The sequence below is a fragment of the Coregonus clupeaformis genome, chromosome 30 (genome assembly GCF_020615455.1).
Source record: "Coregonus clupeaformis isolate EN_2021a chromosome 30, ASM2061545v1, whole genome shotgun sequence".
In the NCBI taxonomy this organism is placed as follows: domain Eukaryota; kingdom Metazoa; phylum Chordata; class Actinopteri; order Salmoniformes; family Salmonidae; genus Coregonus; species Coregonus clupeaformis.
Window position 1 is genome coordinate 12,423,393 of NC_059221.1, and position 130,572 is coordinate 12,553,964.

Here is a 130,572-nt window from a genome sequence, read left to right on the forward strand (position 1 = left end):
GTTCACCAAGCTAGACCTACGCAATGCGTATCACCTGGTCCGGATCAGAGAGGGGGACGAGTGGTTGACGGGTTTCAATACACCGATGGGTCACTTCGAGTATCAGGTGATGCCGTTTGGACTGACCAATGCTCCAGCAGTGTTCCAGAGTATGGTGAATGACGTCCTGAGAGATATGATCGGTCTCTTTGTGTTTGTTTACCTGGATGACATTCTTATCTTCTCGAAGGAACCTTCCAGCCACGTCCAGCATGTCAGGCAGGTTCTGCAGCGATTGTTGGAGAATCGCCTGTTCGTGAAGGCCGAGAAGTGCGAATTTCACTCCCACACTACATCCTTCCTCGGGTACATCATCTCCAGGGGAGAGATCAGGATGGACCAGGAGAAGGTTAGGGCGGTTCTGGAATGGGCCCAGCCCGGTACGAGATTGCAGCTCCAGAGGTTTCTGGGGTTTGCGAATTTCTATCGCAGATTCATCCGGGATTACAGCCGTGTGGCCGCTCCTTTAACTGCCCTGACTTCCAGTACCAGGACCTTCAGTTGGAACCCTGAGGCGGACCGAGCGTTCCTGGATTTGAAGAGGCGATTCACCAACGCACCGATTCTCTCTCAACCTGACACGGCCCGTCAGTTCGTCGTGGAAGTGGATGCGTCTGATGTGGGGGTTGGCGCCATCCTGTCCCAGCGATGCTCCACTGACGGGAAACTCCATCCCTGCGCCTACTACTCTCGTCGTCTTTCATCTGCGGAGAGGAACTACGATGTGGGTAACCGGGAGCTTCTCGTGGTGAAGCTTGCCTTGGAGGAGTGGTGCCACTGGTTGGAGGGGGCGGAGCAACCGTTTATTGTCTGGACCGACCACAAGAATCTTGCTTACGTGCAATCGGCTAGACATCTCAACTCCCGTCAGGCCAGGTGGGCTTTGTTTTTCGGACGCTTTAATTTTTCCCTGATGTTCCGACCTGGGTCTAAGAACGGCAAGGTGGACGCCTTGTCCCGGATGTTCTCCAAGACGGAGGAGAGTGGGGCCAAGACCGAGACGATTCTTCCCCGGAACTGTGTCGTGGGAGCAGTTATGTGGAGGATTGAGGAGGAGGTTATGGCGGCCCTTCGGACGCAGCCCGGTCCCGGTAACGGTCCACCCGGTCGTTTGTTTGTGCCTGAGTCGGTTCGTTCTGCTGTCCTCCAATGGTCCCACACCAGCAAGATGGCTTGTCACCCTGGCGTGGCCCGGACGATGGCGTTACTTCGCAGACGATTTTGGTGGCTGGCCATGGGAGAAGATACTCGGAGGTTTGTTGCTGCCTGTCCAGTGTGTGCGCAGAATAAGAGTGCCAACCGGCCCAGCTCTGGACTACTTCACCCCCTCCCTTTTCCCCGGCGACCATGGTCGCATCTGGCCCTGGACTTTGTCACTGGGTTGCCCTCTTCTGAGGGGAACACGGTCATTCTGACTATCGTGGACAGATTCAGCAAGTTCGCCCACTTTGTGCCCATTTCCAAGCTTCCCTCGGCCTCTGAGACGTCCGAGATCCTGGTTAGGGAGGTTTTCAGGGTCCACGGGTTGCCCAGTGACATAGTTTCCGACCGTGGCCCTCAGTTTACCTCTGCTGTCTGGAAGTCTTTCTGTTTGGCCATTGGAGCTACAGTCAGTCTCACATCTGGTTTTCACCCCCAATCTAATGGTCAGGCGGAGAGAGCCAACCAGAAGATGGAATCCACGCTACGCTGCCTTGTCTCCTCCAACCCCACCTCCTGTGTCTCTCAGTTGCCTTGGGTTGAGTATGCCCACAATACTCTCCCTACATCTGCCACTGGGATGTCTCCCTTCCAGTGCCTGTATGGCTACCAACCTCCCTTGTTTCCTTCTCAGGAGAAGGATCTCTCTTGCCCTCTGTTCAGGCCCACATTCGTCGTTGCCACCGGACCTGGCATCGGGCCAGAAAGGCCCTCCTTAGAGTTTCTGACCGGTATCAGCTCCAGGCGAATCGTCGCCGGATTCCCGCCCCCACATATACCATCGGAGATAGGGTCTGGTTGGCCACACGGGATCTTCCTCTGCGGACTGAGTCTAAGAAACTGTCACCGAAGTTCATTGGTCCGTTTGTGGTGGAGAAGGTGATCAATCCTGTGGCGGTTCGACTCAAGTTACCTAGAACGCTCAGAGTCCATCCCACCTTTCATGTCTCCTGCCTCAAGCCTGTTCTCCTCAGTCCTCTGTTACCCCCTCCGCCTCCTCCTCCTCCCCCTCGGATGATCGGAGGTGGTCCTGCCTACATGGTGCGCCGCATTATGGATTCCAGACGGCGGGGCCGGGGTTTCCAGTATCTCGTGGACTGGGAGGGGTATGGTCCTGAAGAGAGGAGTTGGATTCCTCGGCGCCAGATCCTGGATGCTGACCTCCTTCGTGACTTCTACCGCCTCCATCCTGGCGCTCCGGGTAGTCCGCCCGGTGGCGTTCGTCGGAGGGGGGTACTGTCATGAACCCTGCATCCTGAGTCGGTTCCTGCCTGTGTTGCCATTTTTCTGCTCGGAATCTCCAGTTTCCTGAGGGTTCGTGAACGCTCCCCGGCCTCGTTGCCGGGCGACGTTGCTAGGCGGGAGATCTCCGATTAACCGCACCTGCATCTCATCAGCGGTCTGCACACCTGGTCCTGATCATCACCCTTCTTAAGCCCTGACCTGACATCCATTCCCTGCCGGATCGTTAGCCATGAACAGTATGTTTGTCAGTGTATCAGCCTTGGAGTTTCTAGCGTTAGTTTTGTTGTTTTGCACCTTGTTGGCTTGCCGTGTACTTACCTCCGTTTTGTTTCTATCTGCAGTCAATCTCCCGGAACCTTCACCCAACCCCTGCCTGGTTGTCGGCGGCTGCCGAGCCATTCTTGGATCTACCACTGCACCTCCACCAACTCATTTCCGCCGTCCGCTCTGTCCCCTGGATTATTCTACATCGTTTTTTGAATCTGTTAAATAAATACTCACCTTCGTTTCAACTCACCTTGTCCTGGTCTGCTTCTGGGTTCTGGCTTAGTAAACCGTGACATACTCATTCAAGGGTTTTTCTTTATTTTTTACTATTTTCTACATTGTAGAATAATAGTGAAGACATCAAAACTATGAAATAACACATATGGAATTATGTAGTAACCAAAAAAGTGTTAAACAAATCAAAATATATGTTATATTTGAGATTCTTCAAATAGCCACCCCTTGCCTTGATGACATCTTTGCACACGCTTGGCATTCTCTCAACCAGCTTCATGAGGTAGTCACCTGGAATGCATTTCAATTAACAGGTGTGCCTTCTTAAAAGTTAATTTGTTGAATTTCTTTCCTTGTTAATGCGTTTGAGCCAATCAGTTGTGTTGTGATAAGGTAGGGGGTGTATACAGAAGATAGCCCTATTTGGTAAAAGACCTCATCCCATCTACAGTTTGATGACAACAACTAAGAAGGTAACTATCTCCCCTCATCGATAAATTTTCTCCCAGAATAACAGACAATGCGTTAGAGGACATCCTTCGTAGGGGGAAATTAGTCTACATCGGTTCAAATTGCTCTATTCTTGTATATTGATGATTGAATCATGATCAATGCTATTGTACAAAGCCTGATCTGATGCACAGTTACATTACTTTTATGTCAATAAATAATGTAAGAAGTGCACTTTTCACATCGTCCCTAAGGATTCAATGGGGATGGATTCGGTCTCTTTTCATGAATGGGGTTCAATTCCATCTATAGGTGATATAGGGATTCTCTACAAATAGCCCACGTCTACGTTCACATCAGTAGGATACAATGCTGTCACGTGAACGCCAGGCAGGACGCAAGAGCATTTAAATAGAGTATATGTTATTATGTGTGAATGTGATTTCTTCTTCTGAGGTGGTGACTGATGTTCACCAAGGGAACTCCACCCCTGTCAGCGAGGGTATATTCTGGCGTGCGCAACTCATTTCAAGCCGAATGAATGACAGTTGCACATCATCATAGGCTACGGGTGCAACAGGGGCAGCGTATGTGCGATAACTGACAGTAGCCAATTACCTACAATATCACAAGTTACTGGTATATGTCCTGTTAGCTGTAGATACACCAAATAACAGGATAAGCAGACATTTCTCACCCTAGATATTTGATCAAAAGTCACTTACTATAGGATATGAATCATAGCTTAGGCTAGGTCTACTGTATAATAGTAAAACAATTCTCAAATTTCAATTGTCAAAATTGTATTTCATTAATATTGGTGTAAGTATACCCTACAGCAGCATTTGCAGCATTGTGTGCTGATTAATTTCACTCATTCATCTCATAATGTAATCATAAGGATTAGACTGTAACAAAACATAATGTATTATCATCACATAACTTTAACAGCTATGGCTTGTTTCCTTTGATTTGCCTATGTTGTGGTCTCAATTATTGAAGATTTGCTAACTAAGCAAATTTATATAAGCAGGATTCTTCTGCTGATATAATTAGGCTATACATGAATTGCACCTTTTAATCACAGAGCTATGAGATTGCAAAGGGGACATTTTCTAGTGAAATAGGCCTTACAGTTGCTTACAAATATAGATTTTAACTATAACTGAACATTATGTCGGAGACAAAATACTCTGCACATGCATCCACACATCAGTTTCCCATCTGTTGTCTTGAAAGCAAAGAGAAAAGAGTATGAATATGCAAATTGCACAAGCTGTTGTGTATAAATAACTCCTACATTGAAGAACCTATAGGATCTTACTGTTTCAAACAGAACCCAAACATCTCTGAACCACCTGCCGGTTGTCTACTTATTATTATAATTTTGTATTTCTACACAGATGGACATGGCTTGAATAGAAAGATTGCTGATGTATTATATTGATGTATTCTCAGTTTGCAAGGAGGGAGAGAACAGTGTGTAACAGTGTCTTCTGACCAAAGTTAATGGGGGAGGAGGAGGGGGATGCGATACAGGTCGCCTCAGTTTTCACTGATCTAGCACTTTGTAGGAATCCTGCTACGCTGTCCATTTTCACACTTGTATCGACCCATAAAGGCAGGTAATGTCTAACAGACAAGAACAAGGACGTTTGTCTCTCTCTCTCTCTCTCTCTCTCTCTCTCTCTCTCTCTCTCTCTCTCTCTCTCTCTCTCTCTCTCTCTCTCTCTCTCTCTCTCTCTCTCTCTCTCTCGACATGTCCACATTCAATCTATATACTCTCGGATGTGCCAAGACTTCTGGCTAGAAAATAGATCATATGGGTGGGTTTTTCTTTGCATGTGAGCAATGTCTGACAAAGGCGCCCTCTGTTGGACTTTATGACTTACAACATGCAAAGAACCACCGCTCTGCTCAGTTGGTGGAACAGAGTGAATCTCAAAAGTCCCTCCATTCCTTGCATGCGCTCTCCTTGCCTACTCCTCAAAACATCAGAAAGAAGTGAACATAGCATTTGAGAAGATCCGATCTGTGGAGGAGAGAAAGGAGATAAGAGGATGCCAATTTAAACTATTGATTTACTCTGTGAGGAGCATTAGTTCATCATCAATGTTTTTTCAAGTCCCTTCCATGTGTATTTCAGTTCTTCTAATTATCTCTGTTAATAAAGATCTTCTAAAACCCTTTATTCAAAATCGTTTATAAAAGAGTTTAATTAGAAATGCTGTTAATTTTGGATGTATAGTTTATTACAGATGAATTAACTGTTACACATTGGTTGAGCCAATGACAAGCACAGCCGAGCTCGTAACTGCCACTTGCTGACTGTGAATATGCCTTGAAGCTATAGACCTATAAGTTCTGACTATAATATAAGGTAGGGTAGGCCCATAATATATTAAGGACAATGACTGAGTCTTTTTCAGTGTATCAGTGGCGGCAGGTAGCTTAGTGGTTAAAAGCGTTGTGCCAGTAACCGAAAGGTCGCTGGTTCTAATCCCAGAGCCAACTAGGTGAAACATCTGTTGATGTGCCCTTGAGCAAGGCACTTAATCCTAATTGCTCCTGTAAGTCGCTCTGGATAAGAGCGTCTGCTAAATGAAAAAAATAATAATCATTGTACTCCTCCTCCCTGTATGTACGCCAAACCATAACATAAGACACACTAGATGGTGCTGCAAGATCTCTTTAATTGATCTGTAGGGCTACCACAAATTCCTTTATAGAAACTCCCTATAGTGGAGTTTAACATAACTTTTCAATATATTTCAATAGAACTTTGCAAAAGAAAAAGTACAAGGTTTTGAACTAAAACAGGTAGAATGACATGTCAATTAAATGCAATTTAACTTGGATATATGTATGTGTGTGTGTGTGCATTGTTACAAATTGTTACAGTTTTCAATTATCCAACATCACCACTATAAAATAGCGGACCCAGAGTAGCCAATGGAGATGTAGGATGGCAGGCTTGCAACAAGGTCTTCAAGTGCATGGTTGATTAAAGGGATATTGCGAGATTTCAGGATTTTTCTTCTAGATGAACATTTGTATGTCTCTGCAAGGAGTTTGAAGATAATTGAAGTTAGCTTATCAGTAGCTTATTGCAATTGCTGGAAGTCTCCAGGTACAGTAGCCAGCTCCTCTCAAAAGCAGGGAAATAGACCTAACTACTCCAAAGCTGGGTGGTTGGTCATTTATGGTCTTACAAAGCTATACATTTGAATCAATATTTTACGAATTCGGTAATTTCTGATAATGATCAGAAAAGTCATAAGAAAAATGCAGAACATCTTCTTCGGTGGGGTTTTAGGGCGACTATATCCCGAAAAGGTGTATTGCCGCTGACTAGTGGATGCGGGGTAAAAAAAAGGGGAGAAATCCAAAATGGAAAAATAAAAAAGAAACTAAAACTTTGAATCCTCTCAAACGCCCCCCAAAAAAAATAAAAAAGAACCCTCAGTCATTCAAAATACACTCAGAGTCTCCACCATTGACTCCACCATTGCAACCGACCCACTAGCACTTTCTTTCACTCTTTTTGCCACCTCAGCATAAGACACATGCTGGTCAGCTCTTATCCTGGCAATCTCTGCCTCCTTCACCCTTACATGGCATTCTGGGGACTCATGTGCATGCTTCCCACCACAATTGCAACATTCGACGTCGTCATCTTAAAAAATATCACTCATATCCAAACATTTGACACATTTGCAGTTGGTAAATTGTAATACCCTGGGAACAAATGCTCTCATAGGATAATTCACATAGCCCATCTTGTAACACAGACACTCTCCTCCCTCTTTCCATGGACCATACGAGCCAATCGTCGAACCCCAGCTATTTCAGAACATTTCTGCTTCATCTTCTCAACCTCAACTTCCAAAGTAACCTCATAAATAATGTGTGCTCCTTTTGCTCTGCAGACACAAAGAAAATTTGGGCGGCAGGTAGCTTAGTGGGTAAGAGCGTTGTGCCAGTAACCGAAAGGTCGCTGGTTCTAATCCCCGAGCCGATTAGGTGAAAAATCTGTCGATGTGCCCTTAAGCAAGGCACTTAACCCTAATTGCTCATGTAAGTCGCTCTGGATAAGAGCGTCTGCTAAATGACGTAAAATTAAAACATTCAATTTCTGGTCACCCTTACGTACTCCACAGTACCCAACGCTTTCTTCTTGGAAACATCAAACGGATCTCTTAATATGTTACATTTAAATGTTTTACATTTTAGTCATTTAGCAGACGCTCTTATCCAGAGCGACTTACAGTTAGTGCATTCATCTTAAGATAGCTAGGTGGGACAACCACAGGCATAGAAAGTACATTATTCCTCAATAATGTAGCTATCAGTAGAGTCAGAGTTAGAAGGGGGGGTGCAAGAGCTGGTTAAGTTTTATTATTTATTATTTAACTTTTTTGGGAGGGGGTGGAGGATGATTTAAGATACTGTTTGAAGAGGTAGGGTTTCAGATGTTTACGGAAGATGGGCAGGGACTCTGCTGTCCTAGCTTCAGGGGTAAGCTGATTCCACCATTGGGGTGCCAGGACAGAGAAGAGCTTGGACTGGACTGCGCGGGAACTGTCCTCCCGTAGGGGTGGGAGGGCCAAGAGACCTGAGGTGGCAGAACGGAGTGTGCGTGTTGGGGTGTAGGGTTTGAGCATAGCCTGAAGGTAGGGAGGGGCAGTTCCTCTTGCTGTTCCGTAGGTAAGCACCATGGTCTTGTAGTGGATGCAAGCTTCGACTGGAAGCCAGTGGAGTGTGCGGAGGAGCGGGGTGAAATGAGAGAACTTGGGAAGGTTGAAAACCAGGCGTGTTGCTGCGTTCTGGATAAATTGCAAGGGGTTGAGGGCACAAGTGAGGAGCCCAGCCAACAGCAAGTTGCAGTAGTCCAGACGGGGGAGGACAAGTGCCTGGATTAGGACTTGCGCCGCTTCCTGTGTGAGGTAGGGTCGTACTCTACGGATGTGGTAGAGCATGAACCTGCAGGAGCAGGTCACTGCTTTGATGTTTGCGGAGAACGACAGGGTGTTGTCCAGGATCACAAAAAGGTTATTTGCACTCTGGGAGGGTGACACTGTGTTGTCAACCGTGATGAAGAGGTCTTTGAGCAGGCAGGCCTTCCCTGGGAGGAAGAGCAGTTCCGTCTTGTCGAGGTTGAGCTTGAGGTGGTGGGCCGACATCCAAGTTGAGATATCTGGTGTCAGAAGGGGGGAAGGAGAAAAGTAGTTGAGTGTCATCCGCATAGCAATGATAGGAGAGACCATGGGAGGATATGATGGAGCCGAGTGACTTGGTGTATAGAGAGAAGAGGCTTAGAACAGAGCCCTGGGGGACACCAGTAGTGAGAGTATGTGGTGCAAACACAGATCCTCTCCACGTCACCTAGTAGGAGTGGCCTGCCAGGCAGGATGCAATCCAAGAGTGTGCATAGCCTGAGACGCCCAGCCCTGAGAGGGTGGAGAGGAGGATCTGATGGTTCATGGTGTCGAAGGCAGCGGATAGATCTAGGAGGATGAGAACAGAAGAGAGAGAGACAGTTTTGGCAGTGCGGAGAGCCTCCGTGACACAGAGAAGAGCAGTCTCGGTTGAGTGACCCATCCTGAAACCTGACTGGTGAGGGTCAAGAAGATCGTTCTGAGAGAGATAACAAGAAAGTTGATCAGATACAGCATGCTCAAGTGTTTTGGAAAGAAAAGAAAGAAGGGCTACAGGTCTATAGTTTTTGACATCAGATGAGTCGAGTGTTGGTTTCTTGAGGAGGGAAGCAACTTGGGCCATTTTGAAGTCAGAGGGGACACAGCCAGTGGTCAGGGATGAGTTGATGAGGGAAGTGAGGAATGGGAGAAGGTCTCCAGAGATGGTCTGGAGAAGGCAGGAGGGAATGGTGTCAAGCAGGCAGGTTGTCGGGCAGCCAGACCTCACTAGTCGCAGGATGTCATCTGGAGAGAGAGGGGAGAAAGAGGTCAAGGCGTAGGGTAGTTTTGTGTGAGTGAGACCAGTGGACTCAATAGGCTGAGTGAATGAGTAGCGGATGTCGTCAACCTTTTTTTGAAAGTGATTAAGGAGGGAGGAGAAGGTGTGAAATAGTTTCCTAGGGTTAGAGGCAGAAGCTTGAAACTTAGAGTGGTAGAAAGTGGCTTTAGCAGTGGATACAGAGGAACAGAAGGTAGAGAGGAGGGAGTGAAAGGATGATAGGTCCTCCGGAAGTTTTGTTTTCCTCCATTTTCACTCAGCTGCCCACAGCGCTGTTCTGTAAGCTCGCAATGAGTCACTCAGCCACAGAGCAGGAGGGGAGGGCCGAGCCGGCCGGGAGGAAAGGGGACAGTCCGAGTCATAGGATGCGGAAAGGGAGGAGAGTAGAGTCGAAGAGGCAGAATCAGAAGACAGGAGGGAGAAGGATTTAGCAGAAGGGAGAGATGATAGGATAGAAGAGGAGAGAGTAGTGGGAGAGAGAGCCAAGATTGCAAAGGCGCATGACCATCTGGGTAGGGGCTGAGTGGCTAGGGTTGGAGGAAAGTTAGACAGAAAAGGAAACAAAGTAGTGATCAGAGACCTGGAGGGGGGTTGCAGTGAGAATAGTAGGCGAACACCCTCTAGTAAATATGAGGTCAAGAGTATTGCCTGCCTTGTGAGTTGGAGGGGATTGGGAAAGTGTGAGTTCAAAAGAGGCAAGGAGGGGAAAGAGAGAGTTGGAAAGAAATGAAACAAGAACCCGATGGTCACTCTGACAGAGCTCCAGAGTTCCTCTGTGGAGATGGGAGAACCTTCCAGAAGGACAACCATCTCTGCAGCACTCCACCAATCAGGCCTTTATGGTAGAGTGGCCAGACGGAAGCCACTCCTCAGTAAAAGGCACATGACAGCCCACTTGGCACCTAAAGCACTCACAAACCATGAGAAAGAATATTCTCTGGTCTGATGAAACGAAGATTGCCTGAATGCCAAGCGTCACGTCTGGAGAAAACCTGGCACCATCCCTACGGTGATGGCAGCAACATGCTGTGGAGATGTTTTTCAGCGGCAGGGACTGGGAGACTAGTCAGGATCGAGGGAAAGATAAACAGAGAAAAGTACAGAGAGATCTTGCTCCAGAGCGCTCAAGACCTCAGACTGGAGCGAATGTTCACCTTCCAACAGGACAACTACCCTAAGCACACAGCCAAGACAACGCAGGAGTGTCTTCGGGACAAGTCTCTGAATGTCCTTGAGTGGTCCAGCCAGAGCCCGGACTTGAATCCAATCGAACATCTCTGGAGAGACCTGAAAACAGCTGTGCAGCGACGCTCCCCATCCAACCTGACAGAGCTTGAGAGGATCTGCAGAGAACAATGGGAGAAACTCCCCAAATACAGATGTGCCAAGCTTGTAGCGTCATACCCAAGAAGATTCAAGGCTGTAATCACTGCCAAAAGTGCTTAGTAAAGGGTCTGAATACTTATGTAAATGTGATGTTTCAGTTTTTAATTTTTTTATTTTGTATAAATTTGCTAACATTTCTAAAAACCTGTTTTTGCTTTGTCATTATGGAGTATTGTGTGTAGACTGATGAGGGGGGGGGACTATTTAATCCATTTTAGAATAAGGATGTAATGTAACAAAATGTGGAAAAAGTGAATGGGTCTGAATACTTTCCGAATGCACTGTATTTATTAGTCTGGTACCGGGTTACCTTCAGAGCAGTCTTGTGAAGCTTGTGGGCATCATAGTGCAAAACAACCAACATGTACAGTACCAGTCAAAAGTTTGGACACACCTACTCATTCAGGGGTTTTAGAATAATAGAAAAGACATCAAACTATGAAATAACACATATGGAATCATGTAGTAACCAAAATGGTTAAACAAATCAAAATATATTTTATATTTTAGATTCTTCCAAGTAGCCACCCTTTGCCTTGATGACGGCTTTGCAAACTATTCACAAGTTTCTAGCTTAAAGGGGGGCTGAACTTCCTGATTTAGCGTCAGTTTCAATACTCCTCATTAGGAAATGCAACTGAGAATTAGATTTGGGTCTTAGAGGTGTGCATCTCTTGTGTGTGTGTTCGAAAGTGGGAAGCGTTTGTACTTTCACTCTGCTAAGACAGTACACAGTTACAGCCACACACATTTCTAGATACCTTGAAACAGTCTAACCAGGTTTTGTGTCTGGAAGTAGCCTGGACTAGCTAGAGAGCTAGCCAACTTCTTTCGCCAATTAACATCAGCCGCCCCGTGGCGAAGTTGGTTTGACTTTGGATAGCCTATCTTGGGGCTAGTTAGGGATGTCATTAAATTACACAATGGAAATGTGACAATAGTTTCATGTTGCACACCTTTTAGTTGTCTCATTAAATGTTTTCAATATTTGTATATCTGAATTTCTTCCATTTATAGTTGGTTTGAGGTTTTTAAGTCATTGACATTTGGATCTATTGGCATTTAAAAAATATTGTCCCATGTACATTGTGTAATTTACTGATGGTCCCTAACTAGCCCCATAGGGTTATCAAAACGGTGACTGAGTTTATCATGAAGTGTATAGGAGATGTTATGCCCACTCTGACTATTAAAACCTACCCTAACCAGAAACCGTGGATAGACGGCAGCATTCGCGCAAAACTGAAAACGTGAACCACCGCATTTAACCATGGCAAGGTGACTGGGAATATGGCAGAATACAAACAGTGTAGCTATTCACTCCACAAGGCAATCAAACAGGCAAACCGTCAGTATAGAGAAAAAGTGGAGTCGCAATTCAACGGCTCAGACACGAGACGTATGTGGCAGGGTCTACAGACAATCACGGACTACAAAAGGAAAACCAGCCACGTTGCCAACACCGGCATCTTGCTTCCGGACAAGCTAAACACCTTCTTCGCCCACCCACTTTGAGGATTACACAGTGCCACCGACGCATCCCACTACCAAGGACTGTGGGCTCTCCTTCTCCTTGGCCGACGAGAGTAAGACATTTAAGCGTGTTAACCCTCGCAAAGCTGCCGGCCCAGATGGCATCCCTAGCCGCGTCCTCAGAGCATGTGCAGATCAGCTGGCTGGTGTGTTTAAGGACATATTCAATCTCTCCCTATCCCAGTCTGCTCTCCTCACATGCTTCAAGATGGCCACCATTGTTCCTGTACCCAGGAAAGCAAAGGTAACTGAACTAAATGACTATCGCCCCGTAGCACTCACTTCTGTCATCATGAAGTGCTTTGAGAGACTAGTCAAGGATCATATCACCTCTACCTTACCTGTCACTCTAGACCCACTTCAATTTGCTTACCGCCCCAATAGATCCACAGACGATGCAATTGCCATCACACTGCACACTGCTCTATCCCGTCTGGACAAGAGGAATACCTATGTAAGAATGCTGTTCATTGACTATAGCTCAGCATTCAACACCATAGTACCCTCCAAGCTCATCATTAAGCTCGAGGCCCTGGGTCTGAACCCCGCCCTGTGCAACTGGGTCCTGGACTTCCTGACGGGCTGCCCCCAGGTGGTGAAGGTAGGAAACAACACTTAGCTGATCGTCAACACTGGGACCCCACAAGGGTGCGTGCTTAGCCCACTCCTATACTCCCTGTTCACCCATGACTGCGTGGCCAAGCACGCCTCCAACAGTAGTAGGCTTGATTACCAACAATGATGAGACAGCCTACAGGGAGGAGGTGGTGCCAGGAAAATAACCTCTCACTCAATGTAAAAAAAACTAAGGAGATGATCGTGGACTTCAGGAAACAGCAGAGGATGCACCCCCCTATCCACATCGACGGGACCGCAGTGGAGAAGGTGGAAAGCTTCAAGTTGGCGTACATATCACTGACAAACTGAAATGGTCCACCCACACAGACAGTGTGGTGAAGAAGGCGGAACAGAGCCTCTTTAACCTCAGGAGGCTGAAGAAATGTGTCTTGACACCTAAAACCCATTTACAGATGCTGAATTGAGAGCATCCTGTCGGGCTGTATCACCGCCTGGTAAGGCAACCAACGCATTACCGGGGGCAAACTACCCGCCCTCCAGGACACCTACAGCACCCGATGTCACAGGAAGGCAAAAAAGATCATCAAGGACATCAACCACCCGAGCCACTGCCTGTTCACCCCGCTATCATCCAGAAGGTGAGGTCAGTACAGGTGCATAAAGATGGGACCGAGAGACTGAAAAACAGCTTCTATCTCAAGGCCATCAGACTGTTAAATAGCCATCACTAGCACATTGGAGGCTGCTGCCTATAGACATAGACTAGAAATCATTGGCCACTTTAAGAATGGAACACTAGTCACTTTAATAATGTTTACATATCTTGCATTACTCATCTCATATGTATATACTGTATTCTATAATTATCTACTCTATCTTAGTCCATGCCGCTCTGTCATTGCTCGTCCATATATGTATATATTCTTGATTCCATTCCTTACTTAGATTGTGTGTATTGGGTATATGTTGTGAAATTGTTAGATATTACTTGTTAGATATTACTGCACTGTCGGAGCTAGAAGCACAAGCATTTAGCCCGCAATAACATCTGCTAAACACGTATGTGACAAATAACATTTGATTTGATTTGATGTCAAACCAAATTGACCATGGGCATTATGATCAGTTCCCATGCAGCTGCGCTCCAAATTGTTGATTACTTGGGTGCTGCCAGCTGTGGGCATGTGGGCAGGATTGAAATAAACCCAACCCAAGGAAAACTGTTATGGTACCCTTCATTCCCTGACATACCATTTTTTCGTAATTATCTTGCAAATCTCAGTTTTGAATGACACTGACTTTCTAACCCAAACTATCCTATTTACACTTTGTAGTCAATTTTGACACTCAAATAAATGTTTCTATCTCATATCGATGCCACGGGGGCGCGGCCTTCGACTCTTGGGGTTCATAAGTCACCATTTCAGTTGTCTTACTTGGAACTGGAAAAAATGTGTCTACAGCCCTGCCACTTATGTAATGTATCTGTGCATTACAAAAAAATAACAAATACGTTGTATTTAGTGTTTTTTTACATTGGACTTTTTGTCCATATCGCCCAGCTATACAACACGGGTCATATTCAGGCACAAATGTTTTTGTCCATGAGTGGGAGAATTAGCGCGTTTAGAAACTTGGTGCCATCTAGTTCTCGTATGTTCTCAGTTGAAGCGCTGACGACAGCACAGTCAATGTGTACAACAGTCCCGATGCTCTGTCTACCCGTTAATAATCCTTGCTTGCGATACTGTTTTGGAAAACTTTGGAACATATTACTTTCATATCATAGAGAAAAAATTATCTAAATACAGTGGCTTGCGAAAGTATTCACCCGCCTTGGCATTTTACCTATTTTTTTGCATTACATCCTGGAATTAAAATTGATTTTTTGGGGGTTTGTATCATTTGATTTACACAACATGCCTACCACCTTGAAGACACAACATTTTCTTTAGCAGTATGCTTAGGGTCATTGTCCTGCTGGAAGGTGAACCTCCGTCCCAGTCTCAAATCTCTGGAAGACTGAAACAGGTTTCCCTCAAGAATTTCCCTGTATTTAGTGCCATCCATCATTCCTTAAATTCTGACCAGTTTCCCAGTCCCTGCCGATGAAAAACATCCCCACAGCATGATGCTGCCACCACCATGCTTCACTGTGGGGATGGTGTTCTCGGGGTGATGAGAGGTGTTGGGTTTGCACCAGACATAGCGTTTTCCTTGATGGCCAAAAAGCTCAATTTTAGTCTCATCTGACCAGAGTACCTTCTTCCATATGTTTGGGGAGTCTCCCACATGGCTTTTGGCGAACACCAAACGTGTTTGCTTATTTTTTTCTTTAAGCAATGGCTTTTTTCTGGCCACTCTTCTGTAAAGCCCAGCTCTGTGGAGTGTACGGCTTAAAGTGGTCCTATGGAAAGATACTCCAATCTCCGCTGTGGAGCTTTGCAGCTCCTTCAGGGTTATCTTTGGTCTCTTTGTTGCCTCTCTGATTAATACCTTCCTTTTCTGGTCCGCGAGTTTTGGTGGGCGGCCCTCTCTTGGCAGGTTTGTTGTGGTGCCATCTTCTTTCCATTTGTTAATAATGGATTTAATGGTGCTCCGTGGGATGTTCAAAGTTTCAGATATTTTTTTATAACCCAACCCTGATCTGTACTTCTCCACAACTTTGTCCCTGACCTGTTTGGAGAGCTCCTTGGTCTTCATGGTGCCGCTTGCTCTGTGGTGCCCCTTGCTTAGTGGTGTTGCAGACTCTTGGGCCTTTCAGAACAGGTGTATATATACTGAGATCATGTGACACTTAGATTGCACACAGGTGGACTTTATTTAACTAATATGTGACTTCTGAAGGTAATTGGTTGCACCAGATCTTATTTAGGGGCTTCAAAGGGGGTGAATACATATGCTCGCACCACTTTTCCGTTATTTATATTTTATACTTTTTTGAAACAAGGAATTTTTTTCATTTCACTTCACCAATTTGGACTATTTTGTGTATGTCCATTACATGAAATCCCCAAAAAAATCCATTTAAATTACTGGTTGTAATACAACAAAATAGGAAAAATGCCAAGGGGGATGAATACTTTTGCAAGGCGCTGTACAAAACGTAAAACTACTACACACCTTTTTAACATGATTCCCACAAGGCCATGTTTCCAGCGACCACGTCTAATTAGCTATCAAGCGTCTCAAAACACCTGTGCTTTGGGAACGCCCCTCGTTCTGTGGTGATTGTCTTGTGTTTTGCTGTCAAAAGGAGGTCGAACCGACAAGCTCAAACAGATTCTCTGGGAGAATTGCAACCAATGACCTTCAACACACTCCCGACATTGCCCCGACATGCTCCAAATTTTAATTCACATATAAGCGATGGTACTTAACGCTACTTAGCTCTTCCGAGTCAGCCAGTAGTAAATTGACCTTATTTTCATCCACCATCTGTCATGTTTCTGGACGACGTGATGACATCGTTGCTGATTGCGCAGGGCTCCAGTGCGCACTGAGTACTAGTGTGCAGCCATTATGGGCTCTCTAAAACCGGATCTAGAAAGATGCCAACAACCACAAAACGGCGTATGCGAATGTGAGTAGATTATGTTGAAAACAACGGTCATCCAGCTTGGACACTGTTTCCAGTTCATTTATAAGCTCAGTGATCGATTCACGTTTGATTGAGTATTTAGCTGTTTTGGCTGCCAGAGCCAGGTTACCCCCTGATATATAACATAATAACATGTACAGATAACTGCCAAAATAAAGGAAACACCAACATAAAGTGTCTTAATAGGGAGTTGGGCCACCACAAGCCAGAACAGCTTCAATGAGTCTTGGCATAGATTCTACAAGTGTCTGGAACTCTATTGGAGGGATGCGACACCATTCTTCTACGAGAAATTCCATAATTTTGTGTTTTGTTGATGGTGGTGGAAAACACTATCTCAGGCGACACTCCAGAATCTCCTATAAGTGTTCAATTGGGTTGAGATCTGGTGACTGAGACACACACACACACACACACACACACAGACACACACACACACACACACTAGTGATGCACGGGTTGACTAAAACCCGGGGTGGGCGGGTTTAGGGTCATGTAATATTGTGTGGATGAAGGGGGGTGGGCAGCAGGCGGGTTGAATAGAAATGAAACAATGCATTAAAAATCCATAAATGTATCATTCTTGTGCAATCCATATCTATATGCTACATTGAGGTTTTTCTTTCATTATGTTTATCTGCCATAAGTGCATAAGCCTAAGCTTTAGGACCTAACTGTACACGTGCCAAATACACGCCAATCGCCAAATGCTTTTGGGAAATCGGGCTGAAAAAGTTCATGTCGATCCACTGAGGCAAAAAGGGCAATGTTGGAGTTTAATTCAATAAGAGAAAAGCTGTGAAATGGAGAGTTGAAAATAAAGCGAAGGGAGGTCCAGAACAGTAATGTTGGGGAAAGATTTTGTGAAGTGGTAAAAGAGGATACCACTGGGCAAAAACTGGTTGAATCAACGTTATTACCACGTCATTTAAATTTTACTTGACAGAGTCATAACTTGTTATGACACGGTCATAACCATTTTATAATATGTCATAACAGCTGACATGACTTGTCATCACCTGTCATAATATGGTCATAACACTTTCATGACCCATATATTGACACCTGTTGTGACATGTATTGCATTATTTTATGGCTGGTTATGACACCTGCATAAGAGAGTCAAAACCCACATTTATTCAAATGTGTTTTTCCCTGCCAAGAAGTTTCCTTTAGTTTGAAAGTTTGTTTCTTAAGTCCTTTGTTGTTGCTGTAATTAATTATTTAGTCATGTGTTTTTCCATCATATTTTAAATAACTTGCAGAAACTATGACACTGTCAACAAGCATTATGACCCTCCTGTGTCACTTTACTTGGACTTAGAAAATACACTTTATGACACTGTCAAGAATCATTTTGACCATCCTGTGTCACTTTCCTTGGACTAAGAAAATAAAACTTTATGACACTGTCAACAAGCATTATGACCCTCCTGTGTCACTTTACTTGGACTAAGAAAATAAAACTTTATGACACTGTCAAGAAGCATTATGACCATCATAATCATATAAGCCAGATAGGCCTATCACGTACATGCCCTTATGTCAGTCATCCGTCAAAAAGAGGGTGTCTTGTCCTGCTCCTGAAATCTGCTCCTGCATTCATCCCAGTCATCAGCAACAGAGCATTGGGGTAGGTGCATGTCTGACATCAATTTGTGACTGATTACAATTATAATTTAATATGGTCAATTTCAGAAAATTGTATATAACATAAACGTACTGTTGACAAGAGGGCTATGGTGTAATGGAATGTTTTGCTTTGTGTGGGAGGTTTTGTGGGTTTTGACACTCTTATGCAGGAGTCATAACCAGCCATAAAATAATGCAATATATGTCACAGCAGGTCTACATACATACATTGTTAAGACCATATTATGACAAGTTATGTCAAGTGTTATGACATATTATGACATGGTTATGACCATGTCATAACGTGTTATGACGCTGGGTGTCAAGTAAAGTGTTACCGAAAACTGATTGGATTTGCAAAAAGTAATCAACGTAAGGTCATTTTGTCTTTTTTTTACCCAACTTTTAACCTAAATCCAATGACATGGTGAATTTTCTTGTTGAATTGACGACAAATGTAAATAAAAACTAGATGTTGAACTGACGTCTGTACCCTATGTTATGTGTGAGGTGCTAAACAAATTCGAGAGTAACAAGATGGGGACATCAAATATGGCATGTCAAGGGAACTGTACTGTACCCTACTGTTCAGATGGGTTAATAAATGGAAAAGTAGCCTAACTGAAATCTGGACACTGACTGTAGGTCTATAACCTCTCACATAGCCTAATATAATATTAACTCCTGCCGAATGAAGCATTTATTGCTGTAAAATGTTATACCAAATGTACATTTTGACTCAGGAACAGGTGTGGATAAATATTATTTATTTCTTTCAGCATCTTGAGAGAATGAATGTGTGGTTAGGGACCTGTAAAGGTGCTATCTTTATCATCATCATAAAAGCTGATAGTATTTCAAGCCGAACTGAAATCTTATCAGAAACCCAGTATGCAAAAAATTTCCTCATGCTTGCTATATTCCACTTTCCGTACACCCAAGGCTATAATTTCCTGGCAGGAGAGTGAAGTTTACCATTCAAGATGTGATTTGCATCTCTGGAGTTTAGCCTCCACTCAGAGGACAGCTATACAAGCCATCTAGTCATGAGTTAATTTGAAAGACAATAGCAAGGAATTTCTCTCATCTCAAATTCGACCTGTCACCTTCCTGCTAACCACAGCCAGCCAGAGGCTGCAAGCTGTTTTTGTTGTTTCTAAATAGTTTACATTTGTTGTGATTTTAATTTGATTTGATTTATTTGCCAATTTAAAAACACAATACAACCACACAAGTGGACATAATGAATTTACAATCATTGAGGATGACACAAAAAAGTTCTACACCTAATAATTTACAGTTTAGGTAAATTAATAGTATATTGATTATGCCCCAAAATAGCCTAAATTCTTGCCATTGTTATTATTGAGGCAATACAAACGGTTCCTTTCGAGCAATAAATGCCACTCCCTAAACCGCCTCACCCACTTGAAGCAAAAGTGTTGATCACTACTTACAGTAGGTGGCGGCACCTCTTAAACCCCACAGAAGAAGCCGAAAAGCCTTCAACAGGAAGTTATCTTTGTTACCATCCTCTCCATTGAGTTTTCAAACCTGTCTTTGATACTTGATAGTAGCCAGTAGCTTTTGGCAATGAAAATTCCACAGGCTTTTGGAACTAAAGAACAGTTTAATTGTTTCCATTTATCACCACCGAACATTTTGAAATACCGATCAATAATACACTAGCGGCAGCCATTCATTCGATATAGATAGATGGAGCACCAACAGTGGTGTACCTCAGTTTCATAGCTAATCTCATGCTATTCTACACATTTTGTGCCATGAGGCTGAGAGAAAATGTTTCTGTTTTAAAGCTAATTTCCTGCAATTATACACATATTGCCATGGGGCAGAGAGAAAAATATACTGTTTTATAGCTAAACTCATGCTATTCTACACATTTTGCAATGAGGCTGAGAGAATTTTGCATTTTTAAAGATAATTTCCTGCTATTCTACACATTTAGCAATTTGTTATTTTTTTGGGGGTGTGGGCCTATGCTCAGTTTGGCCGGGCGGCCAGCTCTAGGAAGAGTCTTGGTGGTTCCAAACTTCTTCCATTTAAGAATGATGGAGGCCACTGTGTTCTTGGGGACCTTCAATGCTGCAGACATTTTTTGGTACCCTTCCCCAGATCTGTGCCTCAACACAATCCTGTCTCGGCACTCTACGGACAATTCCTTCGACCTCATGGCTTGGTTTTTGCTCTGACATGCACTGCCAACTGTGGGACCTTATATGTCCAATCAATTTAATTTACCACAGGTGGACTCCAATTATTTTGTTGAAACATCTCAAGGATGATCAATGGAAACAGGATGCACCTGAGCTCAATTTCGAGTCTCATAGCAAAGGGTCTGAATACTTACGTAAATAAGGTATTTCAGTTTTTTTTATTTGTAATACAATTTCTAAAAACCTGTTTTCACTTTGTCATTATGGGGTATTGTGTGCAGATTGATGAGTGACATTTTTTATTTAATCAGTTTTAGAATAAGGCTGTAACGTAACAAAATGTGGAAAAAGTCAAGGGGTCTGAATACTTTCCGAAGGCACTGTAACTGTTAACAACTTAAATGTAAATACTTATTGGAAATATCTTTACAGACGGTCACAATAAATGTATATAAAATATAGGGGGTGGGGGAGGGTAATATATTAACATAGTGTGTCATTTATAATACTTCTCTTGCATTTTGTAGCTTAGGTTTCTGGCTGTAATGGGTCCTCAGTACCTGAAGTCGACAGTGTGGCAGATGCTCCCTAGCATTCTGTCAAACCGTCTTGCCATCGCCACAACTTGGATTGGGGCAGGGGATAAGGCCTGTTTCAAGGACTTATTTCTGAAGGTCATTCTTCACAGTAAGTTTTGATATTATTAAATATGTTACACTTGTTTTCTGTACTTTTAAGTAAATTCTTAAACTCATGTGTAAGACCATGAGCGATTCAAATGTAACTCAATGTTCTTTGTTTGTGTATAGGAGCCATTCGAAAGAACCCTGCATCCCAGGATGCCACTGATGAAGGGCTCCAGATTCAGGTCACCCTGAAAGGGGCCTCCAGTTGTGAAGGCGGGAGGCTGCGACGCACATGGGAGAGGGATCCGCTGCAGTGAGGGTCAACATCAGGTCTCCCTCCACCTATCTCAAAGCCAGCCTCCCAAGCCACAATGATCCAACAGCTGAACCCTGGGCTGATTACTGCACCCTACCACACACCTACCATTTATTCATATTCTGTACACACTGAAATCACTTTTGTCTACCGGACCAATGCAATTTTCCTGCACAGCAGGAAATGAAAACTTGTAGTATATTTCTGTTTTAAAAAAGGCTTCTAAAGTTTGTCATTTCCACTTTTAAATGTCAGACTTGATTTGCCCTAACTAAACATATACCAACCCCTACAACAATGTCCATTCATTATAATCCACATAATAATTCACATTTCCTGTTGCTGCAGGATTATTTTCCTGCTGTAGCAAACTTGTTCAAATTAAGATCCTACATCTGTAGGCTACTTTTCTAAAATCGTATTTTCATTTATAGCTTATTTTCTTCTATCCGCATGCCTCTTGTACTTGATTTAGTTTATTTAGTATTTTTATTAAAATGTTATATATTTACAATGTCACTTATTTGATTACTTTCCTATGTTACTTTTGTCGCCATTGCACTGTGTGAGAAGCCTGCAAGTACATGACAATAACATTTGATTTGACTGGAGTTGATTTGTTGTCACCAGTGGATCCAGGTGACCAGGACTGGCCCTTGATATCTGATAAATTTTGCACACACATAATAATTTACAGTACTTTTCCAAACCTTTTTAAAAGGTGCCCGAACACTCTGGAGGGACAGCCACATCCCGAGTGCGCATTGCTAACTGGGAACATGTTGGGTCGTTTTCACTGATTTTAATTTCCTTAAACCGGTCCAACTGATGTCATTTGGAAATGCTGCTCTGAAAATCTTTCAGTTTTATTAATTTTTATAGCATTTTCTCCCCGGTCCCTAAACATCTGCTGCGTGAGAGAAGCGCCGATGAAAGAGAGAACTTTACTGATGCCAACTAGATTGAAGCATTCATTGATTTATGACATTATTCTGGTGAGCAAGGGTTCATTTAGTCTTCTAGGGCAGTAATGACAGAAGATAAGCTGCATGTATCTAATTATAGACAAGTTGACTAACATTTACCTACCAACATGTAGGAAATTATAATGCATAAATATATCTAAATTAGACTTAAAAAAAGAAATCCCGCAACCTCTGTACAAAAATTGTTCCGCCATCTCTGACAGTACAGCACATTTTCTATCGGCCTATTTGCAGGTTAGGGTCGGGTGCAGGCCTCAGATTTTCACTTTATCACATATAGTGGGCAGTTGAGGATGGGTTATTACCAATTGCGGGCTGGTGCGGGTGAACAAACAGCTGACCCGCGCATCACTAACACACACATACCCTTTAAACCCCCTATGCTCCTTTGAGATCCTCTTGGTAGCCAAAATAATGGGCAACTGGGCATTTTTATTCAAGACCCTAAGCATGATGGGATGTTAATTACTTAATTAACTCAAGAACCACACCTGTGTGAAAGCACCTGCTTTCAATATCTACTGAACAAAAATATAAAGCAACATGCAACAATTTCAACGATTTTACTGAGTTACAGTTCATATAAGGAAATCAGTCAATTGAAATAAATAAATTAGGCCCTAATCTATGGATTTCACATGACTGGGCAGGGGCGCAGCCATGGGTGGGCCTGGGAGGGCATAGGCCCACCCACTTGGGAGCCAGGCCCAGCCAATCAGATTTTTTTCACACAAAAGGGTTTTATTGCAGGCAGAAATACTCCTCAGTTCCATCAGCTGTCCGGGTGGCTAGTCTCAGATGATCCCGCAGGTGAAGAAGCCGGATGTGGAGGTCCTGGGCTGTTGTGGTTGCACGTGGTCTGCGGTTGTGAGGCCGGTTGGACATACTGCCAAATTCTCTAAAACTACGTTGGAGGCGGCGATTGGTAGATATATTAACATTGAATTCTCTGGCAACAGCTCCAGTGGACATTCCTGCAGTCAGCATGCCAATTGCACGCTCCCTCAAAACTTGAGACATCTGTGGCATTATGTTGTGTCACAAAACTGTACATTTTAGAGTGGCCTTTTATTGTCCCCAACACAAGGTGGACCTGTGTAATGACCATGCTGTTTAATCAGCTTCTTAATATGCCAGGTGGATGGATTATCTTGGCAAAGGAGAAATGCTCACTAACAGGAATGTAAACAAATTTGTGCACAAAACTGGAGAGAAATACGTTTTTTGTGCGTAGGGAAAATGTCTGGGGTCTTTTATTTCAGCTCATGAAACATGGGAACAACACTTTACATGTTGCATTTATATTTGTGTTCAGTATACTTTGTATCCCTCATTTACTTAAGTGTTTCCTTTATTTTGGCAGTTAACTGTAGGTTATAGGCCTAAGGTCCTAGGACATTAAAGTAGTAGGCTAGCCTGCACTCCTTAACAGCACATCTTGGCTAGCTGCAGTCCACATCGTCACTCTCTTGAGCCCCCTTTGTCCTGATCTTGTCCACATTCTACATTGTGGCCACATTTTTTAATAGGCGTGTAGAGATGATTCAAAGACACATTTTGATCTGATTGTGAGTAGATCTTCCTGACCATTTCTGGAGGTAGTCAGGCGTGCATTGTGTCTGGATATCAATCAAGTGTAAACAGATCTGGATGGTCAAATCATAATTATACTGGCCTCTAAAATCATTGACAGGTAGTACCATTGGCATCAAATTGTCTTAACATAAATAAATAAATATTATTTTGAAAGAATATCTGTCAAATAATTTACATACAGGGAGGCCCCATCTAATCTGGTCACAATGCGGACACAGTGAACGGATAAGAGACACATTTTAATACAATGTGCAGACACAACAAACCTTGATCAGTTAGTGATTGGATCATATTGATCAGATCATTAAAAAACATGTTAGCGCAAAGTATAAACAAGGCTTTGTAGGCCTAACTAACTTTTACTGACCTTTTTAGTAGTTTAGTAGTTCAATCTCCATCACATGCTTCATTGCTTGTCCCACTCAAAATAGCACTCATATTTGTGCAGTGGTGTAAAGTTCTTAAGTAAAAATACTTGAAAGTACTACTTAAGTAGTTTTTTGGGGTATCTGTACATTACTTTACTATTTATATTTTTGAAAACATGTACTTTTTACTTCAAACATTTTCCCTGACACCCAAAAGTACTCGTTACATTTTGAATGCTTAGCAGGACAGGAAAATGGTCTAATTCACACACTTATCAAGAGAACATCCCTGGTCATCCCTACTGCCTCTGATCTGGTGGACTCACTAAACACATGCTTTGTTTGTAAATGATGTCTGAGTGTTTTTTTTCTTTTTTCTCACCTTTATTTAACCAGGTAAGCCAGTTGAGAACAAGTTCTCATTTACAACTGCGACCTGGCCAAGATAAAGCAAAGCAGTGCGATAAAAACAACAACACAGAGTTACATATGGGGTAAACAAAACATAAAGTCAAAAATACAACAGAAAATATACACTGCTCTAAAAAAATTAAGGGAACACTTAAACAACACAATGTAACTCCAAGTCAATCACACTTCTGTGAAATCATACTGTCCACTTAGGAAGCAACACTGATTGACAATAAATGTCACATGCTGTTGTGCAAATGGAATAGACAACAGGTGGAAATTATAGGCAATTAGCAAGACACCCCCAATAAAGAAGTGGTTCTGCAGGTGGTGACCACAGACCACTTCTCAGTTCCTATGCTTCCTGGCTGATGTTTTGGTCACTTTTGAATGCTGGCGGTGCTTTCACTCTAGTGGTAGCATGAGACGGAGTCTACAACCCACACAAGTGGCTCAGGTAGTGCAGCTCATCCAGGATGGCACATCAATGCGAGCTGTGGCAAGAAGGTTTGCTGTGTCTGTCAGCGTAGTGTCCAGAGCATGGAGGCGCTACCAGGAGACAGGCCAGTACATCAGGAGACGTGGAGGAGGCCGTAGGAGGGCAACAACCCAGCAGCAGGACCGCTACCTCAGCCTTTGTGCAAGGAGGAGCAGGAGGAGCACTGCCAGAGCCCTGCAAAATGACCTCCAGCAGGCCACAAATGTGCATGTGTCTGCTCAAACGGTCAGAAACAGACTCCATGAGGGTGGTATGAGGGCCCGACGTCCACAGGTGGGGGTTGTGCTTACAGCCCAACACCGTGCAGGACGTTTGGCATTTGCCAGAGAACACCAAGATTGGCAAATTCGCCACTGGCGCCCTGTGCTCTTCACAGATGAAAGCAGGTTCACACTGAGCACATGTGACAGACGTGACAGAGTCTGGAGACTCCATGGAGAATGTTCTGCTGCCTGCAACATCCTCCAGCATGACCGGTTTGGCGGTGGGTCAGTCATGGTGTGGGGTGGCATTTCTTTGGGGGGGCCGCACAGCCCTCCATGTGCTCGCCAGAGGTAGCCTGACTGCCATTAGGTACCGAGATGAGATCCTCAGACCCCTTGTGAGACCATATGCTGGTGCGGTTGGCCCTGGGTTCCTCCTAATGACCTCATGTGGCTGGAGTGTGTCAGCAGTTCCTGCAAGAGGAAGGCATTGATGCTATGGACTGGCCCGCCCGTTCCCCAGACCTGAATCCAATTGAGCACATCTGGGACATCATGTCTCGCTCCATCCACCAACGCCACGTTGCACCACAGACTGTCCAGGAGTTGGCGGATGCTTTAGTCCAGGTCTGGGAGGAGATCCCTCAGGAGACCATCCGCCACCTCATCAGGAGCATGCCCAGGCGTTGTAGGGAGGTCATACAGGCAGGTGGAGGCCACACACACTACTGAGCCTAATTTTGACTTGTTTTAAGGACATTACATCAAAGTTGGATCAGCCTGTAGTGTGGTTTTCCACTTTAATTTTGAGTGTGACTCCAAATCCAGACCTCCATGGGTTGATACATTTGATTTCCATTGATAATTTGTGTGTGATTTTGTTGTCAGCACATTCAGCTATGTAAAGAAAAACGTATTTAATAAGATTATTTCATTCATTCAGATCTAGGATGTGTTGTTTAAGTGTTCCCTTAATTTTTTGAGCAGTGTATATACAGTGTGTGCGAATGTAGTAAGTTATGGAGGTAAGGCAATAAATAGGCCATAGTGTAAAATAGTTACAATTTCGTATAATACTGGAATGATAGATGTGCAAAAGATGATGTGCAAATAGAGATACTGGGGTGCAAATTAGCAAAATAAATAACAATATGGGGATGAGGTAGTTGGGTGGGCTAATTTCAGAAAGGCTGTGTACAGGTGCAGTGATCGGTAAGCTGCTCTGACAACTTGTTGGAGCATGCCCCTGGCTATCTGTAAAAAATAAAATAATAATAATAAAATAAACTATGCTTGGTTTGCTTTATATATGGTATTTGAAATGATTTATACTTTTGATAGGCCTACTTAAGTATATTTTAGCAATTACTAGTACTTTTGATACTTAAGTATATTTAAGTAGTATTATACTGGGTGAATTTCATTTTTACTTGAGTCATTTTCTATTAAGGTATATTAACTTTTACTCAAGTATGAAAATTGGGTACTTTTTCCACCACTGTATTTGTGTTGCCATTTATTGGCCTATTATTAGTTCATGAGAAGTATTCCCTACACACACACACACACACACACACTGGAGCTACCTCTAGGGGGCTTACTGAGTTCATGCGAATGTATGAGAGAGAGAGAGAGAGAGAGAGAGAGAGACAGAGACAGAGAGAGAGAGCAAAGCGCGAACGAGAGATTTGTACATTTGTAGCCTACAGACGTCGATTGATAAACGTTTTCATCTGAAACAAGAAGACAGCAAAGTAGGTCTACCAACACAGAGGGAGAAAAGTAGTCTACATTGCGCGCTGTTCATACAAAGGTTTCAGTCAATGTGGTAAGTACAAGCCCTCCCGCTGTCCTAGGCTTCTGGCCAACTGTTTTGTAGGCAACAACAACGCTACAATAGTAGCAAGTCGACTATTATCAGTGTAGTTATAGAACACAGTAGTGCTACAACATGTCAACAGAACACCAGAGGTTACAATGTTGAGAGCCTCTAAGGCAAAGTGTTGCCGTAGCCTAGTCTCAAGGTGACATGTAATGTTATGCAGGTATTTGCACTGTTTTACTTGGCGCTATCGACCATGTAGCTAGTAAGCTAGTAACAAGCCTATAGGCTATGTGTAAGCTTCATACATTTGTTGAGGCCTTTACTAAATAAGGAGACATTCTAGGTGCATGTAGGCTATTGCATTTACAAGAAGGGACTTACCAAGAAGAACCCGGTTTAGGACATGTATCATGTTCTATCACCATAAAAAGATGCTTGAAGGTGCATCACCGTATCATGACTTTGCCAGTACTGTAGGCCAGGGATCATTAACTAGATTTTCTTGAGTGGATGGTCGGAACATAATTAAAAATAATTTGTAAACTGCAAGTTCACCTCAAGAAGCACAAACATATAATATTTGACTAAAACATAATCATTTCAAACCTTGCTTAGGTTTGTATACGATCACGTGTCTCTCTATAATGCATGAGAATACTTGGGAACAGATTTCCAAAATTAAAATGACTTGGAGCTGATTTGCTGGTGTTTTTAAAGTATTATGTACAACAATTAAACTTATATAAAACGTAAAAAATAAAAATGTTGTTATTTTGCTCAGGCAGCCAGTTGGGGAACCCTGCTATACTATTTGTCTAGGGTTTCTCTGAGAAGTTGGTAGAGAGATTTTAAATTATTACTTAAGACTGTAGGGTCTTAAATAGATAACAAATGTGTCAGTGCAAGGAAACATAGACACCCCGTTATATAGGCCTAAGCAATGTGTGAGAAGGAGAGGATACTTGCCGTAACTGCAACGAAATGTCAGCAGTCTGGCAGGGTAAAGGCTGGTTAACATAGGCTACACACACAGACCGTGCGTCCTATGTAATCAGTGTGTTCCGCTGGCCTTGCAACCAAATAGGCTATATGCAGATAGTTGATTGCATATCACATATCATAGAGGCCTATTTATCGCAAACATCCTGACAATTATATGGTCTTTAGACCTGCATATAGATAATATACATTCAAACTCAATATATAGCCTATATATATTAATTTACAACGTTGACAACTGTTTTCCCGGTTTATCCCGAGTCAGTAGGAATAGAAAGAGGATTATTTTTTAAATGATATCTCGAGCGAATGCTGCTGTAAATGCATGCATGCGCTGTTCTGTTTGTGTTACATAACCGCTGCATGCTGCTGTGTGCTCGTGCTGTGAGTGTCTGACCGGCCATGCATGCACCAGAGGTGAATGCATGCTTTATTACCAGTCTGACCGAGAGGAGCATTGAATAATCTATTAGTGCATAGATCTGATGCTTTTATCTGCCAAACAAGACCTATGTATGTAATTTGCATATCCTGCTATTTGCGGTTTTCATATTTTTTATTTAAAATAGAATATCCGACGTTCCAATCATCAACTCAATGTTAATATTTGTCCTTAAACCTGCATTGACATTAATGGAGAGATATTGTGGTATGGTTATAGGGGGAGAGAAAAAGAGAAACCACTTATAGGTGGAATTTTAGTCATGATAAAATAAGTAAAGGTAGGGTACATATTCTGTTTAGGAAATTACCTTATTAAAGAATACACTGAATACAACATAGTCTTCTGTCTGACATACAGTAGCCTATGTTGTGTATTGGCAGAATGGCAGTACAGAGTTTAACTAACTGTATTTGAAATAACAAACTACAGAACAGGATTCTCTGTTTGCCAGCCCCTCAGTTAGTTCCAAAGGTTTATTTTATGAAGCAACTTCTATCAGTAGCTACTGCTCTTGATTAGAAACACAGGCATGCCAGACATGTACTGTAGAATTGAATTGAATAGATTAAAATACAATATAAGAGATTCTTTGTCTATTTTGTGATAAATGTACATTTGTCTTCTGCCTCAACAATGCATCATAGTATTTTGAAAGTTACACATCTTGAAAACTTGATGCATTGTGGAAAAGTGTGCATTAGGCTTGGGCGGTATACCGTATATACCGTATACCGGGGTATTTGGAAATAGCCACGGGATGGTTTTTCAAAACCGTTTTCAATAGATTTTAATAATTATTTTACATTATGGTGCTTACCGTAGTTTCCCAGAACAGTTGAGCCGGCCATGTGTTTGTTTGTAAATAGCACAATGGGAGAAAGCGAGAGCAGGTGAGTCCAGCTGTGTATTGACAGGGGTCGCGTTTTTATATTGAAAGTCGTGTTTTTTTGCTTCAATAGAGCGATCAGGGAAGTGCAACTATAGTTTTCCTTCACAGAAAATACAATAGTGCAACACTATTTGGCTGGTAGCCACACAAGTAACTAAGCTTACAATGAAAGAGCAAGGTATTTTTTGCAAAAAACGATGCATGGCCATCATATTTCTAATGTTTATCATAGAAATATTGTAACCAGCTACATTTCCTAATGTTTTGCTTAAGTTAATCTTGCATTTTAACAGAGAAAAGTAGGCTGGCTGCACCGAGAAAAGTACCAGAGAAAAGTAGCTAGACATCAGTCAGAGAGCAGTCTTTTGATAGAATGCCTGTTCATGAATTCTCATCCGAGTGGAGAAGTGCAACTGAAGCACAAAATTAGTTTGATGCAGAAGCATTTTAGATCTGTTTTTACAAAACGCAGCAAGACATTTCTTATGCGTTTTATCTACTTTTTTTTTCCTGTGTGAAAAATTAAGAATTCTGCGTTAGGGTGAACCCTAAGTTGAACTTGTTAGTTTTCTGAGTAAGTGGCTGAATGAATAAGGTCATGGGGCATCATAATGTAGAGAAGAAGTCAAATCCCTTCGGATGAGTTATCTGTACAGCTGCCATCGCATTTCCTTGCCTTTTTTCTCCTCTCTGTACTGGGCTATGATTTCCCATTGTAGCCAATTCAATTGCAGAAATTCCTTTACCATTTTTTTTTTCTTCCAGAAATTCTGTTACCGATTTAGTAACAGAATTTTGAGTTTTAATCACGTAATAATTCATAAACAAAATGTATATCAGTAAAAACACAAATTAATGGATAGGTCTACCTTTACTTGTTACTTCTGTGAAATGTCATTATCCTCCCTCCTCATGAGGGAGAGAAATTAGAAAATATCTTAAAAGATATGTGGGGTTTTTGGTAACGGAATTTCAAGGCACAAGGCAATGTTTCTTAAACTTAGAGAGGGCAGAAAAAATTATCCTAAACTAAATATAAGTGTTGATATTAGTTGGCAGGGGTCTTTCAACATTATTGTGTTTTGATGTATTTCTAATAACTTGTAAAACTTTTTCTGGTAGATGTTTTCTAAGACTCATTTTCCATCTGTTTGACAAGAAATCAAAGCCTTTGCTTATTTCACATTTCTTGGGATGGAAAATTATAGAAAAATGTATATGCCTTAATTTCTCAAAAAGATATACTCTTACAGTAGCTTTCATTTCACACCCAATGGACATGCTCCTATGAACTTAGGGTCATTTCCATGTAAAAGGACCCATCTAGTTAGTCTGTCATTATTTTATGTGCTAAGCCTACCTGATGTGATGTCTCTCTCTCTCTCCGCTCTGGCCCACTTGCACTGGCACACATCCAGCTGATGTGCAGACCATTACTTTTACAGAATTTTCATGACTGTACGAAGCTTGTTTAATTTGCTGACCAAAAATGTGCTGAAACTGTGCAAATAACTCACTTATTAACAAGGAATATCAACAAATGTGCACACGCGGATCTGCTCTTTGATCTCAATAGGCATCTCGCAACCGGGGAGGATTGAAAGACCACTCTGCCTGTCAATGAAATACAATCCTACTCCGATGCAGAAATTGGGAAAACAGCAATAAATTGCATCTAGAGCACACTCTGGTCCATTTGGACAACTCAAATGTACACTACATGACCAAAAGTATGTGGACACCTGCTCGTCGAACATCTAATTCCAAAATCATGGGCATTAATATGGAGTTGGTCCCCCCTTTGCTGCTATAACAGCCTCCACTCTTCTGGGAAGGCTTTCCACTAGATGTTGGAACACTGCTGCGGGGACTTGCTTCCATTCAGCCACAGGATCAGTAGTGAGGTCGGGCACTGATGTTGGGCGATTAGGCCTGGCTCGCAGTCGGCGTTCCAATTCATCCCAAACATGTTCGATGGGGTGGAGGTCAGGGCTATGTGCAGGCCAGTCAAGTTCTTCCACACCGATCTCGACAAACCATTTATGTATGGACCTCGCTTTGTGCATGGGGGCCATTGTCATGCTGAAACAGGAAAGGGCCTTCCCCAAACTGTTGCCACAAAGTTGGAAGCACAGAATCGTCTAGAATGTCATTGTATGCTGTAGCATTAATATTGCCCTACACTGGAACTAAGGGGCCTAGCCCAAACCATGGAAAACAGCCCCAGACCATTATTCCTCCTCCACTAAACTTTACAGTTGGCACTGCATTCGGGCAGGTAGCGATCTCCTGGCATCCACCAAACCCAGATTTGTCCGTTGGACATCCAGATGGTGAAGCGTGATTCCTCACTCCAGAGAATGCGTTTCCACTGCTCCAGAGTCCAATGTGTGCCAGCTTTACACTACTTGCCAACTGATGCTTGGCATTGCGCATGGTGATCTCGGCCATGGAAACCCATTTCATGAAGATCCCGACGAACAGTTCTTGTGCTGACGTTGCTTTCAGAGGTTGTTTTGAACTCGGTTGTGAGTTTTGCAACTGAGGACAGACAATTTTTACGAGCTACACTTCAGCACTTGGCAGTCCCGTTCTGTGAGCTTGTGTGGCCTACCACTTTGTGGCTGAGCCGTTGTTGCTCCTAGACGTTTCAAATTCACAATAACAGCACTTACAGTTGACCGAGGCAGCTCTAGCAGTGCAGAAATGTGACGAACTGACTTGTTAGAAAGGTGGCATCCTATGACGGTGCCACGTTGAAAGTCACTGAGCTCTTCAGTAAGGCCAGGACTGCCAAAGTTTGTCTATGGAGATTGCATGGCTGTGTGCTCGATTTTATACACCTGTCAGCAACGGGTGTGGCTGAAATAGCCAAATCCACTAATTTGAAGGGGTGTCCACATACTTTTGTATGTGTAGTGTGTATTATTTTTGTCCGACAATTTTGTTGTTGTTGTCCTGGACAAGTGTTAATGTCGAGGCACACACACGCAGAAACACTGCATCTCTGTATTATTTTTCCTCCATGTTGTTGTTGTTCTACAGATTTTCCCTGACTGAGAGATTTAGTCTTTATTAAATTTAGAGGTTATATACCTATGTCCTTGACGTGTGCTGAATGCAGCCGGAAGCCAGCCTGGGCCCTTGTCAAAAGTAGCGCACTCTATAGGGAATAGGGTGCCATTTGGGACACAAGCAGTGAGTCATCAGGGCTAATGGGGGAGAGGAAACATGCACAATTTAATCTGGAGTGGAGGGCTCTTCATCTCTGTGTGTGTGTGTGTGTGTGTGTGTCTGTGTGTGTGTGTGTTTAATCTGTGATGGCTGCTGACTGCTAACTGCCCACTCATAGGAGCTTTGTTGTCTAATAGGGCAAACTCAACCCTGCCCTGTTGTTATGGGGAGATTGATCTAATGTAACTAGCTAGCTAACTTCTCTCTCTCTGTCTCTCTGTCTCTCTGTCTCTCTGTCTCTCTGTCTCTCTGTCTCTCTGTCTCTCTGTCTCTCTCTCTCTCTCTCTCTCTCTCTCTCTCTCTCTCTCTCTCTCTCTCTCTCTCTCTCTCTCTCTCTCTCTCTCTCTCTGTAAATCTATGGAACTAGTGGAGTTGGAGGAGAATGGTTTATTTACAGTTAATTGGAGGCATTATACCAATAGCAGCTGGTGAGAGTTGAATTACATGATACACATTTACAATTGTCTGGGTTATCCAGTTGTTGTTATCTACCTAAGCAAGGCATGATATGAATGTTCACGGAATACATACAGCAGTATAACTGTATAGGCCAAGTGTATTGGGAATGGAAGGAACCATATTGAAATCCAGAAATGTACATCTGTATAGGGTGTCCAATCAAAATGCATCTTTTGACCAATGGGAAAATAATATGTTAATTGTGTAGATAATCCTCTATGAAAACCAATGACCTCATGTCTCTATCATAATACATTCAAAGTTATTGGAGTTTTTTACCCTTGTAGGATGGCCAGAATTTGGGTGACTAAATCAATGGATGCCAGAGAGAAAAAAGTGGTAATAAATTAGGAAAATCGCGTCAGCTAGGCTGGATTTTGTGAAGAATTAAGGCTATTGGCTACCTAACAGGCTCACTTTCCCATTGAACTCGTCATCTTTCTTCTCGAATCCGCAGGACGTAAAACAATATAAAGGTAAGATGGATATCGACTTTGAGACATGACATGTAGTATTTTTAAATTTTAGTATACGTTTTTCATATTAATTCAAAATTCCTGTTATTTTTCAATGATTTCTCACTAAAACAAGCCTCTGTGAAATGTCAATGGAGCACTGAGCGTATACCAAGCTTTTTATTACAAATCAAATCAACGTTTATTGGTCACGTACACAGATTTGCAGATGTTCTTACAGGTGCAGCGAAATGCTTGTGTTTTTAGCTCCAACAGTGCAGTAATACCTAGCAATGCAATACAAAACAATACACACAAAATCCAAAAAGAAAGAAATTTAAGAAATGTCTGAACGAATCCAATTAAAAAAGGAACCATTTCAGGTCATCAGTGATGTGCACGCTAAGGAACTTCAAGTTTTTGACCCTATCCACTCCGGCCCCGTCGATGTGGATGGGGGTGTGCTCTCTCTACTGTCTCCTGTAGTCCACGTTGAGGGAGAGGCTATTTTCCTGGCACCACTCCGCCAAGGCACTCACCTCCTCTCTGTAGGCTGTCTCATCATTGTTGGTAATCAGGCCTACCCCTGTTGTGTCATCAGCAACTTGATGATTGAGTTGGAGACGTGCCTGGCCACGCAGTCATGGGTGAACAGGGAGTATAAGAGGGGGCTGAGCACGCACCCCTGTGCGGCCCCAGTGTTGAGGACCAGCGTGGCGGAGGTGTTGTTGCCTACCTTCACCACTTGGGGTTGGCCCGTCAGGATGTCAAGGACCCAGTTGCACAGAGAGGGGTTCAGACCCAGGGCTCTGAGCTTAGTGATGAGCTTGGAGGGCACCATGGTGTTGAAGGCTGAGCTGTAGTCGATGAACAGCATTCTCACATAGCTATTCCTGTTGTTCAGGTAGGATCGGGCAGTGCGATGGCGATTGCGTCGTCCGTGGATCTGTTGGGGCGGTATGCAAACTGTAATGGGTCTAGGGTGTCAGGTAAGATGGAGGTGATATGGTCCTTAGCTAGCCTCTCAAAGCACTTCATGATTACAGAAGTGAGTGCTATAGGGCGATAGTCATTTAGTTCAGTTACCTTTGCTTTCTTGGGTACAGGAACGATGGTGGACATCTTGAAGCAAGTGGGGACAACAGATTGGGATAGTGAGAGATTGAATATGTCCGTAAACACTCTGCGCTCTGAGGATGCGGCTTGGGATGCCGTCTGGCCCGGCAGCCTTGGGAGGGTTAACACGCTTAAATGTCTTACTCAAGTCGGCCTTTTACATTTAATTAAGCTTGTCATGCTTTAGCTTTTTGCGACCCGCGGATACAACTTTGAAGACGACGACCACAAAATGTAAAATCCTCAGAAGTTATTCCAAGAAACCTGCACAGCTATGTCAACAGAGCTCGGTGCTTTTTATCGGATGTATTAGGTTACAAAATCTGACTTTTGGGATATAATGTTAATTATGTGTTAGAGAAAGACCCACTGAATGATTCAGAACATGGATAATCACGTTTGTCTTGGTAAAATGTATTTTATAACATAAGGAAGTGAAATGTCATCACCAAAGCGCGTTTTCACCCACTCTGGGCAGAGTGGGTGGACACCCTAATTTGTATACAAAATTGTGCACTGAAAAGTGTATACCGTCGATGATAGGGCAGTCACACTTGAGTATTTGTAAAGAAAACATAAGGACATTTGCATTTGAAGGCTCTCTCTCTGGGTGAAACTGCCAAAGCGTTGGGGATTGGGGGAGGAATAGAGAAGAGTGGTGGTGACAAAGAAGAGAAGAGAATGCAGGACTAGACATTTACTCTGACTATTTAGCTAATCTGTTATTGATTAGAACAAACACACTGCCACATTTTGAGTTAGGGTTTTGTATTGGCAGGCTGCACACACTATCCTCACATTTAGGCTACAGTCAACAACTGAACAACATACAACTGAAAACCCTTTTGTAATAAGTAGCTCATATACCTGTGTTGTAAATACACTAATAACAACATGGATTACCATGTTACATTGTACTTTAGTAAATGCATTTTAATTGCATAGTAATGGAGGATGTGTTTCTGGAAATCATGTTAGACACTGTGATTGGTCGTTTGACAGAGGTGGGCGGCTCCAAGGCAGACATACGCACCTCCTGAATCCTATGTTTCCCTGGCCAGTCTGCCTCTGAGCCCGCTGTGTTGTGATTGGACCTGTGACCAGTGTGATAAATGAGTGGTGTTTGACTCTGTGATTCTTTGACAGTAGTGGGCCACTCCAAGGCAGACACACTCCTCCTATGTGTCCTTGTCCAGTCCTTGTGTGATCTGATCTGGGACCAGTGGGATAAATGAGTGGCCTGGCTGAGGAGCGCAGCGTTGGGACACCCCACAAAGCACACACAGGTGAGGGGACCGGACTCTCAGACCTCGCATGAACCTTTTTACTTTGTAAGAAGCATAGGATGACTTATGCTCTTTTACGAAGTCAAGTAAATCAAGTGATTTTTACAGAAGCTGTACTATGTGTATGAAGATGCTAAGAATGAACTGAATGATCAACAGTTGAGCCCTGTGTTTGTTCTACTTTATAATTTGATCCATTGTCAACCATATCGAAACCATGATCAGAAATCAGTGTTCTTTCATGTCCGTCCCTAACTGTGTGTTATTGTAGTCCTGCTAGCCCCCGTCCGTCCCTAACTGTGTGTTATTGTAGTCCTGCTAACCCCCGTCTGTCCCTAACTGTGTGTTATTGTAGTCCTGCTAACCCCCGTCTGTCCCTAACTGTGTGTTATTGTAGTCCTGTTAACCCCCGTCCGTCCCTAACTGTGTGTTATTGTAGTCCTGCTAACCCCCGTCTGTCCCTAACTGTGTGTTATTGTAGTCCTGTTAACCCCCGTCCGTCCCTAACTGTGTGTTATTGTAGTCCTGCTAACCCCCGTCTGTCTCGGACTGTGTGTTATTGTAGTCCTGCTAACCCCCGTCTGTCTCGGACTGTGTACTGAGGTCCCTTCGTCTAATCCCTGTCTCTGTCCCTGCTATCTCCCCCAGTAGGATGTCGTGGGTCCGAGGCTTCTTCGTAGCCAAAGTGGACGAACGAAAGACCGCGTGGGGGGAGCGCAATGGCAGCAAGTCCAACAAGCGGAAGAACGGTCGCTCAGGGTCGTCTCTCTGCAAGCCCCGCTGCATGAGCTGCCTGCGGGACGCTGAGGACCTGGATCCCACCCCTCCCACCCCCCAGCACTACCACCGTGGAGGAGGGGAGTCCGGCCTCAGCGGAGGGGGTAACTTTGGGATGCGCTGTGGCTGGCAGGAGGACCACTATGGGAAACGGACCGGGGTCGCGGGAGACCTGGGGTTGAAGGCTGTGGATCTGGGGTTCGATGACGGAGACCTGACAGGGAGGAAAGGTCCAGGGGAGGAGGATTTGGGGGAAAGAATGGGGGAGGACGGAGGAACATGCAAAGCCTTCACAGCCGCCGAGTGCTGGATGCGTGTTGTACGAGTGTTCCAGTCGAAAAAGTTCACGTCGGCGAAACTGGAATGTCTGTACCAGCGCTACTTCTTTAGGCTCAACCAGAGCTCTCTGACTATGCTGATGGGTGTCCTTGTCATAGTATGCGGCGTCATGCTAGCCTTCCACTGTGTCCACGCTCCACCCGACGTAGCCTACGCCTCGGTGCTCTCCGTGGCCATGGCCCTCTTCCTGTCCATGATGGTGGTGTGCAACAGGAACGGCTTCCACCAGGACTACATGTGGATCGTCAGCTACCTGGTGATCGGGGTGCTACTGGTGGTCCAGGTGTTCGGGGTGTTGATGGTTGCCCCCCGGAGCGCCTCTGAGGGGATCTGGTGGTCCGTGTTCTTTATATACATAATCTATACGCTGTTGCCGGTGAGGATGAGAGCTGCAGTGCTGAGTGGAGGGGTACTGTCTACCATACACCTCATCACCGCATGGCAACTCAACCAGGACGATGTTTTCCTATGGAAACAGGTAGGGCTCTACAGTCAACATGATATGATACCATACAACTTTATTGGAAACAGGTAGGATTAAACAATCAACTTTTTTGAATACAATGCAATTCATATTCAGCTGGTGGCCGTTTTGATACACAGTCCAACTTTATTACCCCTCATGGGGAAATCACACTTGCTGTAAAGTGTTGACGTAACATGGCTTTACACTCTATTCAGCAAGTTTTGTTGATCAGTATCTGTATGATTTTGATGACAATAATCATCTTTGTCTGTGCATTGGTTGGAAATCAGCTTTATTGAGAATAGCTTCTTGAATCCAGAGGGGTATACTACGAGATCTACTCAGGGTTTTCTAGAGCTATCCAGCTTCACATTCCTGCTCAGACGTCATCTGTACTATGACGGTGGATATTGCTCGTCCGCCTGCTGCTAACTCTAGCAGGCTTGTAACTGCGCGTGCATGTCGCACATGGCTAGTCGAATGGCCGAACTCTTTATTGAGAGTCAGTGCCACATATTCATTTGTGCCGTAATCAAAATGAAAGAAAAGTTATCTTGCAAATCCAGCAGGCTATGGTGTGAAATAGGCCATCTTTATTTTACTACTTATCGTTAATGCCGTCTTTGGTGTGGTTAGCAATGCACAAGCACATTTTTTCCCACTTCTATCACTAGAATAATTGTATTAAGTCATATAAAAGTTTTACTGTGCATGAAGTTTTAATTGCGTTCTGTCATTACTGAATGTGCAATGTGCTAGAAAATAGTAATGTTATTAAAATACCTAACACACATTTTTTATTTTTTTATTTAATAAAATATTTAGGCAGTCGTCTTCCTTAAATGAAGGGGATGATGACACAATCTTTGCGAGAGGGAGGGAATCTGATTTCATTGGTCCTCAACTCATGGCTCAGACACTTCATTCAGGATAAATGGAGTTAGCCTGCCTGGAGCAGGTTACTTCTGAAGGATCCATTGCCATAGAAATGTACCTGGCTAAATGGTGAGACATTTTCGTGGTACCAGTTATCCCGAGTTAAACTCAGTTGACTAAAATTACCTTGCTAACTCCTCTAACCAGGTACGTAGGATAGGGCTCGGCTCATGTATCTGACACTGTAGTAACTATATGGAAAAATTTATACTTTTAACTTAAAAAACAATGCTCATTTGTTATTGAGCATGAGCATGCATGGAGTCTTGCTCAATCCAAATTCTTGCTAAATAGAGTGTAGCTAACCTTCAATGAACGTTTCAGGGAACACACAATTGGCATGAGAAGAAAGCAACAAAATCACTCCACCTCTTCCTTCTCAGCCAGGGACCCTATTATCCTTTTACAATCAGGCCAAACTACCCACAACTATGACCTGAAACAACCTACTTTTTCTTCCCTCAGCATTAATATAATATAGGACAAACTATGTACAGACTCCTCCATCATTCACACATACACACACGCACACTCCTTTCACCGTTTTCCCATGGTGTGGTGTCAAAGGTGCCTTACTAAAAGTAGATGGGATCGTGTTGGCCACCTTAAAATTGTATTTTTAATGAGGCTGTGTGCATGCTTGTGTGTTTTCAGCTTCAGGGTGACGATCAGAAGCTCCTTTGGGGTTTGTAGAAGGTCATTTGGGTTGAATGAGCCTGTTTATCTGTATTATGCAGGAATATCATGATAATATAATACAGTATCATTCATATTCAAGCCTCAATTCACTGAGACAAGGATGCCATTGTGGTTTTGTGTAAGGGGTGGGGGAATATTTTGGGGATGGGGGTGTTGGGGGGGATTCTGGTAGTCCAATGGACTTGACAAAGGAACAGAACTGAATATCCAAAAGTTGAAAATAGAGGAAGAGATAGAAAAGGAAAAGTTTGGGTCATACTAAATGTATGCATTACTTTGTCATGATGAATGATTGTTGCATATAAACTAGCTATAAACATTATTACATAGTTTGTTAAACTTTCCTTACCAATGTTGATAAATACATGAACAAGTCATGTAAAATTGTTGACATTACTTTATAAATAGTCCATAAGCAGACCCTTCAGATAAAGTGTTACTGACAAAGTGTGGGCCTCTGTAGCTCAGCTGGTAGAGCACGGCGCTTGTAACGCTAAGGTAGTGGGTTCGATCCCCGGGACCACCCGTACACAAAAATGTATGCACGCATAACTGTATGTCGCTTTGGATAAAAGTGTCTGCTAAATGGCATATTATTATTAAATAGCCAGTAGCTATATGTCAAAACATATCGATTATAGTTATGATACTATTTGTTATGACAAGTTATTGACATGTCAATTAGATCAATACCATTTAAAATCAGCTGTAGTCTGTGTCCCAAATGGTACCCTATTCAGTGCACAATTGCATTAAATAGGGAATAGGATGCCATTTGGGATGCAGTGTAGTCTGATACAGATGTAGGATCTTAATTTGAACCATCTTTTGTTGGTGAGTATTTTCCTGGAAAGCAGGAAATGCATACTTGTAGTGTATTTGAGTCTTAAAAAGGCTTCTGAAGTTAGTCATTTCCTCTTTGAAATGTCAGACTTGATTTGCCCTAATAAAAAATGTATTAACCCCTACAAAAATGTACATTTACTGATAATCAACAAAATAATTCACATTTCCTGTTGCTGCAGGATTATTTTCCTGCTGTAGCAAACTGGCTCAAATTAAGATCCTACATACAACCACTCTGAATGGGACCGTAATGACATGATACAGTTTACTACTGGTTCAGTGGTCTGGTGCTTTGCTTGTCCACTCCCCACTCCCTCCATAGACAGACGCTGAATCCCAAATCGACCCTTTAGCATTCAACTCAATTATTTATATCTACACTAGTTGACCGATAGGGGGCGCTGTGTTGAAGCCGCCGTGCCTCCATCTTGGCTCTCCCCCACCATTTGTAAAAAATATATTTAGGAAGCTATAGAGATTTATTAATGTTTACATTCTTTTTTGTGACGTTTATTCTATTACAAACACTTTAATGCATACTTTTAAATTATATTATGTGAGATAAACATTAACATTCAAAAACATTTTCCTTAAAGTATAATGTTTTTGATGACAAATGTTACTGTCCCCACTACAACAAAAAAATACATGTAATTTTGTCCTTGAAGCACTGTAGAATTCCATTAATTCCTATGAAGGACTGTTCTTACTGGGGAGTGCCAATATGTCCGACCGGTGGCTTCAAAGCCTCTCAATGGCCAATACATAGCATCAGCAATCCAGCGTTTATATACAGTGCCTTCAGAAAGTATTCATACCTCTTGACTTATTCCACATTTTGTTGTTACATCCTGAATTCAACATTTATTAAATATTACACTGCTCAAAAAAATAAAGGGAACACTTAAACAACACAATGTAACTCCAAGTCAATCACACTTCTGTGAAATCAAACTGTCCACTTAGGAAGCAACACTGATTGACAATAAATTTCACATGCTGTTGTGCAAATGGAATAGACAACAGGTGGAAATGATAGGCAATTAGCAAGACACCCCCAATAAAGAAGTGGTTCTGCAGGTGGTGACCACAGACCACTTCTCAGTTCCTATGCCTCCTGGCTGATGTTTTGGTCACTTTTGAATGCTGGCGGTGCTTTCACTCTAGTGGTAGCATGAGACGGAGTCTACAACCCACACAAGTGGCTCAGGTAGTGCAGCTCATCCAGGATGGCACATCAATGCGAGCTGTGGCAAGAAGGTTTGCTGTGTCTGTCAGCGTAGTGTCCAGAGCATGGAGGCGCTACCAGGAGACAGGCCAGTACACCAGGAGACGTGGAGGAGGCCGTAGGAGGGCAACAACCCAGCAGCAGGACCGCTACCTCTGCCTTTGTGCAAGGAGGAGCAGGAGGAGCACTGCCAGAGCCCTGCAAAATAACATCCAGCAGGGCACAAATGTGCATGTGTCTGCTCAAACGGTCAGAAACAGACTCCATGAGGGTGGTATGAGGGCCCGATGTCCACAGGTGGGGGTTGTGCTTACAGCCCAACACCGTGCAGGACGTTTGGCATTTGCCAGAGAACACCAAGATTGGCAAATTCGCCACTGGCACCCTGTGCTCTTCACAGATGAAAGCAGGTTCACACTGAGCACATGTGACAGACGTGACAGAGTCTGGAGACGCCGTGGAGAACGTTCTGCTGCCTGCAACATCCTCCAGCATGACCGGTTTGGCGGTGGGTCAGTCATGGTGTGGGGTGGCATTTCTGGCGAGCACAGCCCTCCATGTGCTCGCCAGAGGTAGCCTGACTGCCATTAGGTACCGAGATGAGATCCTCAGACCCCTTGTGAGACCATATGCTGGTGCGGTTGGCCCTGGGTTCCTCCTAATGCAAGACAATGCTAGACCTCATGTGGCTGGAGTGTGTCAGCAGTTCCTGCAAGAGGAAGGCATTGATGCTTTGGACTGGCCCGCCTGTTCCCCAGACCTGAATCCAATTGAGCACATCTGGGACATCATGTCTCACTCCATCCACCAACGCCACGTTGCACCACAGACTGTCCAGGAGTTGGCGGATGCTTTAGTCCAGGTCTGGGAGGAGATCCCTCAGGAGACCATCCGCCACCTCATCAGGAGCATGCCCAGGCGTTGTAGGGAGGTCATACTGGCACGTGGAGGCCACACACACTACTGAGCCTCATTTTGACTTGTTTTAAGGACATTACATCAAAGTTGGATCAGCCTGTAGTGTGGTTTTCCACTTTAATTTTGAGTGTGACTCCAAATCCAGACCTCCATGGGTTGATACATTTGATTTCCATTGATAATTTTGTGTGATTTTGTTGTCAGCACATTCAAATATGTAAAGAAAAAAGTATTTAATAAGATTATTTCATTCATTCAGATCTAGGATGTGTTATTTTAGTGTTCCCTTTATTTTTTTGAGCAGTGTATTTTATTCACCAATCCACACACAAATACCCCATATTGACGGAGTGAAAACATGTTTTTAGAAAAAAAATAACACTCCAAATTGAGCTCAGGTACATCCAATTTCATTTGAGCATCCCTGAGATGTCACTACAACTTGATTGGAGTCCACCTGTGGTAAATTAAATTGTCTGGACATGATTTAGAAAGATACACACCTGTCTATATAAGGTCCCACAGTTGACCGTGCATGTCAGAGCAGAAACTATACCATTAAGTTCAAGTAACTGTCCGTAGATCTCCAAGATTGTGATGAGGCATATATCTGGGGAAGGGTATACAACACTTTATAGTGTGTTGAACGTTTCCAAGAGCACAGTGGTCTCCATCACTGGAGAAAAATATGGAACTACCCAGACTCTGCCTAGAGCTGGCTGTCCGACCAAACTGAGAAACCATGCAAGAAGGACCTTGGTCAGGGAGGTGACTAAGAACCCAATGATCACTCTGACAGAACTACATAGTTCCTTGGCTGAGATGGGAGAACCTGCCAGAAGGATAACAGTCTCTACAGCATTTCACCAATTTGGGCTTTATGGGAGAGTGGCCAGACGGAAGCCCCTGCTGTGAAAAAGGCGCACGCCTGGAGTTTGCAAAAAGGCATAAAGTAAAATATTCTGTGGTCTGGAGAGACAAAAATGTAACTCTTTGGCCTGAATGCAAAGCACTATGTCTGGAGAACCAGGCACAGCTCATCACCCGTCTAACACCATCCCTACCGTGAAGCATGGTGGTGGCAGCATCATGCTATGGGGATGCTTTTCAGCAGCAGGGACTGGGAGACTGGTAAGGATAGATGGAACTTTGAATGGAGCCAAATACAGGCAAATCCTTGTTGAGAACCTGCTTCAGAGCGCAAACAACCGTAGACGTTCCAACAGGACAATGACCCCAAGTATACAGCCAAAGTCCTTGAGTGGCCCAGCCAAAGCCCAGACTTTAATCCCATTGAAAATATGTGGAAAGACTTGAAGATTGCTGTTCACCGCCGCTCCCCATCTAACTTAACAAAGCTTGAGAAAATCTGCAAGGAAGAATGGGAGAAAATCCCCAAATCCAGATGTGCAAAGCTGATACAGACGTACCCAAGACGACTCAAAGCTGCAATCACCGCCAAAGGTGCTTCTATGAAGTATTGACTCAGAAGTGTGAATACCTATGTAAATGAGGTATTTCATTTTCAATAAATGTCAATAAAGTTTAAAAACATGTTTTGACTTTGTCATTAAGGGGTATTGTGTGTAGATGGGTAAGAAAAAAAAAGTAATTAATTTTGAATTCAGGCTGTAACAAAACAAAATGTGGAATAAGTCAAGGGGTATGAATACTTTCTGAAGGCACTGTACATCATTGATCCAACCCCTAGCCCCTAACCCTTAAGCACTTGTGGAGATCTGGGAGAATTGGATAGATGTAGTACTGTATCCCGGAAATATAAAGCTTCATGTTACCTTCTGATTGCTGCCATATTGCAGACACCTATCCAATCCTGTCAGCTCTCCACAAGTGCCTATGGGGGTAGGGGCTGGGGGTCGATTTGGGATCCAGGGAGTGTGTGTCTGTGGGCTCAGTGGTCGGCTGTGTGAGGCTCGCTGCCTGGTTGGTGTTGGCAGAGAAGGGTCAGGCAGGTCTGGTGATCATGGCCTCCTGATAGACTGTGAACTGGCCTGGGGGCTGTAGGGACTAGACTGGCCATGCATGGGTGTTAACAGGCCTGGGGGAATGTACTGGCAGGGACATGGTGCCTGTGTCCCTATATAGGGTGCCATTTGGTACGCAGGGACAGGGTTTCTCTCCCTTTCTCCATCCCATCCATGGGAATAAGTTCCAGTCCCATGAGCAATAATTGACAGGACATGAGCTCTAGTGGAGGGAGGGAGGACACTGCTCAATCAGTCTGTAGCGCTCCTTCCTCTAGTTCTCTGACACTCTTGAGTTACATGAAACCTTTTAGATGTTATTTACTTTATGTGACTTTATTACAATTGAAAAAGGAGCGTGATGATGATAGTACTTACTCCCTTTGATTCAGTGGTGAATGATTATAGTGTGCACAATTGTTCACCCTCTCTGCCAGTCAGTCTCTGTCTGTATGGGCCACCAGTGATTTTGTGAATGTACAGTAGAGCCCCATTCAGTTTAGTCAGCCCAGACGGAGGGAGGCTGGGAGGCCCCTGGCGTCACATGGCCAGACATCCCTAATCTGGGAAACTCTTCTGGGACCCCTCTCTCTCCACAAACACACAAACCTCTCTCCCCCCTTCTATGTTTTCCGCTTTTCCCCTTAATTGTATTTTCCCTCTGGAGATGGACATGAAGTATCAGGAACAGAGAGAGACTGTTGATAGGAGAGGGTGGTGACGGAGATGGAGAGTGTGTGAAATAGCACCGGGCTGACTCATCCATCTGAAAAACAACAGCACGTATCTCTTTTCATTCTTTGTCTGTCTCTCTCTTTCTGCATGTGTTACGATTATATTCTCCACAAAGACTGCCTTACATAGAGTTGCCTTTTATTTCTTGCTCGGCTGAGAATGAGATTGAGCTCACGGAACTAGTGATGATTATTTCCAATAGATCTGTGTCCCATTCTCTGTTCTGGGCTTGCCTCGCTCGGTCTGGGCTACATCTTCATTCACCCTGGCTGAGCCCTGGCCTGGCTGGCACTCTGATGAAAGCAGACATTTTACATTTTCATTTGAGTCATTTAGCAGACGCTCTTATCCAGAGCGACTTACAGTTAGTGAGTGCATACATTAATTTTTTATTACTGGCCCCCCGTGGGAATCAAATCCACAACCCTGGCGTTGCAAACTGAGCTACATCCCTGCCGGCCAATCCCTCCCCTATTGTTTAAAGTGTGAAACTTGAATGGATATTTAGGCGTATCTGCTTAGCTACTATGTCTGTGCATTCCTCACCAAATGATATTGACCTGACCAGTGACGACGCATGGAGGGAGAAAGAAGCTGAATGTGAGGCATGTGACAGTGGAAAAGCCTTTGATTACACATATCCTTCCTCATACATAGGCCTACATCTGATGTAATCTCCTTTCATCTGATCTAAGCCCTACATGCATGTCAGTATTAAAGATAGCACATGACGTCATGGATATTTATTTTATCATTGTATTAGGTCACCTGCACCTGTCATGTGTCCCAGAACCATAGGATGTGTCCCAAATGACAGCCCTATGGACTGTAGTCAAAACAAGTGCACTAAATAGTGGGGCTGGGAATTTCCAGGGACCTCACGATACAATATTATCACCATACTTAGGTGCCGATACGATATGTATTGCGATTCTCACGATTCTATATGTATTGCGATTCGATATTGCGATTTTGATGTTCCAAACATATTGCTCACTATATGTCTGCTGCAGAGACACAATAGAGCATGAGAAGTGTTTTGATCAGTCAGGGAAATAAAATCGATGAAAACATGTTTTCTCACTATTTAAAAAGAAGATGGAGAACAAGCTATGGAACGAAAAATACTGGAGTTTTGGCACAGGTACTGCCGAATAGCGCTAGCTAACGCTACCTACAGTAGCCACATACATATATATGTATATATATATATATATATATATATATATATTACAGTTGAAGTCAGAAGTTTACATACACCTTAGCCAAATATGGTCCTCCTTATGTCCACCTGTAGCTCCTCCTTGGTCCACCTTAGCCAAATGTGGTCCTCTGTAGCTCAGCTGGTAGAGCACGGCGCTTGTAATGCCAAGGTAGTGGGTTCGATCCCCGGGACCACCCAAACACAAAAATGTATGCACGCATGACTGTAAGTCGCTTTGGATAAAAGCGTCTGCTAAATGGCATATTATAATATTATTATTAAATACATCTAAACATTTTTCACAATTCCTGACATTTAATCCTAGTAAAAATGATGTGTCTTAGGTCAGTTAGGATCACCACTTTATTTTAAGAATGTGAAATGTCAGAATAATAGTGGAGAGAATGATTTATTTAAGCTTTTATTTCTTTCATCACATTCCCAGTGGGTCAGAAGTTTACATACACTCAATTAGTATTTGGTAGCATTGCCTTTAAATTGTTTAACTTGGGTCAAACGTTTCGGGTAGCCTTCCACAAGCTTCCCACAATAAGTTGGGTGAATTTTGGCCCATTCCTCCTGACAGAGCTGGTGTAACCGAGTCAGGTTTGTAGGCCTCCTTGCTCGCACACGCTTTTTCAGTTCTACCCACACATTTTCTATAGGATTGAGGTCAGGGCTTTGTGACGGCCACTCCAATACCTTGACTTTGTTGTCCTTAAGCCATTTTGCCACAAGTTTGGAAGTATGCTTGGGGTCATTGTCCATTTGGAAGACCCATTTGCGACCAAGCTTTAACTTCCTGACTGATGTCTTGAGATGTTGCTTAAATATATCCACATACTTTTGCTTCCTCATGATGCCATCTATTTTGTGAAGTGCACCAGTCCCTCCTGCAGCAAAGCACCCTCACAGCATGATGCTGTTCTTCTGCTTACAAGCCCCCCCCCTTTTTCCTCCAAACATAACGATGGTCATTATGGCCAAACTGTTCTATTTTTGTTTCATCAGACCAGAGGACATTTCTCCAAAAAGTACGATCTTTGTCCCCATGTGCAGTTGCAAACCGTAGTCTGGCTTTTTTATGGCGGATTTGGAGCAGTGGCTTCTTCCTTGCTGAGCGGCCTTTCAGGTTATGTCGATATAGGACTCGTTTTACTGTGGATATAGATACTTTTGTACCTGTTTCCTCCAGCATCTTCACAAGGTCCTTTGCTGTTGTTCTGGGATTGATTTGCACTTTTCGCACCAAAGTACGTTCATCTCTAGGAGACAGAACGCGTCTCCTTCCTGAGCGGTATGACGGCTGCGTGGTCCCATGGTGTTTATACTTGCGTACTATTGTTTGTACAGATGAATGTGGTACCTTCAGGCGTTTGGAAATTGCTCCAAAGGATGAACCAGACTTGTGGAGGTCTACAATGTTTTTTCTGAGGTCTTGGCTGATTTCATTTGATTTTCCCATGATGTCAAGCAAAGAGGCACTGAGTTTGAAGGTAGGCCTAGAAATAAATCCACAGGTACACCTCCAATTGAGTCAATTAGCCTATCAGAAGCTTCTAAAGCCATGACATCATTTTCTGGAATTTTCCAAGCTGTTTAAAGGCACAATCAACTTAGTGTATGTACATTTCTGACCCACTGGAATTGTGATACAGTGAATTATAAGTGAAATAATCTGGCTGTTAACAATTGTTGGAAAAATTACTTGTGTCATGCACAAAGTAGATGTCCTAACCGACATGCCAAAACTATAGTTTGTTAACAAGAAATGTGTGGAGTGGTTGAAGAACAAGTTTTAATGACTCCAACCTAAGTGTATGTAAACTTCTGACTTCAACTGTGTATGTGTATATATATATATATATATATGTATGTACCAGTCAAAGGTTTGGACACACCTACTCATTCAAGGGTTTTGGGACGAGTTGGACATCAGAGTGAAGGAAAAGCAGCCAACAATTGCTCAGCATATGTGGGAACTCCTTCACGACTGTTGGAAAAGCATTCCAGGTGACGCTGGTTGAGAGAATGCCAAGAGTGTGCAAAGCTGTCATCAAGGCAAAGGGTGGCTACTTTGAAGAATCTTAAATATAAAATATATTTTGATTTGTTTAACACTTTTTTTGGTTACTACATGATTCCATGTGTTATTTCATAGTTTTGATGTCTTCACTATTATTCTACAATGTAGAAAATAGTACAAATAAAGAAAAACCCTGGAATGAGTAGGTGTGTCCAAACTTTTGACTTTGTACTGTATGTGTGTGTGTGTGTGTGTTATGTATGTGTGTGTGTGTGGAATTATTCAATTTTTTTTTGTTACAGCCTGAATTCAAAATTGATTAAAAAAAATTTTTTTCTCACCCATCTACACACAATACCCCATAACGACAGTGAAAACATGTTTTTAGAAATTGTAGCAAATATATAGAACATGAAATGCAGATATCTCATTTACATAAGTATTCACACCCCTTTGCTTCTACACTACACATTGAGCTCAGGTGCATCCAATTTCCTTTGATCATCCCTGAGATCTCACTACAACTTGATTGGAGTCCACCTGTGGCCAATTCAGTTGTTTGGACATGATTTCCGAGATTAGAATTGTGATGAGGCATGTATCTGAGGAAACAATTTCTAGAGTGTTGAACATTTGCAAGAGCAGAGTGGGCTCCATCATTGGGAAATATGGAACTACCCAGACTGCCTAGAGCTGGCCGTCTGACCAAACCGAGTAACCGGGCAAGAAGGATCTTGGTCAGGGAGGTGACCAAGAACCCAATGACCACTCTGACAGAACTACAGAGTTCCTTGGCTGAGATGGGAGAACCTGCCAGAAGTCGTAGTGGGAGGACCACACCATATCATCGCCCTACTTCAAGTTTACTTCGATATGATGGTTATTATATTAATATTTGCACATAAAGGTGTTTCCACCGCCATTTCTCGCATAATACATTTTACCGACACAAAAAGATCCCAACATGTCAAATGAACAAATGATCTGTCGGCATTTATAAAATGTTACCAAAACACGCCTTTCAAAGAGTGTTGCATTATGGAGAAAAAAATAGTAAGTCGACTGCATGAACTTTACAAAAATCATGTGATTAAAGGTAATTTCTGCAGTTGATCTTCACCAACTTCATCAGGCAGCCGTCGCCTGCATTATGGGAGGCTCTATTGTCAACCAATCTTTAGGGTATTTTTGTTTGACCCATGCGAAGGTGACCAAAGACATTACATTTACATTTTAGTCATTTAGCAGACGCTCTTATCCAGAGCGACTTACATGAGCAATTAGGGTTAAGTGCCTTGCTTAAGGGCACATCGACAGATTTTTCACCTAGTTGGCTCGGGGATTAGAACCAGCGACCTTTCGGTTACTGGCACAACGCTCTTACCCACTAAGCTACCTGCCGCCCTGACATGACTGAAACAGTAACCAACTTTGCCCTATTTCCCTCACAGCTGTTGTGATTTGTTTTTATACGGTATGACTTTACTTGCATAAAAACTGTGGATGGAAATGTGGTTATAGGAAGATATATATGGCTCTGATGTGTCCTGGTCATTGTAAGTGTATGTGGGGATTTCTGAGTATCGACTGCTGTGGCCTTGCCTGGCCTGGTGGCTAGCGCCGTGTGCTCAGACAGTGGCTGGGACAGACAGGCGCACGAACACACACACTCCTCGCTCAGCCAGACAGACAGACACCACAGAGACTAGCTCTGAGGGAATAGCTCATGAAGTGGACCACCTGTCCCCTTGGCCCTTTGTTGTGTCATTGTCCCCAGTGACTGTGGTAAGACAAGACACATCCAAACCACAGGGAATCAGGGGTACAGTACATATGGCCAACTTTTATCAAGTTAGAAAGTGGACCGATCCTTTTTGTTTTGATTCCTGAAGCAAAGTCCTAACAGTTGGACACACCGTTTATATTGACTATAGTGTCTTATATTGAGATTATATGGATATTTTTTCACCTTTATTTAACCAGGTAAGCCAGTTGAGAACAAGTTCTCATTTACAACTGCATCAGTTATTGCTTAGCTGTAGCTATTCTCCATGTTACTGTGGTGACAGTTTACTACATTAGTAAAACATGAACTTAACCCCTTAGAGTCGATGTCCGTGCCCCCGTGGAAATCTAATTAGCATAAGACAAAATCCCCCAGTTTAAGCTAGAGATATCATTGTTTTGTATGGGCTGCGTCTGAATCCACTGCATCCGCCGATGTCACACTTCCGCATCTGCGGTGAAAGGTGGCAGAGCTAGAGTGGTGTTTGTCAGACCATGAGACATCCCGAAAATCGGTCTTCTCACAAAACCGTATGTAGCATCCAAACAGTTTAGGCTACACAGTAATATGACCCCTCTGTGGAAAGGTGAGACTCTCACGAACACGTAGATGTCTGTTGCTCTAGGACGCCCACAGGCCTCACAAGACTCGTCTGTTAATGGAAGTATATATGGCGACTGTTTAGTGCCAAAAATAAAGGGTTAAATACATGTAAAAATAAAAAATGTTTCCTGATCTTATATCTCTCAGATATATAGGACAGACACTTCAGAATAAACTTCCTTTAGATATCTTTTTGGGGACAATCTGTTGTTCCATGTAGTGAATCTGTTATTCAATGCGTTTGTATGGGCTAATAGCAGTAAGGCTATTTTTTTTAAAATAACCCCCCCCAGGGCTTAGTCTGTAGAGGGTTTTAAGCACTATTATAGAATATATATTTAGATATAAATATATTAATCTCAACCCTCATTCTGTACTGACCTTTCCTTCAACTCACTTACTCATACCTGTTGCACCAGCAGGCGCATATGGTAGCAAAAGTTGGTACACACTACTTGAGAACTTAGGAACAGTAAGAGGAACTACTGAATTCACATTTCCATGGTAGTCTGTGGTAGTACTAGAGTACAGACAGTCAAATATATTGGCACCCTTGCCCTTTTTTAATGGAGTGCAATGGAGCAGAATGTTTTGTTCTGGTTGAATTGCTATTTTTGCCCTGTATGCACCTAAACATTTCCACATGTGAGATAAATTACACAGTAAACAAGATAACTTGTGTCACACACTGACTCATGGGACTCTTGTATGTTGAGTCAGGGTGTGGATATTCTATGTTGTATTTTCTATGTTGGCATTCTATGTTGTGTGTTTCTATGTTTGGCCGGGTGTGATTCCCAATCAGAGGCAGCTGTCGCTCGTTGTCTCTGATTGGGGATCATACTTAGGCAGCCTATTGGCACTAGTTGTGGGATCTTGTTCTGGTTAGAGGCTTGTGTTGTGTTTAGCCTTAGGATGTCACGTCAGTTTGTTGTTTTGTTAGTGTGTTTATTCGGTGTAATAAATATGTACGCATTTCACGCTGCGCCTTGGTCTGACCCGTCCTTAAACGAACGTGACAACTTGCCTCTAGACAAATTAATAAAAAATTTGAGTTCAGGCCATTTTTGACTTTGAAGTGAAATATCTCAATTTCAGTGTAGTTTTTTTTTTTTTTTTGTGGTCCTGTGTAATTGTAAATCAAACAAATACACGTGTGAACACCATTGTTTATTTATTTATTTTTAAAAACTACTTATTTTAGAAGTGAATTCTGCAAGGGTGCCAATATATTTGACTGCACATATCGACTATGGTTTGTGTCTGCAGTTTGTTTAGACCTGATGCTGCTACTAGTGGAAAAACCTGTTTCTGTGGAATGAGTTTGTTGTGTAGTCACTCAACTCGCTGTCTGCAGGTCAACCCAGTGGAAAGATAACATACTGATCCTCCTGGTGCACATTAGCACACCTGGATTCAGATACTGTTCAAAACATGTCAAATACTTTAGCTGTGCTCTATTGAGCGTGCCTGTTGAAATGGAACCATTAGAAAAGTCCCAGAAGTTCAAACTCTGCCCACCTGGTATTCCAGGCAGGCTAAAGCAAATGCTTAACAGATTCGAAAGATTTCGAATAGTATGTACACCCAGTTCTGCACACCAGTGGTGAACAAGATACCAATCAATGAGTTGTCACAGTCTGAGAGGTGTACATAATGCATTTAGGGCAGAACTCTTTCCTTACGCAAGAAAACGGCCTGACAACCAACCACCACCCATCACCACACAATCTACCTTAACCTTAGACTGATTATCCACGCTTTCTGCTCGGAAACTACAACGTCACTTCTGCATGTATTACTCGCACTGTGAGGTAAAAGTGTTAGCTAGACCATAGAATTAGTAGAACGGGGACACAAGTAAATAATGCCGTAGTGGGTGGACAGGTACTTCTACTCATTCTAATTGTATGAGGGAGTCCGATCTGTGACGCGTGGCCCGCTGACATTTACCCCAGTCAGAAGGAATGAGGGCAGCCTCACAGAGTTAGCAGTTAACATGCACAGGAGAGCTTAACTGCCATTAAATGCAGATCAATATTGTTTTGCTCACTCCTCTGGTCTTCAGGATCCTACTGAGCCCTTTGTGCTATGGGATCATTGATCAACCCAGTAAACTAGTACCCTTTTTACACTATCGTACTGAACCAGAACGAACTGTGTTGGCTTGGATATTGTATTTTCCAACAACTGGTGGATGCGTAACCAGACCAGCTTAGTACAGCTTGGTTCGGCTCAGTAAAGTGAAAAGTGGAGTGTGTGATCTGTCTGTCTCTAACACAGTATAGCAGACTTGGCTAATGGCGGATGGTGAGAATTCTTCGTCAGATTTCACGGGCGCCAAACGAGTCCATAGGGAAAGACAAACCCTGGAGGCCTACAATACACTGGCTCAGATTATGGAAACGCAGGAGCCCAGCGGAGAAGGAGATAGAGAGGGAGGGAGAGAGAGCGAGGTAGTGAGACATACACAGAGAGATAGAGAGGGAGAAGAGAGATAGAGACCGAGAGATACACAGTGTAAGAGAGAGCGAGCGAGACACACACACACACACACACACACACACACACACACACACACACACGTGTGTGACTCATCCCGTCATTGTGTTACAGCCTGGAGAGGTGATACTACAGTGATACAATCCTGGATAACTCTACAGTAAACCATACTAGTGGGTGGGAGGAGTTCCAACCCTATTCCCTATTTACGGCTCTTGTCAAAAGTAGTGCACCATATAGGGAATCTGGTCAAAAGTAGTGCACTAAATGGGGAATAGGGTGTCACTTGGGACGCACCCCAGGATAAGCGTTAACATAATTATTGCACATAAAATATCACCACTGATGAGACTTAATAATAGCCGGGGCTAAGAATAGTCATTTGAGTGAGGATAGGTTAACACTGCTAAAGCTTCTAACAACAAACAGACACCAGACCTGGGTTCAAGTAGTATTTTGGGATTTTTGTGGGGGGTTATAGGTACAATCTTCAAATTCATATATTTTCATATATTCAGTTCATATCACATTTTCATAGATTTTTTTCCCATATATTTTTCTGTTGTTACCTTTCGGCTGCCACTCAAAAAAAGTTTAAAAATATATTTTTTATACATAATACCAATGAATGCTCATTTTGATCAAATTACAGAGTTTAAGTAATAGTACATTTAGCATTAAAAGGAAAATAAACAAAAAAAGTGGTCCTCAACCCTACCCAGTCAACATGTCTCCATCCAGAGCAGTTGTAGAAGCACGGTGGCTAGGAAAAACTCTCTAGAAAGGTAGGAACCTAGGAAGAAACCTAGGCTCTGAGGGGTAGCCAGGGTCGAAACAGCAGGGCCGGGACAAGGTAGCATGCTATGGAACCCCAACCAGTTCACTGGTCGTGCGGTTATGGAACCATGACCTGTTCACCGGTAGTGCTACCTTGTCCCGGACCTGCTGTTTTGACTCTCTGTACCGCACCTGCCGTCTCCTCTGAATGCTCGGCTATAAAAAGCAAACTGACATTTACTCCTGAGGTGCTGACCTGCATAACAGCAGAACTTGGATCTGCAGCATGACAAGGTAGCATGTCCGGTGAACACGTCAGGGTTCCATAGCCGCAGGCAGAACAACAGAAACTGGATCAGCAGCACGACCAGGTGGACTGCGGATGGGGATAGCTAGGAGTCATAAGGCCAGGTAGTTGTAAGGCCAGGGCCCCGTGTAGCGTCTACTCAGTTGGTAGAGCATGGCCTTTGCAACGCCAGGGTTGTGGGTTCGATTCCCACGGGGGGCCAGTATGAAAATGTATGCACTAACTGTAAGTCGCTCTTGATAAAAATGACTAAAATGTAAAATGTAAATGTAGTCCTGAGGCATGGTCTTGGGACTCTGGTCCTCCGGGAGGGGGGAGAGAGATGGGAGAATTAGAGGGAGCATACCTAAGATCACACAGGACACCAGATAAGGCAGGATAATTACACCAGATAGGACAAACTAACCCTAGCCCCCCGGCACATAGACTCGGGGGTAGGGTTGGGCGGTATCCAGATTTTCATACCGTCATACTGTTTCTGTACCATACCGGGGTATACGGTATTACTGGAAGTGAACACAAGGGGCGCTATAAAATATAATAATATATAAACATACAAAACAATTTAGGCCAGGGTTTCCCAAACTCGGTGTTGGGGGCCCCCCTTGTGTGCACGTTTTGGGTTTTGCCTTAGCACTACACAGCTGATTCAGATCATCAAATCTTGATGATGAGTTGGTTATTTGAATCAGCTGTGTAGCGCTAGGGCAAAAAACAGGACAGAGTTTGGGAAACCCTGATTTAGGCAACAGGGTTCTTGATCCAGGAGGGGATTGAATGTCTCTGCTGTAACCAATAACTTTGCTCTTGACATCTAGCCACTTAGCAAACCAAATGCATAGCTGGAGCCATGAGCTGGGTATAATTTGACACATATTAGATTTCTTATAGTTATACTTAAAGGTTCAATATGCAGAAATCTCCACCATTTCCTGGTTGCTAAAATTCTAATAGTTGACCTGATTTCAGTTCATGGTATATCGCCCAAGCCTAGTCTGGGGACACTGTGGTCCCATCCAAAGTTACCCCGGGATGGGGCCAACCAGGCAGGACATAACCCCACCCACTTTGCCAAAGCACAGCCCCCACACCACCAAAGGGATATCAGCAGACCACTAACTTACTACCCTGAGACAAGGCAAAGTATAGCCCACAAAGATCTCCCCCATCGCACGAGCCCGAGGGGGCACAAAACCTGACAGGAAGATCACGTCAGTGACTAAACCCAGTCAAGTCGAGTATAGCGACTGGTGCGACGTGATGCACCCCTCCTAGAGACTGCATGTGCGAGTTCGAGCAAGCCAGTGCCCCCGTAATAGGGTCAAAGGCAGAGAATTCCAGTGGAGAGAGGGGAGCCGGCCAGGCAGAGACAGCAAGGGTGGTTCGTCACTCCAGTGCCTTGGAGAGATGGGTAGGAGCAAGTCCATCTAATGCTTTGTAGATTAGCAGTAAAACCTTGAAATCAGCCCTAGCCTTAACAGGAAGCCAGGCTAGAACTGGAGTAATATTATATATATTTTTGGTTCTAGTCAAGATTCTAGCAGCCGTATTTAGCACTAGCTGAAGTTTATTTAGTACCTTATCCGGGTAGCCGGAGAGTAGAGCATTGCAATTGTCTAATCTTGAAGTGACAAAAGCACGGATGAGCTTTTCTGCATCATTTTTGGACAAAAAGTTTCAGAATTTTGCAATGTTACGAAGATGAAAAAAAGCTGCTCTTTATATATTATTGATATGTTCGTCAAAAGAGAGATCAGGGTCCAGGGTAACACAGAGGTCCTTCAGGTTTATTTGAGACGACTGTACAACCATCGAGATTCATTGTCAGATCCTACAGCAGATCTCTTAGTTTCTTGGGACCTAGACCTAGCATCTCTGTTTTGTCTGAGTTTAAAAGAAAAGCATTTGCCGCCATCCACTTCCTTATGTCTGAAACACAGGCTTCCAGGGTAGGCAATTTTGGGGCTTCACCATGTTTCATCGAAATGTACAGCTGTGTGTCGTCTGCATAGCAGCGAAAATTGACGTTGTGTTTCCTAATGACATCACCAAGAGGTAGCATACAGTGCATTCGGAAAGTATTTAGACCCTTTGACTTTTTCCACATTTTGTTATGTTACAGCCTTATTCTAAAATTGATTACATCGTTTTTTCCCCTGATCAATCTATAAACAATACCCTATAATGACAAAGCAAAAACAGGTTTTTAGACATTTTTGCAAATTTTATAAAAAATTACAAATGTAATCACGTTTACCTAAGTATTCAGACCCTTTACTCAGTACTTTGTTGAAGCACCTTTGGCAGTGATTACAGCCTCGGGTCTTCTTGGGTATGACGCTACAAGCTTGGCACACCTGTATTTGGGGAGTTTCTCCCATTCTTCTCTGCAGATCCTCTCAAGCTCTGTCAGGTTGGATAGCGAGCTTCGCTGCACAGCTATTTTCAGGTCTCTCCAGAGATGTTCAATCGGATTCCTGTCCGGGCTCTGGCTGGTCCACTCAAGGACATTCAGAGACTTGTCCCGAAGCCACTCCTGCATTGTCTTGGCTGTGTGCTTAGGGATGTTGTCCTGTTGGATTTTGAACCTCCACCCCAGTCTGAAGTCCTGAGCGCTCTGGTGCAGTTTTTCATCAAGGATCTCTCTGTACTTAGCTCCTTTCATCTTTCCTTCGATCCTGACTAGTCTCCCAGTCCCTGCCGCTGAAAAACATCCCCACAGCATGATGCTGCCACCACCATGCTTCACCGTAGGGATGGTGCCAGGTTTCCTCCAGACGTGACGCTTGGCATTCAGGCCAAAGAGTTCAATCTTGGTTTCATCAGACCAGAGAATCTTGTTTCTCATGGTCTGAGAGTCCTTTAGGTCCCTTTTGGCAAACTCCAAGCAGGCTGTCATGTGCCTTTTACTGAGGAGGAACTCTGGAGCTCTGTTAGAGTGACCGTCGGGTTCTTGGTCTCCTCCCTGACCAAGGCTCATCTCCCCCGATTGCTCCATTTGGCCGAGCGGCCAGCTCTAGGAAGAGTCTTGGTGGTTCCAAACTTCTTCCATTTAAGAATGATGAAGTCCACTGTGTTCTTGGGGACCTTCAATGCTGCAGAAATGTTTTGGTACCCATCCCCAGATCTGTGCCTCGTCACAATCCTGTCTCGGAGCTCTACGGACAATTCCTTCGACCTCATGGCTTGGTTTTTGCTCTGACATGCACTGTCAACTGTGGGACCTTATAAAAAGACAGGTGTGTGCCTTTCCAAATCATGTCCAATCAATTGAATTTACCACAGGTGGACTCCAATTAAGTTGTAGAAACATCTCAAGGATGAATAAAATCTAAAAAAAAAACTGTTTTCGCTTTGTCATTATGGGGTACTGTGTGTAGGTTGATGAGGGAAAAATATAATTTAATCAATTTTAGAATAAGGCTGTAACATAACAAAATGTGGAAAAAGTCAAGGGGTCTGAATACTTTCTGAATGCACTGTATGTATTTGTTGGGCTTCAGCTGAGATTATTCTTTACAGAGTCAAGAATATTTATCCAGGCCTCAACTGTTCCTTGACTAGCACCATTCATTCTCACTGTCAATAGTTATGTTCTAACTTCTAATAGTAACTGTATCCACTGGCGAATTGGGAGAGAGTGAGGTGATTGCCATCTAAGAGCCAACATATTTTTTGCGGCAGTGCTGCCTGCCAACAGTAATTGTCTCTGATTGATTGAGAGATTCAAGGAGCTATCATCATTAAGTAACATAGCAGATGCAAAGCATTGAATATTTACATTCATACACTTCTAAATTCATTTTGTAGCTTTGTCCCAGAAGTATTGTGTGAACACTGGGTGGCATCCTTACCTTTTTAAAAAATAAATAAAAGCTAAATTAATGCTGTATTCACATCTCTCCCAAATGAACCTTTGTGTTAATCATTTCGAGCAATAGTGGACCTAACTGATTCCAAAATGTAAAATAGACCTCAGGAGGAATACTGTCCTATCCAGGTGATTTGCCTTTATTCATACTATCCAATACCCCTTTGAGTTCATTGAGAGAGATTTGGGCTCCCAGCGAGGTGGCTTCATCTGTTGTGAGTTCTTAATTATTTTAGAAAGGACTTAATCTGGCTTGGTGTATATTTACAATCTTTCTTTATAGAAGCGGGATAATCTTTGATTACTTTGGGTTCTGATAGTAATTCCCCTGTTTCAGGATCAATAGTTACTATATCAGCTATCAGATCATTACTGCGGAGCTTGTTGGCCAGCAAACAACTGGGACGATTACCATGGAAGTAATGGTTGAGTCAAACATAATGGATGGCAAATTCTGCGCTCTGTCTTATCAATAATTTAAGTTCTGTCTTGACTTTGGAAAAAGTAATAGCTACCTGGTCGGAAAAGTGTTTGTTGAGAACGATCTAATGCAGTTAACAACATTTCCAAATCTGATAACTTCTTTAATTGAGATTTATTCAACCCAGATGCAAATGCAGTCACATTATCTTTTATAAAACCTTTGGTGTCGTCCCATAGAATCCGGGGGTCATCAACTGAGTTTTTAGTTATCATTATGAATTAATTTAGTTACATTTCAAATTGATCACAGAATGTAGGATTGTGTAGTAATGAAACGTTGAAACGCCATCTTGTGGCTCTTTTAGGAGATTCTGAAATTTGAAGTTGGCAGTAATAAGTGTGGTGGTCAGACAAGCTCAAATGTTGAATTTCTATTTTCTTGATGAAAGAAAATAGAGGTGTAGATAATAGTATAAAATCGATTCGGTAAATGATTTATGCCTGTTTGAGTAGAAAGTGTACTCTTGTTTTGGAATTATGTGCTCGCCAGGCATCAATGAGGTTGTAATCAGAGAGTATATGCTGGAGAACCTTGGTTGTGTGTGGATTGTAGTTGGTCTTATTTGATTTTTCCCGCATGTCCCAGTAACCAGATGGAATTCAGTTAATTCTAACAATATGGTGTTCAGAGAATCAAAAAACGTAGGATCATATGGAGCATACGCATTAATAAAGGCAATTTTCTTTCCATTATGGATATTTTTAAGGAGAGTGATTCTGCCTTCTTGGTCTTCGCCTTTACCCAAGATGATTATTTTGAGTTTCTTATGTATCATTATGATTACACCTTTAGTTTTGTTTAGGGCTGATGAAAAAGCAGCCAGTTTGTGGTTCTCTATTCTATGTGAGTCAATTTGGAGCAGGTGTGTTTCATGGAGCATTGCTATATCAACATGGTTTCCTTCTAGGATATCAAGACAGCTGGAACGTTTAATAGGACAGTTTAGACCTTTCAAATTCCAAGAGAAAATACTTATTGTTGCCATTGTTATAATAATAATGTATTATAAATGATGTAATTGTTATCTTCAGTGTTAATAAGCCCATGGATGTGAAATAAAAAGCAGGACCCACAGGGAAACCCACTCATTGGTCGTTCCCCACCCCATTGGTCCCCCATGAGCCCCCCCTTTCCTAGCCCCCGTCCCGTCCCATCCCTAGCCACCAACCCCCCTTCCCGGGCCCCTAGCCCTCCCTCCCCGGTTCCCCCCGCCCTGCACTATCATTACAGGGTTGCAGCATAACGGTGACAGCCTTACATATGAAATCTCTTAAGCAGCATATTTTTAGAAGTCTTGAGGTATTGAGAAATAAATAAAGTAAAACATAAAATAAGTAACCATTTTACCCCATCAGACCTTTAAATGCAAGTTTGCAGACTTGATAAGTTAGGGTGGGAAAAAAGGACAAATGTAGGCTAAATATAACAACAGAAATGCAAGTCTAAACAGTCAAATTGGATGGCTGTAGGAGCAATGGCTCTTGATCCATTATCCTCATTATTATTAGCAATATGGTCTAGATTACCTTAAACATAATGTACCCTCAATTTGTATTAAGCATGTACTGTATGTGCTCTATACTATGTAAAAATAAAAATAAAAGGGGAATGTGCAAGAAATACAGTCTATAATCTAGATCTTCACAATAATTAATCAAGTCCTCCCTGGGACCTAAATTCAGCAGTGTAAAGAAAAAAAAGTATTTGTTTTCTTTCAAATACTTTAGATAGTCTTGATTGAGCTTGGCTGGTGCAATGAAACCAATAGAACAATCCCTCAAGTGCAAACCCTTCTCATCTGGCACTTCAGGCAAGCTAAAGCAAAACGCTCCACGTATTTGAACGATTTTAAATAGTATTTGAACCCAGGTCTGACGGACACTGCACTAACGACCGGTCCAGGCCCCTGTACTAATGTAAATAGAGGGATTTAGATGTGAATGGCAGGGGGAGACTGAGCTCCATTAGCACTGTGTTAACTGTTGATCCCCATTCTCCATCATGGAACGCCAAGCTCCAAGGCTCTTTTCCAAATGGCACCCTATTCCCTATATAGTGCACTAGCAGGATGGGCCCTGATAAAAAGTAGTTCAATATATAGGGATAAGGGTGCCATTTGGGATGCTAAGCCCCAAGGTTTTTAAAGGGAGTTTTCACTTTAGTCTCCTGCTGTGTTCCATCCGGATCTGTCTGTGGTGATTATAGTGAGAGTGAATCAATGGCACTGACCTTCCTGTCAAATGTCACCCTGACTGGCTGTGGCTAAACTACCCAGGCTGCATCCCAAATGGCAACCTATTCTCTATGTAGTGCACTACCTTTGATCAGGGCATATAGGGCTCTGGCCAAAAGTAGTGCACTATATAAGGAACAGGGTGCCATTTGGTATGCAGGCCTATCCTCTTACAGGCAAGCTCCATCCCCAATCATGACCTCACTTGAAAGTGTTGCGTGCCTTGCTTGGGCCCCAGGGTTTGGAATATCAGTCATCTTTGTCATGAAGAAAACAAACATTCTCTTGGTCTTCGTTGACAAAAGTCTCATGATATCATTGGTCTTATTCTGGTTTAATCCAGACTAGCTAGGCTTTCATTGCTTGTTACCCATATCAAAACGCTCCAGCCCAGAGCTTTCCACTCTCAAACAGACAATTGTTGGAGTCGTCCCCTAATTCATAATAGTTATGTTTTTATCCGCACTTCTAAGTAATTTTACAATTTATTGAAAATAAAATGGATTTTGACTGTTTATTAAGTAATTTCTCTAGACAGACCGGTTGCCTCCCACAATGTACCAATGCTCCAGCTTACGCGTGTGTCTGTAGTAGGTTTGGGCGGTATCCAGATTTTCATATCATACTGTCCTTCTCTCACCCTGGGATTTACGGTATTACTGGCTTAGTACACAAGGGGGCGCCAAAACCCCTGCAAAAAAACCCATTGGGTGTCTATTACCAGAATGCTAACAAAATTAGCACAAGTAATACCGAATTTCCATCGAGGCTGCTAGCTAAATATGCTAACGAGCGCAGGTGAAAATAAACGAATTGCAAAGACAGGCAGTCCAGCTCATAAAGTTATACATATATAGGTAGGAGCTACCGAATGTCATTTTTGGTGAGTTTGGACATTTACAAGCTAATGTGAACGAGAGACATTGTGCAAATGAACAACGTTTTGACACATGCAGTACGGGCTCTCCAGCAGCATGTCTATACGCTGTGTCTGTGTGGAGTCTGGAGTCGCTAGGGCAACGGGCCTGCCTGCTTGGAGAATAGGGGGGAGGAGCTGTCAGGCTGAGAACGGAGATGAGAAAAAATGCAAGAAAAACAAGATAGCAGTGGCAGCTGTACTAATAACTCATCCAAAGGGCTTTGACTTCTTAAACACGGCAGAAAGCTAACACAATATGATGCCCCGTAACCTTATTAATTCAGCCACATACACTACATGACCAAAAGTATGTGGACACCTGCTTGTCGAACATCTCATTCCAAAATCATGAGCATTAATATGGAGTTGGTCCCCCCTTTGCTGCTGTAACAGCCTCCACTCTTCTGGGAAGGCTTTCCACTAGATGTTGGAACATTGCTGCGGGGACTTGCTTCTATTCGGCCACGAGCATTAGTGAGGTCGGGCACTGATGTTGGGCGATTAGGCCTGGCTCGCAGTCGGTGTTCCAATTCATCCCAAAGGTGTTCGATGGGGTTGAGGCCAGGGCTCTGTGCAGGCCAGTCAAGTTCTTCCAAACCGATCTCGACAAACCATTTCTGTATGTGCCTCGCTTTGTGCATGGGGGCATTGTCATGCTGAAACAGGAAAGGGCCTTCCCCAAACTTTTGCCACAAAGTTGGAAGCACAGAATCGTCTAGAATGTCATTGTATGCAGTAGTGTCAAGATTTCCCTTCACTGGAACTAAGCCCGAACCATGAAAAACAGCCCCAGACCATTATTCCTCCTCCACCAAACTTTACAGTTGGCACTATGTATTGGGGCAGGTAGCGTTCTCCTGGCATCCGCTAAACTCAGATTCGCCCGTCGGACTGCCAGATGGTGAAGCGTGATTCATCACTCCAGAGAGCGCGATTCCACTGCTCCAGAGTCTAATTGCGGTGAGCTTTACACCTCTCCAGCCGACGCTTGGCATTGCGCATGGTAATCTTTGGCTTGTGTGCGGCTGCTTGGCCATGGAAACCCATTTCAAGAAGCTCCCGATGAACAGTTATTGTGCTGACGTTGCATCCAGAGGCAGTTTGGAACTCAGTAGTGAGTGTTGCAAACGAGGACAGATGATTTTTACGCGCTTCAGCACTCGGTGGTCCCGTTCTGTGAGATTGTGTGGCCTACCACTTTGCGGCTGAGCCGTTGTTGCTCCTAGACGTTTCCATTCTATCAGCAGACAGCTCTCCGACTGATGTGGAGCTTCTTTTCTCCAGTACTTTTCTCCATGTAGCCAGACAATTTTTCTCCGGTAAAATGCAATATTAACTTTAATCAAAACATTACGAAATGTAGCTGTCTACAGTCTTTCTATGATAGGCCTAAACATTAGAAATATGATGCCCATGCAGCGTTTTTGCTTTTTTTTGTGTGGCTGCCAGCCAAATAGCATTGCACTTCTTTTGTCATTTGATTAAAATGAAGCTATTTTCGGCCGAATGTGTTGCACTAATGTATTTTCTGTGAAGGAAAACTATAGTTGTACACCCCTGATCACTCTATTGAAGCAAAAAAACACTGTTGGCTTTCAATATAACATGTGACCCCTGTCAATACACAGCTGGACTCACCTGCTCCTGCTTTCTCCTGTTGTGCTATTTACAAACACATGACTGGCTCAACTGTGCTGGGGAACTAAGTAAGCTTCATAATGTAAAATAATGTGACAGTTGAAATAAGAACGCTATCTGCTTTATCTCTTAACGCATTGCACAAGTTGAATGCAGGTATTTACTTAAAGAATTGCTACAAATATTACAATGTATCGAGAAACGTCAAATAAATAGTTTTGATGTTATTGAAAAACCAGCCCGTGGACATTTACAAATACCCCAGTATACGATATATACGGTATACCGCCCAAGCCTAGTCTGTAGAAGTTCCGGCGTCAGTTGGGACAGAGAAGATTAGTCGGAAATGGGGCACACGTCACCGGTGACGTCACTGACGTATCCACTTGTTGCCCTAGCTAAACATGAGCACAATTCCTGCCAGCATTTTAAGCATCCAAACTCGTGATTTGTTGGGAGAGTTGTCAGCCTCAAGAGAACCTTCCCCGAAACATTTCCTTTCCCCTTTCGAAATGTCGAAGACCTTGTGCCATTGCTCCAAGGCCTGGGATTTCCGAGACTGCTTATTAAAGCTGTTTTTTTAGAACTGTTGATTGTTGAAGGCTGGAACTTGACTATTGTAGACTGTTTTCCCTCACCTAGATAATATAGTGATTTGCCATGAGGATTTTGATGTTCCAACATAATGGTTGGATGTTCCAATAGAATGGTTGGATGTTCCAAATAGTCTTGTTCCAAGCATAAAAATTAAATGATTGGTTCATTATAGTTCTATGCTTCCAACAGAATGTTTTCGGCCAATACATATACTTCAGGCGTCAAACGTTCTGTGAATCCCACAGAAATAACATCTTGACAGCCACTTAGGCATATCATACGTTTGTCGAAAACTACTTTAGTTACTTGGCGATTCTTGAGTCCATTTCCAATACTTTTCCATTTTAAGCTTCCTTTGAAACTACATGAATCATTTGTCACCCAAAAATTAGCAGTAAAGCACCATGCACTGAAGAATATAACGCTATCGATTTGTAATATGCCAAGATTGTTTTTCAGGTGTCTGTGACAAGTTGCAATAACAATTGCATACTTTGATAGATAAAGATCAGGCCTGACTGTTCATCTTGGTTAATTGCTTTCTTCACAAACTGTCTTTCATGTTATCATGAAATCTATCAAAATGTTGCTCAGCCATTGGCAGTAAAGTTACCTTACAGTGCCTTCGGAAAGTATTCAGACCCCTTGACTTTTTCCACATTTTGTTAGGTTACAGCCTTTAAAATTGATTAAATTGTTTTTTCCCCCTCATAAATCTACACACAATACCCCATGATGACAAAGCAGAATCAGGTTTAAAAAAACGGATATTACATTTACATAAGTATTCAGACCTTTTACTCAGTGCTTTGTTGAAGCACCTTTGGCAGCGATTACAGCCTCGATTCTTCTTGGGTATGACGCTACAAGCTTGGCACACCTGTATTTGGGGAGTTTCTCCCATTCTCCTCTGTAGATCCTCTCAAGCTCTGTCAGGTTGGATGGGGAGCGTTGCTGCACAGCTATTTTCAGGTCTCTCCAGAGATGTTCGATCGGGTTCAAGTCCGGGCTCTGTCTGGGCCACAAGGACATGCAGAGACTTGCCCCGAAGCCACTCCTGTGTTGTCTTGGTTGTGTGCTTAGGGTCGTTGTCCTGTTGGAAGGTGAACCTTCGCCCCAGTCTGAGGTCCTGAGCGCTCTGGAGCAGGTTTTCATTAAGGATCTCTCTGTACTTTGCTCCGTTCATCTTTGCCTCAATCTTAACTAGTCTCTCAGTCGCTGCAGCTGAAAAACATCCCCACAGCATGATGCTGCCACCACCATGCTTCACCGTAGGGATGGTGGCAGGTTTCCTCCAGACGTGATCTTGTTTCCCATGGTCTGAGAGTCTTTAGGTGCCTTTTGGCAAACTCCAAGCGGGCTGTCATGTGCCTTTTACTGAGGAGTGGCTTCTGTCTGGCCACTCTACCATAAAGGCCTGATTGGTGGAGTTCTGCAGAGATGGTTGTCCTTCTGGAAGGTTCTGCCATCTCCACAGAGGAACTCTAGTGCTCTGTCAGAGTGACCATCGGATTCTTGGTCACCTCCCTGACCAAGGCCCTTCTCCCCTGATTGCTCAGTTTGGCCGAGCGGCCAGCTCTAGGAAGAGTCTTGGTGGTTCCAAACTTCTTCCATTTAAGAATGATGGAGGCCACTGTGTTCTTGGGGTCCTTCAATGCTGCAGCCATTTTTGGCACCCATCCCATGTGCTCGGAGCTCTACGGACAATTCCTTCGACCTCATGGCTTGGTTTTTGCTCTGACATGCACTGTCAACTGTGGGACCTTATATAGACAGGTGTGTGCCTTTCCAAATCATGTCCAATCAATTGAATTTACCACAGGTGGACTCCAATCAAGTTGTAGAAACATCTCAAGGATGATCAATGGAAACAGGATGCACCTGAGCTCAATTTCGAGTCTCAAAGGGTCTGAATACTTATGTAAATAAGGTATTTCTGTTTTTTATATTTAATCAATTTGCAGAAATGTCTAAAAACCTGTTTTTGCTTTGTCATTATGGGGTATTGTGTGTAGATTGCTGAGGATTTATTTATTTTTAAATCCATTTTAGAATAAGGCTGTAACGTAACAAAGTGGAAAAAGTCAAGGGGTCTGAATACTTTCCGAAGGCACAGTAAGTTTCCTCTGAAGTGTCTGTATGATGAGGATGAGGAGGATCCATCTCGTAGCTAATAGTTTATGTCCTGCACTGAATAATCTCGTAACTCAGTACCAAATCTCACGTGTGCTGGCCAGCTAAGCTATTTAATTTGGCTACTCGTCATTTGTCTTAACAGTCTGTAACATGAGACATGTCATGCACTGAATAACTGCTGGTTTCTCTCTCATCCAGATGTTTGAACTATAACCTGTTCCACCGGGCCGGTCTCTATTGATTTCTAAACTATGTCAATAGTGTGTCTGGTTTTGGAGATGTGAGGGGAGAGAGCGGTGGTTGATATAGGTCTGGAGTAGTGAAGAGAGGGAGAGGTAGAGAGAGAGGGGAGGGCGGTGCTCTGCTCTCATGCTCTCATGCTTATGTAACTGCTCACAGAAACCAGAGATCTCTCTGTGTCTCTCTCTGCTCTCTATCTCTACTTCTCTCTACCTCTTCCCCCTCTCGTGTTTTCTCTTGCTCTCTCTCTCATGCTCTTTCTCTTTTTCCTTGTCACCTGTTTCTACTTACTTTTCTTTCTCTCTATCCCTCATAGTGCAGAGCGATTAACCAAAATTGTCTGTAATTTTTCGTTTTTTTAACAACTAATTGACCGACGTCTGTTAAATTATTTGAATTCCATTTAGTTCGTTATTTTTTCTGTGAGCTCAATGCTCGTTTTCTGTAGAGATAAATCAGATCAAGCCCAAACTGTGCGATTGTAGTAGGGAGTGGTAGTTTCCAACAGGCCAATATTCTACATAGTTTAGCGCAGAAAACTCTATAGTTACAATGACCATAATCCATTGCATGCCTACTTGTCCAGTCTTTGTGGGGCCACAGAAAAGGAGAGAAGAGATGAAAGAACGCACGATCGATAGGGATAGAGAGCAGTTGTTTCGAGGTATCTACCTGAAAATACATGATCTAAGTGATTGATAGTTGGTATTCAGCAGTCATAAAAGTATGCCTTATTTACTTTGAAGAACTACTAAAATAGTGATTTTGTCAGACAGCATAGGCAGCTGCTCTATAGAGATGAGATGATGACTTAGAATGAAATAATAGTCATCACATAAAACAAATATAATAAACACAACAACTGAAATATTTTATTAAAGTAAAGTAATGTGAATAAATGATGGTTAATAAGTGATGAGCAGTAATGGGCAGTCACTACCATCATGGGACTTTTATTAATTGTTTTATTCTGTGTTACAGCATTCAACCCACATAGCGCATTTAATGTTTAAAAAAAGTATCAAAACTGAACCGACCTCAAAAAGCACTAATCGCTCCGCACTAATCAGTACATAACTGTAATTGGAGCTGAACCCTGAGTTCAGTGTGTCCGCGCGTGTGCATGTGCGTAATTGCTTGCGTGCATGTGTTAATGCTGAGCAATTAATGCTTTTTTAGGTCTGTTCGGTTTTGGTTCGATTATTAAAAAAGAATCACGGTTTTCGGTTTCAACTATATATTTAAAAAAAAACGATGCACTATGGATTATGTGAGTTGAATGCTGTAACAACACAGAATAAAACAATTAGTCCCATGATGGTAGTGACTGTCCATTTACTGCTTATCACTTATTAACCATTATTAATTAATGAATTAATAATTTTAATTTAATGAAATATTTCAGTTGTTGTGTTTATTATATTTGTTTTATTTGATGACTATTATTTCATTCCAAGTCATCATCTAATTTCTATAGAGATGCTGCCTATGCTGTCTGACTAAATCACTATTTTAGTAATTCCTCAAAGTAAATAAGGCATACTTTTATGACTGCTGAATACCAACTATCAATCACTTAGATCATGTATTTTCAGGCTCTGTATCCCTCTCGATTGCGCATTCTTCTGTCTCTTCTCTCTCTCTCTCTGTGTCTGCCCCACACTAACCTAACATAGCAGGGGCTCTGTTTTCGGTTGCCGTTAAGGCGGCGCTAGTGTCAAACGCACATTCGTTTTCAATTTTGTTACTGGCATATTCCAGCTCTAACGCCAGGTTCGGCAATTTACCTGTCTGACATCAGCACGCTTGTGCTCAGATGGGAGGGGTTGGAAATATTTTAGGCGTGTCCTTAAAAACTTGATCCAAAGTGCTAATTTCAGGCAGCATTGGTAGGGATATTTAAGACCAACCAAATGCTGGTTTTAGCGGTAACACAGTTGGTTATGGCATGAATCTTGACACCGGAAACTTGGCCTATCCAGCCGTGACGCACACTGCCCATATGCTCATGGAACAAGAGTAGCCTAATGTGCTTTGGGTGCCTATATACTTCGTATTTAGAAACATAAAAAACGTTTTATTTGGTTAAAAACCAAGCATAGCCTCCCCTCTCAATGAAGGCTTTTTTTTTATCCTGCCCAATGCAATCGCGAAGTAGTCAAGACTGTTGATAAAGGGATTGGCTCCTGAGACCGCTTGGAAATACATCTTAATCACCAAAGCTTTATTAAAATATCAAGTTTGAGAGGAGCAAAACAGTGAGCTGACATTCCCTTTTTATCTATGTATTGTAGGCAGGCCTACATTATTTTAGCCATCCAGGTCCCGTTTTGGACGTGCGTAAAACCATGATGTAGGCTACGTGTCCATCATGAAATGAGATGATAACCTCGCTGAATACTGGTGAACCTCGTACTTAGAAGTTATCTGTAACCTGTAACAATTGCTTGTTTTCTGTTTTATATGTTCAAAACCCAAGTCCTCCCTTAGGCCTACTGTAACGAAGGCTGGTTCAACAGCAATGCCTGTCTTTTTTATCCTGGCCATTTTAGGATGATATTACATTTGTACAATTATTTATTGTTGTTGTTCACATAAAATCTGTGCTTGTTTTTTTATTTCTTTTATTACAACCAATCTTATTAGAATGATTCACCTTCCTGGTTTTATGATTACAACGTCCGTGGTGCACATGCAGCTGGCTGGCATGCAATGCAACTTCTGGAGATGTGTGAATGCGATCTGATCTGTAAGATGGTTCCAATTATGTTCATAAAACATGGGCCTATTTGGGAGTGGACATTCTCCCTTTCTCTTTATATTGGATATTTGTCCAGCTACTGTGAAAAGTTTAGATGTGCGTAAAACCCTCCATAGTCTGTGCTGTTTTAATATTATATGCCCACGGGGAGAAATGATGGTGCCTGTAAGTGTGACATAGCCTATTTTAAAACAAGTTGCTGTTTCGTTTAGAATTTGATTAGAATTATTCATTCTCTTTTTAGGCCTTATCAATAATGAATTGAATCTTGCTTATTGACAATGTTTGGCATGTCCATGCTCAGCCATAATGCAATTTACAGTAGGCCTAGCCCCTATATCAGTGTGAATGGTATTGAAGCCATGCAATTACTTAGAACAATGTGGACTGCAAATTGGTTCAAGTTAACGTATTTAGCAAAGATAGGTCTACATTTTATTTCGTTTCTGTATGCAATTTCACAAACTATAACAGACTAACATTGGTGTTGACTCCAAGGCAATACATAAGACTGTAAATACACAACTTGAAGCAACCACATATTTCGCCATGTAGCACATTCTGATTGGCCAGTGAGGGGCCAAGCCTCGACACCCCTAGAACTTGTTTATTCATCAAAACCCAGCCCTTTTGCACCAACGCCAGCAAGTGCACCAATAATTATAATAGTGAAAATAACAAAAATATTTTTGAAACACCCCTGAACCTATAGCGCTACTGCCTGCGCTTAGATTTACCATTGCGTTAGGTTTGTTAAAATAGAGCCCCAGGTGTAAAAGAAACACACAAGTAGGCGCGCAATGGATTATGGTCGTTGTAGTTTTCTGCGGTAAACTATGTAGAATATTGGCCTGTTGGAAACTTCAACTCCCTACTACATCGCACAGTTCGGGCTTGATCTGATTTAACTTTAGAGAAACTGTGCAATGTGCGCATTGAGCTCACAGAAAAAAAACAAGCGAAATGGAATTCAAATAAATGAACCGACGTCAGTCATTTAGTTGTTTAAAAAACAAAAAAATAACTGTGGCGCAAGGGTTAGGATTGAACTTCTTCATAAGAGTCCACACACAGCATTATGCCACAGCTGTGAGGAGAAAATGACAGATCAAATATTTCCCTCTTCGGGTTCTGCATGAGTTGCAACTTGCACAGATTGGAGTCTCTATGGGCAATTCCACGTAACGGAATTGTGCTGAGACTCAGATTTTTCACTTAAAATGTATGCCAAAAAAACCCCATTGATTTCAAAGTTTAACAAACCATACAACTCTATGTACAAGGATTACTAAAATTCAAAGATGTCTGCAGAAATAATGGGGTGTCAGCTATGACTTGACACCTTGAGTTATAAAAAATCTGTTTTGGTTATTGAACTATAGTAAGTCAAGTGGATTTACACCTGGTAACAGAATTGCGGTCCCAGATCTGTAAAACACAGAAATGCATAATTATGGATATGATTGACAACCTCTTCATGGTGATACATCCTAAATATGTATACAAAAGTAGAAATATGCAATATCCTGCATATTTGGGAATTATTCTACACAATGGATATTATTTTATTGAGCTCCGCCACTAAACAAGACCACATTTGGACATCAAAGTACAGCACAGTAGAGCTCAGTCGAGTACACAACAGTAGAGTAGAGTTCATTACAGTAGAGTACAGTAGTCAAGTAGAGTATAATTCAGTACAGTAGAGTTCAGTACAGTACATAGTGTATTCAACTCTGGTGTGCTCTTCTGTGTACTGTACTGAACTCTACTGTGTACTGTACTGAACTCAGCTCCTCTATTCTACTCTACTGTACAGAGTGAGTGAGCGGGAGCCCACTGGGCAAAAACAGGTTAAATCAACATTGTTTCCACATCATTTCAACCCAAAAAATCTATGTGATGACGTTGAATCAATGTGGAAAACTGATTGAATTTGCAAAGCGTCATCAATGTAAAGGCATTTTTTTATTTTTGTCACAACTTTTTACCTAAATCCAATGACATGATGATAGTGAATTTTTTTGTTGAATTCACATTAGTTGAAAACTCAACCAAATGTAAAACAAAACTAGATGTTGAACTGATGTCTGTGCCCAGTGGGGAGGGACTTATCCAGACTTTTTGCACTCTTCCTTTGACTACCAGACGACAGAAAGAGAAAGAAAAACTGTTATCAGCTGAAAATAACAATATGCCAGTGGAAGGGAGGACAGTAGTAGGTGACCCAACTGTGGTGTGTGACTACTAAGATTCCCTAATGTAGCCAATTCAATTGCAGAAGTTCCATTACCGATAAAACAAATAGTATATTTTTTTTTTTTTGGGGGGGGGGTTCTGTTACTAATTTGGTAACAGAATTTCAAGTTTTAATCACTTAATAATTACACTGAACAAAAATATAAATGCAACATGTAAAGTGCTGGTCCCATGTTTCATGAGCGGAAATGAAAGATCCCAGAAATGTTCCATATGCACAAAAAATATTATTTATCTCAAATGTTGTGCACAAATTTGTTTACATCCCTGTTAGTGAGCATTTTATCCTTTGTCAAGATAATCCATCCACCTGGCAGGTGTGGCATATCAAGAAGCTGATTAAACAGCATGATCATTACATAGGTGCACCTAGTGCTGGGGACAATAAGGCCACAACACAATGCCACAGATGTCTCAAGTTTTGAGGGAGTGTGCAATTGGCACTGCTATATGCTTTTTAGAGATGGGGATAAGGCCCTCTCCCGTCCTCCTTTCGGCAAATCTGACCACGACTCCATTTTGGTTCTCCCCGCCTACAAACAAAGACTCAAGAGGGAAGTTCCGCTGATCCGACCAATCAAAATGAATGCTCCAAGAGTGTTTTGATTCACATGGACTGGAATATGTTCCGGGTCGCCTATGGGGTAACATCAATGAATACGCCGACTCAGTCACCGGATTCATAAAAAAATGTATAGATGTTGTGATACCGATAGTGTCTTTCAAAACTTACCCGAATGGCAGCCTTTTAGGGAATCTGAAAGAGAGATGCTGCTTATAAACACGGCAAGGTGACCGGGGACAATAGTATGGTTAAACTGTACAAATACACCGATCCGAGGCACAAATATAGGGACAAAGTGGAGGAGCAGGTTGGACACGAGGCGCATGTGGCAGGGGCTCCTAACAATCACGGATTACAAAAAGCAAGCCAGCCACGTCGCGGACACCAACTCCGCCATACCGGATGAGCTAAACACCTTTTCTCATTCTTCGAGCACAGCAACGACTCTGAGCGGCCGAGGAGAGCCCCTGAGGACAACAAGGGCAACAACGAGGGCTACGTACTTATGGTCTCTAGGAGGACATGGGTTAACCCTCGCAAGGCTGCCAGCTGAGACGGCATCCAGCTGGTTGTTGTGTTTTGGGACATTTTTCAATCTCTCTAGCTCAGGCCGCTATCCCCACCTGCTTCAAGATGTCCACTATCATCCTCGTGCCCAATAAAGGGAAAGTAACTGAACTGAATGACTACCGACCCGTAGCACTCACTTCTGTCTTCATGAAGTGCTTTGAGAGGCTGGTCAAAGACCACATCTCCTCCTCCCTCCCTTACATCCAATTCGCCTACCACCCTAACAGATCCACTGACGACGCAATCGCCATTACACTGCCCTCACCCACCTGGATAAAAGGAGTGCATACTGTATGTGAGGATGCTGTTCATCGACTACAGCTCGGCCTTTATTACAATAGTGCCCTATAAACTCACAATAAAACTCATGGCCCTGGGACTGAACTCCTCCCTATGCAACTGGGTCCTGGACTTCCTGACGGGCCGCCCCCAGGTGGTGAAGGTAGGCAACATTACCTCCACGACACTGATTCTCAACACGGGGGCCCCACAAGGGTGCGTCCTCAGCCTCCTCCTGTACTCCCTGTATACCCACGACTGCGTGGCCTCACACAGTTCCAACTCCATCATCAAGTTCGCTGACGAGACAACACACAGTTCCAACTCCATCATCAAGTTCGCTGACGACACAATAGTAGTAGGCCTGATTACCAACAACGACGAGACGACCTACAGGGAGGAGGTAGGCACTCTGACTGGAGGTTCCTGGTAAACAACCTCTCCCTCAACGTCAGAAAAACAAAGGAGCTGATTGTGGATTTCAGAAAGAACCAGGCTGCCGTGGAGATGGTCAAAAACTACAAATTCCTCTGCGAATACATCTCTGAGGAGCTGAAATGGTCAAACCACACGGACAACGTGGTGAAGAAGGCACAACAGTGACTCTTCATCCTCAGGATGCTGAAGAAATTTGGCCTGTCCCCGAGGGCCCTCAGAGTGTTCTTCAGGAGCACTATCGAGAGCATACTGTCGGGCTGCATCACAGCCTGGTACGTTAACTCCACCGCCACGAACCACAAGGCGCTACAGACGGTGATACGCTCAGCCGAACACACCATTGGGCGCACACTGCCTGCCCTACAGGACACCTACAACACCAGGTGTCGAAGGAAGGCCAAGAATATCAGGGACCCCAGCCACCCGAGCCATGGTCTGTTCTCCCTGTTTCCATCACTCAGACGTGGGCAGTATAGGAGCATCATGGCAAAAACTGGAAGACTGGCCAATAGCTTCTCCATCAGGCTGCTGAATAGCCACCACTAGTCAGCTACCTACTCCCCCTATGGATATCCCCCCCCCAACGGGCATTTATCCTGCCCCCACCCCAATGGACGTTAATCATTTATAATTGCCACAGTTGTTAATATGTACAGTATGTATTATTTTTATTTTCATTATGTATTTTTATTGGTTTTTATTCACTTTGTCCTGCATTGTTGGAGCTCAAGAATGTCACTGTACCCTGCAACTACATCTGCACATGTGACTATTAAACTCTCTAATCTACCTTTGAAAACTTTTTCTGGTATATGTTTTCTAAGACCGCTTTTCCATCTGTTTAACAAGAAATCAAAGCCGTTGCTTATTCCACATTTTTAGGATGGAAAATGGTTGAAAAACATATGCCTTAATTAAAATATATATATATACAGTATATAGACTTAGCATTCATTTGACACCCAATTTAACATTCTCCTATGAACTTCACATGCTGGTGCTCATAGGTCCTTTTACATGGAAATTACCTTATTCCATCTTGTTCTGAAGGCAGCTCTGCCTCGAGGGCAGAAATGAATGTGATTGGTTAAGTTTAGGCAACTGAGTTGCAGTTCGAGTGAGAGGCAGAGTGAGGTAATGTGAGGGTGAGTGGTATTGGACTCGAGCACAAAAAACCCCACTGAAAAGAGCAATTTGAAAACAGCACTGTAATCCCTCCGATTTGAAAGATGCGTATATTCTATTAAAAAAGGGGGTCGTGGTGGAGGAGGACGTTTAGTATGTTTATTTTACTTAGTAAATCCCTGAATAGCTGGGGAAGATTTACGTTCATGTTTTGCGTTCATTTTCATTCTGACAGATGTATGGCTCCAGTCCAAATCTGCTGAGTCTGGTAGAATGTACGAATGTACATGCACACACACACCAGATTACTCCATGGGCTCGCAGGTCACTTAAAACCATTACACAAACAGAGACCAGCATCCACATGGAAGCTGCCCAAGTTGGGATGGGCCCGGGCTCTCTCTCTCTCCCTTTCTCTCTGTCCTCCTGCCCTGTTTCTGTCTTTGTCTCTCTTTATATCCTCCCTCCCTCTGTCTCTATGTTCCCCATCTCTCTCCATATACTCCCCATCTCTACATTGCAACTTTTCCATCTTTATAATGAGCCGTTTCTCATTCTAAAACGAAGAAAGGACTGTATGAGGATGTTTTCTATAGGACTGACTGGTTCAGGATTTCTGCTGCCACCATGGCGTATCGGTCAGAATGCAATGAGGAGATGAGGAATCCAGGTTTAGGGGTATTTATTACACACAGAAACACGAACATAGAGGAACATCGGGGAGGGTTTGGGTGGAGGTTAGGATGAGGTCGGATGTTGGGGCTTGTAAGGCCTTTGAGAAAGGATTGGCTGTGTCAATTAGGATGTGGTGGTCTGGAAGACAGATACAAAAGAAAAACATCAACATAAAGATGCATGAATGACAAGGTAGTGCCAGGTGACTTAACATATAATATCATAAAGGCTGCCGGGACAGAAATGTATCATTCTTGTGCAATTAATATTTATAGGCTACATTGAGGTTTTTCTTTCATTATTTTAGGCTATCTGGCATTAATGTGTAACCCTAAGCTTTAGGGCACGTGTCAAACTAATTTCACGGAGGGCAGAGTGTCTGTGGCTTTTCGCTTCACCCATGTACTTGATTGATGAATTAAGGTCACTAATTAGTAAGGAATTCCCTCACCTGGTTGTCTAGGTCTTAATTGAAAGGAAAAACCAAAAACCTGCAGATACTTGGCCTTCCGTGGAATGAGTTTGACACCCCTGCTTTAGGGCCTAACTGTACGCACGCCAAATAGCCTACACGCAAATCGCCAAATGCTTTTGGGAACGGGCAGAAAAAGTTAACGTTGATCCACAGAGGCAAAAAGGACAATGTCGGAATTTTATTCAATAAGAGAAAAGCTGCGAAATGTAGAGTTAAATAAAGAGAAGGTAGATTTGGTGAACTGGTAAAAGATGATGATAGCAGTGTCTATGTTGTGTGTGATGATTGTGAGGCGCTCTACAAATTCAACAGTCACAAGATGGGGACTTCAAATAGGCCTATGGCACATCAAGGGAAGTAGCCTACTGTTCAGATGGGTTAAATGGAAACTGAAATCTGGACACTGACTGTAGGTCTATAACCTCTCACATAGCCTTAATATTAACTCCTGCAGAATTTATTGTAGTAAAATGATACACCAAATGTAGGCAAAATTTTGACTCAGGAACAGGAGTGGAGAAATATGATTTATTTATTTTTCTGCCCTCTTGACTGTAGCCTACAGCGCATTTTCTACACTTGCGGGTTAGGGTCTGGTGTGGGCCTCAGATTTTTTTTACATGCGCACCACTAGTGTGTGTGTGTGTTGGCTTTAGAGAGATTTAACACACTGGCCTTTCCCCTCTGCTCCATAGTTGGACTGAGTGACTCACCACAGTTTACCATGGTTCACAGCATCTCCATCCCAATACATCCAATACTGGTCTGGAGTCTGGACATGCTGTAAAAGGTCCCTGTGATAGCACATGCATTGTTTAAATCAGCTGATTGCCTCCGCTTAAAGCTAGCAAACTAGCGTAGCTAATGATGGATTGTGTCATGACAGTATAATGTTAGTTGTCATAAGCTTTTGTGACTGTTTATGATAATCTGTTATGTCATGGCTATGACAGTGTTATGTAGTCCTTATGACAGAGGGTATAAGTATACTATAAACAAAGAGCCTGATGTACAGTACTATAGGTCTGTGTGGGATCCTCCTCTTATACAGTGTCATATCATTGTTTCAGAGCCGGTTTCGCTGGGTCTGCTAAGCATAAGGCTTTTATTTCCTCTCTTTCAAGTCAAGTCAAGTTTATTTGTCATATGCACGAGATACACATAGTGTACTCTTCCCAGAAGAGTGGAGGCTGTTATAGCAGCAAAGGGGGGACCAACTCCATGTAAATGCCCTTGATTTTGGAATGAGATGTTTGATGAGCAGGTGTCCACATACTTTTGGTCATATAGTGTAGCATAGGTTTAAATACAGGAAGGCACTCAACAAATTGACAGTACAATATTTCCACATGTCGGGGAAGGGGGATATGGAGAGCAAAGTCTTTAAATTGTGCAGTATTTTTTGCAATAATAAAGTCTAGTAGCAGCTGGTGGGTGTGCGTGTGCATGTTTGTGTGCGTGTGTGTGTGTGTGTGTGTGCCTGCGTGCACCTGGGAGAGTGTTTTTTGTTGGTTGTGTTCTCTCCATCACTCCATCTCTCTCTCCTTAAACGTGTGGAGGTCCTCACCTTATAAGCTAATGTTTAGATTATTTCCAAGTCCCCTGCCTGCCACAAAGCTTCTAAATCTATTTGAAAAGAGGGTCTATGTTTCTCAAGAGATTTTATCACAATCAGACTAACCTGTAAAAATAAACGTTCCATGAAAAATGTTCAGTGGGGTGTTTGAATAGACTAAATGGAATAAGGAAGAGGCCTTTAAGTAAATGTTCAGTGGGGTGTGGGAATACAGTTTTTCTCGATTGCTAAGACAGTTTTAATGAAACTGGTCCACTTGATCTCCATCATAACCAAATGAGCACAACAATATAATTTTTTGCTAAACTGTAAGTCATTTCTTATTGCTTTCACACACAATGCAAATGCTAAGCACATTTTTGCAAAACAGTAAACACAACTCTACAAAAGACGCAAAACTCTGTTGAGTAAATCATGACAAACAAAATTAAAACATTTGGTCACAGCTGATACATATTATTCCCATGAATGTGAACCTCTTCTGCACGTGTGCAAAACTTTTTTGCACAATTGTTCAATCAGCAATCAGTCCTTATTCATGCATAAAAGAGGTCACCTCTCTCTGAGTTGCTGTTTGCAAGAATGGACCAAGTAAGAGGCCGAGGAAAAGCCCAAAGGAGAGCTACAGGGGCCCATAGAGGAAGAGGGATTCAGATGTGTGGTGGTGGAGTAGCTCAAAGGGGAATACAAAGAGCTAATGTTTCAGATGAAATTCATGCCACAATTATTGACCATGTTGTCAATCATGGCCTTTCCATGAGAGGGGCAGCGAGTCCAGCACAATCTCAATAGATCAACTGTGGCATCAATAGTAAGAACAGTCAAGAATGACAATAGGTAAGTTGCAATGCTAAACCACACTGTATTTCCGTATTACTGTATTGTATACAGTAAAATATGTGTGTAAAACAGTTGTTCTGTCAATGCCATTCATGTGACCATCAAATTGTCACAGTTTGTACATAGTTACTGTAACAACCACACGCTGGTGGCACAGGTAAAGTCTTCACTGCGACGCAGGAGGCTGCTATAGTGGATATGGTTGTTGCCAACATTTCCATAAGATTGCGAGAGATCCAGACAGCAGTCATTCAAAATCACAACATGTTCAGAAATGTCAACAGTATGAGTTTGGCCACTATTGATCAGGTCCTTAAAAGACAAAGTGGGAATGAAACAACTTAGCAAGGTCCCATTCCAAAGAAACAGTGGCAGCGTGAAGGAGACTAGACTCCAGTGTGTACAGGTAAAGGTTTGTCACTGTAATGCCTTTTCTTACAGTAAAACATTAAATTGTATGGAGCTGGAATATTTTACAACATATTTACCTTATGTATACTGTACATAAATACTGTGTGTCTATTGTATTTTTATCTTAGAGGATAATGGAGGTTGAAGCAAAAACAACCCCCTCATACATTCATTTATGCGAATGCAGCCGGCTTCAACCTTTCAAAAGTAAGAAGACGAGGGAGGAACCTCATTGATAACAGGGCCACCATAAATGTGCCAGGGCAAAGGGCAAACATCACCCTGTGTGCCGCTGTCTTCAGCGATGGTGTTCTTTGGCACATCCCTACAATTGGTGTCAAAGTGCGACGTGAATGCGGTAGGCGAAGTCAAACGGAGGACACCGAGCTACTGGAAACGTACTTTTACTAACAAAGTAACCAGAGTACAAAACAACCTCCAAACAGGGAGGAGAAATACCCGCACAATAGCAACTGCCGAAAATGACGAGAACAATCACACACAACACACAATGAACGACAGAGGGTTATATAGGGAATACAATACAACATAATAGGAAACAGGTGTACACAATCAAGACAAAACAAGTCAAACACAGAAACCTAGATCGGTAGCAGCTAGTACTCCGGGGACGACGAACGCCGAAGCCTGCCCGAGCAAGGAGGAGCAGCCTCGGCTGATTCCGTGACAATTGGCCCATAGAATACACAACGTCTCCTCACATTTCTTGATGCATTGCACCATAGAGTGAGGCCTGACATGTCTGCTTCGTCATCATATGGGACAATGTTGCTTTCCACCACTCCTGTCTGGTTACTGAATGGTTTGCAGCCCACCCATGAATGATGATGCAATGTCTCCCTCCATACTCTCCTTTCCTCAATCCAACCGAGGAATTGTTCTCTGCGTGCAGGTGGAAAGTTTAGGATTACCGTCCACATGACCAGATGTCCCTATTAGACGCAATGATTGCCGGTTGTCTGGGCATCACTGCAGAGAATGCCAAGCGTGGATGCGCAAAGCAAGGAGAGTTTTTCCTCGCAGCATTGCGAGGGAAAACACCCAGTGTAATGTTGATGAAAACGTGGACTGATCGACAAGAACGGACTGAATGTTGTGTATACTGTATTGGTGTTACCTTTTTTGACATTGCTTTGTTTTTGCAGTGATTTGTTAGCTTGGTGTATTTTATTTTTTATTCTCTGTGTATACTGTACAGCATCAGTGAATCTGTAAAGGACTAAATGGAAAAAGGTGAAATGAAGCCTTTGGTTTCTGGATATTCATGCTCTTTAGTGACATTCTTTCAGCATTGGTCATCTTTGGTAAAAGAAAATTGGGGAAAAATAATACATCCCATGATGTGATAATGTTTACTTGCCTTTTATGGTCATAGTATAATTTATAGTATCAACAAACTGCACAGACAGATAAATGAGGGTTAACCATGTTAGGGATTTATTGATTGTTGTAGTTAGTATTTATTGGGCCATTGTGTAACGATTGATATGAAATAACTTTTCGTTAGATAACAAGTTGTATGTTTTGGAGGTAGTTGATTTTGTGTCATTGAGTCAATGCATTTTGCAAATCAAATGTGTAATTTTTGCCAACCTGTTTGGGTTTGCGTGTTAATTGTTTTGAAAAAGTGAATTCTGTTTGGACAAATAAGCTCAAGCAATCGAAGAAAAAAAAACTGTAAAAAAAACACACAAAATGTTGTATTGTCACATAAACGAGTTAGGTGCAGTGAAATGTGTTGTTTTACCCAGTGCCCTTGGAGCAAATTAGGGTTAAGTGCCTTGCTCAAGGGCAAATCAACAGATGTTTCACCTTGTCGGCTCGGGTATTCGAACCAGCAACCTTTTGGTTACTTGACTAGCCTGGCATTATAAACACTTTGAGAAAGGCCTCTCTAGTGTCCTCTCCCCCATCCCCCATTGTGGAATTTACCAACTGACTGGACATAAAAAAGACCTGGGTTCAGAAACCTGTCAACTTTCATCTAAGACTTGAGAAGAGTTGATTTTGATAGGTTCTCATCAGAGTATGTGAGCGGGCAAGGAGAGGAGCGTGGCCAATTTGACTGGAGCCCAGAGCGAGATTCCCAAAGTCTGGAGCTTCGGCCTTCTCATGTGCTCCAATAGCGCTCCAATAGCGCTCACTTCAAGAGCTCAGGGCGTGCCCAGCCCAGCATGCATTTGTAGTCTACTTGTGTGTTGCTATAGCCCCTTGCTTTATCTACTGTCATGGAGTTTACTAAATATTTTCATAAAGAAACTGATAAAACACACAGGTGCTAAATCAAGGTGACTTACAAAGATGAGGACCAAGAGCAAGAGAGGGAGTGCTGTGATGTAGTGTCCACAACTAAAGAATCATTGTGGAATCTGAAAAGACATGTATCCCAAAAGCATGATGATGTACTTACAACGAGCACATGCTAAAAGAAAGGAACGAGGTGGGTAGATAATTAAGTGTGCCATTGTAGTAAAGTATTTATAACTTAAAAATCAGATCTCTTACAATAGGCCATAACTGATTTTGGCCCAATAGGCCTGGCATATTCCTACATTCAAGGAGCTTTCCGTTTTGATTGTGTTATTTTGCCTAAAAACCTTTAGGCCTGCCTATAGAAATATAAAAAAACAACTCTGCATCCCTGCCCAGCCTGGCAAGAGTGGCAAAAAGGGTGTTTAGCATCCCCAGTGGCTCTGCAAACACGGAGAGGATATTCTCGGCTGCTGGCCTGCTCTCCATGCACCATCGCATGAGCCTGAAGCCACAGACTCTGGCCAAACTGGCCAAAGTTTCTAAAAATGAATTAAAAGGCACTGAGTCTAATAAGGCATTTTTCGTTTAATTTCTATTTCATTCTAAGTAAGTTACACAGCCTATATGCGCAATTTATAGACTATAATGATTTAATACAACAAAATGTTGTTTAAATGCTGAGAGCTTAATGTCCCTGACTCCCTACCAGCCTAGTGTGTCGCACTGGCAAATGCTTCCAGTGTTGCCAACTCCTCAGTAAGGAAAGTAGCTATTGGCTGTCCTAAAAGTAGCTAAATTACGTCATCACCTAATTTGCATAATTGGCCATGTGCATGTAATTGTGATGGACGCTGTAGGAGAGAGGAATAATGTTGTGGGAGAGACAAAACGTGAGTAAAAAACACCCTACATTTACATCCCGCCCTGAATGTAAGCCAGGGCGGGATCAGCCAGCGGCGGCTTCCCGCATGCGCGATTCATTTGCAGGCTGGATGCGGAGGGGTGAACATCTCCTGCTCTGACTGCAGCTGGGAGGGACTGCTGCGCGAGGAATGGGCCGCCTGTGAGTGCTTTGGGACGGGGGTAACAAAGCACCCGCTGCTCGTTGAGAAGAGTAAGAACGATACGTGTTTTCACGTCAGAGTCTCCAATAACACCAGAAAAAGTCGCTAGATTTGTCGCTAGTCGCTTTTTTGAAAATGTGTCGCTAGAGGGGTCTGAAAACTCGCAAAATATAGCGACAAAGTTGCTAAGTTGGCAACACTGAATGCTTCACAATGTATTTCTATATCCTTGAAATAATTGAAATAATATAGCCTAAATAATTCATTTTCGTTCCTTCTTAGGCTCCCTGTCTGGCTCCTACCTATTTAGAGTGTTTATATGCTGTTTAATATGACATGTAGTCTATTTGAAATGATGAGCGCTTCTTAAATTCACCTTTTCATGTTTATTCAAATTACTTTAATTGAAATAATATGGTTTGGTTTCAATACTTCAAAACCAAATGGTAAGGTCCAGGTAGTCACAAAAATTGATGGGTCTTGGATAAATTGTAATTTTAATGAATGGCACAAATTTGGAGCGGCAGTTCTTTTTCCCATTAGTGCAGAATGGTTTTTAGCAGAGTGGTTTGAAAAGAGATGGAGCTCTGGAGCGTGCGCATGCACCTGCTCCATGAGCGATGAGTGGGATTTCCAACCATTCAACTCCGCTCACATACTCTGGTTCTTATCAACCATTCCGTGTCATCATAGTGCTGCAAGGAAGAAGTCGAGCTCTGTCCATTCCTGGAAACCTCAGAATATGGCACACTTTTTTTCTCTGAAGGATTTCCTGTAATGACCGCCCTCCCTTCAGGACTTGTTGTTTTCCAACACATATGTAAAAAATGTGTTTACTTGTTTGTTTGTTTACTACTGTAGTCTAGTGTTTCCCCCAGTTGGTCTTGAATTTATTTTCAAATGGATACAGCCCAAACCACACAGTGTGTTATTATCAGGTCAGTTAAACAGTGCTGATTGAATTGATTGATACCTTTATTGTCCAAAGGAAATTTGTTTGGTTCAACATTAACACATAGTACAGTAATTACATATTGAGTGGTTTTACTGCCACTGTCTTGAGATGGTAGATAGGTATTTAGTTCACAGTACACACACATTTTTGTTCAGAGTACTGGGCCTGACCTGTCTCTTTATATACACTGTAAACCTCCTCTCAGGTCTACTGACACTATTGTTCCCTACAAGCTCGTCACCAAGCTCAGAGCCCTGGTTCTGGACACTACCGTCTGCAACTGGATCCTAGACTTTCTGACGGGCAGACCACAGGCTGTGAGGATTGGCAACAACACCTCCTCGACACTGACTCTTAACACAGGGGACCCCCAGGGGTGTGTCCTCAGCTCTCTGCTGTACTCCCTGTTCAACCATGACTGTGTGGCGTTGCACGACACAAACTCCATCATCAAGTAGGCCTGATAACCAACAACGATGAGTCAGCCTATGGGAGGTAAGAGAACTGGCATTGTGGTGCCACCACAACAACCTCTCCCTCAACGTCATTATAATAAAGGAGTTGATTGTTGACTTCAGGAAGCAGAGGAGGGAACAGGACTGCAGTAGAGTTATAAGTTCCACATCACAGAGGACTTGACTTGGACCAGCAACACTACCACTCTTGTCAAGAAGGCACAACAGCGTCTCTACTTCCTAACGCAGCTGAGCATGAGGTCTGATACCAACAGTCTCAGAGACAGGTTCTCTTTACAAGCCATCAGACTGTTGCTCTGATTCTCTGCACTTTAGCACACATACACACACCTTTTCATGCTACACACACATCACAACTGCTGCTATCTTAGTATGATTGCTAAATACCGCACATTTTAAACACTTGCCCCCCAACCCCCCCTTTCCCCAAAACATGTGTAAATATTGCACTATAAATTGTGCCTTCCTGTATTATACTGATGCTAAAATGTTTATTCTATTCTACTGATCTATTTACTTTATGTTCGTATTCTTATCTTTTATTATTTCTTATTGTTGTTGCATTGTCGATGGAACCTGCAAGTAAGCATTTCTTGGACGGTACTGTATACCATGTGTAACCCGTACATACGACAAAACACTTGAAACGTATGTATTTTTGGATCAACGTCCCATAATTCTCAAGGAAGTATGCAGTGTGTGTACGTGCAGTCGTGTGTGTATGTCCAGACGAATGCACAGATACTGTCACGCCCTGGCTCTGGGGACTCTTAAATGTTGAGCCAGGGTGTGTAGTTTCTATGTTTAGTTTTCTATGTTTGAGTTTCTAGATCGTGTAGATCTATGTTGGCCAGGGTGGTTCCCAATCAGAGGCAGCTGTAGTTCGTTGTCTCTGATTGGGGACCATACTTAGGCAGCCGTTTGGCACCAGTCTGTGTGGGATCTTGTTCCGTATAGGTATGTTATTAGTCTACCTTGGACTTCACGTATCGTTTGATTGTTGTTTTTGTTGTGTGTTCAGTACTAAATAAATATGTACGCTTATCACGCTGCGCCTTGGTCCATCTCATCCGTAAACGATCGTGACAGAAGATCCCACCAAATGAGGACCAAGCAGCGTGCCCAGGAAGAGAGAATAGCGATGTCTCAGGTGGGCAAATGGTGGTCATGGGAGGAGATATTCGCGGGGAAAGGGCCATGGGCGAAGGTAAATGCCCAGGCAGGAGAGGAGAAACGGTGCCAACCGTGCCGACGACGGACACCCGAGAGGCAACCCCAAGAAATGTTTTGGGGGGGGGCACACGGCGTGGACGACGAGGCAGCAGGAGGCAGCAACAGGGCGAATCTGCAGACTAGGAGAGGAGGCCACCAGGTTACGGGGGCTATTGGTCCAGAGGGAGCAGGAGTTAATTGGTCAGAGGGAGGAGCTACAGGAGGCGATAAGGGAGAAGGAGAGTGTAGAGGCACGGCGAGAGGAGCTGGTTAGGCAGCAGAAGGAGCGGGGGTTTATAAGGGAACCCAGTCCCGCTCCTCGCACCAAGCAAGTGGTGTGTGTCGCCAGTCCGGTCCGGCCCGTTCCTGATCCCCGCACTAAGCCAGTGGTATGTGTTCCCAGTACGGCCCGACCCATTCCTGCTTCCCGCACAAGGCCAGTGGTGTGTGTTCCCAGTACAGTTCGGCCCGTTCCTGCTCCCCGCACCAAGCCAGTGGTTCGGGTTCCCAGTCCGGCCCGGCCCGTTCCTGCTCCCCGCACCAAGCCAGTGATGCGTGTTCCCAGTCCGGCCCGGCCCGTTCCTGCTCCCCGCACCAAGCCAGTGGTGCGCGTCGTCAGCCCGGTCCGGCCCGTTCCTGCTCCCCGCACCAAGCCAGTGGTGCGTGTTCCCAGTCCGGCCCGGCCCGTTCCTGCTCCCCGCACCAAGCCAGTGGTGCACGTCTTCAGCCCGGTCCGGCCTGTTCCTGCCCCTCGCACCAAGCCAGTGGTGCGCGTCGCCAGCCCGGTCCGGCCCGTTCCTGCTCCCCGCACCAAGCCAGTGGTGCGCGTCGTCAGCCCGGTCCGGCCCGTTCCTGCTCCCCGCACCAAGGCAGTGGTGCGCGTTGCCAGCCCGGTCCGGCCCGTTCCTGCCCCTCGCACCAAGCCAGTGGTGCGCGTCGCCAGCCCGGTCCGGCCCGTTCCTGCTCCCCGCACCAGCCAGTGGTGCGCTGCGTCAGCCCGGTCCGCCCGCTCTTGCTCCCCGCACCAAGCCAGTGGTGCGTGCCGTCAGCCCGGTCCGGCCCGTTCCTGCTCCCCGCACCAAGCCAGTGGTGCGCTGTCGCCAGCCCGGTCCGGCCCGTTCCTGCTCCCCGCACAAGCCAGTGGTGCGTGTAGTCCAGTCCGGCACGGCCCGCGCCTGTTCCACCGGTGCCTGATCCGGCACCGGTCAACTGCTCCACTCCGGAGCCAGAGCAATCCGCTCCACCGGGGTCCAGTCCAACTCCAGTCAGCGGATCCACTCCGGAGCCAGAGCAATCCGCTCCACCGGTGCCCAGTCCAGCTCCGGCCAGCGGCTCCAGTCCGGAGCCTGTACAGTTCGTTCCACCGTCGTCGGGTCCAGCTCCAGTCAGCGGTGCCAGACCAGACCAGGGGCGCAACAGGGAGGTGGAGAGAAGGTGGTGGTTACGCCCGGAGCCGGATCCGCCTCCGAGGCGGAATGCCCACCCGGCCCCTACCCTGTTATGTTTATGGGGGCGCGGTCGGAGTCCGCACCTTGTGGGGTACTGTCACGCCCTGGCTCTGGGGACTCTTAAATGTTGAGCCAGGGTGTGTAGTTTCTATGTTTAGTTTTCTATGTTTGAGTTTCTAGATCGTGTAGATCTATGTTGGCCAGGGTGGTTCCCAATCAGAGGCAGCTGTAGTTCGTTGTCTCTGATTGGGGACCATACTTAGGCAGCCGTTTGGCACCAGTCTGTGTGGGATCTTGTTCCGTATAGGTATGTTATTAGTCTACCTTGGACTTCACGTATCGTTTGTTTGTTGTTTTTGTCGTGTGTTCAGTACTAAATAAATATGTACGCTTATCACGCTGCGCCTTGGTCCGTCTCATCCGTAAACGATCGTGACAGATACACAGACATGTTTGGCCACATACCAGCTTCGACTTACATATGCTGGTACAGATGTTGGAGATAATTAAAAGTCAAGTACGGCAGTAAAGGCGCACTATCCTCCAGCTATAATATACAATTAAAAAAACTTGAAGTGTATTGTATTACACTTCACACTCTGATCTTTCAGCAGAATCTGCGCCTCATTATTGAGTGGTGCATACTTGCCATGTTTGGTAATGCCATTTGATTGATTTAGTTGACATAGTTAAGCCTAAAGCCTGACTGTTTTAGAATCTTGGCTGTTAAGACCAACTGTTCCAGAATGTTGTTCTGACTGTTCCAGAATGTTGTTCTGAGGAGAACAGAGCACACCACTTGCCATCCATTTGGGATTTGATTTAGTTGCAATAGTTCTATACAACTTCTATGGTACTATTCTAGAATGATGTCTGAGGAAACTGTTGTAGAAGGTTGTTCTGATTGTCCAGTAGAAACGCTCCCAAAAAATACCATATTGTTGACTTTGAGGAGAGCGAAGTCCGTAAAAGGAATGGCCTTAGAACTTCTGTGGAACTGCTCTAGAATGTTGTTCTGAGAACAGCAGAACACACCAGTCAGTCTCTAAGTCATTTCCTTCATTAATCTCCATCAGACAACATCATGGCCATCTGGCTGTTATACAGTCTGCTTCATCCAGGGTCTGAGGCTGTCTGTCTTTTTCTCATTAGTGATGAAATAGACTGTCCTCTGGTCAGGGGTCAAGCTATTTTCCCAGGCTGTGGTGTGTGTGTGAGCACGGAGAGAGAGAGAGAGAGTGTGTGTGTGTGAGAGAAAGAGAGAGAGAGAGAGAGAGAGAGTCAGAGTGAGGGGGAAATCCAGAGCCTGTAGTCATGATGTGTGTTCAGTGTAAACCATTGGATGAGGACAAAATCACTTACAGACACTGGCTTGTTGCCTGTATGGCATATAGAGGGAGTGTGTGTGTGTATGCAGCAGAGGAATGTTCTCGAGGTCAACGACCTCACTAAGCTAACTGCAGGCAATTTAAACTTCACTTAGCTAGCCCAAAGCTAGCCTAATGCTGTTGTGTTGGTCTAGGCTAACTGCAGGCTAAACTACTAAACTTCATTTGAGCCAGCCCATGCATATAAGCCTATAATGGGGTTGTGTTGTTTTGCTGCAGTGTGCTCATATACAATTCACATTCGCCTAGTCTCTTCCCCACTGCCGCTGTGTCTAAATACACAAGCCTTAGCGTCCATGAATCTAAGCAAATGAGACTAGCATTTGCCTATCTGCACAGTGCGAGGAATAGTGAGCCTCCTCTCTCAATCTGTTCCTAGTGTCTATTTGTACGGAGGAATAGTGGAGTAAGGAAGAAACTTGGGCCTTCTCTGTCTCTGACCCCATTTATTTGTATTGTCTATGATTATGAGTTGTGTTCTGATGCATTGTCAGATCCAATAAGGGAAGCCGACAGACAGACAGACAACATAATGCTGTCCTACTGATGTCCACTTAACAGTATGAGAAAGGGAGAGAGGGCTAGACCAGAGATGGTCTTGGGGTGTGTCCCAATGGCACCCTATTCCCTATATAGCACATTAATTTTGACAAGATGACCCTATATAGTGCACCATATAGGGAATAGGGTGCCATTTGGTACACACCCTTGGTCTGTAATGTTGAATCAATGTAACCTACAGGCAATGTAGGTTTAACCCTCTACTCCAGGTTCAGTGTATAGTTACGGAAATGTACAGTACCTTGCAAAAGTATTCATCCCCCTTGGCGATTTTCCTATTTTGTTGCATTACAACTTGTAATTTAAATGGATTTTTGTTTAGATTTCATGTAATGGACATACACAAAATACTCCAAATTGGTGAAGTGGAATGAAAAAAAGTACTTGTTTCAAAAAATTCTAAAAAATAAATAACGGAATAGTGGTGCGTGCATATGTATTCACCCCATTTGCTATGAAGCCCCTAAATAAGATCTGGTACAACCAATTACCTTCAGAAGTCACATAATTAGTTAAATAAAGTCCACCTGTGTGCAATCTAAGTGTCACATGATCTGTCACATGATCTCAGTATATATACACCTGTTCTGAAAGGCCCCAGAGTCTGCAACACCACTAAACAAGGGGCACCACCAAGCAAGTGGCACCATGAAGACCAAGGAGCTCTCCAAACAGGTCAGGGACAAAGTTGTGGAGAAGTACAGATCAGGGTTGGGTTACAAAAAAATATCAGAAACTTTGAACATTCCACTGCACACCATTTAAATCCATTATTAAAAAATTGAAAGAATATGGCACCACAACAAACCTGCCAAGAGAGGGCCGCCCACCAAAACTCACAGACCAGGCAAGGAGGGCATTAATTAGAGAGGCAACAAAGAGACCAAAGATAGCCCTGAAGGAGTTGCAAAGCTCCACAGCGGATATTGGAGTATCTGTCCATAGGACCACTTTAAGCCGTACACTCCACAGAGCTGGTCTTTACGGAAGAGTGGCCAGAAAAAAGCCATTGCTTAAAGAAAAAAATAAGAAAAACATTTGGTGTTTGCCAAAAGGCATGTGGGAGACTCCCCAAACATATGGACGAAGTTACTCTGGTCAGATGAGACAAAAATTGAGCTTTTTGGCCATCAAGGAAAATGCTATGTCTGGTGCAAACCCAACACCTCTCATCACCCCGAGAACACCATCCCCACAGTGAAGCATGGTGGTGGCAGCATCATGCTGTGGGGATGTTTTTCATCGGCAGGGACTGGGAATCTGGTCAAAATTGAAGGAATGATGGATGGCGCTAAATACAGGGAAATTCTTGAGGGAAACCTGTTTCAGTCTTCCAGAGATTTGAGACTGGGACGGAGGTTCACCTTCCAGCAGGACAATGACCCTAAGCATACTGCTAAAGCAACACTCGAGTGGTTTAAGGGGAAACATATAAATGTCTTGGAATGGCCTAGTCAAAGCCCAGACCTCAATACAATTGAGAATCTGTGGTATGACTTAAAGATTGCTGTACACCAGCGGAACTCATCCAACTTGAAGGAGCTGGAGCAGTTTTGCCTTGAAGAATGGGCAAAAATCCCAGTGGCTAGATGTGCCAAGCTTATAGAGACATACCCCAAGAGACTTGCAGCTGTAATTGCTGCAAAAGGTGTCTCTACAAAGTATTGACTTTGGGGGGGTGAATAGTTATGCAGGCTCAAGTTTTCTGTTTTTGTTTGTTTCACAAGAAAAAATATTTTGCATCTTCAAAGTGGTAGGCATGTTGAGTAAATCAAATGATACAAACTTTTAATTCCAGGTTGTAAGGCAACAAAATAGGAAAAATGCCAAGGGGGTGAATACTTTCGCAAGCCACTGTACATTCCCAGTAGCACCTGTAAATATATAGATTCCCCGGTAAATCTGTACATTTACCAGTACGAAGGGGAATGTATAGATTTCCCAGGAAATGTATAGATTTTCTAAGAAATGTGTAGATATCCTGATTTCCCATTTAAAGCCTAGAAGACATCTCAAGAATGTCCACTTTTGGAAAGCCACAAGGCTTTTCTCATAATCTCTAACCATATACTTTATATCATATCCGGTTTGTGTTTCCAGACATTCCTGGATTAGATGTCTTGTTTTCGTGCTGTAAATCTTATGGCATGGTGATATGAATGTTGTTTTCAACCTCACCCAGGTTACACCAGGTTCACTGTGTCATAACATGAAGAAATGTCACGTGTATACTTACATTTCTCTCTCTATTTTCTTTCTTTCTCTCTCTCTCTCTCTCTCTCTCTCTCTCTCTCTCTCTCTCTCTCCGTAAAGCCCAGCTCCTTTCTCTTGTCTCTCTCCCTCTCTCTCTCTTTCCCCACCTCCCTTTCTCTCGCTCGCTCTCCATCGCTCTTCTCTCTCCTTCAAATTCTAAAATGGTTTATTGGCATAACAAATGTACTTGCATTGTCAGAAAAACAATGTTGAACAATTCAACAGGACATAGATGGCATGTAGAAACATTAATCAGAATTAGAATAGGTAATTAACATATTATTATAATAATAATTAATGTATGCATATATAGCGCTTTTCAAATAATCTCAAAGTGCTTCAAAGCACAAAAAACAACATAACATCATGAGATGGACAGTCATTAGAAAGTTCATAGCTTGAGTGGTCATCTGAGGGAGGTGGTCAAGCGGGAAGAGAAAGTCCGGAGGCAGGAAGCGCGGTCTCATCAAGGTGTCTCGCTGTCTCTGGCTTATCCATAGTAGAACTCGGAAGAAGTTTGAACTAAGCCACTGCAGTCCATGGACTCCGTAGTAGGTAGCTAGCTAGCTACTCCTTCACTACTATCAAAATGAAGAGGCACCCACATGGATTATTACGGCAGTTACGTGGCCCCAGAAAGCACACCACATTTCAATAATAATTCAATTACCTCTCTCCCTCTCTTCTCCAGCTCAGTGTGAATGTATGATAACATTATGAAATATTTAACCTTACATGTCTCTCTCTCTCTCTCTCTCTCTCTCTCTCTCTCTTCTCTCTCTCTCTCTCTCTCTCTGTCTCTCTCTCTCTCTGTCTCCCTCTCCCTTCCAGCTGAGTGCCAACGTGCTGATCTTCCTGTGCACCAACATGATAGGTATCTGTACCCACTACCCTGCTGAGGTATCTCAGAGACAGGCCTTTCAGGAGACCAGGGGGTACATCCAGGCCCGGCTCTACCTACAGAGAGAGAATCAGCAACAGGTAGGCTACACACACACACACACATGCAGGCATACACTCACACAAGCCATTACACTTGTTGACCTAAATATGTTTTCACATTTTTGTGGGTCAACAATATAGACTATATCTGAATGCCTCTATACTCTACCAACGTGTTCCCATGCAGTATTCCAACGAATGAATGGCACTCAAGGCAGTGACTCATTGAGGTTTCTAGCTGTTGAAACACATGAAAGGGAATGGGTTGAGTGCTTTTCTCTCACTCCATCTCTCTCTCTCTCTCTCTCTCTCTATCTCTCTCTCTCTCTCTCTCTCTCTCTCTCTCTCTCTCTCTCTCTCTCTCTCTCTATATATATATATATATATATATATATATATATATATATATCTCTATCTGTCTATCATACACATTCTCCAGGAGCGCCTGTTACTGTCGGTGCTGCCGAGGCACGTTGCCATGGAGATGAAGGCAGATATCAATGCCAAGAAGGAAGATATGATGTTCCACAAGATTTACATCCAGAAACATGACAACGTCAGGTAACCATGGACACACACCCTTTCACTCTGCCATAACCATGTACACACACCGACCATTTCACTCTTTTCCGCAACAAGTGGTGCTGAGGTCAAAATGTGACACATATGTATTGGCTCAAATGACAAAACTGTCACAGTTCCTCAAATCCTCTTAAAGCACATTAAAGGAAAGGATCCAAGGTCCCTCCCTGGGACTGCTTCCTCCAATGAACCTGAGAGGAATTGAGGAAACAAGGACGGAGGACATAAGGATATGAAAGCCAGTGACGTTTTCAGACACTGCCTTGGGCCCATATCCACAAAGTGTCAGAGTAGGAATGCTGATCTAGGATCAGTCAATGCAATCTTATTCATTATTAACTAAAATGCTAAACTGATCCTAGGTCAGCAATCCTACCCTGAGATGCTTTGTGGAATGGGCCCTGGACTACCTGATCGAACACCACCAGCCTCTTGACCCAGATATTAGTCTAAACTCTATTCAATCAGCATAAAGATGTGTTGAATTAAAACTGTGACATTCCCAAGACATTCTCTCTCTGTCTGTCTGTCTTCTGTCATGTTGTTGTTGTTGTTGTTATTATTATTATTATTATTGAGTCAGAACATTGATGAAGAGGGCAACATCGCCATCTGTCATCTGTCTACTAGAAGTGTCAACATTCCAGTTGTTTTTCCTCTTCCTTGTAATTTTTATCACAAGTTAGAAAATGAGAACCGTGCTGATATGTCTTCACTTGTGAGGGAGGGAGGACTGAAGGTGACCTAAATGGGCCCGGACGTAAAGCTGAACAGAATAAATGTCTCTCTCTCTATCTCAACGAGGCGTTAGACCATGCTAATTATGGGTTATTGATCTATCTCTCTTCCTCTTCCCCCTCTTTCATTCTCTCCTTTTCTCCCTCTGTCATACAATCTTGCTTACTCTCGCTTTCTCTTTCTCTCTTGCTCTCTCTTTGTTTTTCTTTCTCTCTCTATCTCTCTATCCATCCAACAGTATACTGTTTGCAGACATCGAAGGATTCACCAGCCTGGCATCACAATGCACCGCACAAGAGTTGGTCATGACACTGAATGAACTTTTCGCTCGCTTCGACAAACTAGCTTCGGTGAGCAGTTAGACATCATATCATCAGTCACTTCAACCCCATTCGTGAGATTGTAAATATAGTATATATTTACTCTTTACATTTTTTTCATTTTTTTTCTCACCTTTATTTAACCAGGTAAGCCAGTTGAGAACAAGTTCTCATTTACAACTGCGACCTGGCCAAGATAAAGCAAAGCAGTGCGATTAAAAACACAGAGTTACATATGGGGTAAAACAAAACATAAAGTAAAAAATACCACAGAAAATATATATACAGTGTGTGCAAATGTAGCAAGTTATGGAGGTAAGGCAATAAATAGGCCATAGTGCAAAATAATTACAATTAGTATTAACACTGGAATGGTAGATGTGCAAGAGATGATGTGCAAATAGAGATACTGGGGTGCAAATGAGCAAAATAAATAACAATATGGGGATGAGGTAGTTGAGTGGGCTAATTTCAGAAGGGCTGTGTACAGATGCAGTGATCGGTAAGGTGCTCTGACAACTGATGCTTAAAGTTAGTGAGGGAGATAAGTCTCCAGCTTCAGAGATTTTTGCAGTTCGTTCCAGTCATTGGCAGCAGAGAACTGGAAGGAATGGCGGCCAAAGGAGATGTTGGCTTTGGGGATGACCAGTGAGATATACCTGCTGGAGCGCATACTACGGGTGGGTGTTGCTATGGTGACCAATGAGCTAAGATAAGGCGGAGATTTGCCTAGCAGTGATTTATAGATGGCCTGGAGCCAGTGGGTTTGGCGACTAATATGTAGTGAGGACCAGCCAACAAGAGCGTACAGGTCACAGTGGTGGGTAGTATATGGGGCTTTGGTGACAAAACGGATGGCACTGTGATAGACTACATCCAATTTGCTGAGTAGAGTGTTGGAGGCTATTTTGTAAATGACATCGCCGAAGTCAAGGATCGGTAGGATAGTCAGTTTTACAAGGGCATGTTTGGCAGCATGAGTGAAGGAGGCTTTGTTGCGAAATAGGAAGCAGATTCTAGATTTAACTTTGGATTGGAGATGCTTAATGTGAGTCTGGAAGGAGAGTTTACAGTCTAACCAGACACTTAGGTATTTGTAGTTGTCCACATACTCTAGGTCAGACCCGTCGAGAGTAGTGATTCTAGTCGGGTGGGCGGGTGCCAGCAGCGTTCGATTGAAGAGCATGCATTTAGTTTTACTAGTGTTTAAGAGCAGTTGGAGGCTACGGAAGGAATGTTGTATGGCATTGAAGCACGTTTGGAGGTTTGTTAACACAGTGTCCAATGAAGGGCCAGATGTATACAAAATGGTGTCGTCTGCGTAGAGGTGGATCTGAGAGTCACCAGCAGCAAGAGCGACATCATTGATATACACAGAGAAATTGTGGATTTTGACATGTGTAATTCATTGGCTACTGGCTACTTACATTTGTGTTGTGTAATGTTCCATGATACCCCTTTTTCTCCCCAATTTTGTGATATCCAATTGGTAGTTACAGTCTTGTCCCATCGCTGCAACTCCTGTATGGATTCGGGAGAGGCGAAGGTCAAGAGCAATGCGGCTTTCTTGACACACTGCTCGCTTAACCCGGAAGCCAGCCGCACCAATGTGTCGGAGGAAACACCGTACAACTGGCGACCGTGTCAGCGTTCATGCGCCCGGCCTGCCACAGGAGTCGCAGTGGTTGAGGCGTCAAGGACATCCCGGCCGGCCAAACCCTCCCCTAACCCGGACGACGCTGGGCCAATTGTATGCCGCCTCATGGGTCTCCCGGTCGCGGCCGGCTGCAACACAGCCCGGGATCGAATCCGGGTCTGTAGTGACGCCTCAACCACTGCGATGCAGTGCCTTAGACCGCTGCGCCACTCAGGAGGCACTACATGTAATATTTGATGTAGAAACTACTCCCTAACCCTGAGCCTGTGTGTGTTTGCTGCGTGTCTGCATGCGTGTGTACATCCATGTTTGTGTGTGTCCTATAGGAGAACCACTGTCTGAGGATAAAGATCCTTGGGGACTGCTACTACTGTGTGTCTGGACTGCCTGAGCCCAGGGCCGACCATGCACATTGCTGTGTGGAGATGGGAGTGGACATGATAGAGGCCATCTCGTGAGTCATGACATGAGCACACGTGCACTCACACACATACACACACACACAAATATGCATAGGTGCACGCATAGACACATGCACACACAGGCGCTTGCGCACACACACACACACACACGGACAGGCAAACACGGGCGGGCACACACACTAATGAATAACCTATGTCTTTGAATTAGTAAGAAGCCCATTTTGGCTTGTCTAGAATCTATCGTAACAGGTGGTTTTTGGTGGGTGTGTCTGCGCGAGCGTCTATGTGTCTAACTGTGTGTGTGTCTCCCTGCAGGCTGGTGAGAGAGGTCACAGGGGTCAATGTGAACATGCGTGTGGGTATCCATAGCGGCAGGGTCCACTGTGGGGTGCTGGGACTCAGGAAGTGGCAGTTTGACGTGTGGTCCAACGACGTCACTCTAGCCAATCACATGGAGGCAGGGGGTGCGGCAGGGTAAGCCCCTCCCACTACCAACACACCATGGAAAACTCCCATAGCGTTGCACTTGATCTACTCCTAACCATTTAGTTGAGCATGCAAGTTCAAGTTCAAACCTTTATTGTCCATTTTTTTGTAGAAATAGAAATGTGTCTTTGGGTTACAGGCATATGGCTCAGACACATCACAATTAAACACAAATATAGGATAAAAACACGATTGATAACAAAATAAATACAACTAGTGGGGCATCATAATAAAGTGTTAGGATTGATTACACTCTTGCTGGTATTGCAGTCCTCGATTCAAAATCGAAAACTGTGTCAATGTGACTCCTTTGTGTGTGTGTGTGTGTGTGTGTGTGTGTGTGTGTTACTAGGCGTATCCACATCACCAAGGCCACCCTACAGTACCTGAATGGGGACTATGAGGTCGAGCCGGGGTTCGGAGGGGACAGGAATGCCTATCTGAAGGAGAAAAACATTGAGACATTCCTGGTGCTGGGGTGCAGCCAGAAAAGGGTCTATAGTTCATTTAACGAGTTAAATCAATCGTTTTTCATTTATACTAGGAAAAAGAAGAATAGTTTATTGTCCACTGTCAGTTTCCGATCACATAAATTCTTCATTGCCTTTAGTTATCCATTTATTCATTGATTTCCTATTTTTAAGGGTTTCTCCTAGATGGCACTTATCATTAATTATTAATTGTATTATCAAAAAGAATGTGTATTGTTCAAAATCTCTGTCTGAATCTATGTTGGTAATAGTATAGCATAATTTTTTTTTTTAAGTACTGTATAACAACATTCAGATGTCCAGTGTGAATAAGGTCCGTTGGTGAGGTAATTTCCCTCCCTGCAGAAAGAGGAGAAGGTAGCGATGGCCAAGAGTGCCATGATGCAGCGGGTACGTGCCAACTCCACTGAGGGCCTGATGCCACGCTGGGTACCCGACACAAGGTTCTCCAGGACCAAGGACTCCAAGGTCTTCAGACAGATGGTGAGAAACTGATGACCTGAAATGGTCTGAGAGCAAATTATTGCTCTATATAGCTAGGATTCTATCCAATTAAGCGACAGATTTTCATGCAAATATTCAAAAATCCACATAAAGAAAATATGTGCATTTTCCCACCAGTGGTGTTTCCACCAAACTGAATCAGTGTGTGATGACGTAGTGCACACAAAATGTACTTTTTGGCTTAAGTTGACATGTACCGAATAAAAATCTAAAGTTCATTGTGTTTCCATCGCATTTTCAACTCTACCGATAGTTTTGTCACAAAAACTGTTGCGTTAAATAGTAAATGTGCTTACTCTGGTCTTGGTATGTGCACTCTTGCCAACAGCTCGCAGATAGTGTGGGTAGGCTGTGCTGGTAGGCTAGTCTACATGATGACATTATTATGGATAAGAGAGAGAATATTTGTATTTGTCAAACCAGAATAAGACCGTCAACATTTATTGGAAAGGAGCATCAAGATCACTGTGCACTTTCACCACCCTGTGAAGTTAATCATAACTTATTTCAGCTGTAGCCTAATAAACTGCATGGTGTCCCGAGTTTTAGTGGGAGGACCACACACCTTATCATCACTTGACTCCAAGTTTACTTCGATATGATGGTTATTATACAAATATTTGGGCCTAAAGGTGTTCCCACCCCAATTTTTCCGCATAATTAATTGTATCGACACAAAAAGATCCTACCATGTCGAACGAACAAATGATCTGTCGGCATTTATAAAATTGTATCAAAACTTCCTGTTTCCATCACAGCTGTTTTATACGGTATGACTTCACTCACATAAAAATTGTGGATGGAAACATGGTTCATGTTTTTGTCTAGCAACCTAAGCTTTAACCATGTGCGTAATACAAGCCTCAAGCCTCTAAAACAGCCAATGGAAAACAGAGATCGATCAGTATAGATCCAACACCATCACAACAAGTGGGAGTTAGTTACACAGCCCTACTGTGGTTAAAGGGGTAATCCACAGTTTTTTTTTGACGTATAAATTAATTATATATACGCATTTCTTCTTGAATAATATAACTTAGAAATGCCTCATGAGCTTAGTTCAACTTTCATACTCATCATAACCCAAAATATAAGCTTGTTTTACCCCAATGTTTGTAAACAAATTAAATGTAAACAAACATTGTATAGCCTCGAAATATGCATAAAACTATAATTTTGATATAGCTCTGTCTATGAATTTATGTGGTTACATTTCTCCAGGAAATCAATCAGCTTTTTACCAAAACAGAGGCAGATTGCCCCTTTAATGTTCAGCCAACACCCAATGGAAGTTAGTGGCCAGCGGCAGACAGCTAGTCTAACACTTGTTATTGACTGATATGATTCACAACAACAATACTTCAGATCTGATCAGTCTAGCAGGGCTGCATCTCCATTATCCTTTCTCCTCTCTTCCTGTTCTCAACCTCTCTCCATTCCCCTCTCTTTCCTCACGCCCTACACTTCACCTGTCTTCTCCTCTTCTCTCTCCTCTTCTTTCCTCTCCTCTTCTCACCCTCTCTCCAAACTTACTTCCCTTCCCCTTCCCTTCTCAACATCTGTCATCTTGTTCCTCTCCTCTCCTTCTCCTCTCCTTCTCATTACCTCCCTTCCCCTCTCTCTCATCACCCCTTCCCTTCCCCTCCCATCTTCTCCTCTCCTTCTCATTACCTCCCTTCCCCTCTCTCTCCTCACCCCTTCCCCTCCCATCTTCTCCTCTCTTTCTCCTCTTCTTCTCATTACCTCCCTTCCACTCTTTCCTCCTCCCTCCTCTCCTCTTTTCCCCTCTCTCTCTCTTCTTTTCTGAGGGGTATTGCCCAGGGGGAGAAGGGTGTCATTTTAATCCTCACAGCATTAATTAAAACATCAGTCTGGCTCCCAGGGATTAACTGTGCAGATGTCTAAGTCTGGCAGTATGTGTTTTTCACTGGCTTGGTTACACTGTGGTTTTCACTGACTACGTGTCTAAAACATCTCTCTCTGTTATCCATTCTTCTCTCTCTCCTCTCTCATGCTCTCTCTTTCTTTCTCTCTCTCTCATCCATTTTTCTCCCTCTCTCCCTCCCCCTCGCTCTCTCTCTGTCTTTCTGTCACTTTTCCCAGGGTATCGATGAAACATCCAGACAAGACAAGTGAGTCTTATTTTGGCCCAGTAGTTGTTATCGGGTTACTGTGTGTGTACTCTGTGTGTGTTGTTGTAGACATTGGCCAGTTCATGTGTGTGTACTCTGTCTTTGTGTGTACTCTGTCTGTGTGTGTGTGTGTGTAATGTAGTAGTGTATGCATTGGCCCATTGGGGACTGATTGTTGGAGCTAAGTTTAGAGCAGACTGTTGGTTTTAGAGGGTCAGTCCAGCACTAATTCCCTATTGGCTCTTAAATCACTGCCTGTCACAGAGGCAGACCTGGGTTCAAATAGTGTTTGTTTTCTTTCAATAAAACGCTTGATTGAGCATGCCTGGGATGGAATGGAATAGTCTCAAAAGTGTAAAGTCTGCACATCTGTAAACAGGCTAAGAATTCAAATACTGTTTGATTTGTGCCATCTCCATGACCCTGTTTGTTGTCCTTGTCTGTCTGTCTCTGTGACCCTGTCTGTTGTCCTTGTCTGTCTGTCTCTGTGACCCTGTTTGTTGTCCTGTCTGTCTGTTTGTAGCCGCTGTGCCCAAGAGGCCTTGAACCCTGAGGATGAGGTGGATGAGTTTCTGGGCCGAGCCATCGACGCCCGCAGCATAGACCAACTCCGTAAAGATCACGTCAAGAAGTTCCTCCTCACCTTCCAGACTAAAGAGTTAGAGAAGAAGGTCAGAGGAGAAATGCTAACACTGTTTAAATTCAGTATGATGCGTTGTGATTTGTTGATTGATTAAATGATTCATTGATTGGTTGATTTGACTATTAAAATACATATAAACCCACTCCAGACCAGGAGACAACATTACGTGCATAAAAAATGCTCAAGAAAGCACAATAAAGCCTGAAGGATTTTTTTCCATTGTGGTCCTCCTCATTGTGTTAACAGCTTGCTGCTGTAGCTAATAGTTACACAACAGCTAATTGTATTATTCCTTCTCCCGATTATGTTTTCAGTACTCTAAGAAGGTGGATGATCGTTTTGGAGGCTACGTGGCCTGTGGTCTGTTAGTCTTCTGCTTTATCTGTTTCATCCAGATCATCATCTTCCCACAGTAAGTCAATATCTTTAATCATACCTAACCTCTCTTCTCATTGTTTTTAATATACACTACCGTTCAAAAGTTTGGGGTCACTTAGAAATGTCCTTGTTTTCGAAAGAAAAGCAATGTTTTTGCCCATTAAAATAACATCAAATTGATCAGAAATACAGTGTAGACATTGTAAATGGCTATTGTAGCTGGAAATGGCTGATTTGTTATGGAATATCTACATAGGTGTACAGAGGCCCATTATCAGCAACCATCAGTCCTGTGTTCCAATGGCACGTTGTGTTTGCTAATCCAAGTTTATCATTTTAAAAGGCTAATTGATCATTAGAAAACCCTTTTGCAATTATGTTAGCACAGCTGAAAACTGTTGTGCTGATTAAAGAAGCAATAAAACTGGCCTTCTTGAGACTAGTTGAGTATCTTCAGCATCAGCAATTGTGGGTTCGATTACAGGCTCCTTAATGACCAGAAACAAATAACTTTCTTCTGAAACTCGTCAGTCTATTCTTGTTCTGAGAAATGAAGGCTATTCCATGCGAGAAATTGCCAAGAAACTGAAGATCTTGTACAACGCTGTGTACTACTCCCTTCACAGAACAGCGCATACTGGCTCTAACCAGAATAGAAAGAGGAGTGGGAGGCCCCGGTGCACAACTGAGCAAGAGGACAAATACATTAGAGTGTCTAGTTTAAGAAACAGGCGCCTCACAGGTCCTCAACTGGCAGCTTAATTAAATAGTACCCGCAAAACACCAGTCTCAACGTCAACAGTGAAGAGGCGACTCCGGGATGCTGACCTTCTAGGCAGAGTTGCAAAGAAAAAGCCATATCTCAGACTGGCCAATAAAAATAAAAGATTAAGATGGGCAGTCTGAGATATGGTTTTTTCTTTGCAACTCTGCCTAGAAGATCAGCATCCCGGAGTCGCCTCTTCACTGTTGACGTTGAGACTGGTGTTTTGCATGTACTATTTAATGAAGCTGCCAGTTGAGGACCTGTTATTTTAATGGACAAAAAAATTGCTTTTCTTTCGAAAACAAGGACATTTCTAAGTGACCCCAAACTTTTGAACGGAAGTATATATTTTATTTTGTATTTATTTATTAACCTTTCTAATTGTAACTGCATGGAACTAAACTAGACTGCTGGTTAGTCTGGTTGAACCGCTACGGGGTAGCCTACTCGAAGGACCAAATAAGGGACAGCCTTTTTAACAGTATTAAACCTATCAAAGAAAATTTACTGAATTTATGTAGTAATGTACTGAATAGTAGCCTATGGTAAATTGAATTTGGTGCAGTATGGGACTTCCGGTAAGATGTACTTCTTCTTCTCCGCAGCACTCCTCTCATGCTGGGTCTCTACATCAGCATCTTCATCATCCTCGTCAACATCCTCTTCATCTGTGCCATCTACTCCTGCATCAAGGTAAGGGACAAGGGACACCATTTTCTAATCACCCTTTCATAACGATGTAGGCAAAAGTTGGCATTTGTTATGATGATGCATTATATTCTTCAAGAATCCATGGGTAAATAGAATTGAAATGACCATTAAATATATTCCCAGATCCCAGACTGTATCTTGTAATCTAAGAGGAGGACTAAGATAAATGATTCTCTTTCTTTCTTTCTCTTTCTCGCTGCCCCCCACCCTCCTCCCAGCTCTTCCCAGCTGCCTTGCAGACGGTGACTAAGAAGATAGTCCAGTCTCGTACCAATAGTACCCTGGTGGGGGTCCTCACCATCATACTCCTCTTCATGTCTGCCTTCATTAACATGGTAGGGACCACTATTTGCTTTCCCCTTCATGTACAATGACAGTGCAGTTAAAATTGCAGGTAATAAAATGTTTGCTTTTTAAACGTTGTACAGTACCGTGGCATAGGTTTTTGTGACAAGCTATCAGTAGAAGATGATAGAGCGCCGTGTTGCACACACATTGTGAATAACTCTCCCAATAGTGCCTGCAACGGTAGTAGTTCAGTTTGACACCTGTGTGTTGGTTTCTCTGTTGGTTGACATGTGTATCTCTCTCTTTAGTTTACCTGTGACAGAGAGGGCCTGGTGGACTGTGTGATGCGTGAGCGTAACCTGTCCTCCAGTCTGGTGACTCTGTGTCTACTACACAACCTGACACAGTCAGCACAGGACGGACTGACCCTGTGCCCCAGCCAGCTCACACCATGCCACTTCCCTGAGGTGAGCCCAGCAGGGACGCTAGTGTGTGGTGTGGGTGCGGTGTGAATACCGTCTGTATGTAATAACATTGTTATAACTAACTATACCTCTTCCCCCCCGTCCTCCAGTATTTCTGTTACAGTGTTCTCCTGACCCTGCTGGCCTGCAGTGTGTTCCTCCACATCAGTAGTATAGGCAAGCTCGCCCTGATGGTGCTGATCCAGGTTACCTTCCTGCTGCTGGTGGAGTGGCCCCAGGTGGCCCTGTTCGACAACGCAGACCTGCTGCTCACCGCCAACACCCTGTGAGTTAACACACACACACACCCTGTGAGTCACTGACTGTAGCCTACTGTTCGCCCACCCCATAGTATTTGTTCAAGTCGTACTTGTTTTCGTTCAAATACTTAAGCTGCACTAGTTGATAAAGTTGGGTGGAATAGCAAACCCTGACCATATGGTACTCAAGGCAGGTTGAATCACATTGCAGTCCACATTACAAGCTCAAGAGCGCAAATATACAATTCTAGTCAATGTGCACTTGTGTCTACCTTTGTGGTGTGCAAAGCACAAATGTCTTGTCAAGTGTTGAAGGTATTTAATCATTTTGTGTTTTGTTTTTGCCCTTAGCTCTTTCACACCATTGAATGACTCTCTAGATTGGTTTCCTAGTTTCAATGAAACAGTTACAGAGACATGGTAAGTTCATTGTTATCTTTTGTTCTTCTCTATTAGTATTTTGGTCAATGCACTGTTACCATGTCCATGTTAGTGTGCATGTCCACTCTTAGACTGAGTCTATTCTCCCCCTGTCTCCCCTCAGCCAGGAGTGTGATTGATTGATTAGAGTGGCGATTCATGCCCATCAAGATTAGGGAGACCAATTTTTATTTCATGAGCATGGCATATTGGATGACTGTCATTCATATTCCATTCACCCAGCTCAGTGTAACATCGATAGGTTTAGGTTACTATGTGATACTAAAAGTTGCCCTACAGTATACCTACCCATCATGAGGTTGCTACAACCTAGCCTAAAAATGAAAGTTTGTAACGTAGGTGCAGAGGTCGAGAGACAAATTGGAGAAATCAAGGTGACAGACAGTGACACAAACAATACCGCCTTGCACACTCTTGCCTGCATCTAGCTGATCTGGGGTGTAATTATTAGTCCAAACAGTTGCAAAACATTCAATTTTGCAACTAAAACAAGAGATTCTATTGGACAAATTCAGGTAGGTCTGTTTAATTAAGAAACGTTTTGCAACAGAATCGGAGGAATGAATACACCCCTGATCACCCGCAAACACAGTTCACTTTCATAGCAGCCACATACAGAATCATCGTTTTGCTCGTTGTATAATTCATTCTCGCATCTACGCGCTCTCCTTCTCTAACTTTTCCCTCAATAAGCTCTCCAAGCCAAACCTTTATACCATAAGGTTACTGCTACAGCCTACATCATTTTCACCATATTAACATCATAGTCAACAAACTAGAACTAACGTGTTAGTAAACCCACAAGCCAATCCATGTGTAAAATTATGCAGTACAGTTTGTAGCACAAGCAGTTTAGCAGTTAAACCGGCAGGCCCCGGTGGCAATACATTTATAAAACTGAAAGCTTACCTTGACTTGTAAGAGTTGTGGTGTTGGATAGGCTTAGCCAGCTAGCTAACATAAACAGCATTCCTCTCTGTTTGAGTCAGGTTGTTGAGTAGGCTAAATCATCTGCATTAGCTACGTAAGTGAAAGGTAAACTAAGAAGAAAGAAAATACGAAATATTGCTAGCTCTCTCTCTCTGCTGCTTCTCCTTAATTTTTTAAGAAACTAATTAAAAAACTTTAAGTATTTTCTTTCTCTCTTTTTGTGTCAAGTACTCACCACATTTTATGCACTGCAGTGCTAGCTAGCTGTAGTTTACCAGTATGCTTTCAGTACTAGATTTATTCTCTGATCCTTTGATTGGATGGACAAGATGTTAGTTCATACTGCAAGAGATATTATAGGTTGGAGGACGTCCTCCAGAAGTTGTCATAATTACTGTGTAAGTCTATGGAACCATGAGCCTCCTAGGTTTTGTATTGAAGTCAATGTACCCAGAGGAGGACGGAAAATAGCTTTTCTTAATGTTTCACTATTTGTATTTTTCTGAAAATGGTCCTCCCCTTCATCCTCTGAGGAGCCTCCATTGATTGATTGCTTGATTCATTGCTTGATTGATTGATTGGTTGTAGTCCTGTCTCCCTCCCCCCAGCCAGGAGAGTGTGACCAAGGTGTCTCTAAAGGTCATGACCCCTGTCATCCTGACGGTGTTCGTCCTGGCTCTGTACCTACACGCTCAGCAGGTTGAGTCCACTGCACGCCTCGACTTCCTGTGGAAGCTGCAGGTAGGACCTGGTGCCACACACATACACACTCACTAAGGGTGTGAACGTTTAAATTGGGATCCTTAACGTTAAGAAAAATCCCTAACTGAAAAAACATAATTTTTTGTTTTCCCCCTCACAAAATTAAAATCACAGTGCAGTTATCACAAAACATATTAATTAGATGATAGGCTATAAACGCCTGGAGAAAGTTTTGTAATTTAAATAAAACCAGAGAGGGAGAGGCGAAATGTAGGTTACTTTGGTGAATTTGCAAGGCATGCAAGACGAGATACAGATGACCAAGACCTATGCACTCCATGTTTCTTCCTGCCACATTAATTATCCTAACCTGCCACGTTAATTATCCTAACCTGCTGCATAAGTTCTCCTAACCTGCTACGAAAAGTCACTTCTGCTAGTCAAAACCAGCAGACCTGCACTTAGAACAGTCTTGGTTCCCACTAATGCTAATGGTGCGAGTGTGTATTCAGTCTTCGGTCTGTTGCGTGTAAAATATCATAACTTCTTCATTGATGATAGGCCCTGCTTTACTGAAGTTGCGAGACATTGCAAGCCAAGAAATTGCGAGGTACACCTTTTTATTGCCGATAGATAGGCCTAGTGCACAGTTCTGACTCTGTCTGCCTGGTGGCTGACCTGTCTATACTGTGCCCCTCCCCTCTCTCTCCCTGTCCCTCGCTAGCTCGCTATGAAAGACACAAGTGTTTGTGTTCTCTGAAATACGGCAACTAATCAGTCTCCTCTGTTTCAAAAATACTGAATCTTGACACTTAGAAATGGGGTCGACGTGCAAGGAATCAATTATTTTGGAAAGTCGACTCCACCACTATGTCATCGTCATTAACAGTTGGAAAAACGTCAGAGAAAGGCAAGCGACAGCAGCAAAGTCCTGTATGGCAAAACTTTGAGAAGTTAAATGAGAAGGAAATGCTAACTTTGCGAGGTGGAATTGAGGTACAGTAATGGTAGTACAGGTGCAATGCTTAGCCATCTGAAAGGCACGCACAGTGAGACCAAACCGTTGCTGGCAGAAGCGCAGCTGCATTTTGAATTCACGTGGCATTTTATGCATTTTCTTATCATTTTAACGGAAAAACAATAAAATAAATAGCTGTTTAAACATTTAAAAATAATCAGATTTTTTCACATCACTCACACACACACATGCATGCCTCGAGTTCCTGTGGAAGCTAGGTAGGACCTGGCCCCCCCCTCCCCCTCCCCCCACACATACACATCCAGCAGGTGGAGTTCACATGCCTCGGTTTCTGTATCTGGTGACATCACTCAGCAGACCTCAGTCTTTGTCTGTTGATAAAGTGGTTGCAGCAGAGTGACTTTAATCCCGACTCTGGTCTACGTTCAGTGGAATACTAAACACCAATCAGCATTTTGAGTTCCTCTCAATACCTATAGACAGACAGCGATGAGGTTGACCTATTAATCATTTTGTCACTTTCTCATCCCTTTTAACAAACTGTTTCCCCATTCCCCTGTGTCTGTTCCCTCCAGGCTACAGAGGAGAAAGAGGAGATGGAGGAGCTTCAGGCCTACAACCGCCGCCTCCTCCACAACATCCTGCCTAAAGACGTGGCCGCCCACTTCCTGGCGCGGGAACGGCGTAACGACGAGCTCTACTACCAGTCCTGTGAGTGTGTGGCTGTCATGTTCGCCTCCATCTCCAACTTCTCTGAGTTCTACGTGGAGCTGGAGGCCAACAACGAGGGAGTGGAGTGTCTCAGGCTGCTCAACGAGATCATCGCAGATTTTGACGAGGTGAGAGAGAATAATCTGTATAAATAAAGGGAAAGGTGGGGGGGGAGGAGAGGAGAGGAGGAAAGGGGGAATGGGGGAGGGAGGAGAGACAACGAGGGGATGGAGTCTTTGAGATTACCGAACAAGATCATCGCAGACTTTTACGAGGTGGGAGGGGGGAGGAGAAGGAGATAGGAGGAGGTGGGAGGGGAGAAATGGGTGCAGAGGTAGGATGTAGATCGCAAAGGGTGTGGTCTGGAATAAAATCCACAAAGTCACCAGGAGAGAAAGAATAGCGATTGATGTAGCTGAGTACATTTTGGGTAGTGTAACTTACACCTAATTTTAAACATTCTGTCCCAAAACAATTGTATGCAAGCTTCACCAAAAATGCCTATCTAGGGCTGTCCCCGACAAAAAAAAATCTTGGTCAACCGAAAGTCATGTTCGATTGGTCAACATTTTTACATGTGTATCTTTGCATATACAGTGGGGCAAAAAAGTATTTAGTCAGCCACCAATTGTGCAAGTTCTCCCACTTAAAAAGATGAGAGAGGCCTGTAATTTTCATCATAGGTACACGTCAACTATGACAGACAAATTGAGAAAAAAAATTCCAGAAAATCCCATTGTAGGATTTTTAATGAATTTATTTGCAAATTATGGTGGAAAATAAGTATTTGGTCACCTACAAACAAGCAAGATTTCTGGCTCTCACAGACCTGTAACTTCTTCTTTAAGAGGCTCCTCTGTCCTCCACTTGTTACCTGTATTAATGGCACCTGTTTGAACTTGTTATCAGTATAAAAGACACCTGTCCACAACCTCAAACAGTCACACTCCAAACTTCACAATGGCCAAGACCAAAGAGCTGTCAAAGGACACCAAAAACAAAATTGTAGACCTGCACCAGGCTGGGAAGACTGAATCTGCAACAGGTAAGCAGCTTGGTTTGAAGAAATCAACTGTGGGAGCAATTATTAGGAAATGGAAGACATACAAGACCACTGATAATCTCCCTCGATCTGGGGCTCCATGCAAGATCTCACCCCGTGGGGTCAAAATGATCACAAGAACGGTGAGCAAAAATCCCAGAACCACACGGGGGGACGTAGTGAATGACCTGCTGAGAGCTGGGACCAAAGTAACAAAGCCAACCATCAGTAACACACTACGCCGCCAGGGACTCAAATCCTGCAGTGCGAGACGTGTCCCCCTGCTTAAGCCAGTACATGTCCAGGCCCGTCTGAAGTGCATTTGGATGATCCAGAAGAGGATTGGGAGAATGTCATATGGTCAGATGAAACCAAAATATAACTTTTTGGTAAAAACTCAACTCGTCATGTTTGGAGGACAAAGAATGCTGAGTTGCATCCAAAGAACACCATACCTACTGTGAAGCATGGGGTTGGAAACATCATGCTTTGGGGCTGTTTTTCTGCAAAGGGACCAGGACGACTGATCCGTGTAAAGGAAAGAATGAATGGGGCCATGTATCGTGAGATTTTGAGTGAAACCCTCCTTCCATCAGCAAGGGCATTGAAGATGAAACGTGGCTGGGTCTTTCAGCATGACAATGATCCCAAACACACCGCCCGGGCAACGAAGGAGTGGCTTCGTAAGAAGCATTTCAAGGTCCTGGAGTGGCCTAGCCAGTCTCCAGATCTCAACCCCATAGAAAATATTTGGAGGGAGTTGAAAGTCTGTGTTGCCCAGCGACAGCCCCAAAACATCACTGCTCTAGAGGAGATCTGCATGGAGGAATGGGCCAAAATACCAGCAACAGTGTGTGAAAACCTTGTGAAGACTTACAGAAAACGTTTGACCTGTGTCATTGCCAACAAAGGGTATATAACAAAGTATTGAGAAACGTTTGTTATTGACCAAATACTTATTTTCCACCATCATATGCCAATAAATTCATTAAAAATCCTACAATGTGATTTTCTGGATTTTTTTTTCTAATTTTGTCTGTCATAGTTGACGTGTACCTATGATGAAAATTACAGGCCTCTCTCATCTTTTTAAGTGGGAGAACTTGCACAATTGGTGGCTGACTAAATACTTTTTTTCCCCACTGTATATACCCAGCCTATGTGTTTTAATCAAATCAACTATATGCATTGAGCTTACGGTTTGATGAAATAAGACAACTGCCTCAAGAGGGCGCCAGAGATCTAGACCTGACCCAACTATTCTCCTGCTGGCTTTCGCAGATTCTGCCACTATGCTCCTGAAGTTGCCGTTAATAGGCTACATGAGGAGTCGCCAACCTTTCTCATGTGAAATGCCAATTTATCTTACCATTTCTACTGCTCTGCATGCCACTTATGGTTTTCATATGCACATTTTCGTTTAACAGTTTAATTTAATTTATAATAACGTCTTCATATCTCAAAATATTGTCATGTGGTTAATCAAAATTCTATCCCAATCTAAATGAAAATGATACAAACCTAAAAAGTAACTTCTATTGCCATTGCCAACTATGTAAAAATAGCCTACATAAAGCCAACAAATAAAAACATTGCAGCCTGAAAATGTTCTGATTTAAAAATAAATATCCTATAAATCAAATTGGCTACACATGGCCTGTCTGCAACGAACTTGAAACGTTGTATCAACTATTAACTTGGGTCAGGCCCCTAGCGAACTTGCAACATTGAATAAAATATTCTGGGAGCTCAGAGTTTCCCGTGTAGGCTATTTGCGCAAGGGATAAGAAGCAGTGCTTGACTTGGGCAGGATCTCACCGGAGCTGAGTACCGGCACCTCAACTTTTCTACTGCTTGAGCTCCTGTTCCTCATATATAATATTAGCTCAAAAGTATTGTGGAGCTCCTGCACCTAAATATGAACAGTACCAGCACCCAACATGAGTACCGGAACCTATTTCAGTCCAAGTCAAGCACTGATAAGAAGTAATCAGGTAGGCCTATTTTATGACGTTTCCATTGGATCAAAGCATTAAATTTTTCCCTTTCACGCTGAGTGGTTATCAAAAGGGAGAGAGCTGGAAAGATTTTTCAAATTCATTGAGGAACTATTGTAATTCTCAATGGATGTAAAAACAGACTTTGTTTGCTTGCTGTTTGAGGTAAAGAAAACTTTGAGAAGCTCCACAGGTCATTAGTGCAATAACAAATACAATCAGATCCCCAAATGGGCACATTTATATGCCTATATTTACATGCAGGCCAGGTAGCCTATAAGACTACTTCTATGCGTGCGCATCCTAACTCAACATTGACAGGCGCGCACCAAACAAAAGACAATTACTAAATTGACAAAACTTGTTTCTCACAAGTGTAGCATAGGTTGTGCACTCTGCAAACATTGTGTCTACTCCGACAATGATAACTGGAATAATGATATTGAATGCATTAACATAAATTACCATAACCAAAGTAACAAACATTGTAGATTAGAAATTATAGGAATTAACGGTAAATGTACTACTGGTGATATATTTAATGGGGAATTGATATACACTTAAAATCATACGCAAACAATTCACACAATTAAGTTATAAAAAAATGTACACTACCGTTCAGAAGTTTGGGGTCACTTAGAAATGTCCTTGTTTTCGAAAGAAAAGCAATTTTTTAATCCATTAAAATTACATCAAATTGATCAGAGATACAGTGTAGATGTCACGATCGTCGTAATGAGTGTACCAAGGCGCAGCGTGAAATGCGTACATCTTTTAATAGTACTTTACAACACGATATAACAAAACGAAACGTGAAGTCCTCGGTCATAAACACAAACCTACACGGAACAAGATCCCACAAATGACAAGTGCACAACAGGCTGCCTAAGTATGGTTCCCAATCAGAGACAATGAGCCACAGCTGTCTCTAATTGGGAACCACCCCATGAACATAGAAAACTACACATAGAAACTACACATAGAAACTAACACCCTGGCTCAACATATAAGAGTCCCCAGAGCCAGGGCGTGACAGTACCCCCCCAAAGGCGCGGACTGCGACCGCGCCAACTAAACCCAACAGGGGAGGGGCCGGGTGGGCATTCCGCCTCGGAGGCGGATCCGGCTCCGGGCGTGACCACCACTCTCTCGCTACCCCCCCGTAGCGCCCCTGGTCTGGTCTGGCCCCGCTGGCTGGAGCTGGACTGGACATCGGTGGAGCGGATTGCTTAGGCTCCGGTGTGGAGCAGCTGACCGGTACCTGACCAGGCACCGGTGGAACAGGCACGGGCTGTGCCGGACTGACGACACACACCACTGGCTTGGTACGGGGAGCAGGAACGGGCCGGACCGGGCTGACGACACGCACCACTGACTTGGTGCGGGGAGCAGGAACAGGCCGGACCGGGCTGACGACGCGCACCACTGGCTTGGTGCGGGGAGCAGGAACAGGCCGGGCCGGGCTGGCGACGCGCACCACTGGCTTGGTGCGGGGAGCAGGAACAGGCCGGGCCGGGCTGGCGACGCGCACCACTGGCTTGGTGCGAGGGGCAGGAACAGGCCGGGCCGGGCTGGCGACGCGCACCACAGGCTTGGTGCGAGGGGGCAGGAACAGGCCGGGCCGTACTGGGAACACGCACCACTAACTTAGTGCGGGGAGCAGGAACGGGTTGGGCCGTGACTGGGAACACGCACCACTAACCCAGTGCGGGGACCAGGAACTGGCCGGGCCGGACTGGGAACACGCACCACTAACTTAGTGCGGGGAGCAGGAACGGGTTGGGCCGTACTGGGAACACGCACCCCTAACTTAGTGCGGGGAGCAGGAACGGGCCGGACCGTACTGGGAACACACACCATTGGCCTTGTGCGGGAAGCAGGAACGGGTCGGGCCGTACTGGGAACACGCACCACTAACTTAGTGCGGGGATCAGGAACGGGCCGGACCGGACTGGTGACACACATCACTTGCTTGGTGCGAGGAGCGGGACTGTGTTTCTTCATAAACCTCCGCTCCCTCTGCTGCCTAACCAGTTCCTCTCGCCGTGCCTCTACACTCTCCTTCTCCCTTATCGCCTCCCGTAGTTCCTCCCTCTGACCAACTAACTCCTGCTCCCTCATGACCAATAGCCCCCGTAACCTGGTGGCCTCCTCTCCTAGTCTGCAGATTCGCCCTGTAGCTGCCTCCTGCTGCCCCGTCGTCCAAGCCGTGTGCTCCCCCAAAAAAATGTATTGGGGTTGCCTCTTGCGTGTCCGACGTCGGCACGGTTGGCGCCGCTGCTCCTCTCTATGGCGCGCCTCCACAGTCTCCTCCCACGGACGGCGATCCATTCCGGCCTGGATTTCCTCCCAAGTCCAGGATCCCTTCCCGTCCAGGATCTCCTCCCAAGTCCAGGCTGCCTGCTCCTGGACACGCTGCTTGGTCCTTATTTGGTGGGATCTTCTGTCACGATCGTCGTAATGAGTGTACCAAGGCGCAGCGTGAAATGCGTACATCTTTTAATAGTACTTTACAACACGATATAACAAAACGAAACGTGAAGTCCTCGGTCATAGACACAAACCTACACGGAACAAGATCCCACAAATGACAAGTGCACAACAGGCTGCCTAAGTATGGTTCCCAATCAGAGACAACGAGCCACAGCTGTCTCTAATTGGGAACCACCCCGGCCAACATAGAAACACAAAACCTAGAACATGAACATAGAAAACGAAACATAGAAACTACACATAGAAACTAACACCCTGGCTCAACATATAAGAGTCCCCAGAGCCAGGGCGTGACAGTAGACATTGTTAATGTTGTAAATGGCTATTGTAGCTGGAAATGGCTGATTTGTTTTATGGAATATCTACATAGGCGTACAGAGGCCCATTATCAGCAACCATCTGTCCTGTGTTCCAATGGCACGTTGTGTTTGCCAATCCAAGTTTATCATTTTAAAAGGCTAATTGATCATTAGAAAACCCTTTTGCAATTATGTTAGCACAGCTGAAAACTGTTGTGCTGATTAAAGAAGCAATAAAACTGGCCTTCTTGAGACTAGTTGAGTATCTGGAGCATCAGCAATTGTGGGTCGATTACAGGCTCAAAATGGCCAGAAACAAATAACTTTCTTCTGAAACTCGTCAGTCTATTCTTGTTCTGAGAAATTAATGCTATTCCATGCGAGAAATTGCCAAGAAACTGAAGATCTCGTACAACGCTGTATACTACTCCCTTCACAGAACAGCGCAAACTGGATCTAAACAGAATAGAAAGAGGAGTGGGAGGCCCCGGTGCACAACTGAGCAAGAGGACAAATACATTAGAGTGTCTAGTTTGACAAACAGATGCCTCACAGGTCCTCAACTGGCAGCTTCATTAAATAGTACCCGCAAAACACCAGTCTCAACGTTTGTTATTGTGTGCGTTTTTAGGCACTGTTATTTGTAACGCCCTCCCTTTTTCCTTTGTCTACCCCCGACCGCCCAGATCATCAGTGAAGACAACTTCCGCCAGCTGGAAAAGATAAAGACCATTGGTAGTACCTACATGGCTGCCTCTGGCCTCAACGACTCTACCTACGACCGTGAGGGACGATCACACATCCTGGCTCTGGCAGACTACGCTATGAGACTTAGGGAACAGATGAAGTACATCAACGAACACTCCTTCAATAACTTCCAGATGAAGATAGGTGAGTCCCTAGACCTATGGTAGAGATGGGGTTGGGAGTAGTAGTATTAGGAGTAGGAGTAGCCATGAGACTTAGGGAACAGATGAAGTACATCAACGAACGCTCCTTTAATAACATCCAGATGAAGATAGATGAGTGGTATTACATGTGTGGCAAAGTGTCCCTTTGTAAAGACAACACAACGAGAATAAGAATCAATCCTGGTCAGTGCTGCAGTAGTCTATCATTAGTTGACTATTTGAATCAGATGTGTTGGAGTGGAACGAAAGCGGCACGTTGCAGCCCTCTAGGACAAAATTGAATGGTTTACTTATAGATGGGTGAAGGGGTGCAATGCAGGCAGGCAGGTTGACTGTGTCTTGTTTGCTCATGCAGGTCTCAACATGGGTCCGGTGGTGGCCGGGGTGATCGGGGCCAAGAAGCCCCAGTATGACATCTGGGGGAACACTGTCAATGTGGCCAGTCGTATGGACAGCACCGGAGTCCCAGACTGCATACAGGTAGATACACCTACTTTGCCTGATTTTAAGAATTACTGTACATATCTTTGATATCCACTGTATGTTAGATATGTCATTGAGAGTCATATAACGTTCAACCATTTTACACTTATTTAAATGCTAAATTAAATCTTGTCAATGTAATTAATTGGATGATGGACATATGATGACCTTGAACTCAATATAGCAATATACTGTAGATTCAGTGACCCCTCTGTCCTCTATGTTCAGTGCTGCCACCTACTGTATATAAAACCCTACTGCAGCACAGTATTTTGCAACCATGAGTTAAAAGGAACAAGAATTGTAACCAGATACCAAGTGTTCCACTTCAACTATCGCTACACTTGCCATTATATACTTTTCCTTCCACCGTGTAGTGCCTTGATCATCCTAGAATAGAACAGAACAAAATAGAAGAGGATAGCTGCTGTGTAGCTGTGGCTGACATTATCTGTGGAGAGTCAAATGACACATGCACACACACTTACGTGTCCTTGTGTTGTCTTTTCCCAGGTGACCACAGACCTGTACCATGTCCTGGTAAACAAAGGCTACCAACTGGACCACAGAGGCCTGGTCAAGGTGAAGGGGAAGGGAGAGATGACCACCTACTTCCTGACCAGTGGTCCCAATGGTACCCAGGGCAGTTAACCACGACGGTCACGGGACTACCGCTGGCTGCTCATACATGAAGAAGAGAGAGATGGAAAGGAAGAGAGAGGGAGAGCGGGAGAGCGGGAAGTGGGTGTGTGAGAAAAGAGAGTGAGACAAGAGAGAAAGAAAGAAACGGTTCAAAGCCATGAAGGAAATGTGTTTGTGTGCGATCATGTATTGTTATGCACACTACTTTAGGTTTGGGTCTAAAATGGCTCCCTGTATAGGCCCAGGGCCCTGGTCAAAATGAATGCACTGTATAGAGAATGGGGTGCCATATGGGACGCACACCAGGAATTCCGTTCTTACTTCAAGGCTTATGACACAAAGCTACTTGAAAGATATAATTAAATAATTATAATGAAGACCTATTGCCTTAGAAGGAAATTACTGAACAAAAGGCTACATTTGTTTTGTCGTGAGCTACACAACAAATACTTCACATCCGGAGCTATTATTTATTTTTCACTGAAATGGATGGATTTTTTTGTTGTCGTGACGACCTTGTAACAAAATCTATATATGTATTATATGAAATATTCAAGGATAAGATGAAAACGACCAAAGAACAAATGTTTTATTATGAGGGACTGACTCTACACACATCAACCAATTTCTGTTCGAAATGACTGCAGAATGAACAACTGACATGACTGCGGATCGAACAACTGACATGACTGCGGATCGAACAACTGAAATGACTGAAGATTGAACAACTGCAAATCTGTTGTTTTTCAGCTTTTTCTTTCTTGTCACTTTTGACAACAAAGGCCACGGAAAAAAACGTCATTGTCTTTGATAGCGGCGAACACATTGTTTTTGACTTGATATGCTTGATAATATGAAGGAGAGCTGAGAAATCTGTCTTTGATTGTGCACTGCGAACGAAGAGAGACCACACACACACACACAGAGCAGCCTTGGATTGGATTTCTGTGTTCCTTTCAGGACCTCTATTGTGTGCAGGCTAATTCTAACCCACATAAGGTTGTGTTTCTCTTTTCTATGTATCGTCAATGACTTTCTCTCTCTAGATGTATTTTTTGGTACAAGCCAAAACAGAAATTTTAGTGAAGGACAAACAAACAACTGCATTGCTACCATGGTACTGGAGAGATTGTTTTAATTGCTATGAGATGTTTTATATGAAATACGTGTGTGCGTGGGAGGGTAACTGTATGCTGTTCTTTATCTTTAAAGGGGCATAATTCTTCACTGTGAGGTTTTTAAAGATTCTGTATGACAAATGGGTTGTTTCCCAAATGACACCCTATTCCCTATATAGTGCACTACTTTTGACCAGAGCCGGGCTCTGGTCAAAAGTAGTGCACTACATAGGGAATAGGGTGCCATTTTGGATGCAACCATGCCAAATTGATGCTGCAAGGCATGCGTGTTGTTTTTATATCTTATACTTTGGAGTTGTGTGTTCATTCCTGATTTATGTTTGTTGATTTATTTAAATCACCTTTACTTCATGCCATTTATTTTACTGTGATTATGATCACAATTCCATTCCAAATTCATTCTAAAAACCCACAAATTGATTTTGGATTGTGTTAAAACATATGGGCAAGGAGGTGGTCATATACACACAGTGGGCCTATAGCCTACAGTACAATGTTACAGGAGAATACACAAAGGTTTTCTGGCTGTTACCTTGAAGTAAGAGGTACATCAATGGTAGTATCTGTACTCCATAGTATTTCACACCATCCAATAGTATTGGTATCTAATAGTATTTGGCACATAGAAGCTCTTTACCCCACAAAGGAGTACTGTATTTTGAAACTTATCTTATGAATGTACGAAAATAACAAAATATACTGTATGTCTATGGTGACACCACTACTACTCATTATTTTTGTGGTACAAACATTATCTGGCTTGTATTGAAAGAAATTACCAGTTTTAATGGTGCCAGTACAGGCTCCCGGATCAGGACAGGGACGTGGCCTTTTCTGTTATACCAACATGGCAAAAGGGTTCAGGGAGAGGAAGAGCTACTGCTGTATTATGTGAAGTACTATTGCATAGAAATGAAGGTTTATGTCCCTTGATCCCACTTATTCACTGTACTGTATCAGGGAGTACGTTACAGTATGAAGGGCCTACCGTGGTGACTTGGGGTCTCTGTCCATCTTTTTCCTCAACCTATGTCATGTTCATTAGGAACAGAAGAAAATAAGTGAAACAGGAAGGTACTACAGTACCTGAACTTGTCAAATAAGAAATGGCTTGTTTAGGTTTTTCGTAGCAAAACGGTTTTCTACTGTGTGCCCTAATGAACACGAGCCTGCTGATCCTGAGCAACCTGTGTGTAAGAGGGATCTCTGAATGAAGTTGTATTTGTTCCCCCTTTTCTTTTTTCTCTTCCCATTAGTCTCTTACTGTATTTGAGTTGAAAGGCCAACAAAATACTGTTTGTTTGTTTTTCCATTCCAAAAATAACAATATAGCAGAATTGAAGAAATGAAATGGTAATCTGGTTTGATTTCCCCTTAAAACAAAATCAATAAATTACTGTTTTGTATTATTGATTATTATAATTTAGTTATTATTCTGTTATTATTCAGTCTCTTCCCCTAATCAATGTGCAATGTAGGCCTATGTGTTTTGCTGCTGTTTCATTGCAATGCACATTTTATTAAAATAATAAGTTGGATAAGTTATTGGTAATGTCATGATCATAATAATGGGTAACATATCTTGAGTTGCCCCTATACCTACAGTACCAGTCAAAAGTTGACACATTTTACATTTTAGTCATTTAGCAGACGCTCTTATCCAGAGCAACTTACAGTTAGTGAGTGCATACATTATTTTTTTACCCCCGTGGGAATCGAACCCACAACCCTGGCGTTGCAAACGCCATGCTCTACCAACTGAGCTACATCCCTGCCAGCCATTCCCTCCCCTACCCTGGATGACGCTGGGCCAATTGTGCGACGCCCCATGGGTCTCCCGGTCGCGGCCGGTTACGACAGAGCCTGGATTCGAACCAGGATCTCTAGTGGCACAGCTAGCACTGCAATGCAGTGCCTTAGACCACTGCGCCACTACTCATTCCAGGGTTTTTCTTTATTTTTACTATTTTCTACATTGTAGAATAATAGTGAAGACATCAAAACTATGAAATAACACATATGGAATCATGTAGTAACCAAAAAAGTGTTAAACAAATCTAAATATATTTTATATTTGAGATTCTTCAAAGTAGCAATCATTTGCCTTGATGACAGCTTTGCACACTCTTGGCATTCTCTCAACCAGCTTCATGAGGTAGTCACCTGGAATGCATTTCAATTAACAGGTGTGCCTTGTTAAAAGTTAATTTGTGGAATTTCTTTCTTTCTTAATGCGTTTGAGCCAATCAGTTGTGTTGTGACAAGGTAGGGGTGGTATACAGTAGATAGCCCTATTTGGTGAAAGACCAAGTCCATATTATGGCAAGAACAGTTCAAATAATCAAAGAGAAATGACAGTCCATCATTACTTTAAGACATGAAGAGCTTTGAACGTTTCTTCAAGTGCAGTCACAAAAATCTAATCAAATTGTATTGGCCACATGCGCCGAATACAACAGGTGAAGACATTACAGTGAAATGCTTAATTACAGCCCTTAACCAACAGTGCATTTATTTTAAATAAAAACATGTTGGTATTACAGTCAGGGACATGTTGAAAATGTCAGTGAAGACACTTGCCAGTTGGTCAGCACATGCTCGGAGTACACGTTTCTTATAAGCGTCCGGGTTAGAGTTCCGCTCCTTGAAAGCGGCAGCTCTACCCTTTAGCTCAGTGCGGATGTTTCCTGTAATCCATGGCTTCTGGTTGGGGTATGTATGTATGGTCACTGTGGGGACGACATCATCGATGCACTTATTGATGAAGCCAGTGACTGATGTGGTGTACTCCTCAATGCTATCTGAAGAATCCTGGAACATGTTCTAGTCTGTGCTAGCAAAACAGTCCTGTAGCTTAGCATCTGTGTCATCTGACCACTTTTTTATTAACCGAGTCACTGGTGCTTCCTGCTTTAGTTTTTGCTTATAAGCAGGAATCAGGAGGATATAGTTATGGTCAGATTTGCCAAATGGAGGGCGAGGGAGAGCTTTGTATGCGTCTCTGTGTGTGGAGTAAAGGTGGTCTAGAGTTTTTTTTTTCTTTGGTTGCACATTTAACATGCTGGTAGAAATGAGGTAGAACGGATTTAAGTTTCCCTGCATTAAAGTCCCCGGCCACTAGGAGCGCTACCTCTGGATGAGCATTTTCCTGTTCACTTATGGCCTTAAACAGCTCATTCAGTGCAATCTTAATGCCAGCATTGGTTTGTGGTGGTAAATAGACAGCTATGAAAAATATAGATGAAAACTATCTTGGTAAATAGTGTGGTCTACAGCTTATCATAAGATACTCTACCTCAGGCGAGCAAAACCTAGAGACTTCCTTAGTATTTGATTTTGTGCACCAACTGTTGTTTACAAATATACACAGACCGCCACCCCTTGTCTTACCGATGTCAGCCGTTCTATCCTGCCGATGTAGTGTATAGCCCGCTAGCTGTATGTTGTCCATGTCGTCGTTCAGCTACGACTCGGTGAAACATAAGATATTACAGTTTTTAATGTCCCGTTGGTAGGATAACCGTAATCTTAGGTCATCCAATTTATTCTCAAATGATTGAACATTGGCTAATAGGATTGATGGGAGAGGCAGTTTACTCGCTCGCCGTCGGATCCTTACAAGGCACCCCGACCTACGTCCACGATATCTCCATCTCTTTCTCATGCGAATGACAGGGATTTGGGCCTTGTCGGGTGTCTGTAGGATATCCTTCGCGGCCACCTCGTTCAAGAAAAAATCTTTGTCCAATACGAGGTGAGTAATCGCTGTCCTGATATCCAGAAGCTCTTTTTGGTTATAAGAGACGATGGCAGAAACATTATGTACAAAATAAATGACAAATAACGCGGAAAAACACACATAATAGTACAATTGGTTAGAGGGCTGTAAAACGGCAGCCATCTTCTCCAGCGCCATGCTGATGAAACTGGCTCTCATGAGGACCGAAACAGGAAAGGAAGACCCAGAGTTACCTCTGCTGCAGAGGACAAGTTCATTAGAGTTAACTGCACCTCAGAATGCAACCCAAATAAATGCTTCACAGAGTTCAAGTAACAGACACATCTCAACATCAACTGTTCAGAGGAGACTGCGTGAATCAGGCCTTCATGGTCAAATTGCTGCAAAGAAACCACTACTAAAGGACACCAATAAGAAGAAGAGACTTGCTTGGGCCAAGAAACACGAGCAATGGACATTAGACCGGTGGAAATCTGTCCTTTGGTCTGATGAGATTTTTGGTTCCAACCGCCGTGTCTTTGTGAGACGCAGAGTAGGTGAACGGATGATCTCTGCATGTGTACACTACTGGTCAAAAGTTTTAGAACACCTACTCATTCAAGGGCTTCTCTATATTTTTACTATTTTCTACATTGTAGAATAATAGTGAAGACATCAAAACTATGAAATAACATATATGGAATCATGTAGTAACCAAAAAAGTGTTAAACAAATCAAAACATTTTATATTTGAGATTCTTCAAAGAGCCACCCTTTGCCTTGATGACAGCTTTGCACAATCTTGGCATTCTCTCAACCAGTTTCACCTGGAATGCTTTTCCAACAGTCTTGAAGGAGTTCCCACATATGCTGAGCACTTGTTGGCTGCTTTTCCTTCACACTGTGGTCCGACTCATCCCAAATCATTAGAATTTGGTTGAGGTCGGGGGATTGTGGAGGCCAGGTCATCTGATGCAGCACTCCATCACTCTCCTTCTTGGTAAAATAGCCCTTACACAGCCTGGAGGTGTGTTGGGTCATTGTCCTGTTGAAAAACAAATTATAGTCCCACTAAGCCCAAACCAGATGGGATGGCGTATCGCTGCAGAATGCTGTGTTAGCCATGCTGATTAAGTGTGCCTTTAATTCTTATTAAATTGAGATTCTTCAAATAGCCACCCTTTGCCTTGATGACAGCTTTGCACACTCTTGGTATTCTGTCAACCAGCTTCATGAGGTAGTCACCTGGAATGCATTTCAATTAACAGGTGTGCCTTCTTAAAAGTTAATTTGTGGAATTTCATTCCTTCTTAATTAGTTTGAGCAAATCAGTTGTGTTGTGACAAGGTAGGGGTGGTATACAGAATATAGGCCTATTCTACAATGTAGTAAATACTACAAATAAAGAAAAACCCTTGAATGAGTAGGTGTGTCCAAACTTTTGACCGGTATTGTATGTAACTATACAGTAATAATAACTTTAGTAACAACACTAAAGCTGTATAGGAATTGCTATGTAATTACATGGTTTTAGGATGGGAGTTAGCCTCGTACCACGATCCTGATGTCACGGATTCAGCCGAGGCTGCTCCTTCTCCTTGCTCGGGCAGGCTTCGGCGTTCGTCGTCCCCGGAGTACTAGCTGCTGCCGATCGATGTTTCGGTGTTTGTCTTGTTTGGTCTTTATTGTTTACACCTGTTTCCCATTATATTTTATTGTGTTCCCTTTATAACCCTCTGTTTCACATTGTGTATTGTGCGTTATTGTTTTGGTCTTTGCAGCAGTTGCCCATGTGTGCGGGTCTTATTGTTTCCTCGCTGTTTGAGGTTGCCTGTGTACTTTGTATTTTGCACTGCATCCAGTAAAGTTTCTGCCAGTAGCTCGGTGTCCTGCTCTTGACTTCGCCTACCGCATACACGTCGCTGTGACAGAATAACGCACCTTTAGACATGGAGTCAGCAGGAGCGGCGGTGCCAGCTGGATCAATAGAAGAGCGCGTAGAACAACAAGCGGCTATGATCCAGGCTCTCGGCCCCGCAATGGAACAGGTGGTGAAAACCGTGGAGCGATGGGAAAGAAGAAGTTGGTCTACACCTCCTCCGATGATACCACCACCATCAGCTATGCCCATCGCTTCATCTCCAGGGTCCAGTGGGATTCGGCTCTCGCTCCCGAGGGCTTATGATGGCACAGCTGCCGGGTGTCAGGGTTTCCTGCTCCAGGTGGAACTCTACCTGGCAACCATCCACCCGGCGCCCTCGGGATACGAGAGCGTGTCCGCCCTCATCTCCTGTCTGTCCGGCAAGGCGCTGGAGTGGGCCAACGCCGAGTGGGGGGGAATAGACGCCGCTACAGTCATCTATGCAGAGTTCACCCGCCGCTTCAGGGCAGTATTCGATCATCCACCAGAGGGTAAGGCGGCGGGTGAACGTCTATTCCACCCTCGACAGGAGAGGAGGAGCGCGCAGGAGTTCGTACTGGACTTCCGGACACTGGCTGCCAACGCGGGATGGAATGAGAGGGCCCTCATCGACCACTACAGATGTAGCCTGAGGGAGGACGTGCGTCGGGAATTGGCCTGCAGGGACACCAACCTAAACTTCGATCAACTGGTGGACATGTCGATTCGCCTGGACACCCTGTTGGCTACCCGCGGACGTCCGGACTCGGGGCCGTCCATTCCATCCCCCAGCACTTCCGAGCCGACCCCGATGGAGCTCGGAGGTGCTGGTACTAGGAGAGAGACCAGGAGAGAGGCCGTCCCCTGCACCAACTGTGGTCGCAGAGGACACACTGCTGGTCGGTGCTGGGGAGGGTCTCCTCGGAATCGAGGCAGTAGGCCGCGCACTGATGAGTCATTCCAGGTGAGTAGGTGCCCAACTCACCCAGAGCTCTCTGTTGCGCATATGTGTATTAAAGTTGTGTTTCCCGAGGTTTCTCCTCATTCCCAGCATAAGGCGCTAGTCGATTCAGGCGCAGCTGGGAATTTTATCGATCGCCATTTCACCCATAAGTTAGGGATTCCTATAGTTCCAGTGGATGTGCCCTTCCCTATCCATGCCCTAGATAGTCGCCCTTTGGGGTCTGGGTTGATTAGGGAGGTCATGGCACCGCTCAGGATGAAAACGCAGGAGGGCCATGAGGAGATAATTCGGTTGTATTTGATTGACTCTCCTGCGTTTCCCGTGGTGTTGGGGCTTCCCTGGTTGACGTCTCATGACCCCAACATTTCATGGCAACAGAGGGCTCTCAAGGGATGGTCTGATCAGTGTGTCGGGAGGTGTGTGGGTGTTTCCGTAGGGGCCATGACGGTGGAAAGTCCGAACCAAGTTCCCACCATTCACATTCCACCTGAATATGCTGATTTGGCTCTCGCCTTCTGTAAAAAGAAGGCGACTCAATTACCACCCCATCGACAGGAGGATTGTGCGATAACCTCCAAGTAGGCGCTGCGCTTCCACGTAGCTATGTGTATCCTCTGTCTCAGGCGGAGACGGCGGCTATGGAAACATATGTCGCCGAATCGCTGAGATAGGGATACATACGGCCGTCCACTTCCCCTGCGTCCTCGAGTTTCTTTTTTGTGAAGAAGAAAGATGGGGGTTTACACCCGTGTATTGACTACCGTGGTCTCAATCAGATCACCATCAAATATAGCTATCCTCTCCCTCTGATTGCTAGTATGACGGAGTCATTACACGGGGCGCAATTCTTCACAAAATTGGATCTCAGGAGCGCGTACAACCTGGTGCGTATTAGGGAGGGAGATGAGTGGAAGACAGCATTCAGTACCACCTCGGGTCACTATGAGTACCTTGTCATGCCATACGGGTTAATGAATGCTCCTTCAGTCTTCCAATCATTTGTGGATGAGATTTTCCGGGACTTACATGGACAGGGTGTAGTGGTGTATATTGATGACATTCTAATATACTCCGCTACCCGCGCAGAGCATGTGTCCCTGGTTCGTCGGGTGCTTGGTAGACTGTTGGAGCATGACCTGTATGCAAAGGTGGAGAAATGTCTGTTCTTCCAGGAGTCCATCTCCTTCCTGGGACACCGGTTGTCCGCGTCAGGGGTGGAGATGGAGATTGACCGTGTTTCAGCCGTGCGCAATTGGCCGACTCCCTCCACGGTGAAGGAGGTGCAGCGGTTCTTGGGTTTTGCCAATTACTACCGGAGGTTTATCCGGGGGCTTTGGGCAGGTAGCAGCTCCCAGTACCTCCCTGCTAAAGGGGGTCCGGTGCGTCTGCAGTGGTCGGCTGAGGCGGACAGGGCTTTTAGGCATCTGAAGGACCTGTTTACCTCGGCTCCGGTGCTGGCACATCCGGATCCCTCTTTGGCGTTCCAAGTTGAGGTGGATGCGTCCGAGGCTGGGATCGGTGCTGTACTGTCTCAGCGCTGGGTACGCCACCTAAACTCCGCCCCTGTGCTTTCTTTTCTAAGAAGCTCAGTCCGACGGAGCGCAATTATGATGTGGGGGACAGGGAGCTGTTAGCTGTGGTGCAAGCCCTGAAGGTGTGGAGGCATTGGCTTGAGGGGGCTAAACACCCTTTTCTCATTTTGACTGACCATCGTAACCTGGAGTACATCCGGGCGGCGAGGAGGCTGAACCCTCGCCAGGCTAGGTGGGCTATGTTTTTCACCCGATTTGTATTTACGCTCACCTATAGACCAGGGTCACAGAACGCTAAGGCAGACGCCCTGTCCCGACTATATGACACAGAGGAGAGGTCCATTGAGCCTACTCCCATACTTCCGGAGTCTTGTCTGGTGGCACCGGTGGTATGGGAGGTTGATGCGGACATCGAGCGGGCGTTACGTACCGATCCTACTCCCCCACAGTGTCCAGAGGGTCGGAGGTACGTGCCGCTCGAGGATCGTGATCGATTAATATATTGGGCTCACATGTCACCTTCCTCTGGCCATCCTGGTATTGGACGGACAGTGCACTGCCTTAGTGGAAAGTACTGGTGGCCCACTTTGGCTAAGGACGTGAGGGTTTATGTTTCCTCCTGCTCAGTGTGCGCTCAGTGTAAGGCGCCTAGACACCTACCTAGAGGGAAATTACAACCCCTACCCGTTCCACAACGACCGTGGTCTCACCTCTCGGTGGATTTCGTCACGGACCTTCCCCCCTCCCAGGGGAATACGACGATCTTGGTCGTTGTGGATCGGGTTTTTCAAAGGCCTGCCGTCTCATTCCCTATGCCAGGTCTCCCTACAGCCCTACAAACTGCTGACGCCCTGTTTACACACGTCTTCCGGCACTACGGGGTACCTGAGGATATAGTGTCTGATCGGGGTCCCCAGTTCACCTCTAGAGTCTGGAGGGCGTTTATGGAACGTCTGGGGGTCTCGATTAGCCTTACCTCAGGGTTTCACCCCGAGAGTAATGGGCAGGTGGAGAGAGTGAACCAGGATGTGGGTAGGTTTCTGAGGTCCTATTGCCAGGACCGGCAGGGGGAGTGGTCGGAATATATCCCCTGGGCAGAAATAGCCCAAAACTCACTTCGCCACTCCTCAACTAACCTTACGCCTTTTCAGTGTGTGCTAGGTTATCAGCCGGTCCTGGCACCTTGGCATCAGAGCCAGATCAAAGCCCCTGCGGTGGACGAGTGGTTTCGGCGCTTGGAGGAAACCTGGAACGCTGCGCATGTCCATCTACAGCGAGCGATCAGGCGGCAAAAGGCGAGCGCCGATCGCCACCGCAGTGAGGCTCCGGTGTATGCACCGGGAGATCGGGTCTGGCTCTCGACCCGAAACCTGCCCCTTCGCCTGCCCTGCCGGAAACTGGGTCGGCGGTTTGTGGGGCCATTTAAAGTCCTGAGGAGATTGAATGAGGTATGTTATAGGTTACAACTGCCCATTAATTACCGCATTAACCCCTCGTTCCATGTGTCTCTCCTCAGGCCGGTAGTAGCTGGTCCACTCCAGGAGAGTGAGGTACGAGAGGCTCCTCCGCCCCCGCTGGACATCGAGTGGGCTCCGGCGTACTCAGTCTGTTCCATCTTGGATTCGAGGCGTCGGATGGGGGGCCTGCAATATCTCGTGGAGTTGGAGGGGTACGGTCCGGATGAACGGTGCTGGGTCCCTAGGAGGGACATCCTAGATCTCTCCATGTTGAGGGATTTCCACCGGAGTCATCCGACTCACCCTGCTCCGCGTCCTCCTGGCCGTCCCCGAGGGGGGGGTACTGTCACGGATTCAGCCGAGGCTGCTCCTCCTCCTTGCTCGGGCAGGCTTTGGCGTTCGTCGTCCCCGGAGTACTAGCTGCTGCCGATCGATGTTTCGGTGTATGTCTTGTTTGGTCTTTATTGTTTACACCTGTTTCCCATTATGTTTTATTGTGTTCCCTTTATAACACTCTGTTTCACATTGTGTATTGTGCGTTATTGTTATGGTCTTTGCGGCAGTTGTCCATGTGTGCGGGTCTTATTGTTTCCTTGCTGTTTGAGGTTGCCTGTGTACTTTGTATTTTGCACTGCATCCAGTAAAGTTTCTGCCAGTAGCTCGGTGTCCTGCTCTTGACTTCGCCTACCGCATACACGTCGCTGTGACACCTGATCCCATGAGCTGACATTCTGTTTCGCTACATGGATTAAATGACAAGTTCACTTTTTATTTAACCAAATCTGTATTTTGGATGTAAATGGCATGTTATAGAAGCATGAGGAAGTCTACCGCTGGTGGGCTAAGTTTCTCAAAAATGTGTAAATTGTCTGGACACTTCTTTAACATTTCATATACATCCAAAATACAGATTTGGTAAAATAAAAAGTTTACTTGTCCATTAAGTGAAAGGAACGAGAGCACATCGATCAGGATGGTGGATGGCTAGTAGGGTTGAGAGTCAATTCCATTTCAATTCCAGTCAATACAGGAAGTACAGTCGTGGTTTTGAGAATGACACAAATACTAATTTTCACAAAGTCTGCTGCCTCAGTTTTGATGATGGCAATTTGCATATACTCCAGAATGTCATGAAGAGTGATCAGATGAATTGCAATTAATTGCAAAGTCCCTCTTTGCCATAAAAATGAACTTAATCCCCAAAAAACATTTCCACTGCATTTCAGCCCTGCCACAAAAGGACCAGCTGCCATCATGTCAGTGATTCTCTTGTTAACACAGGTGAGAGTGTTGACGAGGACAAGAATAACAGACTGGAAGCTTTAAAAGGAGGGTGGTGCTTGAAATCATTGTTCTTCCTCTGTTAACCATGGTTACCTGCAAGGAAACACGTGTCGTCATCATTGTTTTGCACAAAAAGGGCTTCACAAGCAAGGATATTGCTGCTAGTAAGATTGCACCTAAATCAACCATTTATCGGATCATCAAGAACTTCAAGGAGAGAGGTTCAATTGTTGTGAAGAAGGCGTCAGGGCGCCCAAGAAAGTCCAGCAAGCGCCAGTTGATTCAGCTGCGGGATCGGGGCACCACCAGTGCAGAGCTTGCTCAGGAATGGCAGCAGGCAGGTGTGAGTGCATCTGCACGCACAGTGAGGCAAAGACTTTTGGAGGATGGCCTGGTGTCAAGAAGGGCAGCAAAGAAGCCATTTTCTCTCCAGGAAAAACATCAGGGACAGACTGATATTCTGCAAAAGGTACAGAGATTGGCCTGCTGAGTACTGGGGTAAAGTCATTTTCTCTGATGAATCCCCTTTCCGATTGTTTGGGGCATCCGGAAAACACCTTGTCCGGAGAAGACAAGGTGAGCGCTACCATCAGTCCTGTGTCATGCCAACAGTAAAGCATCCTGAGACCATTCATGTGTGGGGTTGCTTCTCAGCCAAGGGAGTGGGCTCACTCACAATTTTGCCTAAGAACACAGCCATGAATAAAGAATGGTACCAACACATCCTCTGAGAGCAACTTCTCCCAACCATCCAAGAACAGTTTGGTGACGACCAATGCCTTTTCCAGCATGATGGAGCACCTTGCCATAAGGCAAAAGTGATAACTTGTCATGATTTAACTGGATTAGAACCCAAATGCAGACAAGTACACCAAGCCAGAGAAGGTTTAACAGGTTTATTTACAATGTTCAAAAAGTCCAGGTTTCCAATAATAGGGGAAGAGCAAGTCCAGGTTACAGGGAGGGTAACAGATCCAGGTCAGGGCAGGTGTGGTACCGTAATGTCCTAGTGTCCGTGGTGAGTCCAAAAGGGAGGTCCGGTAGTGGGGAGCAGGATGGTGGTGGCAGGAGTGAAGCGGAGGCAGAAGTCAGGTTCCCATAATCTGTGGCACAGGAGAAAAGTAAATAGAACAGGCCAAAAACACAAAGAGCGAAAACAAACAGGTTGAGTCGGCAGCGAGACTAACATGGTCGTCTTGACTATGATCTGACGATGAGTGGAAAGTTTGACCGGGTCTTAAAGGCTGAGGTGATTATGGTGAATGAGCTGCAGCTGGAACCCTGACTCCCGCACACCAGACTTAACTCCTGCAATCAAGGACAGACAGAGGGGAGGGGGAGAGCAGAGAGAGAGCTACCTAGCAGCAGTAGGCCTAACATAACTAAGTGGCTCGGGGAACAAAACATCGACATTTTGGGTCCATGGCCAGGAAACTCCCCAGACATTAATCCCATTGAGAACTTGTGGTCGATCCTCAAGAGGCGGGTGGACAAACAAAAACACACAAATTCTGACAAACTCCAAGCATTGATTATGCAAGAATGGGCTGCCATCAGTCAGGATGTGGCCCAGAAGTTAATTGACAGCATGCCAGGGCGGATTGCAGAGGTCTTGAAAAAGAAGGGTCAACACTGCAAATATTGACTCTTTGCATAAACTTAATGTAATTGTCAATAAAAGCCTTTGACACTTATGGAATGCTTGTAATTACACTTCAGTATACCATAGTAACATCTGACAAAAATATCTCCTAACACTGAAGCAGCAAACTTTGTGAAGACCAATACTTGTGTCATTCTCAAAACTTTTGACCACGACTGTACACTGAAAAATCTATTTCCAATTCTCTTCAATGCTTTTCAATGAGGAAAATGTGGAATTGTAATTAAGGTTTACTTTCTAAATTGACTGGAATTTAAATGGAATTGACCCCAACCCTGGAGGCTAGATGGGAGCAGGCCTAAAGGGATAGTGTACACCTAAGTACACTACATGGCCAAAAGTATGTGGTCATGTGCTTGTCGAACATCTCATTCCAAAATCATGGGCATTAATATGGAGTCGGTCCCCCCTTTCCTGCTATAACAGCCTCCACTCTTCTGGGAAGGCTTTCCTTTAGATGTTGGAATATTTGCTGCACGGACTTGCTTCCATTCAGCCACGAGCATTAGTGAGGTCAGGCACTGATTTTGGGGCGATTAGGCCTGGCTCGCAGTCGGCGTTCCAATTCATCACAAAGGTGTTCGATGGGGTTGAGGTCATGTCCCTGTGCAGGCCAGTCAAGTTCTTCCACACCGATCTTGACAAACCATTTCTGAATGGACCTCGCTTTGTGCTGGGGGGCATTGTCATGCTGAAACAGGAAAGGACCTTCCCCAAACTGTTGCCACAACGTTGGAAGCACAGAATCATCTAGAATGTCATTGTATGCTGTAGCGTTAAGATTTCCCTTCACTAGAACTAAGGGGCCTAGCCCGAACCATGAAGAACAGCCTCAGACCGTTATTCCTCCTCCACCAAACTTTATAATTGGCACTATGCATTCAGGCAGGTAGCATTCTCCTGGCATCCGCCAAACCCAGATTCGCCCGTCGGACTGCCAGATGGTGAAGCGTGATTTATCACTCCAGAGAACGCGTTTCCATTGCTCTAGAGTCCAATGGCGGTGAGGTTTACAACACTCCAGGCAACGCTTGGCATTGCGCATTGTGATCTTAGGCCTTTGTGCAGCTACTTGGCCATGGAAACCCATTTCAAGAAGCTCCCGACGAACAGTTCTTGTGCTGACGTTGCTTCCAGAGGCAGTTTGGAACTCAGTAGTGAGTGTTGCAACCGAGTACAGATGATTTCTACACGCTTCAGCACTCGCCGATTCCGTTCTGTGAGCTTGAGTGGCCTACCACTTTGCGGCTGAGCCGTTGTTGCTCCTAGACGTTTCCACTTCACAATAACAGCACTTACAGTTGACCGGGGCAGCTCTAGCATAGCAGATATTTGACAAACTGACTTGTTGAAAAGGTGGCATCCTATGACTGTGCCACGTTGAAAGTCACTGAGCTCTTCAGTAAGGCCATTCTACTGCCAATGTTTGTCTATGGAGAATTGCATGGATGTGTGCTCGATTATATACACCTGTCAGCAACGGGTGTGGCTGAAATTGCTGAATCCACTAATTAGAAGTGGTGTCCACATACTTTTGTATATATAGTGTATGTTTTTTATTTCTGAACCATAGACTTAGTTAGACGACACATCTTTGTATCTGTCCCATTATGGCGTCTGTGAGGGTATGGGCAGCGACATTGAGGCCATCTCCATTTTTAAGTAGTCCATTTCTACTACTTCAATTTTATTTTATTTTTTTATTTATATTTTTTATTTAACCTTTATTTAACGAGGTAAGCCAGTTGAGAACAAGTTCTCATTTACAACGGCGACCTGGCCAAGATAAAGCAAAGCAGTGCGATAAAAACAATAACACAGAGTTACATATGGGGTAAAACAAAACATAAATTCAAAAATACAACAGAAGATATATATACAGTGTGTGCAAATGTAGCAAGTTATGGAGGTAAGGCAATAAATAGGCTACAGTGCAAAATAATTACAATTAGTATTAATACTGGAATGATAGATGTGCAAGAGATGATGTGCAAAAAGAGATACTGGGGTGCAAATGAGCAAAATAAATAACAATATGGGGATGAGGTAGTTGGGTGGGCTAATTTCAGATGGGCTGTGTACAGGTGCAGTGATCGGTAAGGTGCTCTGACAACTGATGCTTAAAGTTAGTGAGGGAGATAAGAGTCTCCAGCTTCAGAGATGTTTGCAATTCGTTCCAGTCATTGGCAGCAGAGAACTGGAAGGAATGGCGGCCAAAGGAGGTGTTGGCTTTGGGGATGACCAGTGAGATATACCTGCTGGAGCGCATACTACTGGTGGGTGTTGCTATGGTGACCAATGAGCTAAGATAAGGCGGGGATGTGCCTAGCAGTGATTTATAGATGACCTGGAGCCAGTGGGTTTGGCGACGAATATGTAGTGAGGACCAGCCAACAAGAGCGTACAGGTCACAGTGGTGGGTAGTATATGGGGCTTTGGTGACAAAACGTATGGCACTGTGATAGACTACATCCAATTTGCTGAGTAGAGGGTTGGAGGCTATTTTGTAAATGACATCGCCGAAGTCAAGGATCGGTAGGATAGTCAGTTTTACGAGGGCATGTTTGGCAGCATGAGCGAAGGAGGCTTTGTTGCGAAATAGTAAGCTGATTCTAGATTTAACTTTGGATTGGAGATTCTTAATGTGAGTCTGGAAGGAGAGTTTACAGTCTAACCAGACACCTAGGTATTTGTAGTTGTCCACATACTCTAGGTCAGACCCGTCGAGAGTAGTGATTCTAGTCGGGTGGGCGGGTGCCAGCAGCGTTTGATTGAAGAGCATGCATTTAGTTTTACTAGTGTTTAAGAGCAGTTGGAGGCTACTGAAGGAGTGTTGTATGGCATTGAAGCTCGTTTGGAGGTTTGTTAACACAGTGTCCAATGAAGGGCCAGATGTATACAAAATGGTGTCATCTGCGTAGAGGTGGATCTGAGAGTCACCAGCAGCAAGAGCGACATCATTGATATACAAGGAGAAAAGAGTCGGCCCAAGAATTGAACCTTGTGGCACCCCCATAGAGACTGCCATAGGTCCAGACAACAGGCCCTCCGATTTGACACATTGAACTCTATCTGAGAAGTAGTTGGTGAACCAGGCGAGGCAGTCATTTGAGAAACCAAGGCTATTTAGTCTGCCAATAAGAATGCGGTGTCGAAGTCGAAAGCCTTGGCCAGGTCTATGAAGACAGCTGCACAGTACTGTCTATTATCGATCGCTGTTATAATATCGTTTAGGACCTTGAGCGTGGCTGAGGTGCACCCATGACCAGCTCGGAAACCGGATTGCATAGCGGAGAAGGTACGGTGGGATTCGAAATGGTCGGTGATCTGTTTGATAACTTGGCTTTCAAAAACTTTCGAAAGGCAGGGCAGAATGGATATAGGTCTGTAACAGTTTGGATCTAGAGTGTCACCCCCTTTGAAGAGGGGGATGACCGCGGCAGCTTTCCAATCTCTGGGGATCTCAGATGTTACGAGAGGTTGAACAGGCTAGTAATAGGGGTTGCGACAATTTCGGCGGCTAGTTTTAGAAAGAAAGGTTCCAGATTGTCTAGCCCAGATGATTTGTAGGGGTCCAGATTTTGCAGCTCTTTCAGAACATCAGCTGTCTGA

The 130,572-nt window shown here is 43.9% G+C and overlaps 1 protein-coding gene across 3 annotated transcripts; it reads left to right on the forward strand.

Moving 5' to 3' along the window:
* Window positions 1-26,956: 26,956 nt before the first annotated feature.
* LOC121545889 (adenylate cyclase type 6) lies at window positions 26,957-115,983 on the forward strand. 3 transcript variants are annotated; one of them, XM_041856781.2, is made up of 23 exons: window positions 26,957-27,152; window positions 35,893-36,032; window positions 36,681-37,626; window positions 90,721-90,870; window positions 91,271-91,392; window positions 92,390-92,501; window positions 94,455-94,582; window positions 94,866-95,024; window positions 95,389-95,530; window positions 95,873-96,010; window positions 98,135-98,163; window positions 98,687-98,834; window positions 99,121-99,218; window positions 100,556-100,643; window positions 100,880-100,996; window positions 101,258-101,416; window positions 101,524-101,699; window positions 102,025-102,093; window positions 103,653-103,785; window positions 105,301-105,564; window positions 111,954-112,158; window positions 112,534-112,658; window positions 113,175-115,983. In XM_041856781.2, the coding sequence occupies exons 3-23, from the start codon at window positions 36,685-36,687 to the stop codon at window positions 113,310-113,312; spliced, it is 3,642 nt and encodes a 1,213-aa protein (XP_041712715.2). In that variant the 5' UTR covers window positions 26,957-27,152; window positions 35,893-36,032; window positions 36,681-36,684; the 3' UTR covers window positions 113,313-115,983. The 3 variants fall into 3 exon arrangements, with proteins under 3 accessions (XP_041712715.2, XP_041712716.2, XP_041712717.2); XM_041856782.2 differs by having other exon boundaries at window positions 36,684-37,626; XM_041856783.2 differs by having other exon boundaries at window positions 35,896-36,032.
* The last annotated feature ends 14,589 nt before the right edge of the window (window positions 115,984-130,572 follow it).

Bases quoted from the DNA above. Each gene is read 5' to 3' on its own strand.
- LOC121545889 (XM_041856781.2), top strand. From the start codon at position 36,685: ATGTCGTGGGTCCGAGGCTTCTTCGTAGCCAAAGTGGACGAACGAAAG. The intron at 94,583-94,865 runs GTGAGTCATGAC...GTCTCCCTGCAG, and splicing joins GACATGATAGAGGCCATCTC to GCTGGTGAGAGAGGTCACAG. The intron at 100,644-100,879 runs GTAAGGGACAAG...CCCTCCTCCCAG, and splicing joins CCATCTACTCCTGCATCAAG to CTCTTCCCAGCTGCCTTGCA.